At 39.8% G+C, this 144179-nt stretch overlaps 2 protein-coding genes across 3 annotated transcripts; both read right to left on the reverse strand.

The window, feature by feature from the left end:
* Positions 1–32491: 32491 nt before the first annotated feature.
* Positions 32492–105251, reverse strand: LOC121439299 (cyclic AMP-dependent transcription factor ATF-2). 2 transcript variants are annotated; one of them, XM_041639778.1, is made up of 13 exons: positions 105117–105251; positions 89990–90084; positions 86166–86241; positions 77925–77994; positions 70786–70882; positions 67303–67421; positions 67057–67185; positions 62305–62483; positions 61567–61681; positions 58772–58858; positions 46194–46343; positions 44055–44261; positions 39783–39896 (listed from the first exon to the last, which is right to left on the reverse strand). In XM_041639778.1, the coding sequence occupies exons 4-13, from the start codon at positions 77970–77972 to the stop codon at positions 39783–39785; spliced, it is 1245 nt and encodes a 414-aa protein (XP_041495712.1). In that variant the 5' UTR covers positions 77973–77994; positions 86166–86241; positions 89990–90084; positions 105117–105251. The 2 variants fall into 2 exon arrangements, with proteins under 2 accessions (XP_041495713.1, XP_041495712.1); XM_041639779.1 differs by lacking the exons at positions 61567–61681; positions 62305–62483 and adding an exon at positions 32492–35092 and having other exon boundaries at positions 39791–39896.
* Positions 105252–122751: 17500 nt separating this feature from the next.
* LOC121439363 (ATP synthase F(0) complex subunit C3, mitochondrial) lies at positions 122752–125643 on the reverse strand. Its single transcript, XM_041639878.1, has 5 exons — positions 125517–125643; positions 125240–125345; positions 124161–124238; positions 123470–123663; positions 122752–123010 (listed from the first exon to the last, which is right to left on the reverse strand). The coding sequence occupies exons 2-5, from the start codon at positions 125276–125278 to the stop codon at positions 122896–122898; spliced, it is 426 nt and encodes a 141-aa protein (XP_041495812.1). The 5' UTR covers positions 125279–125345; positions 125517–125643; the 3' UTR covers positions 122752–122895.
* Between the last annotated feature and the right edge of the window lie 18536 nt (positions 125644–144179).

Consider the following 144179-nt stretch of genomic DNA (forward strand, 5'->3'; position numbering starts at 1 on the left):
ACATAAGCACACCAAATTTTTCCGTACAATTTCAGAAGGGTTTTTTAATCTCAGGAGGGTTTTGCCTTTTACAATCTAAAAAGTCTTTCATTGAATTTTGAACAGATTTCAAGAAGACAACAGAAAAATTGAAGACCTGGTGGTGTAAGGATTTCCCCCAAATGTGTGTACTTACTTCATGACAACTAAAGGGAAAATCTTGGTTTCTTTTGTTCTCCCAGGCAACCTCCTTCAACTCCCCACCCCATCCCCGCACCCCATTCCCCACCAGTTTAGAGCATGTTTTAAAAAACATGAATTTAAAAAAAAAATCTGTTTACTATTAGAAGCAAAGAAGCGAGGTGGGCACTTTGCCCACCGCAGTTTGGCATGCTTGGGTCCTCTTCAGCTTCTGGAGGCTACGTCTTGTCCAGCGTCTTTCTTCACACGCACCTCTAAGCAGATCTGCGTGTCCATGGAGGCTAAGAACAGAGCCTTTCCTTTTGGTTCGATTTGATGCGATGTACCAGAGCGGCAAGGCTTTGGGTGTTAGCAGTTCAGTTTGCTGGGAGTTTTCCCTGCCCCTTGAGGAGTTCCCCTGAGAATCAGCGAGAGGGAACTCCGAACCCTCTGCTCAGATTCACCCATTGTGCAGCCAGACTTTGGTCACTGGGCCAACATTTCACTTTTTACCAACAGCAACGAAGCAGAGCTGGGTCCTGGTAGTAGTAAATGACCCAGCTTAGACTTTAGTGGAGGGCTTCCCTTTGTCCTCCTCTTGTCTGTACAAGACCTTGGTAAACCCACACTCAGCAGAGATGGCTGTCTTTAGGAACCGGAAACAACAAAGAGAGAGTGTTGCCATCTTTCTTCTCAAAGCATCTAGCTGGTGTGATGTTTTTCACTGACTTCCTGATGGTTTGGTGTTATCAAAAATGGTTTCCACACTCAACCCAAGTGTCCTGTCTTGTAAGTAGTACCGGTCGGTGCTTCTACTATTGCCCTAGCCATTGAGAAATAGAGTGTGTGTGTGTTTGCTCAGTTAATTGGAAATAAAGCTATAGCCTTCTGCTTCAGATTAAATGTGAGGAAGGGCGTTAACTACCCAGAAGTAATTCTTATGGGTGGTGACTTTGGCCATTTGTAAACCAGGCAAAGAAAGAATTGACTTTCCAAAACACACATGGTTTCATTCACAAATTTAATTTTATACTTAACAGGAAAGTAATTAGAAGAGCCAGATCTGTTTGTTCTGTTACTAATTAGTTGTTAGATTTTAAGCAAACATAGTACTCTTTCTAGTCCTTATTTCCCTCATTCATAAAATGAAAGGACGGAATGGTGGGAACAGATTGTTTCTAACACCCTTCTTAGGTGCATCTGCTATTCTGCATCTTTAAGTCTTCCAGTGGATTGTGGGTAAGTTGGAAGATGCTTGGATCTTTAATATATTTAAGGTACTGTTTAAAGTAAATTTGTAAGTGTTCAATATAACTAGGAAGTCACATTTCTTAGAGCACCCACACTCTTCTTTCATTCATAATGGGTTATACTAACCATGTTACATTGTTACACAAAGAAATCTTTTACAGGTTCTACAGCATTAAAATTAAATGTTTGTGAGAAATCTATTTTAAATTTACTAAAACAGTTTCTCATTTTTATCTAAATTTTGTTGACTAAACAGAACTTAGACAATCCTTTAAATATCTTTTTAACATCATGAACTAATGGCTTATTACAGTGTTTCAGGTTTTCTTTCTGCTGCTCATTTAGCTTCATTCCCATTGGTAAACATTGATTTGTTCCTCAGTTCTGAATGAAGCAGAAATTAATGAGGCAGCTTCTGTCTCACAATAACAAGTGAAAATTACAGCACTTTATCATGTCAACACAGCTTTAAACACTGGAATACCAGCGGTATTAGCACAGTTCCCAAAATAGTGCAGAAGTTTGCTGGCGAAGGAAAAAAATGACACGGTTTGTTTCTGCTAATTCGATAGGAACGTCTTCTGGTCCTCGGCACAGCCATTACAGAAGTGGAAGTTCTTTATTTAAGTTTTAACAACGTCTGACTGTGTGTGACAGCTCTATGCTGTTGACGGCTCTGTTTCCACTGTGTGAATTAGTTTAAGGCAGTTTGGCTTTGCTGTTAACGTTTTTCTTAAACTCTTAGTGAGGATGAGGGTGCACCTCCCCTTTATCTTAGATATTCTGAATAAACACTTTACCCATTATTTATGGCATTTCATGACTTAAAAGTAGCATTTTGAATGGACAAAGCTTTATACATACAAAAGTAACTAAGATAACACATACCTTGAACATAAGGATTTAATCAGAAAAGTAGAGGGGAAAATGCATCACAATCTAAAAAATGGACCATTACACTTAAATAATTTAAATTGATGTTCAGAAGAATTGATTGTGTTCTGCTAACCACAAGAGGATGTCTAAATTGTAGCCACTGGGGTAATATCATGCCTTAGAAATGCCATGAAGCCCAATCTGAGAAAAATATATAAGAAACCATAAGAATCAAAGACAAGGTTTTCTACACAATGCCTTACTTGCATCAAAATTATGCTAACGCCCATCCTGCTTCTGATGGCATATTACTGAGAAGATAGGCCTTCCAAATTAAGCAAACTAGCCAGCATTTGGGAGCCCTGTGTTTAGGAAGAGGAGAGCAACAAGAAGGGAAATTCAACTCAAAATTAGAATGGCCCACGACAATATGTTTCTTGTTAGTTACTCAGTAAAAAGAGAAGATCTCAGCTCAGTAGGTGCTAAAGTCGTGGGAATTACTGTACAACCTAGATTAAAATGTTCTAAAAGCCAAAAGTCCTTTAAAAATAATTATGATTGTTTTTGTTTTGTTTTGTTGCTTGTGACAGGGTTTCTCTGTATAGCCCTGGCTGTCTTGGAACTCACTCTGTAGACCAGGCTGGTTTCAAACTCACAGAGATCCGCCTGCCTTTGCCTCCTGTGTGCCACCACCATCTGATGATAATTTGTTTTGATGTATCAAAATGATCACTGGTTGGAGGAGGGGAAAAAGAACAAGAAGAGGAAAATCTATTTTTATTTGGTTTTGAATAAATTCTTTAAAAGAATACTTTTTTACTGGCTTCTGTAAAGCAAAGGACACGGTCAACAAGACAAACGGCAGCCTACAGAATGGGAAAAGTTCTTCACTAACCCCACATCATACAGAGGGCTGATCTCTAAAATATACAAAGAAATCAAGAAATTGGTTATCAAAAGAACAAATAATCCAATAAAAACTGGAGTACAGACCTAAACAGAGAACTCTCAACAGAGGAATCTAGAATGGCTGAAAGACACTTAAGGAAATGCTCAACATCCTTAGTCATCAGAGAAATGCAAATCAAAACAACTCTAAGATTCCATTTTACACCTGTATGAATGGCCAAGTTCAAAAACACCAACGACAAGTTATGCTGGAGAGGTTGTAGAGTAAAGGGAACACTACTGCATTGCTGGTGGGAGTGCAAACTGGTACAGCCGCTTTGGATATCAGTATGGTGATTTCTCAGAAAATTGGGAAACAACCTACCTCAAGACCCAGCAATACCACTTTTGCATATATACTGAAAGGATGCTCAATCGTATCAAAAGGACATGTGCTCAACTATGTTCATAGCAGCATTGTTTTTCATAGCCAGAACCTGGAAAGAACCTAAATGGCCCTCAATAGAATAGGTAAGGAAAATGTGGTACATTTACACAATGGAGTACTACATAGCAGAAAAAAATAATGACATCTTAAAATTTGTAAGTAAATAGATGGATCTAGACAACATCCTATTGAGTGAGGTAACCCAGACCCAGAAAGACAAATATAGTATGTACTCACTCATAAGTGGCTTTTAGACATAAAGCAAAGAAAAGCCAGCCTACAATTCACAATCCCAAAGAACCTAGACAACAATGAGGACCCTAAGAGAGACATACATGGATCTAATCTACATGGGAAGTAGAAAACGACGAGATCTCCTGAGTAAATTGGGAGCATGGGGACCATGGGAGAAGGTTGAAGGGGAGAGGAGAGGCAGGAAGGGAGGGGAGTGGAGAAAAATATATAGCTTAATAAAAACAATTTAAAAAAGGAAAAAAGAGGAATATTTTTTCCTGGTAAGTACTATAGCAGATCTTCTGGGACTTTTATATAGACTCAAAACCCAGTATATTTTCAAAGATATGTTAGATAAAAGCACAGTGTTCTGGCTACCAGTAAGTTTTTGTTCTATACTACAATCATACAACAGTCTGCTAAGCCAGCACTGCTATTCAAGTCTATTTTTCTGAGGTTACCAGGCATATCTAATGCGCAGTGTGGCTAAACGTCTATTTAACTTGAGCAGTTGGATTTCTGCCAGGTTTGCTCAAGAGTATATAAGCGGATTTGGCTACAAATCAAATTTCCCTAACATGGCCATGGTTTTTCTGGCTAATGTGGGTGTCCACAGAAAGGGTGACTTATTCAAGGTGATTACATTGGGAATTATAAATCGGCAAAATGCCTATGATCTCTGGGTGAAAATTAAATATCGAGCCAGTGGCCGCAGAGAGGGATTTAGTGAATTTCCATAATTGAAATCACAGTCTGGTTCTGTCCCTTTGACGGAGTTTTCACAAGGCTCCCGTGTATCCAGCTCTCTAGGACTTTCCCAGATGTTTGTGACAATGAGCAAATTTAAATTCATATATCCATCGTTCATCCATTCAACAAATGTACCGTTGATATATAAGGCCTCATGCAAAATTCTGGCACTAGAACCTACGAGCATATTCAGACCTTAGAGAAGTTCATGAGGATCAAGCTGTGCCTCGAGGGATGAGAAATTAAGCAAGAAGTCAAAAGAGAGACATGGAGTTGAAATTGGGGAACCAGGAACGTGAGAAAATCATAAGCATGGCTATGGCCGTGCCTTTTAACTCTTAGAACAGTGGGGACATCCACATGAGAGAACACGGAGATGAGACAGACCTCTGAGCTGGTGAGGCTTAGCATTATTTCCTGGACTCTGCCTACTTTCTACAAACACGTAAGACAACTAGGATTTTGAATTCATTATATAAAATTCTTGGAAATTTTCGTTACTGCCCCATTTGTGTGTATGTGTCGCTGGAGTCTTGCCCTGGCCTGGAATCTCCCTACCGTTGACTTGGATTGGGTTATCCACGAATAATCCCCACGGTGGCAGAGGCAGAGCGTGAACACGTGCCGCCCAGGTTCTCGTGCTCAGACAGCATGGTCGACGTGAGCCAAGGAACTGCTGCGGAGAGAGCAGGGGTGGGCAGTGACCACTTCCTCTGGATTATTAGGATTAACTAAGCCAGAATGGACATTAAACAAATGTGTTCCATTTTCCCTCCGTGTGGATTACCTTCCTCCGTATTCAGTAAAAGCCAGTTTGTGTCTGACGCGAGGGACCGGAGTCTTATGCCGAGTCCCTTCTTTTCAAAACATCATCATCTCAGTAGATGAGCCCTTTTCTACCTCACAGGTCCCCTGCTCCCCTGCTCAACTTTTAAGGTGACGTCTCGATAACAAGCCTATTGGAAATGACAATTGAGCTGAGTACTGGGTAAGTGTGTTTGTCCGGTACGCAATGCCAACCAGACCCCTGGGTCCTCTTTATTGAATCAGGCATTTGTTCCACCCTGTTCTTCAGTTTCAAAGTAAGTTCCGTCTCTTTCAAAGAACTAATTCATCATCAGGGAAATTCCTTTGTGCTTTAGGATATCTGGTTGGATGTGATAGAGGTCGCCAAAAGACAGGCAGGTGCCAATTATGCCAATAATCGGCTCATAACTACAGCATTCACCATCAAGTGAATAGAATAGATTCCGGGTCCTCCAATAGTCTATTCTGCCGAAAGTTGCACCTCGCAGAAGTATTTTGTAAAGATCAGATTTTACTGGGGATGATGGTGCATGCCTTTCATTCCAGCACTAGGGAGTCAGAAACAGATGGATCTCTTGTGAGTTCAAGGCCAGCCTGGTCTATACAGCAAGACCCTGTGTCAAAAAAACAAATAATGATAGGTTTTATTGATATTTTATATTCTAATTTATCCTTAAAACTCCTTTCTCTTCATCCCTTCACTCGCCCCCACCATGAAGAGAATCCAAAAATCTGTAAAGAGAAGCATATAAGGACTGGGGCTAGTGTTTACCTAGTGTGTATGGGGCCCTGGGGTTGAGCTCCAAACCCACAGAACAATTTCTAGGGAACGGTTAACCTGCAGCTCTTGCCTTCAGACCTCTCTGAAAAATAATGACTGGTGGGAAAGAGCTGGCCAGCTGTGCAGAGAGGGAGAGGGAGGACGGAAAGGGGTCACTGCAGCCTGCCTGCCATCAGATCACCAGTGCCACCGAGACAATCCGAAATTAAGCTAGTAACTCCTTCAGCAGAAGAACGACAGGATAAAATTCAATCTGCCGAAAAGCAAGACTTTAAACTTCCATCCTAGGTGGAGCAATTTCCTATTCTGCGCTTTCTGTCGTCATGAGAGGCTTCATTGAGGCCCCTTCCTTTCCGATCTTGGCTTTCAGCCTGATTGCTAGGCTTTAAGGATATGTAAGGGCTTGCTTGATGCGGCTTGAGCCGTGAAGGGAAGGTGGCTGTCACCGGGAATGTCTTCCTGTGTTTCTCCTGAAGAACAATGGAAGCTGGAGAAAGATGACCTCCAATGACAGGATGACATAATGCGCTCTTCCTAACCAAAGGCTTTCCGTGTCTGGTCCTGGCTCAGTTTGGCAGTGTTTCTGTCCCCCTCCCTTTTCTGTTTCCCTGCATTATGTCACATTTTCCCCTGGACATTCAAGTCAGGTTTCCTTTTGTCTAAAAAGGTTTTTTTTTTTTTTTTTTTTTTAACGCAACTATGGTGAGAAACATTTTTATTCCATTGATTCTATTGCCTAATGGAATGTCCAATTCATTTCTTTAGCTTATCTTTTGGTACAAGTACAATCTCGTGCAGGAAAGTGTTGGTGCTTGCTTGTTGTGTAGTGACCAGGCATCCCTTAGGGAGGGACTTAGTCTTAACAGTCTTTCTCATTCACTGAGACACTCTGGGGCTTTGACCTCTCACCCTCTGTCTCTTGTTAACTGAGAGAGTTTCTGTAATTGAAAATATTTCCTATCAGGGTTGGAGAGACGGCTCAGATGTTAAGAGCACTGGCTGCTCTTCCAGAGGTATTGAGTTCAATTCCCAGCATCCACAAGGCAGTTCCCAACCTTCTCTAATGAAATCTGATGCCCTCTTCTTTCATGCAGGTATTCATGGAAGTAGAACACTCATATACATAAAATACATAAAATAAGAAACAAAAGAAAAAATATTTCCTGTCAGTTCTTTGAGCTCCAAGCCTGAGCATCCTGAGACGTGCCATGATTCTGACGGTTTTTTACAATAAGGTGAGCCAACACTATAGATGACTGTCTGATTTAGGGCTTCTGTTACTGCGATGAAACACCATGCTCAAAAAGCAAGTTGGGGAGGAAAGGGTTTATCAGGCTTACACTTCAATGATTCTTCTCATCACTGAAGAAGGTCAGGAACTCAGACAGGCAGGATCCTGGAGGCAGGAGCTGATGCAGAGGCCATGGAGGGATGCTGCTGAAGGGCTGGCTTCCCCAGCCCACCTTCTTATAGAACCAGGGCAACCAGCCCAGGGATGGCACCACCCACTGTGGACTGAGCTCTCCCCCATTGATCTCTAATTACAGGAACAGGAGAACAAGGAGAGGGGGACACTAGGGACCAGCCACCCAGCCAGTCAGCCACCCAGCCAGTCAGCCACCCAGCCAGTCAGCCACCCAGCCAGTCAGTCACCCAGCCAGTCACAGAGTAAGAGAGAAGGTAAGACACTACAGAAGTATGATGGAATTCCTACAGCTGATAAACACCTTCAGTATGTGACAGGATACAAAATCAACTAAAAAAAAATCAGTAGCCCTCCTATATACAAATGATAAAGAGACTGAGAAAGAAATCAGAGAAACATCACTATTTACAGTAGCCACAAACAACATAAAATATCTTGGGGTAACACTAGCCAAAGAAGTGAAAGACATGTACGACAAGAACTTTAAGTCTTTGAAGAAAGAAATTGGATATCAGAAAATGGAAAGATCTCCCATGCTCTTGGATAGGTAGGATCAACAATAAAAATGGCAATCCAACCAAAAGCAATATATAGATTCAATGCAATTCCCATCAAAATTCCAACACAATTCTTCACAGTTCTCAAAGAACAATACTCAACTTCATATGGAAAAAACAAAAGCCAATATCCAAAACAATTCTGTAAAATAAAGGAACTTCTGGAGGCATTATCAGCTTGGAATTAAACTGAAGCTCCTGATATTAATCTACACACCAATGAATACCTGATTTTTGACAAAGAAGCTAAAATTATACAATGGAAAAAAAAGAAAGCATCTTCAACAAATGGTGCTGCCATAACTGGATGTCAAAATGTAGAAGACTGCAAACAGATTCCTATCCCCATGTACAAAACTCAAGTCCAAATGGATCAAAGACTTCCATATAATACCACACTGAACCTCATAGAAGAGAAAGTGGGAAGTAGCCTTGTATGCATGGGCAAAGAAGACCACTTCCTAAGTATAACACCAGAAGCACAGACACTGAGAGCAACGATAAATAAATGGGAACTGAGAAGCTTCTGCAAGGCAAAGGACAAACAAGACAAAACGGCAGTCTACTGAATTGGAAAAGATCTTCACCAACCCTACATCAGACAGAGGACTGACCTCCAAAATATATAAAGAACTCAAGAAACTAGACATCAAAATACCAAATAATCCAATTAAAAAATAGGATACAGATCTAAACAGAGACTTCTCAACAGAAGAATCTCAAATGGCCAAAAGACACTTAAGGAACTGCTTGACATCCTTAGCCATTAGAGAAAACCAAATCAAAATGACTCTGAGATACCATCTTACACCAGTCAGAATGGCTAAGATCAAAAACATCAATGATAGCTTATGCTGGAGAGGATGAAGAGTAAGGAGAACACTCCTCCATTGCTGGTGGGAGTACAAACTTGTATAGCTTTGAAAATCAGTATGGCAGTTACTCAAGAAAATCAGGAATCAACCTACCTCGAGATCCAGCAATACCACTCTTGGGCATATACCCAAAGGATGTCCAATCATACCACAAGGATATTTGCTCAGCTGTGTTTATAGCAGCAAAATTTGCAATAGCCAGAACCTGGAAACTACTTAGATAACCCTCAACTGAAGAATAAAGAAAATGTGGTACATTTACACAATGGAGTACTACTCAGCGGCAAAAAAACAATGACATCTTGAAATTTGCATTCAAATGGATGGAACTAGAAAAAACCACCCCGAGTGAGGTAACCCAGAAAGACAAACACAGAACCAGGTGGTGGTGGTGCACAACTTTAATCCTAGCACTTGGGAGGCAGAGGCAGGCAGATCTCTGTGAGTGGGAGGCCAGCCTAGTCTACAAGAGCTAGTTCCAGGACAGGCTCCAAAACCACAGAGAAACCCTGTCTTGAAAAACAAAAGAAAACAAAACAAAAAAGAAAGAAAGAAAAAGACAAACACAATATGTACTCACTCATAAGTAGATATTAGACATCAAGCAAAGGATGACTAGCCTATAGTCCATGACCCCAGAGAAGCTAGGTAACAAGGAGAACCCCAACAGAAACATACATGGATCCCCTGGGAAGGGGAAATAGATAAGATCTCCTAGAAAATTGGGAGTGTGAGAGTGGGGGGAGGAAAGAGGGTAGAAGAGGAGGAGGGGAGGAAGGGAGAGGAGAGGAAAACTTGAGGGAATGGGATGGGTGTGATGGAGGAAGAGCAGAAAGGGAGAGCAAGGAAAGAGATATCTTGATAGAGGGAGTCATTATGGGGCTGGCAAGAAACCTGGAACTAGACAAATTCCCAGGGATCCACAATGATAACCCCAGCTAAGACCCTAAGCAACAATAGATTTTCTTATCAGCTTTTTAAAAAAATTTGGTTCTGGGGATCAAACAAAGATAGCTTGGCTTGTGAGTTAAACAACTTATGGACTGAACCATTTTGGTGGCCCAAAAAGTGTTTATCTTAAGGGGTGTTTGCCTTTCCCCCATTAAAGTGATCTGTAAGTAGTTATTATGGTAAGTTTGTTTTTGAGACAGAGTTTCTCTGTGTAACTGCCCTGGCTGTCCTGGGACTTGCTTTGTAGACCTTGTTGGCCTTGAACTCCTGAGAGCTGGGATTAAAGGTGTGTGTCTGCACCACTGGCTGTTATATGGTAATTTTTAAAAGATGATCCAAACACATCGGCCAGCAACCACAAGGCCCTAGGTTCAGTCCCCAGAACCAAAATGAAGAAATAAAACAATTTAAAAATGTAAAATTCCAGTCAAGTAACTAAATTAGACTAAATGTCACAGTTGAGCCAGATAATTTCTAGTGTTTCTATAACATAAAATTCTAATTACTAGTTTCCCATAGAGGAATATATTGGGATGTATGAAACTTATCAAATATTAAACTCCTCAGGGCATTTAAAATCCATCAAAGTAGGGATGAGGAAAAGGCTCAGTCAGTAAAGTGCCTGTGTACAAGCTGGAGGCTCTGTGGTCACATCCCAACCCATATGGTCACATCCCAACCCCTGTGTGGTCACATCCCAACCCCTGTGTGGTCACATCCCAAACCCTGTGTGGTCACATCCCAACCCCTGTGGTCACATCCCAACCCCTGTGTGGTCACATCCCAACCCATATGGTCACATCCCAACCCATGTGTGGTCACATCCCAACCTCTGTGTGGTCACATCCCAACCCCTGTGTGGTCACATCCCAACCCCTGTGTGGTCACATCCCAACCCCTGTGTGGTCACATCCCAACCCCTGTGTGGTCACATCCCAACCCCTGTGGTCACATCCCAACCCCTGTGTGGTCACATCCCAACCCATATGGTCACATCCCAACCCATGTGTGGTCACATCCCAACCTCTGTGTGGTCACATCCCAACCCCTGTGTGGTCACATCCCAACCCCTGTGTGGTCACATCCCAAACCCTGTGTGGTCACATCCCAACCCATGTGTGGTCACATCCCAACCCCTGTGTGGTCACATCCCAAACCCTGTGGTCACATCCCAACCCCTGTGGTCACATCTTTACCCCTGTGTGGTCAGGTCCCAACATCTGTGTGGTCAGATCCCAACCCCTGTGGTCAGATCCCAACCCCTGTGGTCACATCCCAACCCCCAGTGGCATCTGCCACCCCAGTGCTGGAGCAGTGGGGTGGAGAGACAGGCAGACCTTCAGCGCTCTCTGACTAGCCAGTTTGGCCAATTGGTGAGCTCCACGTTCAGCAAGAGACCTGCTTCAAAAACTAAAGTAGCTGGCTGGAGCGATGGCTGTTAAGAGCACACTCTGCTCTTCCAAGGTACTTAATTCCAGTACCCAGCGGTGACTCACAGTCATCTTAACTCCAGTTCTAGGGGGATCTGTTGCCTTCGTCTGGCCTCTAAGAGCACCAGGCATGGGAGTGGCTCACAGACATACAGGCAGGCAAACACCCACCCATAAAAATAAAATAAAATAAAAAATTAAAAGCTAAGGTAGAAAGCAATAGAAGAGTAGACATGGTGTCAGTCTCTGGCTCCATGTGTGTGCGTGTCCATGAGCATTCAGGTGTGATAAAACAGACAGAAGCAAACACCTCCAAAGCTAAATTACCAAACAAATGCTAAGAAATGTAGCTGGGGCACAGCTCAGTGGCAGGTCCTGTGATTAGGCTCTTTGGCAATTCCTCAACTGTTAAGCAGACTTCATGATGAAGGAAGCATATACAAGCTAACTGGGTTCACCGTATGCCATTTCCAAGGTCTCAGCAACTTAAAGCAGGGTGACAACTCAAAGTCCAGGGTCACTGCCCTCTCCTTTGGACATTTTAAAGACAATCCTTGCCAGTAGTTAGGACTATAGGTAGGGACTGCTGTGCCCAGCTTCTTTGCTAGGTTTTGAATTGCGTTTTTGTAGAATGGGTTGTCTTGCTGTTTTATATGTGTGTGAGTGTGTTGTGTTGAGGTTTGCTGTTGTTGTTGTTGTTTTTTGTTGTTGTTTGAGTGCTGGGCGAGAACTCAAAGGCTTCGCACACATTGGACCCAAGCTACACGCCTGCCCCTTAATTTCCCAAGAGGCTGGCTTTCCCTCATCTTTTCCTGGTAAATCACGTGTCACCTCCTTGCCACAACATTCTTGCCTGTAGATCCTATTTTCTCTGAAACACAATCAATTTCTCTTTGGGTATGCAAACCAATAAACCCTTGTGACTTAATCATATATCTGGCACCGAGCACACTAAACTTACCCTGTACCTAACCTTTCCCCCACCAATCAGTCTTGGATGTTATATACCCACTGCCAAGTGTAAGGTCTGGGAGCCAGAAAATGCTGGACAAAGGCCAGTCTCTATTTTCTGCACTGGGGATTGAATCCAGGGCTTCATGCATTCTAGGCAAACTCTCTACTACTGAGCTATATCCCAGGCTGAAAGCCAACCTCTTTAGAAAAGACATCTTCATCAAATCTCTCTATGACAGAAAACTGGAAAGGGTGCACCTAGCGGTGGTGGCCTCAAGCACACTTCAAGAGGCAGGCGACCTGGGTTTGGGTTCTCACTCTTCGGTTTGCCAGCTGTGTGGTATAAGCTTCTTTTTTTTTTAAAAAAAAATTCTTTTATATATCCTTAATAATTTATTAACTTTCATTTTAAGTGCATTGGTATGAAGGCATTAGATCCCATGGAACTGGAGTTGCAGACAGTTGTGAGCTACCATGTGGGTGCTGGGAATTGAACCCGGGTCCTCTGAAAGAACAGCCAGTGTTCTTAACCGACAAGCCATCTCTGCAGCCTCTGGTATTAGTTTCTTTAAATGCACTTTTTCAGTTTGTTTGACCAAAGAGAGGCATCAAAAGTCAGTCACCTTGGAAATCTTGTTATATAATGATAATTGTAAGAAAATTATTGAGCACTTTAGAGGCACAGAAATAAATATAACACAAAAAATAGCAGGTATTTTGTAGTAAATTTTACACTGGGCTTGTGTGTATGTGTGTGTGTGTGTGTGTGTGTGTGTGTGAGAGAGAGAGAGAGAGAGAGAGAGAGACAGAGACAGAGACAGAGACAGAGACACAGAGAGAGAGAGAGGCTCCCTATGTACTTGGCCTGGAATTTGAAACCCTCCTGCTGTAGTCTCAGGACATGGGATTATGGGAGGGGGGGGGTTCAGTGTTGCTCATTACCTATATTACTTTGAAATGTTAGGTTTCCCTAATGGTGAGAGCTGACTGTAGGCTTCCTTCCTCCACCCCACCTCCCAGAGGCACCCTTTCTCCAGCTGGTGAAGGACAGAGTCTTCAAACACTTGCTGATCCTTTCTGGCTCTCTGGGGCCACAAACACTGATCAATTCACTAGAAAGGATCATTGAATAGGCTACATATTGATACTTACAACTCTGTTGACCAGTTTGCTAGCAATAAGTTAAAAGATTCTAGAGTGGACATTAGACCAATTTAAAAAGTAACCAACACGCAACCCACCTACCCCCACCCACCTCCGGCTCCATTTTCTGGCCACAGCTCTGACAGACTACTCCTGCTCTACCAGAGACCAAGTCACTAGGAACTCCAAGTAAGACACAGCCCACCACCAGCTAACACTCCTTAAAGCCTACCCAGCAGTCCCCAACAACACTCCCTCCCCCACCCACCCGTCTTCTCCCCTTCCCAGCTCTATATCTAATTGCCTGATCAAAAAAAAAAAAATGCCCAGGGTCAGATGGTTTCAGCACAGAATTCTATCAGACTTTCATAGAAGACCCAATACTAATATTCTTAAATTATTGCACATAATAGAAACAGAAAGAACATTGTCAAATTCATTTTATGAGGCCACAGTCAACCTGATACTCAAACCACACAATGTCTCAACAAAGAAAGAATTACAGACCAATTTCCCTCATCAATATTGATGCAAAAATACTAAATAAGATACTCGTCAATCAAATACAAGAACACATCAAAAAGACCATCCACCATGATCAAGTAGGCTTCATTTCAGAGATGCAGGGATGGTTTAACATATTTAAAAATCTGTTAATATAACCCACCATATAAAGAAACTGAAAGAAAAGTGAGCCAGCAGGTGGACCCAGAGGCCAAACTATCAGACTATGTTTCCGTTCCCAGCCACACGGGGGCTCCTCAAAGCGAGCTTCGCAGCCCTACAGTCTTCCGCTTCCCTTCACCTTCACCTTAAGTGTGGCTTTTAAGAACTCCTCGCGGGGGGGAAGGGGGGCGGGGCTTCTTCCAGCTCCAGCCTGCCCAGCAGCGTAAACAAACACCTTAAGAACTCCCACCAGAATCATGAAATTTCCTTCATTTTCAGGCCACTGCAGGCTGGGAAGCAGCCCCAGGGCGTTGGGAGCCAGCACGTATTCGGTTTCACTTGGCTGTTTAATTTCACTAGCTCTCCTAGACTGGGGGCTTGCTTCCCTAGGCTACTTCACAAACAAGCCTTAGTTGCATATTTGGTGAGATCTGGTGGGAAAGACCTCCTTTCCTCTCTAGAATGAATCTCAAAGAGGCAGAAAACGCCTTTCTCTGTCCCCGGGGAGTCTGATCAGCTTGGTAGCTGAGGAGCAAGGCGAAGATGCGATGCGGTGCTGTTCAGAAATGTCTCTCAGGGACAATAGTGTGGCCTGGTTACGGGAAGGCAGCATCAGAAGAACTCCGGCAGCTTCCTACATACAGGCTCCTTGGATTATGGAACCTCCTAGAACACCTCAGCCAGAGAAAAGTTCTCTGTGCCAAACTCTAGCTGTGTCCTTCAGCTGCAACCTAGAACTTATTCTGAACCACATCTGCCCATCATCTGTCTCCAGGACACGAGCCAGGCTGGTCTAATCTTGTAAGAACCACATCAGATGGCAGCAGGGCAGGGAGTTTGCCTTTCTCTTCAGGAATGCTCCCAGCCTTAATGGCTAGGATTGTTAAAATAGTTTGCTGGGCTTTATTATTGTTGTTGTTGTTTGTTTGTTTTTGGTTTTTGTTTGTTTGGTTTTTGAGACTGGGTTTCTCTGCATAACAGCTCTGACTATCCTGGAACTTGATTTGTAAACCACACTGGCCTCGAATTCACAGAGATCCACCTATGTCTGCATCCAGGTGCCTGGATCAAGGGCTTCCACCACCACTGCCCGACAGCCATTTAATCTTAAGCCACTGATTTATCCAAGTAAAGAAACATGACTACTCTTAAATTTGAACATTTGGTAGGAGGATTTAAAAGAATCCTTCCTTCAATACTCCGAGTTAAAAAGAGCTCTTTTAACAAAAAAACACAAAACATCTGAAAATATAGAAGCCAACAAAACTTCTCGAATCTTAAGAAGTTAATTTGAAAAACAGCTAACCCTTCATTTAGTCTCTTCATAGTAATACTTTGGTAAATTCTTACCACACGGTGATGGTTGTTCAATTGATATCACTGTTATCACCTACTGTGATATTTTAATTACCAGAAGCAATCCCCTAACTCAGTGCAGTCATATGCACTTCCTAAATGATCCAAGTATTGTACTGCCTGCTCATGATTGTCCTGCGGTAACCGGCTGAACAATACAGTCTAGCTATAGGCTTTCTCATGTTACCTTTCTGTGCCATGTAGCAAGTAGATACTCTAAAATTAGTTCTTTAGTTATCAAAACAGAAATAAAATGTCAGCTCAGGGATGGAGAGATGGCCCAGCTGTACAGAGGGCATATTGCTCTTGCAGAAGTCCTGGCTTCGATTCCCAGCATTCCTGTCAGTCAGCTCAGAACTGCCTGGAACTCCGCTCTCGACTCCCTCTGATCTCCATGGGCAACTGCATGCCTTTGGTGTGTATAAACTCATGAGGACATGAGCATATACCTGAAGAATAAATCCTTGAGACTGTTGACTTGTGTCAGGAGCCCCGCGTCTGTAAGCGTGACTGCATCCGTTGCTCTTATATCTGGGACGGAACACACAGCAAAACCGACATGAGGAGGAAAGCGTCGCTGTGACTCATAGCTCAGAGGGTCTGGGTCAGCCACTGTTGGGAAGGTGCGGTAAATGGCTGCGGTGTGTGGTAGGGGTTGCTCACGTCCCAGTGGCCTAAGAGGCAGTAAAGGGGCGGAGCCAGCCCTCTTCTGGCTTTATTCTCTCCCTTTTATTCCATCCACGCCCCAGCACATGGGATGGTGCCATTCACGCTCAAGGTGGGTCTTGCCTCTCATGTAACCTTCTCTGAAAACACCCTTTCCCGACACACACAGAGGTGTGCCTCACCATCTTCTAATTCTCAATCTAGCCACGGTGACAAAAAAGGTCACCACGAAACATGACTTCAGAGACAATAATACTCGTAATTCTCGTTCTCAGCACATGTCTTTTGGCTTGCTATTACCCATTAAAATCTGTATAAAAACAACAAAGTAAACTCATACCTTTTCTTTGTCATGTCCCTCTTTCCCTGCTGAATATTTATTCAGTTGTGCAAGGAAGTATTTTTCTCAGAATGGGTCCTCTTCACTCAACACCCCCTTGAAGGAAGAGCAATGGTCTACTGTTAGCCCATCCCACTCTTAGTGTTCCCTGGTGTCAGCATGCCAAAACATAACCAGCATCTGACGGAAATGCATACAGCTTATTCCATGCAGCCTGCCTCCACTAACGAGGCGAGGGAGGTCCTGGAGAGTGGGCTGCTTAGTAAGGCAAGCCTCATGGACACCCATTGTACTTGGGCAGAAAAGGGAGGGCTGGAGATGCAGCCTGGGAATTAAGCATTTGCCTAGCACATGGTTCAATACACAGAGGGGGGGGGGGAGAGGAGAGAGAGAGAGAGAGAGAGACAGAGAGAGAGAGAGGAAAGAGTTGGTTTAGAAAAGATATTCTGACCACAGTAACTTTTCTGTTCCTAAAGAAATTTTACAGTTCTGCACTAATGAAATGTCTTCAAAGAATAAATTAAGGTACCTCCTATGCAAACTAACTTTAAAGTGGGTGTGAACTTTAATGTGTCTGCAATGTGGCTTTATAGAAAATCTAATAGAAATTTGTAGTCTCCACTTAGCTCCTATGACATTGACTCAGCTCCTTATTATTGCTCCTAAATCTCTGGCAACCTCCGTTCATGCTGATAAAGTCGTGAACAGGGAGAAAAGACCCAGGGAAAGCGGCCACTCCAGGCTCAGTGCTGTTGGACTGCATGCTTAGGAGAGGGAGGCTCTCTGGGGCATTACATTATAATCATGTTCAGTGGCATCCTTGACCACCATCCGCTGTATGCCAGTAAATAATCCATCAGTTGCGATAGCCCAAGATGTCTCCAGTTACTGCTGAATATCCTCTCAGGGAGGGGGAATCATTCCTGGTTGGGAACAACTGTTTTATGCTCCATGACCAAAGTGAAGGCCTCTGTCTACAACGGAGGCCAGGTAAATACAATTCGTAATTTAATAACTGGAGTGAGAGATGCCTGTATTGAGGCCAAAGGACTTTGGAATTGGACCCTCACTTTCCACCTTTTCTGAGTCAGAGTCTCGCTTGTTTGCTGTGTATCCTACAAGAGCATTGCAGGTCCACAAGCCTCCTGATGACTCCATGTCTGCCTTAGACATCTCCCCGTAGACCATGGGATTACCGGTGAGTGCCACATCGCTCAGCCCCTTTGCTTGGGTTCCGAGAAATGACGTCAGGTTGTCAGGCTTGCTAGGCAAGCATTTACACACTGAGCCATCCTGCTCCTCCTTCAGAAATGTTCCATGCCCCTTCCCTAACATCCAATGTGGAAATCAAGGTTGGGTCCTAGTTATATCAATAGCTAAACTTTAGTAAGACTATCATGTATGAAAATAAAAGTATCTTGAGTTGGCTTATGTCTAATTACAGATAAGCAGAAAATCCTGGACCCCCCTGCTGGCTAGTTATTCTCCCCAAACTCAGTTTGTTTGGTAACTAATCTAGTTACCCCACCAACTCAAACTAAACGTTTAGAGTAAAAAATTACTAACAGCCAGGCTTGCCTCATTAAAGTAGAATAAGTTAAAAAGATTAATTATTATATACTGCTTTATTGATTCATCCAGTGGCTCACTAAAGCACCGTTTGTACTTCCTACTGCCCAGCATAACTTCACTGTCTACCTGGAACACGATGACCCGGAGAAACAGCTGGAACAATGGGTCGTTGCCCTGAACAGCCTGACCACTAAAGCTGACTGCTGTGTGCGAGCAAGGTCATGCTCCTGGTGAGCTGTAAGACAAACGGTGAGAAATGTAGAGATGAATCCATGCACAGTCTCTGTGTAAACACGGGTGAAGGAAAGAGGCAGAGGCAGGGCCTCGATGATGGCAAGGTTGATCTTCCTGATTCCTCAACCGGTGACGAAAGGGAGGGAGGGCCCCTCACGTCCCCGGTGACACCTGGCTTTGCAAATCTGTCATATGAACAGCTGCACTTTGGCTCTTCAGAGTCTCTCCAGTTTCTCCATAGTCAGTGGGGGCCTTTGTTTCCCACCTCTGCCTCCACAGAATTGACCTTGTTAGGACAGTATCTATTGAGACAAGAGGCCCGTGGGGATAATAACTCTAAGTGGCCTCGGGTGGAGATATCCATCAGGCAGTTGCACATCTGGATTTACAGAAAGGAGCTCCAGGGCAGGAATCCAGAGCAAGATCGTCTCTGGGTAGATGGGGTGGGAGCCACTGGCAGAGGGAACCACCCATCTAGGGAGACGTCTACAGTAGAAATGAAGGGTTAACACAGGTCTGCCAGGGAGATGGAGAGAAGCAGGAGAGGACAAGAAGGGGGTCGTGACCTAGGAATCAGAACAGGAGACTGTCCTAAGATGCATTTGAGTAACAGAGACAGGGGAGACCTCTATGTCTTACTCGAAGACCTCTTAGACATAAAGGGGAAGGGTCTGGTGCCCACTGATTGAACCGAAGCCTGTAGGATATACCTGTGCGAGATGTGTGCCCTCAAATTCCATCTCGAAGCTCTGGTCCCCAGAACTTCAGCATAGGGTCCTACTTTGAAATAGTCTCCCAAAGGCAACCAGGTTAAACAGATCATTAAGATAGGTCCCGAGTCCCTTAAACTGCATTAAATGAGGAGGAATCTGGACATGGAGATAGCACAGTGTGAACATAAGGATGGCTGGGTACCGGTCCAGCCTTCAGTGGGAGCCTCCTCAACCAACTCTGTGATTCTGCGTTTTTTAAAGGTTTATTTTATGTGTTTGGGTGTCTTGCCTGTCTGCATGTCTACCTACCCTGAGTGCAGTGCCCTCAGAAGCCTTTTGGGTGTGTGGGATCTTCTGGAAGTAGAAGAACTGACAGTTGAGAGTTGTCATGTGAGTGTTGGGAGTGGAACCCGGATCCTCTGGAAAAGCAGCAAGGTTTCTTAACCCCTGGGATAACTCTCGGGTACAGCGCACACCGCCTGTCTGCGCTCTATGCGCTACCATACAGTTTGCGATTTTCGGGCAAGGGGCTGGAGGTTAAAACACACAAAGACACACAGAGAGACAGAGACACGGACCTCTAGTCACTGGTAAGAAGCCCTTTATTCAAGAGCACCTCGGAGGCTTATAGACCCAACAGTCAGGTGGTCCAACAGGTGAAAACTTTATCCTCTGATCCTCAAGGCCAAGGCAACACGTGCTCGTGAAGCAGAGCTGGTAAACAACTTTGACACAGCTTTCAGTAACTCAAATCAGAAGGAAAGTAAAGATCTCTAGCAGGGAAGAGCAGCTGGAGGCCAGGACTCCAAATGGTCCCAACAGAAAAATGAATGTCCAAATTGGAAGAGAGAAGAAGGATACCTAGCCTTCATCTGGGTGAGAACTGACAGGACCCAGGAGCCCTGAGCCCTCAGGATTCGAGGGCATTAAAGGCAAATTTGTTAATTCCTGATGAGCACAGGAAAGGCCCATTCAGTTCTGATAGAGCCACTTGGACCAGAGATATCTCAGTAGATAGCATCTAGGGTGCTACATGACAGACTGTGCTCTGTCCCTGAAGAACTTCCCAGACAGTGGACTTGGGGAAAGGTGCTATAACCCACTCCTTAATCATGCCAGTGTGCCCCGATTTCCTAATTGGGAGAGACCTAATACAAAGACCGAGGACAACTCTCTCCTTTGAGGAGGGCACCTACCCATCTTACTTTGACTCCTACTCCACCATATTCTTGTGAGCTACCCCCTTACTGGAGTAATACCTACTCCAACGAAGTCCAGCACCTGCAAATGATGCTCAAACTTTGGGGTACCTGCAGGATTTGCAACAGCAGTACCCTGGGGTCTGGACTGAGAATAACCCATCGGGATGAGCCACCCACCAAGCGTCAGTGATCATTCAGGTACTAAGTACTACTAGCCTAGTATGGGCCAAACAGCATCCTATGAGCTGAGAAGTCAAGCAGTGGATGGTTAAGCACATTAACTGACTATGGAAATCAGTGATCCTTATTTCTTGACGTTCCCCTTGGAATACACCTCTGATCTTGGCCCTAAAACTGGGCACCCAAACTAAACACAGGAAGCAATCAAGTGGGCATAAAGGGGAGATGCCAAACAGGACACTAACGGGTGGTGATTCTTGCCACACAGGGAGACCCATGCTCCCTACTGCCTCACTATTTGGGGGCAAAATTTAGCCTGTGGCTGTGTGTATCTCTTTAAAGGACTTGGGGTGGCAAGGACAGGTTGGCTGAAGCACTTGCATGCCTGAGGCTGGACACAATGGCCTCTAGAGAAGAATGGACCCCTACTCACACCCTGAGTTGGTCGGTCACACTTACAAACGGCAGCAAAAACAAACTGTCAGGGCGATGCTTCCGACTAATTTACTTCTACTCTTTAATAAAACCAACTTAATCTCTTATTCCCCCCAAATGCATACCTTCATACTACCATTTTTTTCTTAAAAATAAACTAACATAAACCCTGTCTCAAAAAACCAAAAAAAAAAATAAACTAACATATTTCTTAGAAATAAATGCTAAACCAAGCCAGGTGTGGTGGGCCACACCTTTGATCCCAGCACTAAAGAGGCAAGTTGTGAGTTTGAGGCTCTTGTGTTCTACACAGTAAATTCCAGGACAGCCAGGCTACGTAGACAGAACCTTTCTCAGAACAAAACCCAATAAGTAAATAAAATAAAAATAAAGAAATAAAAAAATGCGATGGTTTATTCTCACTGTTGCCTTGATTGGGTTTAGGATCACCATGGAAACTGCTCTGGGTGTGCCTTTGAGGACATCTCCAGAAGGGTTTAGGTGACAAGAGTAGACTCGTCCTGAATGTGGGTGGGACCATCCTGTGGGCTGAAGTCCTAGGACATCCGTCTGCTTCCTGACTGTAGACATAGTGTGGTCACCTGCCTTCTGAGCCCTGATGACCTGTGCCACCTCAAACAGGAAGCCAAAATATCCTCTTCCCTTCAATTGCTTCTTTTTAGTATTTTATTTTTAGGAGAAAGGAAGACTGTTTCCAGTATGACTTCTATAAGCCAATGCCCTAGAAAACTGTGAGTGTCTGATGGGGGTGGCAGCAGGATATCTGAGTGGAATTTCAGTGAGGATCCGGTGATGATGGTGGACCAGAAACCAGAGGACTTGAAGCAGACCAGTGACTCCTGGCAATGAACATTCGCTAGTAAAGCTGACAGGACAGAAGGGTCTACAGTGTGATACACCGAGTCCCCCAATGCCACCAGGATGAATGAAGACGGTTGGAGAGGTGGGAAAAATGGAGGATCGGAGAGATTTGTTGTTGTTGTTTTCTTTTGTTTGATTACTTATTTTTTTTTTTTAATTTTTGTTTGTGGGAGGCTGCTGCAGTGGGAAGAGGAAGGAGGATACGGAGGGACTGGGAAGTGAGTGAAATTGGAGTGCATGATATGAAAGTCCCAAAGATTCAATTAAAAAATGTCAAAAAAATTCCAGCTCTTCTGCTATCACTGTGACCTTGGGAGGGTTTTTTTTTCCTCAGATGCTACATAGGAGAGAAAAATAAAATCTGATTTCCACACTTGTTTTACAGATTACCAAGTAATTCCCATGGAGTATTCAATTCATAGAGCACTGAGTTCTTGATTTGGAAGATTTATCCCAATTCCATTTGCAACAAAGTAGACTATGAACACCTACAGTGAGGTGACTGTGTATGTGGGCCTGTAGACTCTCAGACCACCCAGGTCTTTCTGGAGAAAGATCCAGAACAAAGCACACCAAAGTTTCAAGGCCTTGGAGGAGGAGGGAACTGGAAGAAGGTGAGTGGTGGGGAAGTCAGTGGACTGTGAGGGCATGAGGCACAGTACTACAGGAGGAATAAATGGCCCAAGGCAAACCCTGCAGAGAGCCTTTCAAAGGTCAGGTACTAGTGTGTAAAGGACTACAGATCTGGGGACAGGAGAGTAGACAACCTTTTAAAAGAAGCCCGGCAGTGAAGGCAACAGGACATCACCAGAGACAGTCAAGGGAGTGTTTGCTTCTAAGATGGGGGCTATGTCCCGCTACTTACCAAGTGTCAAGTAGGAGAAGAGAAAGGTGGAGGGGCCCGGAACTTCAATGAAGATATCGAAAGCAGGCAGAAGCACAGGACTCCAGCTTCGACAGAAAAAGAAGTCTCCTCTGTCCTGGCAGCAGGGAGAAGGTGGCTTCAGATAGATGGTAATACACAGGCAGGGGAGGGGCGGGGAGGGGAGGGAAGAGGAGGGAGAAGATGGCTTCAGATAGATGGTAATATACAGGCAGGGGAGGGGCGGGGAGGGGAGGGAAGAGGAGGGAGAAGATGGCTCCAGATAGATGGTAATGCACAGGCAGGGGAGGGGCGGGGAGGGGAGGGGAGAGGAGGGAGAAGATGGCTCCAGATAGATGGTAATGCACAGGCAGGGGCAGGGAGGGGAGGGGAGGGAAGAGGAGGGAGAAGATGGCTCCAGATAGATGGTAGCGCACAGGCAGGGGAGGGGCGGGGAGGTGGTGGGACATTGAGTCAGATTCATCAGGTGGCTTTCCTATTCCCCATGAATAGGCAGAACCAGTACCTTCTGAAAGACAGGAGCATGGATATGGGTCTGGGTGGAGCAGAGGTGGTGACCGGGGCTGTTCAGGGAGAGGTTCTGTAGGACACACTGATATTCCTAATAAAGCAAGTGATCGCCAGAGTTTAATCCTAAAGTTCTAAAACTTTAAAAAAACAAAAGAAAAAAAACCAAAACCAAACCAAAATTAAAAAAACCCACTGTTTTTCTGGGTTTTAAAATGGAGCCTGCACAATTCTCTTTATGGCAATGGTTAGTCTTATTCATCAACCTGACAGTTTCTAGGCTCACCTGGGCAGAGTCTCAGGGAGGGATGGTGCCGAGCAGGTTGGCCAGAGGATGCATCTGTGGGAGATAGTATTACTTTAACTGCTGAGGGAAGACCCAGGCGGCTGGGTGTGGCTCCTTTCCCTGGACTTGGGTCTTGGAGCGTGTGAGAGTGAAGAGTAGAAACTGATATGTGCACACGTTTGTTTCTCTCTGTTTTTGTTTGGTTTGGTTTGATTTGGTCTTGGTTTTGGTTTTTTGTTGTTGTTGTTTTGAGACAGTGTTTCCCTGTAGTTTTGGAGCCTGTCCTGGAACTAGCTCTTGTAGATCAGGTGGCTTCAAACTCACTGAGATCCGCCTGCCTCTGCCTCCAGAGTGCTGAGATTAAAGGTGTAAGCCGCTACCACCCGGCATTTGTTCTTAACTATGGATGTAACTTTTGACGTTTTAAGTTCCTGATGCCTGGCTTCCCGGCTCTGATGGACTGAAGCCTGGAATTAGGAACTAAACCTTCTAAATGCTTTCCCACCTAAGTGGTCTTTGGTTGGGGTATTTGATGCCGCAGCAGACATCAAACTAACACAATGACTGGAACTGGAGTGCACGGTGGCCATCTCTGCCCCGGGATTACACTGCCCAGCTGCTTACAATCATAGCCGCCTCCTAAACAGCAAACCAGCACGCTGAGCCCGTTAGTATTTTGATACTAAACTATGCCTACCTAATACAATGAATTCATATTGAACTGACTCCCGAGTTTCTACCAGGAGCCAGCGTTTTCTTCACTTTTCAGGAGTTTTCAACTGCTCCCACCAGGCGACGTTTTGCTCAATTAATTTTCCGTTTGACTCCAGTTTCAGCGTGAGCCACACTGAAAGGTAAATGCTCTGCCAGCTGCGTTCTGCTTCTAATGTTTATTTTCTGGCTAATGTCAATTTTCCAGAGAAGCTACAGCATAAATGAAAACTTTGCTTTACGTGTTACATCCTGTTCAATTTGTCTCTGAAGGAAATGGGATGAGATGTGGCGCTTTTTCTTTTAAAAACAGGGGAATAGACGATTAAAGAGACCAGACACGTGACAGAAAAGTGACTCTTTGCCTGGCTGAGAAATCATTTTAATTTATAATTCTTTTGAAACAAAAGGTTTATGCTTAAAGTTCCTTAAAAGTATTTCCACCACTATCACCACCACAATAATCACCATCACCATCACCACCATAATCACCATCACCACCACTACAATCACCATCACCACTATAATCACCACCTCCACCATCACCATCATGACCATCATCACCACCACCACCACCATCATCACTATAATTACCATCACCATCACCATCACCACCATCATTGCCATCACCATCATGACCATCATCACCACCACCACCATCACTACCATAATCACCATCAGCATCACGATCTCCACCACCACCATCACCACTATAATTACCATCACCATCATGATCACCACCATCACCACCACCATAGTGTTTGCACACACATGCCACAACAAGGACAACGATGTGGAGACCATTCCTTCCTGCGTAGGCTGTGCAGTATCACTGCCCCTGCGTTCTTTACAAGCTGCGGACGCTTCCTGGTCTTTTAAGACTCTTTGCTTCTACCATTCCCATGTGTTCTTCGAGCTCATTACTAAAAACCCTTCATTAAAAGCCAAGTCACAGCCGGGCGGTGGTGGCGCACGCCTTTAATCCCAGCACTTGGGAGGCAGAGGCAGGCGGATCTCTGTGAGTTCGAGACCAGCCTGGTCTACAAGAGCTAGTTCCAGGACAGGCTCCAAAACCACAGAGAAACCCTGTCTCGAAAAACCAAAAAAAAAGAAAAAAAAAAAAAGAATCACTTAACAAAGTGTTTCGAGTTAATTGGGCAACTATTTAGGGAAAATGAATGTTTTGTTTCACTATGGGTGCAAAATAGAACCCTCCTGCATTAATGTAAAGCTTCCTTTCCCCCTGGTTCACCCTGGGTTGGAGACCCAACTCTGCTTGTGCCCTAGCTCATTTCCGGTTGGATAGCAGGATATACAAGACTGAGAAATTTATGAAGGACACGGATTATTTGTGTTCATGCTTTTGGAGGCTGGGATGTCCAAAACTGGTGACTCCCTTGGGTGAGGATCCTCTGTTCTTCCATTCTCGGTGGACAGTGAGAGGCCAGTGGGCCTGCGGGAGAAGGCTAAACCGCCAAGGGAGGGCTGGCTTGTTTCGCGGATCTTTTCCCCCCGCCAGCTCCCAGGAATCCAGGCAATCAGCTGATTTTCCAGCCACCACGAGAAATATCTTTAGGCTGCTCATCGCTCAGAGCATCTGTATTCCAATATCTTGGTGAAATTTGTCCTACACACAATTTTCAGGATCTCCAGGCTGGTGAGATGACCCCACGGATAAATTGCTCATTTTTTTACAAAGCCTAAAGACCTGAGTTGTAACCCTGGAACTCACATATGGAAGGGGAGAAACTATATCCAAAAGCTGTCCACACAATAAATAAATTCATACGTAAGTGTAATTTGTATTTATCTATTTATTTAAAAATTGTATGTGTGGATATTTTACCTGCATGGAGGTCTGTGACCCACATGCCTGCCAGGGCTCCCAGAGGTCAGAAGAGGACCCTGGATTTCCTGTGACTGGAGTTAGAGATGGTTGTAAACTGCCGTATGGGTGCTTGGGAATTGAAGGGTCTGGACCATCTCGATGGGCCCCATGACTGCGGAGGGAAGCCCCACATTCAACAGTCTGTGATGCTGAGACATGGACGGAGAGTTGGGTGGCAGAACCGGGTCCCGGTAGCATCACACCCAGCCTACAGCCATCTTTATTGCCTCCTGCTTTAGTCCCCTACCAAATAAGGTCCCCATTCTCTCACCTCCTGCTGCCCAGTTTACTAGCTGCCCCCGCCCCCCCCCCCCCCCCCCCCGTTACCCTGTCTGGGGGAGCACCTCTGACAATCTGACCGGCGCCCGCATCTCTTCTGGAATTCATTGAGATTAAACTTTCATTTTGCGATGCTTGGGGAAAAGCAGCAGAATCAGCAACAAATCACCCAGCACTCTCCGTGAATGTGTGAGTCCGCACACTTGGTTTCTTCTTTACCTTAAAAATGACTTTCGTTGTTATTTTCCATTATCTTTCCTTCTATTTTACTTTTGACTTTTCTTGGTGTTTTCTTCACATTTTCTTGAATTTTCTTATCACCAAGAAAGGAAGAAGAAAAAAAAAGAATTTCTTTTTTTTTTTTTGTTTTTTTTGAGACAGGATTTCTTTGTGTAACATTCCTGGCTATCCTGAACTTGCTCTGTAGACCAGGCTGGTTTCAGACTCACAGAGATCTGCTTGTCCTCTGCCTTCCTAGTGCTGGGATTAAAGGCATGTGCCACCACGGCCCGTGGAAGAAACTTTTTAAATATTTCAGACTATAAAATTTCTTGTGCTAGTTTACCTACGGACCTTCTCTTTGTAACAGGTCCTCAGATCTTAGCACAGGTGAGGCCATGTTAGAGGCATCAAGGCACCGCTGTGACCTAAGAGCCCAGCACATGGACCCCAACACCTGCCAAAATGAGAGCAAAGACCTCACCCATCACAGCCCGAAGAGTGGGCAGGTTCCTAAATGTAGTAAGCTTGCTTGTTTTGCTTCTGTTGCTCCTCCTTTTGTTCATTGTTCTTGCTAATTGATGTGTGTCAATCAGGATATGGGTTTTGTACATAAAAAGCCAAGATCAGTTTTTGTACATAAAAAACCAAATCGTTTCTTCTCGTTAAGATTGATTTTCTGGATAGATATATAACAAGCACGCTGTCTTTCCAAATGGACCCTACTTGCAGGTAAAGTTTTTATTTACACCGTGGTCCTGACAGCATCCAACACTTAAGCCCAAGGCCCATCCTTAATGGGTCCTTACTAACCAAAGTCATCTTCCCATGGCCTCAGTGATGTCATAAGTACCTTCGCCTGTAAAATAAATCAGTTTTTTATGTGTTAAGAGATCTAGGGGGTGTGTGTGGGGATTTCAAGCACGATGTGAAAAGTTTAAATTATGATTGGAGTTTCCCATGCCAATGTACTTCTAGACAGCCACAGCAAACGTACAAATGTGTTTTATTCAAGTTGCTGAATTATTGATCGATACCGTTTTAGAAACCACTCCTTTTGAGGCACACAGAAAGCTTCTAGAGGTAAGGTATTTAGCAATAAAAATAACAATGGGATCACATCTGATTTTCAGAATGTTGTTACAAACACATTATAGTCCATGAGTAGCTGCAGCCAGTTTTATTTGAATTAGACTTTAGTGTCATGACAATAACCCGAGGGTCTTTGTTTGCAGGCTGCTCTCTTGGAGATGGTTGTTTGGGTCAGCAGACTGCCTCGGTATGTCAGAAGACAGCTTTGAAAGCTCTGGTTTAGTAACTTGACATGGAACAGAATTTAGACAATGATGTAAGTCAGTAAGTACATGTTGAATAATCTTTTTTATAAATTTATTTCACCTTATTTTATGTGCATTGGTGTGAAGGTGTCATATCCCCTGCAACTGGATTTTCAGACAGTTGTGAGCTGCCATGTGGGTGCTGGGAATTGAACCCGGGTCCTCGGGAAGAGCAGTCAGTGCTCTTAACTGCTGAGCCATGTCTCCAGTCCATTCAATAATCTTTTAAGTGTACAAATTGTCATACATGACTCATTTTGTTCCAATTTTCAGGATGTGAACTCAGGATTTCATGAGGGATGCTGATAAAGTTATGTGAGTTGTGTCTTTAATCCCACACCTCCCCTCTGGTCCGGAGAAATAATTTATGGTCTGGGCTGGCACCGGACCCCGACACTGTTGTACTTTAAAAGCACGGACAAGCATATGGAGTACTTAGGGAGAAAGTTCACTTGTATTCATAGAAATGATTTTTTCACAACCGTTAATCACAAAAGGCTATAATTCTGGGTCAGTAATCTAGAAATGTCAGATTTAAAATTTATTTTTTTCAAAACATCTTTAAAGTACTGTTTTAGGTAACTATGTTCTCTAAGTATGGTGAGTTTGCATGTAGGTTTACCAGAGTTGAAGCCCTAAGTCCTAGGAGTCAAGGAGTTTTCCTATGTTTTCACAAAGTGTCAGGCATCAAACTAATCTTTACAGATGTGGAGCTCGCAAAGCTTTTCTCCTTCTCTTCCCTCAGTCTTTTCCCCCTTCCCCTCCCCCCATCACCCATGGGCTCCTCAGAGAGGGTATGGGGAGTCAACAAAGTTTGTACCATCACCTCCTTGAACCTGACCAAGGCCCTCCCCCATGTCTAAACTGAGCAATTTCTCTCTTCATAGGAAAGAAATGGGCTCCAAAAAGCCAGTTCATGTACTAGGGATAGATCCTGGACCACCGTCAGTAGCCTCCTAAACTGCCCAATCCCCCTGCTTTCAGGGGGGTCTAGTTCGGTCCTCTGCGTTCAGCAGCTGTCAGTCCAGAGCTGGTGAGCTCACTAGCTAGCGTCAGCTGTTTCTGTGGGTTTCCCCGTCGTGGTCTTGACCCCTTTGTTCGTATTATCGCTCCTCCCTCTCTTTGACTGGACTTTTTTTTTTTATTGAGAAAAGGAGAAAAAAAAAAAAACAACTTTCCACCTCCTCCCAGCCTCCCATTTCCCTCCCCCTCCTCCCACCCTACGCCCCCTCCTCCCACCTTTCTCCCCCTCCCCCCACTCCTTTCCCCCTCCCTCTCCAGTCCAAAGAGCAGTCAGGGTTTTCTGCCCTGTGGTAAGACCTAGGACCTCCCCCCTCCGTCCATATCTAGGAAGGTGAACATCCAAACTGGCTAGGCTCCCACAAAGCCAGAACATGAAGTAGGTTCAAAACCCCGTGCCATTGTCCTTTGCGTCTCATCAGCCCTCATTGTTCGCCATGTTCAGAGAGTCCAGTTTTATCCCATGCTTTTTCAGTCACAGTCCAGCTGGTCTTGGTGAGCTCCCAATAGACCAGCTCCACTGTCTCAGTGGGTGGGTGCATCCCTCGTGGTCCCGACTTCTTTGCTCATGTTCTCCCTCCTTCTGCTCCTCATTGGGACCTTGGGAGCTCAGTCCAGTGCTCCAGTGTGGGTCTCTGTCTCTATCTCCATCCATCACCAGATGAAGGTTCTATGATGATATGCAAGATATTTGTCAGTATTGCTCTAGGATAGGGTCATTTCAGGTTCCCTATCCTCAACTGCCCAAGGAACTAACTGGGGACCTCGGCTTGGGCACCTGGGAGCCCCTCTAGGGTCAGGTCTCTTGCCAACCCTAACGTGGCTCCCTTAACTAAGAATTGTGGTTCCGTGCTCCCCTGTCCAACCTTCCTTTATCCCAAACCTCCTGTTTTCCCAAGGCCCGACCTCCTTCCCTTCTAACTTTTCTCTCCCCATCTCCCCTTACCCCCATCCCACCCCACCCCCAAGATCCCACTTTTCTCCCCGGCAATTTTGTCTACTTCCCTTAGCCAAGAGGATAACTATATGTTTTTCCTTGGGTTCCCCTTCTTACTTAGCTTCTTTAGATTCACCTATTGTAGACACCGTGACCCTTATTTATGGCTAGAAACCAATTATGAGTGAGTACATCCCATGTTCATCTTTTTGGATCTGGGATACCTCACTCAGGATAGTGTTTTCTATTTCCATCCATTTGCATGCAAAATTCGAGAAGTCATTGTTTTTTACCGCAGCGTAGTACTCTAATGTGTAGATATTCCACACTTTCTTCATCCATTCTTCCATCGAAGGGCATCTAGGTTGTTTCCAGGTTCTGGCTATTACAAATAATACTGCTATGAACATAGTTGAACAAATGCTTTTGTCATATGATAGGGCATCTCTTGAATAAATGGGACCTACTAAAACTGAGAAGCTTCTGTAAAGCAAAGGACACTGTCACCAAGACACAAAGGCAACCTACTGACTGGGAGAAGATCTTCACCAACCCCGCAACAGACAATTGACTGGACTTTTAACATTAACTAGCAGTTATCTTTCCTGTCCTTTGAAGTCAAGCAAACACAAATTTGAAATTTCAAAACATCCCTCATTTACTGAAGATTAGAGAAAATCTCAGAGAAAAAAAATACTGCTTGGAGATACAGTGGCTTTGTTTCCAGAGCACTGCAGTACAGTAAAATGTTGTAGGTCTCTCCCATGTAAAAGTCATGTTTTTACGAGACAGTAGCTTACTACACAAGGTACTGTGTCTAATAAAACATCATGCACACATAAAAGTACTTCATTCTTAGAAATTCTAGGAACCTTTAGCATACTGTTCAAAGATGGGAATGGCCCCAGGGCAGGGCCCATACCCCCAGTTCATGGACAACACAAAACAAATGCAATAGTGTTTTGGATTTTTGTTCTAGAATGCTTTGTCTGGGCATTTATTTTCCAAATCTTACAGGTCTTCTGCTTATATATTACGGTTTCTGGGTGTGAGAATATGTGTGTTTGAGTCTGTTTCTTGTGCTTTTTTTTTTGGTTCCTTTCAGCTTGTCTTTTTCATTAATATTTTTTAGGCACTTGTTTTTTTTAATGAAAGAAAGGTTGTGGATTTGGGTGGGTGGGGAGACAGTGAGGACCTGGGAGGGGTTGAGGAGGCAACTAGAACATATTGTATGAAAAAAATCTATTTTCAATAAAAAAAAAAAACCTGAAAATAATTAAAGGAAAATGGTGATAGCATTGGCTCAAATGAGACTGGAATAACCTTCAGGTAGTAAAAATGCAATTATCTTTCAACTGCAAAGATGAGGTAACCATGTGCATGTTTGCTGCCACGAGGCATGCTATGGAATGACACACTGGCTCAACAATTCACCGCGTTTCCAGACTGGTTTAGCTGGAAAACTATTATTAAGATGCTACTCAAATGCTGTCTAGATAACTGGCCCAAGTTTTCACTCAGTGCTTACTTCATAACTTACTGTTTTCCAACAATTTCTCGCACCTTCTAGATTATTTGGCTTGGGATTGTTAGGAATATTTCCTAACACGAGCTCTCTGTCGATGCAAAATTCCCAATCAAGCCAAATCACAACAAGCAGAATTAAAGGATACCCAGGTTTAATGGGACTTCTGTGCTCCGACCACTGACCACCGGGGAGAAAGAGTGAAGACCATGAAGGGACTCTCCTGGGAGCAGTTTAAATAGACTGGGGGAGTGGTCAAGGTTTTGGCGGGCACAGGGGCGGGGCCTCCAAAGATGGAGGCCAGAGATGGGGACTTACAGGGACATTGGACAATTTTAGGAATGCTTAGCACACTGACACCTAGGAGCATTAGGTGTTCACTGACTGAGAACTTTGTAGGAGAAGAGGTCAGTGAGGAAACGGAATAACAGGGTCTGTAGTCTATGGTTTACAAGCCGTTTTTGAGGACTTAAGCTTCTAAGTGAAAAGGGGATTCAATCTAGGATACGGTGGGCTGTGACGGACTCTGAGAGCCCCGCTCTGGTTACCCTACTAGGGATGAGTTAGGGTAAGCAGGGATTGAAGACAGCAATCTGAGAGAGAACTCTAAGAACAAGGGTCAGGGAAGGCAGTATAATCATGAGAAGTGGCATTTTGGATTATTTCAAAGGTAATTAGCAAACAGCATTTCCTGGTGGGTTGGATATGGGCTGTGGGAATAAAGAATCAATGACAAGGTTGTTTTGGCTTAAGCTGCTGGAAGAATTATGTTGTCACCAACCAATGGAAGACTGAAAAAGGGCAGATGAGGGAAGGTTAGTTCAGTGTTGGATATGGTTTCCAGTGGTTTCCTAGGTAGTGACAGGTGGGTCTCATGGTTGAAGCTTGGGTGGTGTTCCAGGCGGGGCACATAAACTGAATATGAAGGGAACCTAAAGCGAGCACAGAGACAGAAACAATGCCTGGCACTGGTTAAAGGGCCTTCCAGAGGGAATGAGTGGCAGTATGGACAAGGAAAGAATCTCAGGCTCCTCTCAGGAAATTAAATGCCCTGAAGTGAGGGAAAAAAATAGCAGGCTAATCACTTTGTGAGAGACAGATAAAAACAAGCAAATTATAAACATAATTTAAAGATAGAATTTATTCTCTGATGGTTTAGTCATGCAAACTGTACATAAAAGAAAATAGTACAGTTTGTGTAACATTGCAAATATAAGGACTCAAAATGCTAGGTACAGAAGTAGTGTGACATTCTGGAAGTCAAAATGGATTTTTTTTGTGTTTATACAACTAATAATGATTTTTATTTGCTGAGTACAGACTGATTTACAATGAGAGCGTTGTCAACCGTGGTAAGTTCGTTAACCATTACATGACTTTTCACATCTATGTATTTCTACTTTACAGTTGCAAGAACCTGTTACCAAAGAACTGAAGCGTTCACAAACCGGAAGAGGAAAGCAAAATGTTGTCAGGGTGCAGAGAGTGAGACATGGAGGCTCTGACCAACCTTACCCATCTACAACAGAAAGAGCTTGTCTGGAGAATTCATGTTTTGTGCCTTTGAGAGCAACTCCTTAGCATAACAATGACAAAACCATGATTGAAACTGATTAAATATGACATCAGGCTGAAAGTAACAGACACAAATACAATCAACAACCAAAATGCTCTCATTTTTAATAAGCCAAGTAATAAAATTCCTATTATCTTCATACTTAAAAGTTCTGAAATGTGATTTCTATAATTTGCATGTTTCCCAGTCTGGAACTTAGGCAGGCGGGATGGAGATTCCCCTGACTCAAGGGCACTCCATACAGGCTTTGGAAACGTCAGTCTCATCAAGAGACGGCCCCAAGACCGCAGCGATAGTGTAGTACGGATGCAGGACAGACCACACAGCTTAGTATAAACACAGTACAGGTATTTACAGAATGGAATCCTGCTTCAACGCCAGAAGTTGCTACTGGGTAGGACTCAACTATTTTACAAAGTTTTCTTACACACATCTACTACTTTTTTATTTTTATGTTTAACAATTTAGTCTATTTAAAATATTGTACTGTATTTTTAACATAACTGCAGAATAAAAATAGATAATGGCACATTAGAAAACTCAGTATTCCACAGACAACTGGATATGAGCGAAGTGTAACTACAATCATCTCATCAGAACAAGCTACTTCATGGAATGTTAGTTATCCAAGCCTGCACGGTAATGGCATCTGAAACTGCAGTCATCTATTGCCAGCATCACACTGAAGGCATCGTTAAACATTCAAGCAAAGATCGCTGGCATAAACTATTGGAAGATGCACACACACACACACACACACATACACACACTCGTTCTCTCACTCACATTCCCACATTATAATTACATTGTTCTAAAGATAGATACTGATTTTTTTTCCACGAGAAACATTATCAAAATTGGCTACTAAAAGATGACAGTGCTTTCACAAGAATAAGTACAAGTTAGCTCGCAAGTACAAGTACAACAATGGGGGGAAACAGTCTTAAAATTTCTAAGTCGTAATTTTAGGCTTTTCTGGCAACCACATCATACTTCATTATGCATAAACTTCTCACATTGCTACCTGAAATCTGCAAAACAAAACAAAACAAACCACACTCAACAACAGAAACTCAAACAAAACAAATCCCAAAATGACAAGAGCAAACTTTAAAAATTACTAGACATCTGATAACCCTGTATCATACATTATATAATTTCATAGTTTTCAGTCTCAAGAACACAGGTTTAAAATACTGAATTTAAGACTTAAAAAATCAAGTCATTTTTGAAATGCTCAAGATTCCAAAATTTTTGTCTACTTAATCTTGCAACACTGCAGGGTGGTGGATGACTCCGGCCAGTTTAAGAATGTGCATAAAGCACCAAGTGTCTCACCAAACTCCCACCCACTTAAAAAAGGGTTTCGGATATTCTTCCTTTTGCATGATGTGCAAAATAAAAGGCAAAAAGATTAAAAGGAACTCTCTGTCTTTTCTTCCCTAGTGCCTTACAATGTTGTTCCTATTACAAAGTCAATAGGGACTCTGCAGAACTTTGGTATAAATGATAACAAGACAACATCACAGCTCAGGGTGAAGGAAGGGGTGGGCAAAGAAACGGAAGTGGAAGGAGTGATTCAGTTAACACCCCCATTTATTAAAACACCACTAAACCAAAGTGAAATAAACCACAATGGATTATAATACAATTTACACATTGAGCACAGAAAAATTAAAAAAATCTAACAATATTTATAAAAAAAGCAAAATCAGTCTTCCAGAGACTAAAATCTTGTTCAGTCTGATCGTCTGCTGCTACACCAACTCTAGAGCCAAATACAACTTCAAGTAAAAAAAGGAAAAAAAAAAAAAAAGAAATTTACAACCACAGATTTCGCATAAATGCAAACTGGTCTTTCCTTGATTTCCCTTTGAAGTCACTCATCAGTATCTAGAGCTGCTGCACGGAGGGTCTTTAATCAACTTCCTGAGGGCTGTGGCTGAGAGGAAGGAGGCATAACCATCTGGGAAAGCACGGGCTCCGTGCTCTGGTCTGCCATCTGGGTGAGGACTGAAGTAGCCCCGGCTTCCACCTTTGAGGTTGAGCTGACTCCGTTGGACGTGCTGACAGAGCTGTGCTGGATTGCTTCTGTGTGTGGGCTGCTGGGCACGGAAAGGTCTTCTGAACTATCATCTTTATCAGCAGCTGGGTGGAAAAAACGAAAACCCATTTTTTTTTTTTTTTTTTTTTAGCAGTATTGACAAAAACCCATTATTGAGTTGAGTCCACACATAGAGCTGGAAGGCGTTTTATAGTACTGTTACTCAGGACAAGCCGCACAACTGAAATAAACTGAATCTGGCTCCAGTCAGAAAGGAGGCAACTGTGTGCGCATCAGGCCAAATGAAGGCAGAGCATCATCACACCTGCTAAACAGGGTCAGAGAAATGAGGCAGAGCCAGGTGGGTGCTGTATGTATTTAATCTCAGTACTCAGGAGGTAGAAGCAGACAGATCTCTGAGATCAAGGCCAATCTGGGTTATATAATGAGACCCTATCAAAAAACAAACAAAACAATAACAAAAAAGAGGCATCTCTGTTCCATACATCTGTAATCCCATGACACTCCAGAGGCAGCAACAGAAGGATTGCAAGTTTGAGGACAACCTGGGTTCTAGGCCAGCATGGGAGAGGCCAGAGTCTGGAACACAGCTGCTCACAGATATAACTAGCATGGACTGAACTACACATCTAACAAACTAAGCTTTCTGCCTACCCGTCACCCCGATTAAAAGATAAAAAACAATTTATAACCACATGCACAAACAAGATGAATATTACAAATTTTATTTTCGATTATTCCCTCTGCATTTACCAGACTATTTTTTTCTACCTAAATTTTCATCTACTGCAGTCATGAATGATTAGAAAACCTGAGTTTAATGATGCATACATATGAGAATAAGTAATATTCAAAGACTAAATGTCACCAGCTGTTGGAGCTATACAAATTAATTGGGATTCAAATGCACATCCATACAAAACCTAAGATACTGAAACAGAGGAAGCACTCAGGAAAGGGCATTCTAAGTATCCGTGGAAACAAATTTAGAATAGTCAGACTTGAGCTTGTCAATGACACTGCTCATTCCTTTTTCACATGCGGTAACTCTTGGGATTTCTTTAATCTGCTCCTCGAGTTCTAGATTTATCACAGTGGAATATAATCCCTACAGCTTTGTTTGCTGCTATACAACATAAAATACCATCATACTAGACACATTCTTTTCATTTTTCCTTCCTTCTTTTAGGTTTTTAAAACAGGGTCTTACAATGAAGCCCAGAATTGCCTTAAACTCATGGCCAATCCTCTTGCCTCGGCGTTCTAGGTGCCGGGATTATAGGTGTGTGCTGACATGCCCAACTTGGATGCTTTCTATTTTTGGACTTAAAAATCAGTTTTAGTTAAGTGTTTTAGAAGGTATTCAGGCTTTCTAGTAAATATGAGAATGCAGACCAGCCAACTGATGGACCTACTTACTATCGACAACAGACTGCAATGGAACAATTACCCCATGATTTGTCATGGACAGTGGGTACCTTATAGAGGGAGAAATACTTGGCAAGTATAATGAGAATAAATAAAATTCCTCATTTTGATCATTTTCTGAAATAGAGAAGTTCTTACAGGATTTATACATCAGCCTCAAATCCATGTATTTTTAAAAAGCTGAATTTAAAATTTGTGAGATGCAATTCTATCTTTTTCATAATGTGCTGTGTAAATGCAAACATGTTTCCCTGAACCAAATCTGATCTCAAACTACAAAAAAAAAAAAAAAACCTCAATCAGAAATCTTAAAAAAATACAAGAATCAGAAAACATACTCTAGGCAAAAATGAATACTGTAACACTTATAATTCTATTCCACCAATGTAACAGTGACAGTTTAAAGAAAATACTGGCAATAACAATTCAAGTGGAGAAAATATCAAAAAGCTGTTATTTCCCTATTATTCTTCTTCATCAAAACAACAAGCTAAGTCTACATGCTAGATTCTAGTAAAACATCAATCTCAAAGACAGAGAGGCTGATTGGTAATATGAGAAAATATAAAAATATATAGGAGAGAATGACTCGAAATCAAAGTTAAAGAAGTGCGTATCTATAGACTCACAGAATAGGTTAAAGGACATCTTTAGGCAGTACAAAGAATTAACAGTTATTTATTCGGTAATTATAATGTGTGTATATGAAATACTTTTGCAATATATTATATCTGAACCTATGTCTAATTTTAGCAGCTGAGGGGAAAAATGAACAAAATAACCAAAAATACTAGAAAGACGCATATGCTGCCCTCAGAGAACAACTTTTAGTTTAAATAAGATGTTTGAAAATTCAACCCCTCTCCCTCTCTGATGTGTTTGAGCACGTAGAAGCCAGAGGACATTTCTGGTAGTTGGTTCTCTCCTTCCAACCTGTGAAGACAGGGCATCCTTTCTTGTCTGTTGTGTGTACTACAGATAGCTGGCTTCTAGTGTCCACATGTCTCTTTCTCCATAGATGCTTACCATGCACCCAGCTTTCTGATGTGGTTTCAGGGACAGAACTCAAGCTGTCAGGTTTGCACAGCACATACTTGCCCGCTCAGCCATCTTGTAAGCCTGGCAATCTAATTCTTTACCTAAGTTCCCTACCTATGTTCATACATATAGTCAATAATAAAATTTGTTGATATTCAATTCGGGCTCAAAAGGCTTCCTTCCAATTACAATTATACAGACAATAATATAATTTAAATTATACATGCTCATATTCTAAAGAATATGATTCATGCCAATAAGATCATGAACTTAAGTATTAAAAGTGCATTGTGATTTTTTTAAGTCAGGTTTTATATTATTTAAGAATTAGGGTGCTCAATACAAAGTTTTCCCATAACTGAGGTGTTTCTTGGGATGTGGTATAGAACTTTCAGTACTGAATCTTGGTTAGGCAATATTTCAACTGCTAGTACTGCTACTTTTACCTAAGAGATTCATAATAACTTTAAGTTTCATTAAACCTAGCTTTCTTTTCACAAATATTTTAAAAGATTTAGCTGACAGTGTAGCACACACCGATATTGTGTGCTACATTCAGAGTGTGGAATTTATTTCTTCAAGATCTATTTGTCTAATCTCTGTTACCTTGATGACAGACATTAGACTTATATCAAAATTTAAAATAGAATTTTAAGCCAGACACGGTGGCATATGCCTTTAATCCCAGCACTCAGGAGGCAGAGGCAGGTGGATCTCTACGAGTTTGAGGCCAGCCTCAAACTGGTTTATATATAAACGGGTTCCAGGACATCCAGGGCTACATACATAGCGAAACTCTATCTTGAAAACAAACAAAAAACCAAACAAAACAAAATAAAACCAAAAACATAAAAACTGGTTTACATTTATTAAGCATATATTGTCTGCATAATTAAAATAGTTGAGATTATCCAATCAGTAATAAAAGATTTTAAAACTGTAGATTATTTTCAATTAAGTACAACGTAAGAGTTAATTTCTTTCTAATTTTACAAAATCATTCATATAGTTCCTTGTAAACCATCAAAATCCAATGCAGTTTTCTTGCTGAAGAAAATCGTGTATGCATAATGTTGAACTCAGTAGCATCTATGGGAAATTATGCTCTTAAGTCAGATGGGAACCATAATGGCCTCATCCCTACAGCAATCACAGTTAATACAAATCCCAAACATAGTTCTATATGGTTCCAATTTACTCCACAATGTGTTTCACTGTCCTGTCAAAATGACTAGATATCAAATAACGGAGATTTATATGTTCAGAACAGACAAAAATCAGTATTCTAAATATATATGGCAAATGAGAGTAGCTACGTCTACTGAATCTCTTAAATTAAAAAATATTGCTCATTTTGATGAAACTGCTTACAATTGACTACAAGTAAAGATGGTAGCCATTAAGTTTTATTGTAAGTACCTGAGGAACTGTTTGCATCCAATACAAAATGTTTCCTTCTTTTGAATTACTGACATCGGCAAATTAAAATGAAGTGGATACATATGGTTGAAACAATCTTCACATTTACCAATATCCTGAAATACCACTAAATCATAAAAACGGAAGGCCGTGGGTTATGTATTATAAATGTTGCCTAATGCATTCCCAGTTCTGTTATTTGTTAAAAATTTGTGTGTGGCAGACAAAATTGGCTATTTACTCAGGAGTAACAGCTGGTTCCAACACTGTGCATCTTGTCAAGGAGGAGGACATTAGAGAAAGGAAAAAGCACAATTAACCTCTACAAAGCTGGAAACAGAAGACTCTCACTGGCGGTAGTGGGGGGCATAAAGGAAATTTATAAGCAAATAATTCCAATACTGTTCTGTTTTAGCATTTTTATGACTAATGTGACAGTACCACATAAGAACTCACAACCATACAAACACTGTCCAATGCTCACATCATCAGACAAAGAACAGTAGGGTATGATAGTATAAATGGAGAGTATATGGTTGAATGAAGACAGCGGACTAAAAAAATTCTCATCATGACTAAATGGGACAGGAAAGGAAAAACTGCTTGGCTCTGTCAATTCAAGACAAAGTGTTAACCTGTGACAATACATGACCACTGATAGTAAAGAGTGTACTTAAAAAAATGTGTAGCTGACCAACAGTGATTCATAATGCTTAGAAAAAGCTAGAGGTAGGAAACTTTCCTTCCCAGCCCAGACTAAAATAATCTTGCAGAAACCGCTATTTAATTTAAGCACTACAACTGCAGCCTGCACTGTTTTACTGGAAGCTCTGCTCACTCTGGCAGTCTGTCCTGATGCAGGCAGCCTAGGCTGTAGGTAACGGAGCATTACTCACTGTGATAGCCAGACTTCTTCTGCATGGCGGTGACAGGGCAATCTTTATGAGCCAGGAGAAGCTGTTTCAGCTGTGCCACTTCATTTCTCAGCAGGGTGACTTCGCTCTGGAGAAGAAACAACTCCTGTGCTTACCATCATTAGACACAACACATTTTACTACTTAAAGGAAGTGAGACTTAAGGTATGAAAACTGCATCTTTTGGCAGATATAAGGGACATATGCTATTTAAATAAATTTAATCAATATATACAACAGTTTTGCGTTTTAGCATTTATACAAACATTTCTAGTTTAAAAAACCGAAATCATATCAACACCATAACTGGCATTCTAGCTCACCATTGCCATGGGAACCCTCATACACTATAGGTTACTCACTGAAGATCTTTATTTTACAAATATTATATGCTCTTTTGATTATCTGAAGACTTGAAAATGTCAGTAACTAGGATGAATTTTCAATGACTTCATTTAAAAATGGAAAGTTTTCATTTTAAAAATGGAAAGTTCATTCTGGAAATACAATTAAGCAAGTTTGTAGTTTAGAAACAAAGAAAATACACTAATTCAAGAATCATGGATCACTAAACCTAACTGCTGGGCATTATCCTAGGCACGAGAACCAATCAAAGTGGATATACTGTTAAATAAATTTGTTGTCTGTGATACTGACACCGAAATTTAAATGTTAAGGCCATGGTGATCTGTTTTATTCCTTACAACAGAATGAGTACTTCTGTTGAGTTAGAAATACTATTGATTTAGTAAATGAGTAGCTTTTAAAAATTCATTATTAAAATGTTTCTTCTCATCTAGATTTATATTAATTCTAACCATCTAGGTTTTAACTAATTAAAACCTCAAAGTATTAACAGATATAAGAACATTTTGCATACTAGCACACATAAAATTGCAGGCACATAATCCACCAACACCTCTCTTTTTGAGACAAGATATCATTGCATCCCAGGCTGGCCTCTAAACTACAGCAATTCTCCTGCCCTAGATCTGTGTGCTGGGATTACTATTAAATGTGCACCACCAAACTCAATCTCCATTCTACCCTTAAACCAGAAAGCTGCTTGTGAAATATTTTAGCAGATTGGTCTTATTAGGCCTTCCTAAGTGACTGGTGACAGAAACAAAATCTTGAGAACAAAGGTCAAGCAATCTGAAAAATGAGTGTGTGCAAACAGTTTCCCACACTCTACAACACTGGCAACATGTACTAAAGCATAGAACACAACTTTATGCTAGTATAACCCTAAACAGTAAAAGGTTAAAGTACATTTAGAATACTGCATTTAAGAATAGGTGGTAGGGGCTGGAGAGATGGCTCAGTAGGTTAAGAGCACTGGCTGCTCTTCCAGAGGACCACGGTTCAGTTCCCAGCACCCACATGGCAGCTGACAACTGCCTGTAACTCTAGTTCCAGGGGGTCTGACACCCTCACACAGACATATATGCTGGCAAAACACCAATGCAATTAAAATTTTTAAAAAAAGAATAGGTGGTTGTAGATTCATCTCTAATAACCATGACTTCATTGGCACTGTACTCAGGTAGGTTTCTAGTACCAGACATGGTTTCTCTCTTGTTAAGAGGGTCTTAAGTCCAATTAGAGCTGTTGGTCACCACCAAGGTATGCACGGTACTGCTGCACCAACAGGGTTACTGTGCCATCTGGTCACCGATGCAGCTTGTAAGAATCATAGCGGGGTTAAGGTAGTTGCCGGCTGCCCTCCTTTGGAGGCACATATGGCACCTTCTGGTACTACGAGAGCTAGTCTTCAGGGAAGCAGTGTTTAGACTGGTTCCAGCTCAGGGATCTTTGGGCCCCTCCCTATTTCTGAAGTGCAATGGGGACTTACCTTCCACCTCTGGGGGTAGGGGAGTGTTAACAAAGGGCAACAGCAATAGACTGTTTTGTGAGTCTCTTGGACAGCCCTGGACAACAATTAAATAGAGGGTGTTATCATGTCTAATCCTAGTGATTTTGCTAGGTGGTCCTTGGTTCTTGGATGAAGTTACATCCACCCAGATGAGAAAGGTTCATTAAAACTATGTATGTATATTCATACACAGAATATTACAGTTTTGGGGGTTATTTTTTTGGAAATAATTAAGAGTTTAAGCCCTTGTGGCTTTTCCAAACTTCCCCTCCCCTGCTTTTGTCCTGACTTCTCGTTCCCACTTCCTACATCAGAACACTGTATACTGTCATTCCCCTTTATCCTCCTCCATCCTCCCAGCTCTTCTGTATTTATCTTCCTGCCTCTCCCTTAGGGGCTCCTGACTTTTCCGTTTTCCTGATCAGATCACTGTACCCTCCTAATCTGCTCTCTCACACATAAAGTCTGACAACACAACTATCTAAATGTTAGCTGAACAAGAATGACAGCAATGAACATGCCAAACTGAACGGAGAAAAGCCCCCAAGGCCTCAACTGAGGAAAGCTGGGAATGGGAGAGATGGTGTTCCTAAGGAAGAACATACCAATTGCTTGTCCAGTATCAAAGACTCGTCCTCAAAAACATACATACAGGTAGCATTATACAGACTCAAAAGCTTATATCTGGGAACATATATAGTATGTGCAGCAAACAATTAGTTGAAAAAAAAAAAAGAGGCCATGAATTTGAAGGAGAATGAGGAGGGGTACATTCTGGCTTTGGAGGGAGGAAAGGGGAGAGATGTTAAAAAAAAATTAAAGGTTTTATTAAAAACAAAAAGACACATTTAAATCATTTTGTTAACATGAGTTTCTGCAAATATAAATAATAGTAATTAATATTCTAATGGGTTTGACAAAGAATTTTTTTTGGTCTATGTATAGATCAGTATGTATGTTTCATTTTATTTAAAAGAAAAGTTAATTTTGTTCTAAAAAACTGTGGAAGTTTTTGAGTAAAATTAATTTGCCATGATGATGATATTTACTAAATCCTAGTATATATTTGGAGTTTATGTTGTTTAGTAAGTCATGATTAATCTGTTTTTCAAATTATTGAAATTAGATGGTTAAAAGTAAGTTTTGTAAATGACAATCTATTTATTCTAAAACAACCGAATTAATATGCAAAATTCAACAAAGACTTTAAGAATGTCTGTCTCACAAATGAAAACTTGTTATAAAACTTAGTTTAAGTAAGTGCTGTATAGGATGCTAAACCGTTTTCTAAGCATTTAAACAATTATATTTATGGCATACTGCAGATCAATTTAAGGAAGAAGTCAAGTGTCCCTCTTACTATGAGTTTTGTGCATATACGAAGATTTACTGAAAACTGGGAATGGATAATTCAAAAGATTGATCTAGTCACTTGCTATTTGGAAAGCTGAGGCAGGAAGGTCTTGAATTTTAAGCAAGTCTGGGCAATTTAGTGCTCTAAGCTCAAATTCCTAAATAATAAAGAAGGCACTAGTGGCAGAGTAGAGAGGCCCTGACTTTCTACTACTGTTCATCTATATAACAAACAACTACAGTTTGTTAACATTAATTTGCAGCTAATTGGTAGTTCAAAAGATACTACTAGAGAATGCTCACAATGTCAAATGCAAAATTATGAAAACAGGAAAGAAAGGAAGGCAATAAACACATTTGGTGCTACTTGATACTTTTATTGGAAATCTTACCAAAGACTTGAATGGGGAAGAAGCCTTAAAATCTTTATACCACACAAGGCCCTAAGAAATGTATTTGAGGCACATCGGCAGGGCAGTATAAAACCATTTGCTTTGCCACTGGCCAAACTGTACCTGTCCTGTAGATACAGGATCCTTCAGTTTCCAAAGCTGTCAATCTGGTACCTTTCACAATCACTATATTCACTTAAAATTAAAAAACAAAACACACACACACAGGAACAAAATAAAACTAATTCAAAGAAAGAATGACAAACTGGCACTGAAACAACTTTCTGGTTAATATAAACCAGAACCAAACAAACAAAAACCAAACAACAACAAACCCCAGTGATATTTTTAAAGTTTTTGAGAACTTTATAAAGTTCAAGCAAGGTAATTAGGGTATTTGTGAAACACACAAATAAACATATAACATTTCTTCACTGTGCCAGTGTTGAAAGTGGTATCACTTCATGGCATCATCCACAAAGGTTTAGGAGACCACGGTTTACTACAGTCCACACAGATGCAGTAGACATCATGTCTTAAAGTATTTGAAGACTCATCGAGAGAGAAATGGAAAAACTATGTTCCTAACTAATAAACACAAGTAAGCTGCATTTATGCCCCTTACCTGCAGCTGACCATTCAGTGAACTCAAGTCTTCTGCTTTCTTCTCTAAGGATTGAACCCAGACTTTCCTTTTTTGTCGGCATCTTGAAGCTGCTGCTCTATTTCGTTCCAGAAACTTTCTCCTTTTCTCATCAGGATCTTCATTAGCTGCTCTTCTTCGACGGCCACTTGTATTTTGGGTCTGTGGAGTTGTGTGAGCCGGAGAAGCCTGTAATAACATGGAGAGAAGCTTGTGACATTATTGTGTTGAGTAAATTAACACAGGCAAGGCACGGTATAAAAGGGAGAGCTGCTAACTTTATGCTATGAAACTTGATGATCAACACCAGTACTCTGGAACAACATGAAAATCACTCTGTGGCTGAATTCCTTTTAAATAACTAAGCTATGTGATAGCGAAATGCTCAATGTGATGTACGGAGAATGTCTTCCTAAAAGCATTTGTATTATTGACTGCCTTGCTAAAGGACCATAGAAATGAAGGGACTAATGGCATTCTACTATACCCTATTCAGTCCTCATCAGAGAAGCTTCTTCCTGTAGCAAATGGGGACAAATACAGAGATCCACAGCCAGACAAAAGGCATGCATGTGCAGGGCTTGTGGAGTTTGCACCAGGTTGGGGTCTTAAAGATGAAAGAAGTGGACACATACCCCCATCCCTCACCCAGAAGATACCTTCAATTGGCAGCCACTTGCAAATGAAAAATTAGTTTTCTCCAAGGGATTCTCACTGGGGAATCAAACCACTTAAGGGTAGGCTGCATGCCCAATAGTAGTGATTAACACAAAACAAACTCAAAGTAATCGTTGGAGGGTCTTTGTCTAATAATGTTAAGTCAGGGAATTCATTTTATTTTTAACTTATAGTTTTTTGTATGTATTATGGCTTCTAGGTCTTTATGGGATTCCTATATGTATGACTATATGTGTCTCAGTGTCTACATGTGTTTCTTGTTCTTATTCTAATTTGTTTGCTTTTGATTTATCATATTATTATTATTATTATTATTTTTTAGATGACTGCTTTCTTCCTTCTTCTTTTTATTTTCTCAAGAATGGGCTTCTCTATGTAGCCCTATCCTGAAACACACTCTGTAGACTAGGCTGATCTCAAAACTGCCTGTTTGTTTCCTAATGAGAGAAAGAAAGGGTGTGGATACAAATGTGAGGGAAGATGGGGGAGGAACTGGGAAGAGTAGGGGAAAGGGAAACCATAATGAAAATTTATATGGAAAAAAAAATCTATTTTCAGTAAAATAAAAAATGCATGTGTATTTTAATAAACTATTTTTGTAAATGTTCTTTTTAACTGATTTTATACCTATTCAACCATTTGAAAACTAATCACTATAAGTTAGTTTACAACCATTTTTCAATTCTATTTTAAAATAAAATTTATTAAATATGCCAGTTTTACTAAAATAAATAGTTGTTTTCATAATAATACTTATTTTCCAGGTAAGGAGAAGCCTACCGGACCTTGATTTTCATTAATGGTCAGCTTAGTTATCTTTGATCAGCCCAGGATATGAAACTTCAGTCACTAATCACCCTGTGTAGTAAGCAGGGCTGTCCAATGTTAGGGACCCTCATCGCCTTACAAATTCCAAACTGTGCCACAGAATATGGCAGTGTGGGGGAATCAAACTCTTGAAAACGATGCTGAGGAAAGAGAACTTTGGACTACCAGCATGTGCTCAAAAGGAAAAACCTAAAAAATTATTTTATCTATTATTAAGTATATTTTAAAATAGCATAACCAAATAAAATGTGGATTTATGAACACAATAAGCTCAAGATGGGTTTGGCAGGCATATCACCAAACTAATTTCTTACTCTACATACTCTTAAGAAATAAAATAATCATTTAACTCTTTGTTCAAATAACTAATACTAAGAACTGAGCATTAGGGGTGGTGATATGGCTCAGAAAAAGGGAGCTTACCTAGCAAGCTTGTCTAGCATGCTTGAAATTCTGTATTCAATCTCTACCGGCACAAATAAATGCCAAATTAAGATGGCTATATCCATATCATATGCTTAGAGACTATAAATAGATAAAGAAGTCGCATAAGCTGTACTGTATTTTTCTTTTAAGGATGACCAGAGTGGTGAATGATGGCAGCATCACACATACCGGAGTTTCTGTAGTGGAGGTGGCTGGCTGCTGTAAGGACTGCTGACGAGATTCTTCTGACTGGGTTCTAACCAATCCACTGCCATGGCCTTTTACAGTATCACCATTGGTAACTGGAGGGTGTTGCTGGGTCAAAGCAGCCTTTAATCTCTGAAATGCAAACACTATTTTGAAAAATGGCTCCTGTGTTACATGCAAGTCTAACTCTCAAGATATTCTTTGACTAACTAGAAAGATAGTATTCATCAAAGAACACATAAATACATTTGGCTTTAAAATTTGTTTTCATTTCACTGGGTTATAATAAATATCACTTTGAAAAACTAGAACCCTGGAAAGCTTTGCTCTTTGTCTAGCACAACTATAGGATTTTATACTTTGTTGTACTTCATTCTGGTGTAAAAAACGGAAAATACTGTATCCAGTCTTGTTCAATTAAAACAAAAATTAATAAAGAACATCAACTCTTTGTAAGTTTTCATCTACCCTCTCTAACCCTATGCCCACGCCCCTTTTATCAGCCTTTGCACAGATCCCAAGATTTAATTCTCTTCTTCTAGACAGGCCTTCTGATCTCTGCTTTCAGGTGCTTAGGATTTACTAGGATGACGATTGGATGTTGCATTTTAAGCGTATTTTATTTATTTCTGTGTGTGTACATACACCACATGCAGAGGACAACCTTTTGGGAGTAGATCCTTTCCTACCATGGATTCCAGGGTTGGAGTACTTTTACCAGATGAGCCATCTCAGCAATCTGATGCTGCCTTTTTCAGGCTACTATGAGGATCTAAAATACTGAAGAATTTAAAATTTAAATTTATGGTCCTCTCCTTCCCTAGTACAAAGACCATTTCATACCACCTTTGGGATTTATTTATGCATATGTGTGAGTGCCTGCATGTATGTTTGCGTGCTGTGTTGTGTGCCTGGTACCCATGTAGGACAAAAGAGGGCATTGGATCCCCTAGGATGGAGTTACAGGTGGCTGTGAGCTACCATGTGGGTGACAGAAACCAATCCAGGTCCTCTATAAGAGAAACAAATGCTTTTAAGCACTAAGCCATCTCCAGCCCTGAAAGATCTATTTGTTTTACTTTACATTTTGCCAGTAACTGAATCAGATCTCAGGAATTTAAATATGAAAGATCCAGTGTTAGAATGATGCTTTAGAAACAATTGAAGGTTGTTTTTTTTTTTTTTTTTTAAATAAAGATATAACTTGAACTGGGCTTGGGGTATGCCTTTAATTCTAGCACTGGGGAGAGACAGAGACAGTTAAATCTCTTGAGTTCAAGGCCAGACTGTTTTATGCATGAAGTTCCAGGTCAGCCAGAGCTACATAGTAAGACCCTGTTTCACAAATGCTCAAACTCGAGAACACACACACACACTGAATAAATGAATAAATGAAACTTGAATGAAGCTTATAATAGAATTTCTATACATTAAATTATTTGTTAACCAACCAGATAATAAGCTCTTTAACAGCAGATGTTGTCTTGTATATTTTTCTATATCCTGTTTTAGAAATAGTCCACTGATGAATAGAAACATGATTAATGAAGGGACTTCAGTGACCTAAGAGACCTAGAGCCATTATTGCTGACACTGTTCTTAATAACTGAGATGTAGCCCTTAAGCCTCAAATGAGTCAGAGATAATTTTATCCCTCCCTCCTTTCTCACTAATAAAAAAATGAATCGAGGGCTTTGGAGGTACTATGCAATTATTCTACCACTGAGCTACACCTCAAGACTTTTCTTAAGAGACTAATTTTGTATCTGGAGGAAAAGAGTTATCTATACACATGTAGACAGACGTGTGCGTGTGTGTGTGTAAGAGTCATGTTGTAGTTGATTTAGTGCTTGCTAGGTGTAAATATAACTGCATGAGATGTTAAATGTTAAGCAGATCATTGGCAATCATTACTCTCCTACTTTCTCTGATGATCTAAGCATAGCTGTTCAAGAAGAGCTTTTGAAAGTTTTCTAAACAATTCTAGAATTGCTCTCATTTATTCCAACTTAAATTCTACAAATATCCAAACTTTAGCAATTTCTTTATTATATAGAGCCCATATTCCATAAAAATGTCACCAGAATTCATCTGGGATCATGATTATGTCTGTGTATTAGTGGGCATTTCCTCTTTCTGTCAATCATTTTAGATTAGGGATCTGATTTTAGAATGAAGTCGGCAGTTAAAGTTTCACTGGTGTATGTTGTGTGTAGTGATTTACTCATTGTATTCCAGTTCTCAGAGTTTCAAGCAACATGCATCCTGGAGCAGTTCACTCTGTCAACACAATACCCTGCTGCCTCTTGTCACAGCACCTCCATCCCTGCCCCTGGGTCTGCCAATCTGCTTTGTGATGCTGAGTGTTCTGTGTTATCCAAACTAACTATCACAGCAAAAAGCTGCACCCAGTTTATAACCACTTAAATCTGCTTCTTGCCTCTGTAAAGTACACTTGAGATTCATCTGTGCTATTTTATGATCAGTAGTTCCCAATGTGTTTTTAATTGGAGCCTAGTCCCACTTTATAAATTAAACAACCATCATTTTACTCAAGGTCATACAGCAAATAAACTAGTTCAAATACTAGGTGTAAACAGACCTACTTTCCAAGTACACAATCTTCCAGGATACCTTTGTATACACTGTCCTTAGTATTACTAAAACCATGGAACAGAAAAGATCGTCTGAGACTACATGACTGAATTACTCAAATAAAAACCACCGGGAACTAAATGAGAGTGGTAAACATCAACACTGCCAACTCCTAATCCACGTCACCCAGATGAGGCATGTTTCTTCCTCTTTTCCAGCTGATTTTATGAATGACAAAAGCACAATGTTTGCAAGGTTCTATCAACTTCATTGGTCAGCACACATATTGTTAAGCCTTATACAACTAAAATACAAATTTAGATTTAACTTTCTCAAACTACAACTGAACAAATCGTCAACCTTAAAGTCTTATTTAGAAAATTGATGATAATTTGCTTGTAAGAATTGAAGTGAAAATTAAACGTAACATGCAAAACTAACTAACCCATAAAGGGATTTCTCAAATATGGTTTCCTTATTTCTTTTTCATAAACAAATGTTTTGTGTGTGTGCACATGCGTACACATGGGAGCACAGCTGGGGGCCAGGATAACTTGTGGGAATCGGCTTTCTCCTTCCAGCAGGTGGGTTCTTTTTTTTTTAAATCTATTTATTTATTTATTTATTTATTATGTATACAACATTCTGTCTCTGTGTATGCCTGCAGACCAGAAGAGGGCACCAGACCCCATTACAGATGGCTGTGAGCCACCATGTGGTTGCTGGGTATTGAACTCAGGACCCTTGGAAGAGCAGGCAATGTTCTTAACCTCTGAGCCATCTCTCCAGCTCCCAGCAGGTGGGTTCTTGGAATCAAATTCAGGTGGTCAGATTTACTATCAGATGCCTTTATCCACTGAGCTATCTCATTAGCAGGTTACCTGATTTGTTCAAAAGTGCTATAGAAGTCAGTAAGCTCTCAGCACAGGGGCAAAACTTGGGAGAGTTTAACTTAAACACTTTTCGTTTTTCAAATGTCCTTGGGAATCATCGGAAGCACTGCTGTGGCCCAGTAGTCTACACAAACGATGTGCAAGACCACAGAATCCAGATGCAATCACTGGGTCCGGTCCTTCTTTCTTTCTTTTTTTAAGAAATTAGAAATAATGTTAGTAACAAATACACAAAAATAAACTAACACAGACAGGATAATGCTGAAGGGAGGATTAAAACAAATCAGATGACTAACAAATCAGTAACTGACTAGAATCGGGAAAATTTTAAAAAATCTTCAAGAAGTAAAGGCAGAAAGATCAAAGCTGGAAAACAACATTGCAGGTCATATAATCAGAACAGTGGAAGAAACTCTGGGGAGGTGACCAAGCTTCAGATTTATGCCTTTCATCATTAGAATGTCAGACATTAAAATACAAAGAATAACACCTAATCTGTGCAGGGGTTTCATTTCTGGGTAAAAAATGTATAATGTATTCACAGGTTAGCTTAGTAAATTTTGTGAAGGGAAAACTTAAAAATGCCTTAGGTAGAAAACACCATAGAATTAAAAAGCATTTAAAGTTTTATAGTCAAGAGCTTAACTCAGAATTAATGAAATACAATAACTACATATAAGGGAGTCTGAAGTACATAAACATCACTCTCCTGAATAATCTTTAGTAGGGTAAGTTACTACCATATAGAGCGCTTACGGCAGTATCAGGACTCACTCATTATCCTCCCTTGACTGCCCTAGGGTACCCAGCACTCATCCAGTGAGGAAGCACTAATGTTGGCTCCATGCTGTTATACTGATTACAATGGGTCTGACTTATGAAGTGTGCTACGAGGTATAAACTACAAGACAGAGATTCTAAGGGTTAATTGACATTGCTCTGAATTGCCAATTTTAAAAATTACAGAAGTACATGTAATCTAAAAAAACCACAAAAGACTAAACAAGGTGATGAAAGTAGTAAACTTTCACACAACTGATATAAAGATATCTATAATTCACTCATATTCATTTTTACAATATTTTCAAGGCCAAATACCTTTGCTAAAATAATCAATGCAAACCTAAACACAAGGGACATTAGTTTTACAAACTGACCTTTGGAACTGGCAGAGATACAGAAATCAATCACCATGTTACAAGTGAAGAAACTCCCTGAGGACTGAAGCTTCTTCTCAAAATTATGGAATAAATTAGAACAGAGATAAAAGAAGAAATTCTGTTGACTAGTAATTCAGTATTTTTTTTAAAGAATAAACTATTTCATTTTTATTTATTTATTTATTTATTATATTATGTGTATAGCATTCCTTCCACGTGTGCCTGCAAGCCAGAAGGGGGTGCCAGGTCTCATTATAGATGGCTGTAAGCCACCATGTGGTTGCTGGGAATTGAACTCAGGACCTCTGGAAGAGCAGTCAGTGCTCTTAACCTCTGAGCCATCTCTCCAGCCCCGTAATTCAGTATTTTAAACAATAGCTTTGCAAAAATAAAAGCTTTAGCCCAGTACTATCATATATTTGTTAAGTCCAAAATAAGAGCAGTATTCCTCTCAAAAGAGAAGCTTAATGTTAAGTAAATAAAAACTGAGTATCTAGAGAAATGAAGGTTGAACAATTTAAATAAGATTTACAGGGTCTATAATCTCCAACAAGTGCAACAAAGCCAGGGCATAGCTTTAATTTTAAGGTAAAGGTATTCCCTGTTTGAAAGAATAAAATGTATTTCGAAGAAGCAGACATATGTGTTTGTGTTTAGAGTTAATTTTTAATGGTATAAATTTTAACTGCTATACTGAATTTTTCCTTAGGAAATGGTTATGCCAGTTAAAGGATGAATAGTTTGTTGTGCTGACCATCTGACACACTCATTCTTCAGAGGTGTTTGCTTAAAAAATTGTTATTTATGTTCTATGTTTATGCAGCACCTGAAAATAAATGTTTATCACATCTGTCAGAATTTAGTAGGAATAAACTACTCTATCATAGTTCAAAGAAAAAGATAATGTGCTCTAGGAGCAATTTATGAACAAGTCAGATCCATATTTCACGTGTGCCGCAGCAGCTCATCAGAGTGATAACCCTCCTTCTCCTGGGTGTTATCCTACCATCTGCTGCGGTAGTACTTATCTTTATTTTGCAACTAATTAACAGCATAATCTTCTAAATTCAGCAAGTTAATTATCATTATTGTGGTCTTTGCAGTATCATCAGTCCTCATGAAGTCTTGTCTTTCCACCCCTAGAGAGCATAGGAAAATGAAGTCGGTTGGGAGAGGGTCTGTTTCTTTGGTGTGGGCTCATTAGGTGTATGCTGATTAGCTCGGCATGCAGAGACAGGTCAGAAGAATTCTGCTGAACATGAGGTTCCACGCAGGGCCCAGCTAAGGTAATGTAGGTTTCTGAACATTTGCCAAGATGCACTCTGTCAGCTTTTAGTAGAAACCCCCTGCAGAAAGCCACTGGCTACCAACTGTGCACAGAGATATTTCTTGGTTTGTCACACAGGTCTTAAAGAAGTCACTCTGGAGGAACTCACTTTACTAAACCTAAACACAATTCCAAGGTGATTAACAGCTTACTCAAGGAATGGTGGGTTGTTTTTTTAAATTATAAACAGAAAAGTTCCATTATTAAAATAGCAATATAAAAACAAATATCTAGCAGGGCAGTGGTGGCCCACTCCTTTAATCCCAGCACTCAGAAGGCAGAGGCACGCAGATCTATGTGAGATGGAGAACACCTGGTCTACAGAATGAGTTCCAGGATAGCCAGGGCTACACAGACAAACCCTGTTTCAAAAGAACCTAAATAAATAAATAAATGGTTTGTGGTTTATGTGATTAATGACAAAACCCTTAAGTCTAAATTTCAAGAGAACTAGTGTAATTTTGTAGAAATTTACAAAGACTAAGAATTTTCTATAGTATTAAAAAGTAACATTATAAACTTGAATATTTGTGAGTTTCTATTTATTTCTGTATCACATTTTTTAAGTTTCCCCAAAACTTTAAAGTTCCTTAAAATGTCTTAAACATGTGAACTGCAAGTTTTAGCAAAAAACCGAAATATTTATATTGTGTATTTGTAGTAGACACAAACATATATTATCTACCTATAGGCACTGGGTACCTAAAATTAGGGAGTTAGATCATCTGTGACCGTCTTCAGATGCAGACAGATTAAAGTCAATGTAGTAAAATAAGCGTTATAGAGATATGTAATTCAAACAATGCTTTAAAATGTTCAGACACGGGGCTGGAAAGATGGCTCAGCAGCTAAGAACACTGGCTGCTCTTCCAGAGGAACAGAACTCAGTGCCCAGCACCCACACAATGGCTCATAACAGTCTGTAACTCCAGTTACAGAGGATCTCATGTCCTCTTCTGGCCTCTTTGGGGACTGCATACATGTAGTACATAAACATACATGACCTAAAACATATATGTAGGCAAAAAAACTTGAAAATATGAATAAATAAATCATTAAAAAAGATGTTCAGATAATCTAAAGTCAGCATCACTACCAAAACAACAAAGCAAATTCCAACTACTGCAGTGAAAGGGAGATTCAAGTGGGAGCTACAGACAGGTAAAGCCAGAATTACTTACAGCATCACATAACAGATCTTGGTAGTGAGTGAGACTCAGACATTTGGGAAGCACAGACGTGGAGTTCTACCCCTGGTGCAGGAAATCATTTATTTGACAATTAAGACACTCCTGTACACTGGGACAGGAACTCAAGGCAACCTTCTTCAGACGGAATGATAAAACTATATGTGTGTTAAATCTTTTCAACTCCCAGAAACTTGCTAAATTGGATGCTGAATTTATGCCTTTCCTCGAAAATTTTTATTACATTTATTTACTTATTTAGTGTGTTTGTATGTACATATGCATGTATAGAGGTCAGAGAGCGACTTGTCTAAGTTGGTTCTGTCCTATCATGTAACTCCCAGGGATCAAACTCGGGTCATCAGGGTTGATAGCAAACACTTTACCTCACTGCCCCTCTGGTCATCGAAAAGTCAATCTCAAATGTGTAAGTTGTACTTATTTGGTATTTTATGTTCTAAAAATATCTAAAGAAATTTTTTATATTGAAGACCAGGTTATCCTTGGATTTCTTTCTTTTCTTTTGTTTTTTGTTTGTTTGTTTTTGGTGGCAGAGTCTTGTTAAGTTGCCCAGTTAGCCCAGGCTCACAATTCTGATTTAGCCTTTCAGTTCTGGACTGAAACACCTGTGCCTCTATTCTTGAATTTCAGATTAAACCATTTAGATCGACAGGCTGATTTAGCTATATGATTTTAATGTAAGCAACAAGACAATCTCAACTAATAAGCTTTAAAGTAATATAAGGATATTTAAGAAAAATAAAATCTCACTATATTAGCAACTATTAGAGAACTTAATAAAGTTTCTTAGAAAACTGAGGAAAGAGGTACTGAGTTTACAGAAGGAATACAACATAGTTTAAATCAAGTACATCTTAAAACTTTAAAAAAGCAGCCGTTAATGTAATTGTGCTTCAAAGGTGCTTTGAGAACTTTCAGAATTGTTTTCAAATCTGTAACTTTGCTGAAGAGATGGCTCAGAGGTTAAGAGTACTGCTTGCTCTTTCAAAGGTCCTGAGTTCAATTCTCAGCAACCACATGGTGGCTCACAGTCATCTGTAATGAGATCTGGTGCCCTCTTCTGGCCTTCAAGCATACATGCAGGCAGAACACTATACATTAAATAAATCTTTAAAAACCCAACCAACCAAAACCAAAACATTAAATCTATAACTTTAATACATGTAAACTTTTATTATGTTTCAGTGTAAATTGTTTTTAAAAGCTGTCCCTGAATTATAATTTTTTGCACAAAAGTCATCATGAATGGCATCGATACAACAAAACCCAAATATCTCATTTGTAGGATACAATCCTAATGCTTTGGGTGTTAAAAACAAATCAATAATTCCATTCCATATGATAGAATTCTAGACTGTCTCGTGATCACTAGAAATGTATCCAAGAAAAATCTCAATTTTGACCATTTTGCTTGGTGAATGTCTTAGTATGCATGAAATATTTGTTAAATAAATAGTAAGGGACAGAAATAGCTATAAAGCAAATGCTTAACGATCCCCAGAGACGGCTTCTCACAAGATTAAAATAGAAACCAATAAGAAACTAAGTGGAAAGATCCCCAAATACGTGAAAATTATACAATACATTTCTAAATAACCCACCTGCCAAAGAAAACATAGGGGAAATTAGAAGATTCATCATGATGAAACTGAAGTATATCAAAACTGATACAAGAAAATTTTATAGCTATAAATGCCTAAAATAAAAATAAAAAATTTCAATAAATGACATAAGCTACTCCTGTAAAAAGCTAAAATTTAGAAAAAAGGGAAAAAAATAGCACAAAACTACAAACACAGCCTTAAGAAAAGTAAAGCAACTGAGCACGGCGACTCACACCTGTAACCCCAGCACTTACTTGGGAGGCTGAGGTAGACAGACTGCTTCAAATTTGAGTCAATGTGAGTTTTAGGTCAGCCTGGGTTATAAAGTAAGAACTTGTCTTAAAAAAAAAAAAATCAAGGTGTAGATTAAGAGAAAAACTTTTAAAAATAAATGGGATGTAGCTCAGTTGTCAGAGGCTTGTCTCACATGTACAAAATTCTGAGTTTGATTCCCAGCATCATAAATGCACCTGCTTCTAATTCTAGCACTCAGGTGGTAGAAGCAGAAGGATAAGACATTCAAGGCTATCCTTAACTACAGTTTGAGGCCAGCCTGGGCTACATGAAAAAAGGTTAAATATGTATCGGACTTAGCAATTGTGTTCTTCAGGTATTTGTTCAAGAAAATATAAATAATCATGCCCACAAAGAGACACATAAGAATACGTGTGGTGGCTGGGTCTGAGTGTAGCTCAGTGGCAGGGACCTCGATGAGCATTTCTGTCTCTATAAATGTAGAGACACTACAAGACAAGAAAACGAAATGTACAAATGTACATAGTATTTTACTCACAATAGATCAATGCTGGAAGCTAAGTGTCTATCATGGAGAAAATAGACTAAAAAATTTTAGTACTCTCACACAATAAAATTCTACTCTGCAATAAAATAAAGTAGGTTTTGATATATTTAACAACATGGGTAAATCTCAGAGACATATGCTGAGTTGCACACAAAACATAGTATGAGTCTATATATACTAAACTAAAAGCTATGCTGCCAAGTCACAAAACAGAGATAGCGGGTTAGAAAAACTTTTTGGGTATGTTTATGGTATGGTCTATATTACAATAGTATATGTCATGTAATGTATGTATTTCCCAGAACTTTGCTGTTAAAAGTGACATATTTCAATATATAGAAAATGGAGGTTAAGTACAGTTAAAACCTGAATTACTAACAGGTTTTACTACTAGTTAGTTAATTACTAACTACTAGTTAGTTAGTTACTAACAAATGATGCTGGGTGATCAGTATATTATATCCTGTTCACTTTTATGTATCTTGCATATATAAAAAAGTTTCCACCATTAAAAAAAAATGGGGCTAGAGATATGGCTCAGCAGTAAAGAGCATTCTTAAAAGAACTAAATTTGATTCCCAGCACCCACATTGGGCAGCTCACAAGCATCTGTAAATCTGGTGCCTCTTACCTCCATAGGCAACTGCATTCATGTGTACATATCCACAAATACACAGAGATGCATACACACAATTTAAAACAAAATAAATATTAAAAAAAGAAATCAAGGTAGGGGTAGTAGAGGAAGACACTAGGGAGATGGCTCAGTGAGTAAAGTGCTTGCATGTGCCTGTAACTTCAGTGCTGGGGTTGTGGAGACAGGTGGATCCCAGGAGCTTGCTGGCTAGCCACTCCAGCTCAAACGCTGAACTCCAGATTCAGTGAGAGGTCCTTTCTAAAAAAGTGAGGTGAAGCGAGGGCTGGAGGGGTGAAGAGCACTGGCTGCGCTTTCAGAGGTCCTGCGCTCAATTCCCAGCACCCATATGATGGCTCACAACCATCTTATAGCGCCCTCTTCTGGCCTGCAATCGTACATGCCAGCAGAACACTGCTACACATAATAAATAAAATTAAAAAAAAAAGGTGAAGGGTCACAGAACACCTTCTCTGGCCTCTACATACACATAAACAGGTACACATATCCTCTAACACATAGAAAATTTAAAAAGTAATTTTTGTTTTTTACTTAATCAAAATTAAGAAAAGTATATTTACTTACTCCAACTAAAATAAGTAATCATGAAAATATGGCTATTTTGCATTAGCAAAATTCTAATAAAAATTTAATTGGATTAAGTGGGTCATTCTGACTCCCCCTTATATTTTTAGGTTTCCAATCAAAGATTCACTGTTAGCCTCAACAGATGCTAGAATGATGGTTCTTACAGTCAAATGAATTTCCTTAGTGCCTGTTCCAGGAGTCGGTTTGTAAGGTACAAGCTACACTATGTGAAATCACATCCAGATACAAGTACCACAACAGGCCCTTCCTCTCATTTCTACTCTACTCGCTTTTATTTTCTGCATGCATGGCAAATTAAAACTCATTTTCCCCATTACCACAACGTATTTAAACAGAAAACATATAGCAGGACACTCTGTCATTAAATAAAGACCCCATTCAGTATTTTCAGTGTTGACTAAAACCGTGAGAGCTTTTCTCCTTCAGCACGTGCGTTCCTTTCTCACCACACACAGTAAATACATCGTTTATGAACCTCTAACATCCTTTATTCAGGTGACATACAAGCTTTACACAGACGTTATCATGTACAAATTTCAGATTAATAGACAGTAGCAAAAAAAAACCCCACTAAGTCTTTCAGCAAATTATATTCCTTTTTTTTTTTTTTTTTTTTGGTTTTTCGAGACAGGGTTTCTCCGTGGCTTTGGAGCCTGTCCTGGGACTAGCTCTGTAGACCAGGCTGGCCTCGAACTCACAGAGATCCGCCTGCCTCTGCCTCCCGAGTGCTGGGATTAAAGGCGTGCGCCACCATCGCCCGGCTAGCAAATTATATTCTTAGATGCACAAATTTTTATGACCACAGTGCCAATAAAGAATGGAAGCAAATAAAGAAAGAATCTAGCAATACTTATCTATTATTTACTAGGATATATTAATTTATATTAGGACAAAGTATCATTGTATCATTAATAGACCATAGGGAGTCTAATACACTGATTTTGATAAATATGAGAAACTTCATGAATCTGTCAAGAAAGTTAAGACAGTTTATAGGACTTGAGTCAAAAAAAACCTGCAGGAATGAAAGCTTACTCCTTTACTTTACAGAAAATAAAACTAATTTCAGATAATGAAAGTCAATCACAGCACTATGGAAGTTAAGGCAAGAGGATCCCAAGTTCAAAGTCTGTATAGGAATAGAGCGAGGTCAAAGCCAGCCTGGACAACCTAGTGAGACCCTGATGCAAAATAAAACAAAAACTAGGGCGTTAAAATGTAGCTTAGGGGCAGAGTGCTTGCCTAGCCTGTGTGGGGGAAAAGACCCAAAGAATGGAGGGTACAGCATAAGGACGAAAATAAAAACTCCTGATTCCTAACATATAGCTCATCTTTTTAAATAATGTGAATTTTTTAATGCTGAGAAAAATAGTGTTTTCCTTTTAACCCATGAAATGTTTTCTAACTGGCATACTATTTGGAGAAGTTATGTTTAAAACCTGTTCAGCACCGCTTTCAGAGCTGTACTACTCAAAGCTTCCACCAGGAGGAGTTTAAGGTCATACTCCAAACCAGACAAACAAGTGATAGAAACCACAATTTTAGTCCCAGCTTACCCTTTATACTAAAGTGTCATTAGTCAATCACTACACTAAGGGAAGCGTTCCTTTTCCAAAATTTCTAGTTCTTCCATAGTGTAATTCAGCCATGACTAGAAAATGCTGGCCTTGGTGGAGAGGGACAGAGAGAGAGACACAAAACTAAAAACAGGAAACAGCCCTTGCTTACCATTTTTGCTTCTGACTGCACTGGCTGAGGGGATGAAGGGCCTGGAATTCCTGGAACACTAGGCACCATGGTGACTGGCCGAACAAGCTGTGTAAAAGACATTAAAAATAACTTTGACTCAGCATTTAAAAACAAGATATACATTTTTTACCGAACACAATTATAATCTGTAACCTTTGGATTTAGAAAATTATAAACTTTAACTGCAGCTGATTCTATGTTTGCAATGAACTCTGATGAACTGTATAGCCTGATTTATCTTTCAAAAGTTGTCAATTTGATGGGAGGGAGAACTGTGGTTGGAGTGTAAAATGAAATAGAAAAAAATAAAAATTTTAAAAGTTGTCAATTTCTCTAAAACACTGACTTGTAGGTTCTCCCACCCCACTCCGCAAGGACTGAAGCCAAGGCCTTGTGTGTATGAGGTGAGTGCTCTATTATAAAGCTGAATCACTAGCCATCAATTTACTTTTGTTTTTTGAGAGAGAATTTCATAATGTTATTTTGGATGGCTTTGAACTCACTCTGTAGTTCAGGTTAGCTTTGAACTTGCATACTTTTTGTCTCGGCATCCTAAGTGACACAGGCCTGTAACAGCTGACCTGGTTTTTTGAAAATTTTTTTTATAAACTTATAATATTCAAAGTGACTGGTGCAAAAATTTGCACTATTATCTCTTACATTCTAATTTTCATATCAACGGAGTATCAAAAGCGTGATAGTAAGAAATAAAAACAATTTCATCATCAACTTTGATTTACTAAGTATATGAATGTTCTAAACTGTATATGCTTTGACATATTAATATAATTGTGTAATAACAAAGAAGCAGGTGGTCCCTGAAAACTTCTCAGAAAGCACTTGAACTGGGTCTGCCACTTTTGCAGTTGTTACATGAATAGGATTGATCTCTTCTTTCATTGCAAGCTGTTTTCAATAAAGGCACATTTAAAAGGATAACCATTTTATCTAAAATGCAATGCAAGAATATTTCTTGCTTCAAAAATATACTCAAAACAGAGAAATCAAACCTTATATCCAAGTCCTCACTAGATCTTTTAAATAATGCAATTTGAGTACCAAGTTTCTATTTAAGGATGATAAAATATTTTGGATTACCTCAATAAAGCATAATTTGGATAGTTAGATCACTTAAAAAAAATCCCAGAACTCAGGTGGCAGAGGCAGGTGGATCTTTGTGAGTTCAAGTCCAGTCTGGTCTACAGAGTTCCAGACAAGCCAGTGCTACATAGTGGAATCCTGCTTCAAAATAAGAAAGGAAGGAAGAAAGATTTTTAAAATAAAGTTAATACTTAATATGCTACTAATATTGCTAAGGAGCATATCCAGACCATAAATTTTAGAATGTTGCTATAAAGTACGCTTTTAAAAATAATCTCAAAAAGCTAAATAGTAAAGGATTACACCACACGAATCAACACTATTATCCATGTAGTAACAGAATGAAACTTAAAATGTTTTTTACACTTATTTATTTTGTATAGTTGTTCCCACAAGCATGCCATGGCACACATATGGAGGTCAGAGGACAATTTGCTGGAGTTGGTTCTCTCCATGTGGGACCTGGGAACTGGAACACAGGTTGTCAAACTCAGTGGCAAATGTCTATCCACTGAGCTACTTCATGGGCCCCGGGGGCTGGGGGAGAACTATTTAATTATATGAACAATTAAGATGTGAAGTATTCTTTACAGGAAATTATTAAGAGAAATTCAAAGCATGCTGTATCATAAAAATTTACGGAAAAAGAAAACAGTATGTTCTGAACAGCTCTGCTAAATAACAGTGCTTTTCAGAATAAGTATGTGAAATGTTGAAGACGAATTTGAAAAGCGTGAGTAAAATTATTTTGTGAAATGTGAGGATAGAAAAAACTATTTCTAACTTTTCATCATTCCAAATAATGTGCTTTATAAAGATTTAAGTTTTTCAATTATGTGTATGTGTGTCTATCTGTGTGTGGGGTATATGCACTCTGTGCAGGTGCCCATGGAGGTCAAAGCTGTCGGATGCTCTAGAACTGGAGTTACAGTCAGTTGTGAGTCACTCAAAATGGAAACTGGGAACTGAACTTAGGTCCTTTGCAAGAGCAGGACAAGCTCTTAAACACCCATCTCCACCAATGTGTTTATATGTGTTAGTTAATTATCTTCTCTACATTTTCTAAAATTTGTATATTTAATGTGTCCCTCATAAAACTTCTTTTGGATTTTCTCACAACAAAGAGATCCAGAATGGTCTCATATTTATCACAGCTGAGGCGAGCTTTCAACTTTTGATCCTCCTATGCCTGCAGATTGAGTGCTGGAATTACTAATGTGTCATCAGGCCTAGATATGAATGGTTAGACCTTAACATGCACGGACTATCAAGGACTTCTGTAAACTACATGTAATCATAAAGGGTAAGTTGGTTTTGTGAAGAACTTTTAGAACTATAAACACCAGAGCTATCTGACAGCATTCCAACACAAATATCTTAAAATAGAAAATCGGAAATATTTTAATTCCATAAATCTAGGCAAACTGAAAGGAGTGAATCAAGAAATAGTACCCCCAAAATATAGAAAACTTGTGGGGGGAGGTACAGAAAAATGTTTTCTATCCAATCATGTTTGCCGAGGACTAAGTATCAATGAATAAATATCACCCATTAATAAGCATTTGATAAATTCCATTTAGTGAGCCAATCAAGCAGTTCAATTAAATTTCCTGGTTATTTTACCAAGACCAGTTTTGAGACAAAGACTTAAATGGTCTAACTTTCCAACTTACTGGGACTGCAGCTGGAACATGCACATTAGAACTTGTAATTGATGCAGGAATAGCAACGGGCATGGTTTGTCCATTAGGAAGATGTAATAGAAGAGGAAATGGGCCTGGTACAGGACTAAGAAAAACAAAACAAGGGAAAATGTAAAGATCTATACCAACCACCTATGGAAAATAACAGTCTTTTTCCTCCTATTACTTAAAAATATGTCTTCTAACCTCCAAAAGGCAAATTCCAAAACTTAGTTCTTTCTAATTGCATCTTAAATGCATAATCCATGTAGGAATGCTTAAAAAAAAAAAAAAAACTGGGGAAAATCGTCAATTCCCAATTTGAAAAAGGAAAAATTCTCATCAGAAAAGTCTTGGGAATTACTTTTAAGAACTGAGACAATTGTCGTCTTGTAATGAAATAATTCACTTGTAATGAAATAATTCATGTTTTGTGTCAAACAGCATAAAAATAAGACCATCTTAAACTTATAGTCTATTTTTAGCTAAGGTTAGATATTTATTTTCCAGTCTGTTAGATAATATTATTTTTAAAAGAATACTAAATTTCCAAAAACCAAGAAAGACAGATCATTACTCACACGCATGTACACACGAGTGCACGCACATACATACATACATACACACACACACACATAGTATAATTCAAGTAATTAAATATTCTAGAAAAAACCATAGTAAGAAAACCCTACCACTCACGTACAGCCAGTGGCTGACTGAAGCACTTACACAATTGGCCTGTTAGAGGGTGGTGCCTGGGTGATTACAGTACTTGAGGTTGGTGAAGGTACTGCTTGTTGAATAATTACACTTGAGTCAGAACTTGTGAGCAGCACATTGGGAACCTGTAATGATGCTGGACGAACGATAGCTGATGTGGGCTGTGCAGTTTGTGCCAATGGTACTTCCTATTTAATTTTAAGATAAATAAAGGGTGGTATTTAAAAATGCAAGTTAATTCATGTACCTCAGTGAACAGAATGTAACACATTTCTGAAAGCAACCACTAGATAATACTTAATGACCTTCCAAATAAATTACTATCTAAATTTAATTGAAAATATCTTAGATGTAGCTATAAAGTTCAAATGCAATTCTCAAAATTTAAAAAACAAATCTGCATTTTTTTGGTTCAATGTGTCTTCCTACCAATTTAAGATAAATTAGGCTGGACTACTTAGCAATGATTCTGTGAGAATTTCAGTAAGAAATACAAACCCAATCCACTGTCAGTAATGAAAAAACAAAACCTAGAAGGGATTGCCCTATCTTATTTGCTAATTATATTACAGAAACAAGAAACTGATCCAGAAAGGTAGTATTATGATTTAAACAAATTTGGTCTTTAGAAATATTTTTAAGATGTCAGGCAGTGGTGGCACAAGTCTTAAGTCCCAACACTTGGGAGGCAGAGGCATGCAGATATCAGAGTTCAAGACCAGCCTGATCTATGTAGTGAGTTCCAGGACAGCCAGGACAACAGAGAAACCCTGCCTTGAGAAACAAAACAAAACAAAACAACAACAACAAAAAAAGCTTTAAGACATTTTAAATTAATAGAAATGTTTTCTAATTTCAAATAGTTTTTTCTAGTATCAAATGACCAAGTAATACTGGTATTATGAATTATACAAAATTACTAACTACTGCTGAGAGCTTCCAAAACTAAAGGGAAATAGAATTTATAAATTAGCTAGGATGATTCTTAATATTCTTCCATAGTTTTACAGATTACAAAAGGAAGATAAGGGCCTTACCTAGAACTCATTAATTAGCATATTCTTTTGAACCTGCCTTTATGCTGCTACTTACAGTTCAAGTCTTATTAAGATACTTGGAAGGAGAAATTGGTAACATTGTAACTATAGCTTTTCAGCACATTTGAAAACTTAGAACTCAAGAACTTGTGGGCAGAGAGACAAGAAATGAGTGAAACAGTCAAGGAAACTTCCCTCCACAGTACAAGTGAGATGTTCAACAACCAGTACTAAGTGGGAGGACTGAGCAGAGGATTAGATAGAGCTGGATAATTTAACAGTGAGGGAAATGGAGAAGGAAGCAATGTTAGGCAGGAAAAACCTTGGAATATTTGATGAATAGAGTAGCATGAAGTGAGGATGGATGGGTAGAAGAGTCGAGATCAGAGGCTTTTCCTAAGGAATGGATATAAACTCCCTTAAGTAACAATTCTCTATAAGACTTTGAGCTGGGAAAAGAAGGACTCAATGAGTTCTTAAGTTCCCTCATCCAGAACTTAGGGAAACAGATCAGGTACAGAGCAGGTCAGAAACAAGTTTTAGCCTGGCATGGTGCCATGCACCTATACGCAGTCCCAGAACTTGGAAAGCTGTGGCAAGAATATTATTAATATGAAACTAGCTTGGGCAAAATAAAGAAGCCCCGTGTTTTCTAAGAAAAACAGAGATCAGTAATGCCCAGTAGTCTAGAGTACATGCTGGAGGCCCTTGATTCCATTCGCAGCAGTGGAGGCTGGGGGAAGAGAAGTAGGGTGTTCGTGATCCAACTGAAAGATGATAGCTAGGACAACAACAGGGAACACAAAACAGGGCAAGATTCAAAACTTTGTAAGAAAATCTAGTAAGATTTGCTACTGGTTCAAAGTCAAGTTAAAAAGAATTGAAGGTGACACCTAAATGATTGGCTTAAGTAAGTAGATGGATACATATTTTTCTTTCTTTTGTTGGAGGGGTGGTCTTGCACAGGGAGGGGAGTAAAAGGGAGAGACAGGAGCTTGCTACACAACTCAGGAGGGTTAAAATATACTTAATATGATGTAGGAGGGTCTTCTATCTATCTGTTGCTTTCAGTGGTTAATTAATAAAGAAAACTGCTTAGCCTGATAAGTCAGAACATAGGTAGGCAGAGAAGACTGAACAGAATGCTGAGAGAAAGAAAGCAGAGTCAGGCAGACGCCATGCTTCTCCTACCCAAGACAGACGATGGTTAGAATCTTCCCGGTAAGCCACCACTTCGCGGTGGTACACAGATTATTAGAAACGGGTTAATCAAAATGTGAGAGTTAGCCAATGAGAGGCTAGAACTCATGGGCTAGGCAGTGTTTAAAAGAATAGAATTTATGTATTGTTATTTCGGGTGTAAAGTTAGTCATGCGGGAGCCGTGCAGGACGAAAAGCAGGCCTGCTTGCCTCATCACTACATTAGTAGCACAGGCTAGCCTTGAACTTGCAATACTCCTGACACTATCTTCCTAACGCAGGAATTACAAAGATATGCCAACATGCCTCCAAAGAGAAAACTGAGCAAAGAAATAAGGCCTTTGTTTCAGACATCTAAGATGCTCCATAGACACTGCACAGGAGATGCCAACACAGAACTAGATACAAGTCTGACAGTCAGGAGGGATGCGTGGCCTGGTACATATTTGGGTGATAACTGGTATACACCTAAAAGAAAATTAAACAGAAATGGAGGTCCAAAACTGATTTTATTCAACTTAGCATGACTATGTACTACTAAAAGGAACTGAGGACTAAAGAATGCAGAAGGAGCACCACTAGAAGATGATAAAGTAGCCACAAAGGATGAAAACTGATAAATGTAAAGAGGAAGGAATGCTCTGAGGGGAATAAGACTGTTCTCAGGATCTGTTTAATAACTGTAATAAATGTGGGAATGAAATATGTTTAGAAAAAAGAGGATAATTAAATATATCAAGATAATGATAAAGTATAATCATTAAAAGTTATGACTTTGGGAAATCTCTAATGAATGGGAGCATGTACTTAGCTTCAAGATTTCTGAGGTTGGGGGCTGGGAATGTAGCTCAGTGGCAAGGTACCTGCTCGCTATGAGTGCAGTTCAGTATTGGGGAAAGAAGTAGTACAGAATAAGTATATAAATAAAGCATTATTATGTGCCTATACCATCTGTCTATGATTTAAGATGTTATTAGTCAAAATGTTTAAAAAATGAACTTTATAAAAGTTACAGTAAGCTAGGTTAATTTCTTATTTAAAGAATTAAAGATACATTTAATAGTCTACATACAGTGTTTTGTAAAGCCTACAGTAGGTTTTCACATGCACTTGACCCTCCCTCACTTAAGTCTGGCAGTGGAAATTCCAATCTGTAAGCTCTACTCATGGTAAGTGCCTATACAAGTGCACCATTTATACTTTTTTATACTGGTGATGTGGTTGTTGTTGAGTGGTTTTGTTTCTTGGTGTATGTAGGTCTGTAATATATGAACATAAGACTACGTGTACATAGTTGTGGGGGGGGGTGCAGGCATGCACACATAGAAGCCAAAGGACAACCTCTGGGTGTGAGTCTTCACCTTTCTGTTTTGTTCGAGACAGTTTCTCTGCCACGGTGTAAACTAGGCAGCAGGCCTATGAGTTTCTGGAGATTTTCCTATCCCTGCCTCTCATCTCCCTTTAAAGGCATGAAAAATTTACAGGTGCTTGAGCTACTGGTTCTTATTTGAGTCCTGGGGCTCAAAATTCAGCCTTAGGGAACAAGATTTACTCACTGAACCATTTTCCCAGTCTGCATTTTTAATTGTGCCTTTTCTATATTTAAATACAAATATCAGTAATGGTATAACTACCTATATAGTCAATACAGTAGCATCAAGTAGTACAGGTTTATAACATGGGAATGACAGGTGTAACATACTAAGTATGTAGAAGGTTACAGTCTACATTTGTGTAAATACATTATGCTTTGGATAGAAGATGATATTGCTGAGACATCTCTTAGGATATATCCCTATCAGCAATACATATTCTCACATTAGAAATCTATTCTTATTATGATTTTATAGTGACAATTTAAAAAGGAACACTGCCACTGTCTCTTTACATGTAGGCACTGAATAAATGCAGTTATTGTATGTATTTTCCAAGTGAAAAAGTGATCAAGTACACATCATAATACAACTCAACACACAACTATAGCCCAGGAAGCCCAGGTTACTAATATCATTCATTGTTGATATAAAATATATACTGTGAAGTAATAATTACTCACTCTTGACTATCCTGTTCAAATTGTTTCAGTTGTACTGATTTTTCAGATCTTAAAATAGCACCTTATTTTCTAAATGGGTTGTAGTTCTCTTTTAATTGACATTATTTAATAAAGATAATTACTTATGAAGGTGGAATTTTCCCTAAGAATTCATACAGGTATATATACATACATACATATATATATAGATATCTGTTTATATACTGCAAATCCAACAGTAAATTATAAAATTTTATGTTAAAGTTTTATAAAGATTAAAAATAAACAAGTTTGGGAATAGTGAGATAGCTCAGTGGATAAAAGTGCTTATCACCAAGTCTGAAAGCCTGAGCTCAATCCCTGAGGCTACACAGTGCAAGAAGTGAACTTATTCCTACAAGTTGTCCTCTGCCCTCCACATGCCATGCACACCCACAAATATAGACAATAAACAAAGGCATGTAAGGTAATCTTCTCCACAGCTCTAACCTTCTCATCACTGGTAGTAGACTCGGGGTGAGGTAAAGGGCTGTCCTGGTGAGTTGTTTCTACAACAGAAGGTTCCTCAATTTTGCTTCTTATGATGGGAGTTGCAAGAGGGGACAAATCGAGAGGCATCTAATGCAAACAATAAAGAAAACTTTGTAAAAAGTTAAAAATGGCCAATCGAGAAGCAAAAACTATCATTTGTTTCTTATCAGAAGTATTCTTTTTTAAGTTTTATGGTTAACTTACTTTTTTAATGTCATCTTCTGAGGCCTTCTTGAACTCATTCTCAAATGGACTTGCCAATTCATTGAACAAACCCACTTCCTCACAGTTTTTTAAGAATCTTGTTGGAGTTGGTGTCTGATCTGAAATAAATGTCAAGAAGTAAGTAGACAAATATAAATGATCATGTTAAGATTCTAAAAGGTTGCTAGCAAATTGACAGATTAGTAGCACTGACTCAGTCACACGTTATTTCTCTCTTTGAAGAGATGTTTTCCTTTAAAACAAAATTTGGTTATACTTTATTTTATATCAAGTTATTTCCCCAATTTCACAAACCATAAAGGTTCTTTTATGCTTAGTGTACTACTGAGTAGAGTGACATAAAGAATATTCTGGAGGAATTACTATTATCTAACACAGTGATAAGAATTTTTTAAAGTTACGTCATCAAAAGTTATGATTGCTAAATGAATACCATTTAGGGAAAATTAATGAGAGCACATGCATGTTTTACCTTGGTATGTTCAACTAGCTGTCCATAATGTATTATGAATTCAAGCCTAATATACTATTTTACATCAAAATACTGAAAGGAAAGACAAGGTAAAGTTCCCCCCTAAAAAACAAAACCCTTATTTCTACTATGCAGCAAAGCAAATTTAAAAAAATCTAGTGAGTATAAAAGAGTCACATGCCAAATGAAATTTCTAGCTTAATTTAATAAGAATGTGAATTCAACTTTCTTACAGCCTGAGTGATTTCAACTATACTTGAATATGCACTCACTGATACGTATGCTAACATATATACTGACTATTAATGTACTGTCTGTACAACTACAAAGATGAATGAAAAACAAAATGTACAAGTCTTCCAATTTAGTCTTATTATTTTGAGGGCATTTGTTTACATTAGAGTTGGGAGTACATTCAAATGTATTCATATTTTATGCATTTGAGGGCAGTAATTTTAGCGGTTATACACAGAATCTAGTCTACTTAAGACAGAACTGGTTTAAGATAAAATCTGTTTAGCTGAAGGTCAGATATTTGTTAATTACTGATTTTCTATAGGCGGTGCTGTGGGACAATGGTCTGTACCCTGTCACTTGTATTTTAAATAAATGCTGATTGGCCAGTAGCAAAGTAGGAAGTACAGTCAGGGCAACTAGGCAGGAAGTAGAGACGGGTAACAAGAATTCTGGGAAGAGGGAAGTTTCAGTCTGCAGTCATCATCCAGATAATCTAGAGGAAGCCAGACACAGTGCAAGCAAGATGTGACTGCCTCACTGAAAAAGGTACTAAGCCACGTGGCTAACACAGACAAGAAGTATGGGCTAATATAAATTATAACAGTTAATAAGAAGCCTGAGCTACTAGGCCAACCAGTTTATAATTAATGTAGACCTCTGTGTGTTTCTTTGGGACTAAACAGTTGCAGGACCGGGCAGGACAGACACCTCTGTCAACAGGGGGTACTACAATTTTATATTTACCTCTTACATGTACTACTTATAAATATCTTTAACAAAAATAATTCACTAAGCATTCATATTAGACATCAGGTAGGCTTGTCTCAGTGTAAACAATATCAGAATTACTGTAGGAGTCCTCATAAATCATAATCTTACTCATTATTTAATCTTTAACCTGTATTCCAAAGATCTCCAAAAAATAATATTTTATTTATTTATTTTTTTATTTTTGAGACAGGGTTTCTCCATAGCTTTTGTTTCCTGTCCTGGAACTAGCTCTTGTAGACCAGGCTGGCCTCGAACTCACAGAGATCTGCCTGCCTCTGCCTCCAAAGTGCTGGGATTAAAGGCGTGTGCCACCACTGCCTGGCCAAAAATAATATTTTAATAAGGGTTTTATGCACACATATCAGCTTAAATCTATTTTAATTCGAATTATTCAAATATAAAAGTGACTATTATAAAAGGACTGTCTAAGATGATTGGGATGAAGACAACCCACACTAGAGGAATGAATCTGGAAAATGCGCAAGCCTAAATCACTGCTATTGATGATGAAAATCAATGGGACCACCAGACTTGAGAAAAGTCATCACAGGCACAGTTGGTTAACATGCAGATTGCTTAAGGCTATTATCATCATGCATTCTATCTATACAGTTATAGTAAACTATCTCAATGTTAGTAAAATTCTATGACTGTATATGTTCTATTTTTATATTGTACTAAATGTAATCAGAAAAGTAATTTCTAGAAACCATATTTAAGACATTCTTGAGATAAAAGTTTACAAAGAGAATGTCTGATATAGTAAATCTCAAGGAAACAAAGATTTTCCTACCAAGGAAAACACTTTCTAGATAATTTTTAATTTTATTTACTGCTCTTTAATTTTTATTGTGGCCCTACTATTTACATATTCCAAAGAAGTACATACTTCACTCTGCTCTGTGTCCTTTTACTTACAGAACTGAAGATATGTCAAAAATTCCCGTCCTCAAACTGTTTAACAAATCACTAACTCTTTGTTTCCTCTCACTTATTCATTACAAAAATTATAATACACACAGAGGAGTTATCTGATATTGCTTCAACATCTTATCTTTCCAAAACATTACATATGGTGTTTTGATCTCTAGACCAAGCAATAATTTTAAAATAGTAATACTATTCAGTATTTGAGTTAATTCTAGAATCACAGGATAAACTAAGCTTCACAAAAGGATTCTAGTTATATACTGAAATTACACATAGTATGTTATTATACAAATACACAAAAATGTGTATATATATGAAGCATCAAAGAAAACAGCTAATATGGGATAGTGATGATAAGCTAATGCATGAATTGGGTTTCTTTTTCACATATGAACAATAATTATCTGTTCAGGGTATATTACATATGGTTATAGGGTTGACACACATACACATACACATACACATACACAAACACTAACTGAACTTAGGTCTCCTGTATGAAGAGTATTTTATTTTATTTTGCATGGCTGGGTATTAAAACCAACACCTTGTACTGCTAGGCAAGCACTACACTACTGATCTACACCCCAGTTTCAGAGTATTATTAATTAATAAAACATTTTATTTAAAACATTTTTAACAAAATTATAATGACCAAGTTTACTAAAGATTTCTTTTCCACAGGAAGTGCTTAATCATTTATTATCTTCATAAAGTTTTGAAAACCAGATGCGTGATAGCTAAAAGAAACACTAAATATCAATGAAGACAATTATCATTAAATGTCCACTTTGTAAAAGTCATGAACGTTCCTGGGGTTCTAATTAACTTCTGTAAAACTGACTTCAAATGATTATTTGAAAAACACACATAAAAGTGAAAGGAATGATCAAAAGAACATACAGAAACTAATGGGTAAATACATGTTGCCAACATTTACTATAAGTGAAGTGATTGGGATATCATTTCATAGCATTTACAGAGAATACACAAAAATTGTGCACATTCTGGGTGAAATAGTATATAAGCCATTAATAAAAGCATATACTAACCAGCCACAATGACACTGTCATTACGTGCTGGACCAAATTTCAGTGTCATCTCATGTTTATGTTTATGGACAGCCAAATGATCCTCGTTGGTAAAACGCTGTGGCAAAAAGTTTTGAAATACAGTTAAGATTTTCAGTTTGATCAAAGAAAACTGTTAAGGATTATCAATTTCCACAACATGTAAAACCATCATTAACAGTAAAATACCAACTTATAAACTAAAACAATCCATCTACTGTTAGCACACAAAGACATACTAGATTTAAATAACCAGAAAAACCACTACAGAAGAATAAGAAATGATAGTATATAACTAATTTGAAAGACTTGAAAATAAAGCCTTAGGCCAAAAAAATTAATAAAATGACTACTATTCATTTTTTATTATGTCATAAATATAAACTCCATAATTCAAAGACTTTACAAAAATACTGTTTTACTTACCACTTTTTAACTGAGAATATTCTAAACATGACTCTTGTGCAAATTAAAAAATAAACCTGAGGTCAGGTGTGGTGGTGCACACCTTTAATCCCAGCACTAGAGAGGCAGATCTTTGTCAGTTTGAGGTTAGCCTGATCTACATAGAGAGTTCCATGTCAGCCAGGGCTACATAGTAAGACCCTGTCTCAATTTAAAAAAGAAAAAAGAAAGGAAAAAGAAAATTTTTTAGAAAAGAAAGATAGAAATCTGGCTTTATATTCCACAGTAAAGAATTCCCTAGTTGGCTGGGAGTTGGTGACACATGCCTTTAATCCCAGCATTTGGAAGGCATAGGCAGGTGGATCTCTGTGCATTCGAGGCCAGACTCATCTACAAAGCGAGTTCCAGTACAGGCTCCAAAGATACACAGAAAAACCTTGTGTTAAAAAAACAAAAACAAAAACCAACAACAACAAAGAATTCCTGTGTTACAATACAGCAAAGAAACAGCAACCACAACATCACTTTAAATGGCTTTAACCTAAGAGTGATTTTTAAAATCCTAGCTCATGTTAAAGTGGATGCACGTTCAAAGCTCTGCCACACCTCTCCTCACCTCACACTGGGGAAGTATTGCATCCAACAGACACTACATGTTTAAATACCTACTGTGCCCACAAGTCAACCTTTAGGAAGAGCTCCTTATTAAGCACTACTTTTACCCAAAATCAGAACCAGTCATTTATTTTGTCCATTTCCTGGTTCAGAAGTTAAAGTAACCCCCACTCTTTTCTATTGCTTTACAAATGGGGATGTTAGAATTGTCATGTAACTGTTGAGAAGCCCGACACCTAGTACCTATCAGCATCCTAACTCCTGTACACAAACCCAACTTCCATTTTTAAAAAAGGCTTATGCTATTTTAATTTATATTCACGTATATGTCTACAGAAGCAAGAAGATTAGAGTGCCCAAAGTTGTAAGCAAACTCCAGTCCTCTGACAGAGCAACAAGCACTCTTAACTACTGAGCCCTTTCTCCATCCTCCAGCTTCAAGTTAGAAGCCTCACCAGTACCCATGTGCTCTGAACATTCATTACGTGGCCTACCACTATAATAGACTTATCTTTATGTCTACCCTTCTAAGTAAGCTGAGCACCTCCTATGATCTCCAAGTCTGCCAAAACCACATAAATGTTAATGGAAAAAATAAACCCCTTAAAATAATAGTTGATTCTTAAAATCAGTAAAATTCCAAGCTACATTAAAGAAAATCAATGTACTTTACTTAGAAACATCAATACAAAATTAATCATTACTTTATGAAAATAATTATTACTTCTTCAGAACCTGTCTGTATCTCCATGTTGAAGGAACTGTTTCAGTCACTAACTATCCACTCAGTTGTGAACACTGGGACAATCCAACTCTTTGCCACTCAGGCTACCTTCCTATTGCTTTATCCTTTAAGAGTCCACCCAAAGTCTGGAAAAATTAGTAGTGGTGCTTTTGATAAGCAACCCAGAAACAAAGCTCTTAAGATAATGAACACATTGCAGAGCTCACTGATATTTGCTGCCTTTTATCCTTGTATTAAAATTCTCATTGCTATACTTTACATTCCACATGAAAACTATCTGCACATAAGATTCCTCTTAGGTTCCATTTTGTACATATTATTAATGAGAGCTAAACTATTAATGAAAGCAAAAGCAGAGTGACCTTTTCTTTTTTTCTTTTGTATTGTGTGAATGTGTGGGAGTCAGAAGACACAACTTGCAGGGTTAAGATCTCCTTCTACCATGCGAATTCTAGGGACTGAACTCAGGTCCAGTCTTTGAGCAAATGCCTTTACCCAGAGAGCCATCTTTTTGGCCCAATATTTAACTATATTTACATTTCATTCATTTATTAATTTGTTTATTTATAACTGGAATCCAACCCCAGGGACCTGTGCATTCTAGGCAAGTGCTTTACCACTGAGCTTCACTTCAGTCCTTATTTTTTAAAGACAAGGTCTTAGTCTTATGGTGGTCTTGAACTTCTGGTCTTTGTGCTTCAGCCACCATGACTGTTTATATAATATTGAGCTGGTAATTCTAGTCTGAGAAATATAGTCTAAGAAACTAATAGAGATGCACACATAGTTATGTAAAATGATACTCATCACAAGGCTTTGTAATAATACTAAAATTAATTTCAAAGTTTATAATAGAAAAATTAAGTAAATGATGGGACAAGCTCTAGCAAGAGAACACAGTCAACAATTTAAAACCATTTTTAGTCAGGAATGGTGGCTCACATGTGTAACTCACTAACGTTTTTCAAATACTATAAATTTAAAGCTAGAAATTCTCTTAAATAATTTCTTTCTTTCCCTCTTTTTTGTTTTGTTTTTCCATACAGGGTTTCTTTGTATAACAAAACCCTGGCTGTTTTGGAACTTGCTTTACTGACCAGGCCGGCCTTGAACTTACACTCTTCCTCCTGAGTGCTAGAATAAAAGGTGTGTGTCACCATGCCCAGCAAAACAATTTCTTATGATACCCATACAAACATATATTCTAACATTCAGCCATTGATTCTACTATTTAAACAAATTTAAAATACAATGATTTTAATAATAATAAAAAATAAGCAAAAAAAAGTTAGCATATATAGAGCTGTGGTGATGGTCCGCCATAAAGACATGAAGAGCATGTAAGGCTCTTTCAGGAGTTTGCCTAGGTTCCCAACACCCACAGGGCAGCTAATGAACCACCATTTACAGGAGATCTGATGCTTCTTTTGGTCTCTACAGACTGCAGCAGTACATGTTGCACAGCATCTCTAGCACACACATACACATAAAAATGCATAAATTAAACAAAACTCTTTAAAAATAGTATCAGTGCTAGGTGTGGTGACCTATGCCTTTAATCCCAGCATTTGGGAGGCAGACGTAGGTGGGTCCCATTGACTCTAAGGACAATCTAGTCTATATAGTGAGTCCCAGATCAGGTAAGGCTATATATATAGTTAAGATCTAAGAAATGGAGGGGTGGGTAGGGGTAGCATTTAAAAGTGCTTAATGCTCATGGGAAGGGCCAGAGTTCAATTCCTAGCATGCTAGATGGACTGGACTGCTTGTAACTCTAGCTCCAAGGAATCTAATGCACTCTTTTGGCTTTCATGGGCACTGCCCTAACCCCCCTCCCCATACACGTGTAATTAAAAGTAATACCCTTCATTTTTTTTTTAAAAGTATATATTAATAAGGGATCATGCACAGAATCACAGTAACTATTCTATTTTAAGCAGAAAAAGTTAGGGCTGGCTTATTTGAGCCCAAGTTTCCAAGAATGACTTCTAGAACAACATGGCAAATTTGTTACTTTCCAAACACTGCTTCTAGAAACAATGTATCTGCTGTTACGCTTTAGGGCTCCAATTTCCCTCAAAAATCCAAAGGCTTCTTCCCAGGGTGGAAGCATTGAGAACGGTGGAAGCAGTCATATGTGGGCCTTGGAGAGGTCCTGTGGTCATTTGAGGTGTGACCTTGAAGAGGACTGAGTGCCTCTTCATCCCTTGGTTTGTGATATGAGTAGTTCTGCTTCTGCCATGCTACAGGTCCCAAGTAACGGTTAACTGGCCATGAGGTAAAACCTCAAACATTCTGAGTTACCAAGGAAAAGTTCTCTACTGGGGACCATATGGTAGGAGAGACTGGCCTCCACATGTGCACTCCAGTGCCTACACACAGGCACACACATAGAACAGTTAACTACCCAGTTTTCTTCTTTAGTCAACTTGGTACTAAATCCAAAAATAAATAAATAAAAGCAAATCTGACTTACCAGAGAATAAATCCAGCTAGTGGAAACTAGCCATATTCCTACTGTCAAAGAATTTTTAAGATTATAATTTTTACTCTTACTTAACTTTATAAAAATGCATGTAAGTGAGAGCTTTATATTAAAAGTCTATCTCTTCTGTGTCCGCTGTCCTACCTACCTAGTCCATCTTTCACCTTGATCATTATCATCTAATTTCCTTGCTTCACAATACTCTGTGAATAAATCCAAGTATCTCATGTCCACAAAGCTCTACTGATAAGATTTTTCCTATGTCTCTGATCTCTTGCCAAGTTCCCCACCAATCACTGTAGACTTCAGCCACAATAGAAACATGCAATTTCTTCCATTTTTTCTTCATTTGTCAGTTGTCCAACTGATCCAACTGTCACCTTACCACTGACACATTTCCTCACCAATCTACGTTAGATAGCATCCAGGCAGGAGAGAGAGAGAGAGAGCTCAGTGTGTAAAGGCATGTACTGTGCAAGCCTGGGGACCTGAATTCCATCCCCAGAAAGAACAAACAGGTAGAAAGAGACAACCAGTCCTTATGTCCTGACTTCCACACATGCATGTGACACATACACCACCCATAGTAATGATCAATAAAAAGTAAAATAAGGGGCTGGAGAAATATTTCAGTGATTAACAACACTCGCTGCTCTTCCAGACGATCCAGGTTTTGCTCCCAGTATCCACATGTTGACTAACCATCCATAACACCAGTTCCTGGGTGACCTTGCCTCTGCAAGCATGAGGTATGAACGTAGTGCAGACACAAACAAAACATCCACAGATATAACAGAACTAAATAAATATAAAAATGCCCTTCCTTACGAGGGGCTATGTAAATGGTCTACCACTGAGCTACACTGCTAACCCTTAGACAACGCAAGTTTAAAAAACAGGCAAGAGTTGATAAAGCACTCATAGAACAATAAAAATACACAAATGGGTGATATATACATCTTAGAAAAAATGGTTATCTTTTCAATAATCATCAAAGAAATGAAACAGCACAATGAGATATCATCTATGAACAAGATGAGTCAAATTTAAAAGAATGAAAACACCAAATGTTAACAAGAATATGAAATAATTAAATATCTTATAAATTACTGATGGGAATATAAAATGGCCCATACATTTTGGAAAGCAATTTGTAATTTCCTAAAATGATAAGCAGGCTTTATTACACGACTCCACCATCACACTTCCGGTTGGTAATCCAATAGAAACTACACACAGCATGTGTACACATAAAGACTTGTATTTCACTCATTTTATCTTTGGTAGGTAAATTTGGAAATAGAAAGATGCTGGATAAACTGTGGAATAAAATTATTCAAATGAAGAAAAGGGCTCATATAGCTAGCTACTCTGGAGGTTGAGAGGTCTAAAGTAGGGATTCTAGACACTTCACAAAGGTCCCACCTCCAAGTACGTTAACGTATGACTTCAGAGCTTAAGTTTCCAATCTGTGAATTTCTGGGGATATAATCAAATTACAGTGTCCCTGTTATGTGACCAACTGTTTTCTTTATAAATTGCCAAGTACCTAATCTGTAGTATAGTCACAGAAAGTAGACAAGACAATTGAGAACTCATATTTTGTTATGAAAGAATTCAGAAAAATATACATATTCTACTGTCTGCTCAGTCACACAGCCTGGAGAGCACAAACTAGTTCACAACTGTGGAAGACAGATCAGGAGTTGACACAAGTAAGGGGCAAGGAAATGGGCATAAGGAAATTTTGGGGGTGATGAGTAGTCCACTATCATGACTGTGGCAACAGCTCTATGAACACACAGGCACACACATGACAAACTGCAGCACTGTGTAAGGTGGCACACCTTAGCAGGTAAAGGTGTTTACTTCCAGGCCTGATGACCTGACTTTGATCCTCGCAAACTCATCAGGTATGAAAGAGGAAACTGGCTCCTAGTTGTTCGCTGACTTCCATATGCCAAATGTGGCTGTTTGTGCCAATAAGCAAACAAACACAAACACAACATGCACACGTGAACAAAATCAGTAACTGTAAAAAAAAGCCCAAAACATCAAACTGTGAACTACAGTGAAGTTTACTGTATGTCGATTATATTTCAACTTAAAATACCAACTAAAAATACATGAAACCAATAAAAAACTTTAATGTCTATGACTTAACTCTGTAGTATAAGTACTCTGTAAGTTTACTATACATTAAAACTCGATTCTTCTTTAGTATCTGTAGTTAAAAGATAATCGTAATATCAATTAATAACAATATCCTAGTAAAAATTAAAATAACATCTCTGAAAACACTTCCACACATGCACTGAATTAAAGATGTTAGATTTCGGAACATTAATAGATTAGTGATACTGTCTAAGGTAGATATCAGCTGGTTTTATAAAAGTTCAAATAAGCAAAACAATTTCTAAATATAGCGATGCATTTCTGATTTTAAGTTAGGTAGCTTCAATGAATACAGGTCAAATAAAATTCTTTTTAAAATTTTATTGTTTTTATTGAACTATATATTTTTCTCTGTTCCCCTCCTTTCCCATCCCCCTTTCTCCTCCTCCATGGTCCCCAGGCTCCCAAATTACTCAGAAGATCTTGTCTTTTCAAATAATATTCTTTTAAGTCTGGGGTTTTTGTCTATGGTTCTAACCTTTACTATAAGATAAACTATTTCCACTGTACCGCACTGTTTTTTCTAGTACTAGGACAGATATTAAAGAATTTTAAAATGTTTTTGTTTTGTTCTTATCCTAATTCTAATCTTATAAAATCGCTGCAGTAAAACCTTAATGATAATATATTCCAGCAATGATTTGAAATGAAATGAAAAGAAACATACAAGATTATTGTAAGCAACGGCTATATTACCTGGCCACACCCAGGGGCAGTGCATAGAAAGGGTTTGTCATCACTCATATTCCACAGGTCCTTGTATCACCTGTAACAAAGCACAGAGAGTCAAGTGTTTATGAGATGTTTGTGAATAAAGAACAATTTCAATTAACTATCTCAAGATCTGATTTCTACCAAACTTGCTAACTTTTCTATTTGAATGCAAAATAGCATACTTTGATGACATTTTTAATCCTGTCTTCTGTCAAATGGGGCAGTGTACAGAATATTCTTCCCACATCTTTCTAGAAAGAACTGCATAAACTATGGTAAGTGAATGGACTTGAAAGCATGGAAGTGAAGGCAATGTCCTGGCACGTCCATGTTATAGCTCTGTGGAAAGGCAAAGGCCTGGGAGGAATATTCTTGGCTTCTTCACATGACCAAAGACAGGTCTTAACAGCAGGGGTAATCTCTCCTTGTACTTATTTGGCTTAAGCTAACTGTGAACATCGCCTCATGGTTTGCTTACTTTAATGAATAGAGATGCTTTGTTTGCACTACTCTTGAGCTCAGTGCCAGGGGTGCCCCTGGCTTCCCACACAAGTTTTGGTGTCCCCTTCTTTCTATCTTTGGAGACTTAGCTTCACCGACCACAGAACAGGTCGATAATCTTCTACCTTTACTATGAGACTAGACACATGCAACATGCAAAATCTATTCTATAGAAAGGGGTTAGAACACTGCCACTAGGGATACAAGAGACATACCTCAATATAATAAAGGCAATTTCAAGCAAGCCCACAGTCAATATCAACCTAAACAGACTAAAATATAAAGTGTATCTACTAAAATTAGGAACTAGACAAGCATGTCCAATCTTTCCATACCTATTCAATATAGTACTTAAGTCTTAGCTAGAGCAATGGGAGACCAAGGAAAACACAAATAGGAAAAGAAGTCAAACTATGTTTGCAGATTAAATAGTTTTATTTAAAAAGGCTCTTAAAAATTTCCACCAGGGGAACTTAACAGCTGAAAAGTACTTTGGGCAAAATAGCAGGATACAAAATTTAAAACAAAAATTACTAGCTTTCTTATACACAAATGACAGACTGAGAAAGAAATCAGGGAAACAATACTTTGAAAAATAGCCTCAAAAAATAAAATATCTTGGCATAACACTTACCAAGTAAGTGAAAGACCTATATAATAAAAACTTAAAAGAAATTGAAGATACTGGAATGAATGGAAAAATGAACATGGAAATGAAATGGAAAAATAAAGTTACTAGATGATGGAAAGACCACCCATGTCATGGATTGGTAGGATTAATAATGTGATAACGGTCATCTTACCAAAAGCAACCTGATCCAGTACTATTCCCATAAAAATTCTTCACAGAAGCTGAAAGAAACAATCTTCAAATCCTATGGCTTCACAAAAGCTAAATGAATTTTGAATAATAAAAGGGCTGGCAGTATCCCAATCTCAGATTTCAAGTTGTATTTCAAAACTATAATAATAATAATAATAATAATAATAATAATAATAATAATAATACCCAGCATGGTACTGACATAAAAACACACAGGCTGATCAATGGAATTGAAGTGAAGACCCAGACATAAATTCACACACCTATGAACACACCTGATTTTTGACAGAAGAAAAAGTCAAAACTACATAAGGAAGAAAAGAGAGCATCTTCGATAAATGGTGCTGGTCATACTGGATGGCTGCATGGAGAAAGTTGAAAATAGACCCATGTTTATCACCCTGCATAAAACAAAACTCCAAATGGATCGAGAACCTCCACATAAAACCAGATATCCTGAATCTGCTAGAAAAGTGGGGGATAAGCTTGAACTTACTGGCACTGGAAAGGGTTTTCTGAACAGGACATTAATAGTAGGCATTAAGACCAACAATAAATAGAACCTCATGAAGTTGAAAAGCTTCTTTATGGCAAAGGACACCTCATTTGGGCAAAACAACAGTCAACAGAATAAAAAAAGATCTCTATCAATTATACATCTAATACAGGGTTAATATGTAAGGGTCAGTATCTGCAATATATAAAGAACTAAAAAAAAAACTGAACACCAAAAAAAAAACCAAAAAAAAAAAAAACCCACCCCAAAAACCCAACTAGGTACAGAACTAACCACAGAGGTCTCGAGGATGAAACACAATTTTTTTCCTTACTAATAGATACTTTATTTTTATTTTATTATTTTATTATTTATATATTTATTAAAGATTTCTGTCTCCTCCCCGCCACCGCCTCCCATTTCCCTCCCCCTCCCCCAATCAACTCCCTCTCTCTCATCAGCCCTAAGAGCAGTCAGGGTTCCCTGCCCTGTGGGGAGTCCAAGGACCACCCACCTCCTTCCAGGTCTAGTAAGGTGAACAACCAAACAGCCTAGGCTCCTACAAAGCCAGTACGTGCAGTAGGATCAAAACCCAGTGCCATTGTTCTTGACTTTTCAGCAGTCCTCATTGTCCGCTATGTTCAGCGAGTCCAGTTTTATCCCATACTTTTTCAGACCCAGTCCAGCTGGCCTTGGTGAGTTCCCAATAGATTGTCCCCATTGTCTCAGTGTGTGGGTGCACCCCTCGCGGTCCTGAGTTCCTTGCTCGTGCTCTTTCTCCTTCTGCTCCTGATTTGGACCTTGGTGTTTCAGTCCGGTGCTCCAATGTGGGTCTCTGTCTCTGTTTCCTTTCATCGCCTGATGAAGGTTAATATCCAGGAGGATGACTATATGTTTTTCTTTGGGTTCACCTTCTTATTTAGCTTCTCTAGGATCACGAATTATAGGCTCAATGTCCTTTATTTATGGCTAGAAACCAATGTTCCTCTTTTTGGGTCTGGCTTACCTCACTCAGGATAGTGTTTTCTATTTCCATCCATTTGCATGCAAAATTAAAGAAGTCATTGTTTTTTACTGCTGAGTAGTACTCTAATATGTATATATTCCATACTTTCTTCATCCATTCTTCCATTGAAGGGCATCTAGGTTGTTTCCAGGTTCTGGCTATTACAAACAATGCTGCTATGAACATAGTTGAGCATATTCTTTTTTGTATGATAGGGCATCTCTTGGGTATATTCCCAAGAGTGGTATTGCTGGGTCCAGGGGTAAGTTGATCCCGAATTTCCTGAGAAACCGCCACACTGCTTTCCAAAGTGGTTGTACAAGTTTGCATTCCCACCAGCAATGGATGAGTGTACCCCTTACTCCACAACCTCTCCAGCAAAGGCTATCATTGGTGTTTTTGATTTTAGCCATTCTGACAGGTGTAAGATGGTATCTTAAAGTTGTCTTGATTTGCATTTCCCTGATCACTAAGGAAGTTGAACATGACCTTAAGTGTCTTTTGGCCATTTGAACTTCTTCTGTTGAGAATTCTCTGTTCAGCTCAGTGCCCCATTTTATAGTTGGGTTGATTAGCCTTTTATAGTCTAGTTTCTTGAGTTCTTTATATATTTTGGAGATCAGACCTTTGTCAGTTGTGGGGTTGATGAAGATCTCCCAGTCAGTGGGTTGCCTTTTTGTCTTAGTGACAGTGTCCTTTGCTTAACAGAAGCTTCTCAGTCTCAGGAGGTCCCATTTATTCAATGATGCCCTTAATGTCTGTGCTGCTGGGGTTATACGTAGGAAGTGATATCCTGTGCCCATATGTTGTAGAGTACTTCCCACTTTCTCTTCTATCAGGTTCAGTGTGTTTAGACTGATATTGAAGTCGTTAATCCATTTGGACTTGAGTTTTGTGCATGGTGATAGATATGGATTTATTTTCATTCTTCTACAGATTGACATCCAGTTTTGCCAGCACAATTTGTTGAAGATGCTCTCTTTTTTCCATTGTATACTTTTAGCTCCTTTATCGAAAATCAGGTGTTCACAGGTTTGTGGGTTAAAGTCAGGGTCTTCTATTCGATTCCATTGGTCGACATCTCTGTTTTTATGCCAATACCAAGCTGTTTTCAATACTGTAGCTCTGTAATAGAGTTTGAAGTCAGGGATGGTAATGTCTCCAGACGATCCTTTATTGTATAAGATTGTTTTGGCTATCCTGGGTTTTCTGTTTTTCCATATAAAGTTGATTATTGTCTTCTCCAGATCTGTGAAGAATTTTGATGGGATTTTGGTGGGGATTGCATTGGATCTATAGATTGCTTTCAGTAGAATTGCCATTTTTACTATGTTGATCCTCCCAATCAATCTGCAATATATAAAGAACTAAAAAAACTGAACACCAAAAAAAAAAAAAAACAAACAACAAAAAAACAAAACCCCACCCCAAAAAACCAACTAGGGTACAGAACTAACCACAGAGGTCTTGAGGATAAAACACAAATTATTAAAAAACACTTAAAGAAAGGTTCAACGTCCTTTAAGATTTTATCTTATCCTAGCCAGAGGGGCTGTAACCAATAAAACAAATGGCAGTTCAAGCTGATGAAGATGTGGGGAGAGGGGATATTCTTCCATTGCTGGCCAAAGTGCAAACTTGTACAGCCACTATATGGAAATCAGTGTGGCGGTTCCTCAGGAAGCTAGAAGTCAATCTACCGCAATGGGCAGCTATAACATACACCCAAAGGACTCCACACCCTCCTCCAGACTCATTCGTCCATGTACTTCACTGCCTTACTCATGATGGCCAGAGATTACAAACAGCCTCGATGTCTACCAACTGATGAACGCATAATGAAAATGTGGCACATTATAACACTAAAAAAAAGAAATTATGGAAATTTCAAGTAAATAAGTGGGGCCAGGAAAAAAAGCTATCCCAAGTAAGGTAATCCCAAAAAATAAATATTGCATGTGTGTTTTCTCTTATATATAGATACTATATATATGTTTTCAAAATGTGTGCTATAATCTAAATAACCAAAGAGGTGAAGTACCTAGTGAAGGGATGGGATGAGGTCTTTCCAAAGAAGGGAAAATAGGATATATTGTTATGGAGACAAAGGGGAAACTAAACTAGGAAGATTAAGTAGGGAGGATGGAAAAGAAGGGTAAAAAAAAAAAAAGGAATAGGAAATATGGGGAAGGACAGCTAACACTAAAGGTCATTAGAAAAACCATATGGAAACCTATTAATGCAGAAGCATCCTAAAATACATACATATATGAAAGGAATCTAAATGGAGTCACCAAATAATAGAAGAGTGTTCCAGCTAGACATTTTATTCCGTTAAGTAAAACCTCCAATGCAAGGCAAGGGTCACACCTTGTTTAGTCGGAGTCCAATGAACACCCATGAAAACCCTTAAACATCACAGGCTATTTATGTACATTTATTGGTTATTCTCTGCAATCTGATGGTAAAGTCCTATTGCTGCAGGCAACACTTATACGTGTCATGAAACATAAAGAATTCAATTCGGTGCCTAACAAGAAAGGGGTGTACTTCATTCCTACTGACTACTGTTCATGGGTACAAAACAACCTGGTATTTTGGCACACAACTAACTGTAACCTCACCACTAGGCAGAGGGCTGGGCAGAGGGAGGAGGATCACTCAGGGATTCAATGCCAGCCTGGGCTACATAATGAGGCTGCTCTCACAGAAGACTCAGGTTCGATTCTCAGCATCCACATGTCAGCTAAAAAAATTTCTATCAATATTTGCCTTAACTAGTAGTTTTGGGTATACCCTTTACAACTCTGGTTTATTAACCGTCTAGATAAGTGTTTCCAAAGCATACTACACAGGGCTATCAGTAGTTACAGAAAATATTTACATACAAATAAATTTAGGAAATGTTCTAAATTTTTCTAAGTCCTTTGAGAGTCTTTAAATCTGTTAGGAAAAAACAAAGCCCATGGATTCTACCTTTGGCCATCTCACATCACATAAATCAAGTCACAGTGATGACAGAATATGGTAATGATCCTCATGTTTTTTTTTAATTTAAAAAATTTTTTAAATATTTATTTATTTATTATGTATACAATATTATGTCTGTGTGTATATCTGCAGGCCAGAAGAGGGCACCAGACCTCATTACAGATGGTTGTGAGCCACCATGTGGTTGCTGGGAATTGAACTCAGGACCTTTGGAAGAGTAGGCAATGCTCTTAACCACTTGAGCCATCTCTCCAGCCCCATTTAATTTTTTTTATTGAAAAAATTTCCGCCTCCTCCCTGCCTCCCTCCACTCCTCTCCCCCTCCCTCTCCAGTCCGAAGAGCTGGGTTCCCTGCCCTGTGGGGAGCCAAGGACCTCCCATCTCCGTCCATATCTAGGAAGGTGAACATTCATACTGGCTAGGCTCCCACAAAGCCAGAACATGAAGTAGGATCAAAACCCCATGCCATCGTCCTTGGCTTCTCATCAGTCCTCATTGTCCGCCATGTTCAGAGTCCGGTTTTATCCCATGCTTTTTTAGTCCCAGTCCAGCTGGCCTTGGTGAGCTCCCAATAGATCAGCCCCACTGTCTTAGTGGGTGGGTGCGCCCCTCGTGGTCCTGACTTCCTTGCTCATGTTCTCCCTCCTTCTGCTCCTCTTTTGGACCTTGGGGGCTCAGTCCGGTGTTCCAATGTGGGTCTCTGTCTCTATCTCCATCCACCACCAGATGAAGGTTCCGTCCAGATGGAACTCAGCACTGACGATCTTCATGATTTTGATGTAAGCAAAAGTTTGTCTCTCTTTTATTTTATTTTTAATTTACGTTTGTGAATGTTTTGCCTACGTGTATGTCCACTGTCTATGTATGGTGCCTGCCAACACCAAAATCACCAGATCCCCTAGAAATAGACAGTAGTGAGTAGTCACCTGGATGCTGGGACAAACCTGGGTTCTTCGGGAGAACAGCAAGTTCTTTAACTGCTTAGCCATCTTTCTAGCCCTGAAGTTTCTTTAAAAGAACCCAAAAGGCAATGCTCAGGGAGAAAAAAAAAAAATGACAAAACAAAACTCCACAAAATGTAATTTGTTCTATAAAATTTATACTTTGGTATCAAGCAAAACCAAGAGTTTATCTAAGATATAAGACAAAAATAATATAGGTATCTTCATCCACACATGTGTTCCAGAAAATCCTTCTAAATCTGAGATGGTTACATAGCATTAAAGAATCATTTGTTTAAAAATCACTAAGTAGAGACAGTGTTTACATCCAGCTGATAATATACATCAATTGAACAATAAAATTAAAAATAATTGCAGAGTATGAAGTGGTGTTAGAGCTGAATCTAGTAAAACTTTTTTATCACAAGTTGAAAAAAAACCCACCAAAACTCCACAGAACATATGAAACATATCTAATACTACCAATAGCAAGCAATCAGCCCAAACCAATATGGAAGCCTTTATTAAGACACTACCCAGTCATTCATTCATTCATTCATTCATTTATTTATTATATATACAACATTCCTTCCATGTGTACCTGCAGGCCAGAAGAGGGCACAAGATCTCATTATAGATGGCTGTGAGCCACCATGTGGTTGCTGGGAATTGAACTCAGGAACTCCGGAAGAGCAGCCAGTGCTCTTAACCACTAAGCCATCTCTCCAGCCCCCACTACTCTGTCTTTTCAACAAGTAAAATTCACAGGGAAAAAGGAAAACCAGAGGGAGAAACTTTTTAAGCTTAAATGAAGATCTAATAGACATACTAACCAACGATTTTGATCCTGACTCAAATACAACTATAAAAAGATATTTCTTGGTCAAGATTGCCTTCGTTCTTCACAATTTCCACTTAAAGATTCTAATGAACTCTTTTAAGAACTGATAGCTCGTGTTTTAAAAGCAGGGCACTGGAATGCCCTCATGACATGGTACTTGGTAAACTGAACCAAGAGGACTTGAGTATGTGACATTTTGCAACTGTTATTTGATAGCTAAAAACTTTTCTAACATATCAACAAGAACCCATTTTAGAAGATATTAAAAACAGAAAACATGTATTTGTACAATCTTCCACACTGTTTTGGTTTCTTTTTGTTATTGTTGTTGTTGTTTTTGAGATAGGATGTTGCTACTATAGCACAGGTCTTGATCTTGGGTGGGTCCTGTCTCTATAATGAGATTATAGATAGTCCTGTGTCACTACACCAGTTATTTTAATGCTCTTAACTTGATAATTCAGAAATAAGAACCAACCGAAAACCATACTGATAAGAGGCTTCAGATTTAGGAAAAGAACATTGAAATATGCATCTAGTAGATACAACATTCGAGAAAATAAGTTTTACAACTTATAATATGAAACATGGTTCAAAATATTAACTATTGTATCATGTACTTACCTGGCAGAATTCACATGTAACTTGAATTTCATTAAGTTAAATAGCTTATCATGTCCTCTGATTCATAGCAAAGATACTGAAAACAAAATGGTTTCACACTGTTACAAATAGCACTGAAACATTTCTTAAAATGCATTTGATTTTGAAAATGAAAGCCCTTGATCATTCTCAACACTATTTCATCAAAAAAATTAAGAATATTTATATCAATATATTACTTCTGAAATAAGAAAACTTATATAAATATATTAATTAGAGGTATTAATCCATCAAGCTCCACAAAAAACAGCAATTTTTTTTTTAACTACATTCGAAATCTGATAAGAAAAACCAGACCTAAGTCAGGCTTGGTGGTACAAGCCTAAAATCCCCACTTAAGTGAGGCTAAGGCAGGAGAATCATAGTCAGCTTGGGTTAAACGGAATACCCTATTACAAAGACACAATCTCTCTCTCTCTCTCTCTCTCTCTCTCTCTCTCTCTCTCTCTCTCTCTCTCACACACATACACACACACACACAACTTCAAAATTTGTACTTAGAAAGTTATCAAAATTTATTTGTTCCTGAATATAAATGATCTAGTTTCCTCTTCCATATCTTTGCAACTTACTTATTTAATGCTAGGTTAAATATAAGCAAATTGTGTGTGTATATGTAAATCATACTGAAATTAACAAGATAAATGGCCCACTTTAAAAAAAATCTGCCAACTCTTTCTGATTATTTTGGTATGCTTGTGTATGTAACATGTGCATGCAGATATACATGAATGTCAACAGAGGCACACTTTGCTTGTCTTTCACCCTGTTTTCTAAAACTAGGTTCGCTGAATTTAGAACTGAGCTTGGAACTCATTCACTGGGTTAGACTGGTTGGCCATGAACTTCAGGGATTCACCCCTCTCTGTGCCCACCCCACTTTCTAAGCCAGGGTTAAGGAAGTGTGCTCCAGCTTGTCCCGGAAGTACTTTACGACTAAGCCACCACTACAATCCCGACTCCTCCTTCTCATCTTCTTTTCCCCTATCATGTGTTAAAGACAGTAAACAGTTTTCTCATTGCAAATAAATTAGTGGTGTGGGGGGGAAATTATGTCTTGTTCAGAAAAAGTAGTAATTCCCATGCAGAAACAGACAACTGGCAGTAGTGGTGAGTCCTGGAGTCCTACCTTAGGAGACGGGAAGGAGAAACTGTCTTCCCTTACCCTAGGTAAAATAAATCATTTCTCTACTCACATCCAACTGTACGATGCTACCTATGAAGAAAAGAACACTAGGATAATCCAAAGACCATCTCATCATGCTTCTGTCATTATCAACACAATGTAAGCTCAGGCAGGGCAAGGCAGCTGTCTGTGAGTACACCTGAGGCAACACACCACTCATTTCAATGCATAAGCGTGTAAATATTAACTATCTATAGACAAGCTGACAGTTCTAAAGAAGCTTTTTAACAAGTTGACACCTCCAGAATCACTGTCTTTCTCCAATACAAATCTACACAACTGCTCTCCTAGCCAACTAACACAGATACCCATTCTCTTATCACTATTACATAATACCCAGGGGAGACAGCCATAAATACCCTGTAAGCATCTACCGCTAGAAATGTTAACAATTCCTCTAAGAGATTCTAAGTGTTATCTCTCTGATAATCTAACTAAACCTCAAACCTTTAAATCTGTGCTCATCATGTTTTCACAGCAAGTTTGAAAATATCTTCATATAACGAAAGCTGCCAAGGGAGCTTATAAATGGCTTGTGAAGTGCATTTTGAACTTATAGTTCAAAAATTATGAAGAATCTAAAATATGGCATTCCCATTCCTAAGAAAATCGTAAATAGTTACATTATGGTGCTTTAGTATCAGTGAAGACACAAACAACCACTACTTGCGGTAAAGGTCAGAGATTAACCACACCAAGTAACACAGAACTACACAGATCTAAGTTTAAGGACCTTTAATGTGAACCAAGTGCTGTTAGTTGAGGTGGGAAGACATTAGTCCTACAGATCTCCTACATCTGAGAAAGAAAACACTGTTTCTTCAAAGACTAAGCTTTAACTCAGTCACTTGTGTGGTTTGATAAAAGGGGATATCTACAATATACTTTTGAGAGTAAAATAAAAAATAGTTCAATGATTTGTTTGCCGTAAGCAATCAAATGGAAGCCACTGTTTTCTTCTTTAAAATAAGAGCAAGATGTAGTAGAGATGGCTTAGATAATAAGATGATGTAGCCCAGGCTTCTGAGGCTTCATTTTTGTTACAGAGGCTCTAATTCTCCAGACCAGAAATAACTTAAAAGAGTACTTTATAAATTTATAGCTACTGAAAATATACAGCCATATAATTTCGAATGAAAAGATTTTAAAAGCCGGGCGGTGGTGGCGCACACCTTTAATCCCAGCACTCGGGAGGCAGAGGCAGGCGGATCTCTGTGAGTTCGAGGCCAGCCTGGTATACAAGAGCTAGTTCCAGGACCAGAACCAAAAAAGCTACGGAGAAACCCTGGCTCGAAAATTAAAAAAAAAAAGAAAGAAAGGAAGAAAGAAAAGATTTTAAAAACACTGGATAATAACTTCATATTAAGTACTCATTAATTTTTTCACTGATAAATTTTTAAGTCTATATGTAAAACATGACTAACATCACTTTATTCCCATTTGAAGCAGAAATTGGTCTAGAGCTGGCTACTGCGGTATATGCAGGAAGAATGTCTTGAGTTTGAAGACAGCTTGGGCTATACAGTGAGTTCTTGGTCAACCTGAACAAGAATGTAAGACTTGTTTCAAAACAACATCCAAACAAAACCATCCAAAAATCATGGTATAGACTGAGTAAGGTCCTATAATCTTATTCCAGACAGAAAGCTACAGTGTATTAACCAATTCTATCACTAAATTGTTGAAGTGTACTAATTTGTAAGCATAAAGTAAAATTATGATTAAAGCTAAATACCCACAAATATAAGTTAAAATTAAAGTACTTTATCAGACTATGAGAACCTAAATAACATAAACTCCTTTGAGGAGAAAGAGAGAGAGAGATTAGGCATCCTGCATATGCTAATATCAGATCATTCAAAAAGAGCAAAACATATGAACACTTAAAGTTCTGTAACTCACAAAACAATTTATAGATTAACTTGTTACCTTACAATTTTTTAGGTAAATTAGGACTTTTTTTGGACCTTTTGCTAAAAAGCTAAGTTTAAGAACTTTTGGATTATGAAAAGAATTATAGAATTTAAGTCTTTAGTGTGTTCTCATATGCTAATACACATCTCATTTTCAAGAGGTCATTTCCAAATTTGCTAACCCTCTAGATCCCTCCCTGACCCCCTAGACTGAATACTATCAATATAGGCTACTAGTGTTTGAGGACTGTCAAACACAAACAGCTGTTATTTTCATTAATATTTTAGAGACTAATCATTACAATATGAAGAGAACAATTTTACATTCAAAGTTTTACTTTGGAGCAGGGAGATGGCATAGCTGGTGAAGTGCTTTCTGCACAATCCTGAAAAGATCTCCAGAACTCATGGGAAAAAAAGGCTAACCCTGAAAATGTGGAGATAGAAGAAACCCTGGAGCTTGCTGGCCAGTCAGCCAGTTAGTCTAGCTGAATCAGTGAGTTCCAGGTTCAAAGACCTTGTCTCAGAAACTAGAGTAGAAACAAATGGAAAGACATTTAACATTGACTTCTGGCCTCAACATATGCATGCACTCATGATATGAATGTGCATGTGTACACATGTACACACACACACACACACACACACACGCACGCAGGATCGGGGAGAAGCTCAAATTCCTTTACCTTTGTCGCTGGTGGGCCATGAGTTTTAGTCTGCTGACAGGAATCCTTAAGTTCTTGTTACACAAGCAGCACTTTCCAAGCTGCCATCAGTATCTCTAGAGAAAAGGAGAGAAACAGAAAACACTTTTACCCTGTTTAACATACATGTTATATTTAAATTTTGCCCACTGTTCACCTTATTATATAGTTTCTTCCAAAATCTCAAATGTTTCAGAAAGATGGTCACCAAATAATACCCCAATTGCCAACACATTACCATCTACTAGATATAGACCAGCTTTAAGGATGGTGGTAAGGCAATAGAACCATGGTGAAAGGAAGAAAATAAATTATTTTTAGCAGTATATACCTAAAAAACAAGTAATAAATGAAGTGTCAGAGTTGAATTCAGGCATCATAACGTTCATAGTGAAAACTATTTTTCTTATGTTGCTGCTACACAATAAAATCTATGGACCCTAGTTTATGTGTATCTCATATGGAAATAGCCTGATGTTCCATGCATGCAGGCTAGAACAAGATCCACTGATTAAATGCAACCTTATATTGTTTAGAACTTAAATTATTTCATGTAAACACAGGCATCCTGGAACCATAATCATAAGGTACTCAGGGCCCTTTGGTGCTCTGACGTGCTCATAAGTCCTTTCCCTTCAAGGTTTATCACAACTGTAAAGCTCTAGTCATCATAGCTGTACATCACACAGCAAAGGAAAGTAAATAATGACTTCCCTTTAAGGAAGCTTTTCACAAACACCAGAGAAAATTTCTACTCACATTCTATGGGGTAGAACTTAGTCACAAGTGGCCAAAAAATGCCAGGGAAGTTATTTGGCTGAGAGTAAACTCATATAGACAATCTACAAAACTTACAAATGATTACATAGATCTGTTATGTAAGTGAACAAAGTGAAATGGCAGATGCTTCAGCTATTAACTATGCTAGGGAAAGGTACTGATTTCCAAAGCATGGTGTTCAAAAGGAAACAGATGATCTTGTACCATTCCCTTGGGACTGAGTCTCCATTATCAGGCCATCATCTGCCTAGTTAAAAACTGAAATATCAGTGAGTAAAAAGGGATGCATATTGTTGGATAATTAATTGCCATCCTATTCATTTCTTTCTAAAATGTAAACAGCTCATAAAAGTGTCTTAAAGGTCCTGCCACTGGCAGAGAATGACCAACATTCATAAAGATTTCTCTATATATACAAGGCCAATCTGTAGGTAATAAAGAAGGGACAATCATGAATATCAGAACGCCAATGTAAGAGAAAAGAAAAATCTGAAATCATTGTCATTTGGGAGATATCTCTCTCTCTCTCTATCTCATTTCTCGAGGCAGAGCTTCTCTGTGTAGTGTGTAGCCGCCATGGCTGTCCTGGATCTCACTATGTAAACTAGGCTGTCCTCAAACTCAGACATCTACCTACCTCTGCCTCCAAATACTGGGATTAAAGGCATGTACCACCACAGCCAGGCTGAGGGTAAGCTCTTATAGACAATCCAAAAAATTTACAAATGACTACACAGGTCTGTTACGTAAGTACTGGATAAGGTGAGATGAATAAGAAGTTGGCAGATGGTTCAGCTATCAACCATGTTAGGGAAAGGTACTGATTTCCAAAGCATGATGTTCAAAAGGAAATAGATCACCTTGGAATGAACCCCTATTATCAGGCCACATAAGAATTTGGGGGAATTTCCCTATTGCAGATTATTGGAAAGAAGGGCAATACTTTCCTTTAGGGTTAGTGAAGTTTCCTTAATATCTTAAAGTAGAAAATCAGAAACCAGGAAGTGTCTCATTGCAAGGCTGGGGAAAAAAAAAATCTGTTTTAAATATAAACTGCTCCTTATGGAGAAAGGATTCAAAAAAAGATATTTAGCAACATAAATGCAAAATGCAGCTATAAATGGGACAGCAATTCAAGGACAATTTTGTGGACAGTCTGTAGTTTACTCTCTCCAAGTACAATTCGTTTTTCTCTGCGCTCTTACACTGCCATCCTGGTATTCATGATTGTCCCTTCGTCCTCGTCACCTGCAGATTGGCCTTGCATACTGCTCTGTGTGATAATAATAGGAAAAGCTCACATATTTCAGACAGAGATAGACTCCTACAAACTATTGTTTTTCAGAAAAATGCTCAATTTTACAAGTGTGACTTTAGGTATGTTTTTCTGCACACAGATGTTTATGCTCTTATTTCAGCAGTTGTTCACAAAAGATCTGGAACTAGCATCTTGAAACACAGCAGGGCAATTATCCTTCAAGCAAAAGGCAACAAGGTTAAACTAACCAGCCATACCTGTTCTACATAGCTTAACTTACTCCATAATCACCTAGACTTCGATTAAAAGGAACACTTGTTAAAGCTCAGAAGTCACAGATGTAAGGAATCTCTCCTTCACCAATATCATCCTACTCACTTTCTGTACATTTGGGCATAACTAACCTGTGGGCACAGGCAATATCTCCACACAAAGGTACCAGGACTGCCAACAGTAAATACTCTATCCTGAACCAAACACTACTAGAACACAGAGCACAGAGGACGGCATCAGTGTTAAAGAGAACCAATCTGTTCTTGGTCACAAACTCAAGAGTCTAATACATACAAGAGAAGTACTGGGTGGTACATAGTAAGATTGCTGGGACAAACTTACAAAGTCACAACCTTGAGGGGTCTGTATCAATAATGTCACATGAAAGCTTCCCAAGAATACTTGGTTTCTAGGTCTTCAACTTGTCTTTTTCCCTGAGTCCTCATTTTCATGCTTTCAAAACTAGAAATGCCCTTATACTCCTCACTTATCTGAAATCTTATTTGCACACCCTGCCCTGGCTTTATATTTCAAAATATGGATAATTTTAAATAAGACTGTCACAACGCACCTCCATTAATTTAATCATATTTTCCAATAATGTATCTCTGCTAAAAGCAAAACATGGTTTTATCAACTGTATCTTGTTCTGTGTTCAATAATGTTATGAATTCTTTATATGCCCTGTAGTTCATAATAAAAACAATTTTCATTTAATGACTATGTTTTCCACTTATGAAATACTAATTGAAATACACTTTCCTGAGAGGGACTTCCATGAGAATGAAGAAAAGAATAAACATGAAAATTGAGACGTTAGGTTCACAGTTATTACAAAGTAAAAAATGATCAATAAAGTATTCTTAAACACTGGACCAAACAAAATTATGTTGAAGCAATGAAAAGGAAGCAAGAATTTAGTTTATTTTTTTCTTCATTATTGAACAAATTTAAGGTCAAATTTGTTATATGTATATTTCTACTCTTGTTTAAGGTATTATGTTTATACAGCTCATTTAAAAATGTATAATTAAAACTTGTGGATTAATAGTAATCTATAACAGTCAAACTGTAGTAATGTTAGTTAGGTTTTCTAGAGGTACAGAGATATATTCAACATGGATAGTTAGTCCTACAAACCTTTCGAAGACGTACATAATATGGCATTTAAAAGGTTTTAAGAACTTAAGAATTTCTCAACAGTGATACATGTCTACTTCTGGCAGCACCTTTTGAGAGGTTCATGTGCACTGAAGAAACTTGTTATGAAATTTGCCTTCAATGTGGCAAAGCTAGTTATTTGGGCAAGAAACTGCTCTTGCCTGGAGTGCTTAATAGTATGCTGTATAAAATGGACATGCAGGACCTACAGAAAACTGACTGCTGAACTTTCCAAAAGGCAGGATGGTCCTTCAGGGTTCCTGCTTCACAGAAGAAACTGCCAGACATTATGCAGAATACCGAATAAAGCAACTGATAAATTTTGCCATTACATGGCAGAAGAGATCTTATTTCCTGCTTTACTGAAAAGTGTGCCAGATATTATGGCCTAAAGGCTGAAGATAGATGCCCCAATGTTAAAAAAGAACTTTAGGTGACTGTCCAGGTAGTGAGATATCTGTCATTTCTAGAACTTTGGAAGTTGCTTACAATGCACTTCCGGTTTACTTAGGTAATATATCTTTCTGGGGTCTTTGATGGATTGAAGACAAGATAGTTATAATTATAGTTTACTTTTGTTATAATAAAAGATAAATTAGATATAAAACTTAGACTCACAAAGATAGGATAGATAAGAGTATTTTCCTTTATTTGATGAATGTAAACAGGCTCAATATGTAACTATAATTCTTGTTTGATAACTGTTTTGTATATGTAGTTTTACTGTGTTAAAAGCCTTCCTTTTTAATTAGACAGAAAAGGGGAGATGATGTGGGATGTCCACTTATATATGTGTTGCTTTTATTGGTTGATAAATAAAGCTGTTTTGGCTAATAGCTTAGCAGAGTAAAGCTAGGCGGGAAATCTGAACAGAGATATAGAGTAGGTGAAGTCAAGGACACACCATGTAGCTGCCAAAGGAAAAAGATGCCAGAACATTATCGGTAAGCCACAGCCTCATGGTGATACATAGATTAATAGAAATGTGTTAATTTAAAATGTAAGAGGTAACAAGGAATACACCTGAGCCATTGGCCAGTGTTCTAATTAATATAGTTTCCGTGTGATTATCTGCATCTGGGTAGCTGGGAAACTAAAGCAGTCTCTGTTTATATGTTTATAAGTTTTATATTAAGTGAAATAAGCCAACCAAGAACGAGAAGCACTACATTCTCTTACCCATGTATAAACAACAAAAACACACTTTACAAGACTCTCTCTCTCTCTCTCTCTCTCTCTCTCTCTCACACACACACACACACACACACACACAAACTGTGAGTGAATGCAACAGTGATTATCCATCTGCAAAAGTAAGGAAGGTGAGGAAAGGCTGATCATTGAGTTAAGTCACACATGGTAGATGCTCTTACAGATAGCCATTAAGTACTACCGCTCTATAAAAGCTAGATTTTCAGTGTTTCACCATGCAAAAATGAAAGATGACTGAGAAGAAATTTCAACTTGTTTTAAAATGCTACATAATTTATACATATATTGAAACACCACAGAGAACTTTATTAAATGGACTTTTCCTGACCTATAAAAATAATTTTATACCGTCTTAAGATGCTAAGTGTATGGCAATTTATAAGTCACTAATGGAAAACCTTTATAGTGAACAAAAATGTTAAGGTATCAGGAGGATGGATTTGTGCTCTATCACAAGGTCATTCAAGGGCAGCAGAACCATATATAGGCAGGGAGTTTTCTGTGGTACAATTTCGTCATAACTTCACAAGTAGCACAAAGTATAAAAGGTGATCTTAGTACGACCCTGGGAACAGCAATATGCTCATAACAAACCTAAATCCATGAGTATGAAAACCTACAGCCGTAACTTAAAAAGAATTACTACCTATTCAATGTTAAAGTATCTCTGATTTCCTTTATATACTATCTCACTACAATCCTTCACATGTACTTAACGGATACCAAAAAGAATTAAGAAAATAATGTGTACAATACAAATTAGGGCATGAACTTACAGTATTAAGCTTATGTAAGTTATACTGCATTTTACTTTGACATTAAATGCTGTTTTCCTAATGCTTAATACTAAATCATACTTAATAATAAATACTAACTCATACTTTATGCCTAGAAACTGAATATTACACATTTAACACCAAAACCTTCTGTGGGAGTCAAACAGATTGTTAGTTTGTGGATTTGATATCATCCTTGTGTATACTGGCTATGGAATGCTTAGCTCACCAATGGAGGGAAAGGAAACTCCTCAAAAGTGAGAAAGGTATTCCCAACCTCAGTGAGGGAAGCAGTTGTTGTCCAAGGCTGCTCATTCGTTTCCTGGCAGCCCAGACCTGAATTAATCACACAGAAACTGTATTAATCAAAACACGGCTTGGCCTATTAGCTTATGCATATTTCTAACTAGCTCTTATATCTTAAATTAACCCATTTCTATTAATCTGTGTATCAGAATGTGCTTGTGGCCTACCGGTAAGGTTCCGTCCGGTGTCTGTCTCCTGCAGTGGCTACATGGCTTCTCTCTGACCCCACCTTCTCTCTCTATATATGTATCTTTTCCAGCCTGGCTATATTGTTAAGCCATTGGCCGAAAGCAGCTTCTTTATTAACCAATGGCAATAAAACATATTCATAGCATACAGATATCAAGCAGATTTTAATTTTTTCTCTACTTATGACACACAATAGATATTTTCCAGGCATATCAGTATCAACAGTATACTGAAGCTTTGATCTCAAAGTTGATAAAGATTCATAAAGCACATAATAAATGAGTATTAAATAGTAATATCAGTTCAATATCACAAAAATAGTCTTCAATTTAAAAAAAGTAATACTGGGCATAATGCCTTTAATCCCAACAATCAGGAGGCAGAGAAAGGGAGGTCTCTGGGAAGGCAAATCCAGCCTGGTCTACATAGTGAATTCCAGGTTAGCTAAAGCTACTTATCTCAAAAGAAAAACAAAACCCAAAACAAATAAATTAGCTTACTTTTTGGGGCTTTGTTTTTGTTTTTAGAGACAAGAGTTTCTTTGTATAACAGTCCTGGCTGTCCTGGAACTCACTCTGTAGACCAGGCTGCCTCTAATTCAGAGAACCACCTGCCTCTGCCTCCTGAATGCTTGTATTAAAGGCATGATGTGCCACCACCATCTAGCAAATTAGTTTACTTTCAAAGTTAAATTTTATTTTAAATTATTTCCAGACCACCAATGCCTGCGTTGAGTGGGCTAGTTGTTTCCCAGAACTCACAGACTTAAAAGCAACAAGTATGAAAAGCAGTAGATTAAGTTTTACTGTGGAAGGGAGGTCACTTGTCCCCGGCTGCTCAGCCCCCAAATAATCACACAAAAACTCTATTATTTAAAGCTGTAGCTTCTTATAATTTAACCCCTTTCTAGTAACCTGTGTATCACCATGTGGCTGTGGCTTACCGGGTAAAGTTGTGGTGTCTGTCTCTGGCGGGGCTACCTGACTTCTCTCTGATTCCACCTTCTTTCTCCCAGCATTCAGTTTAGTTTTCCCTGCCTAGCTCTGTTTCCCTATAGCTCTGCTAAAGGCCCAAAGCAGTTCCTTTATTAACCAATGATATTCACAGCATATGGAGGCGAAGCCCACATCATTTTACTAATAACATGGTTTTAGATTTGGTAATGGATTAAGTTATATGATATAATGTTTACAGTATCATTTTTGCTCAAAACATAGAATAAAATATACTTACTGCCTTCCCCCTCTAAAATTTTAATATAAAATGTTTGGGGCCAGGTGTGGTAGCAAACACCTTAAACTCAGCACTTGGGAGACAGAGGCAAGGATCTCTCTAGTGAGTTCTAAGTCAGCCAAGGTTGCTTTCGTTTTCAGAGGTAAAATCTCGTATGACCTATGCTGGCCTGGAACTTGCTATGGAGCCAAGAATAACCTTAAACTTCAGCTCTCCTGCCTCTACTTTCCCACTACTGAGATCACATACCTGTGTTACAACAGAGTGGTTTATACAGTGCCAGAGATCAAATCTAGGCCTTTATGTATGAGAACTAGAAATTCACACTTCAAGAATTATGATGATTTGGGAGCTGGGAAGATAGCACAGTGGGTAATGCATTCAGCATTGAACTTGAGTTCAAATTCTCAGCACACATCATGACAGGTGGATCCTGGGAACTCACTAGACAATCATCCTACCCAAAAGTGAACTTCAAGTTCAGAGAGATTTTGTATCAAAAAATAAGGTAGAGGAAAGGTTGAAGAAATTAATCTGATATGTACCCATGTACATGTACGCGCACATACACCACATGTACAAACACACCAAAATGAAAAGAAAAAGAACTGGAATTATTCAGGAGACAAAGAAATGGTTGTCAGCACAGGACCTGACACACAAGAATGAGGACTTGAATTTTATCTCCATTACTCACATACAAGCTAGGCCAAAAAGAGAGATATGAATTTGGAACCAGTGCTGGGGGTAAAGGAATCAGGTGGATCTCTAGAGCTCAATCGCCAGGTAGCCTTGCTGAATGCAAGAGCTCCAATTTTAGTGAGAGACACCACTTCGAAAACAAATGTGCATGGCTAGATGAGTCAAGGTACCTGAGTTTGAACCTTGGAACCCATGCAAAGGTGGACAGAGAGAACTGATTCCACAGAACTGTCCTTCAGTCTCTACACCCATGTCATGGCATGAATGCCCACAAACACACATCATGCAATGCATAAATACACCATCATCACCATCATAATAATAACAACAACAAAAAATAAAAACTTTAAAAATAAGGTAGAGGGGCTGGAGAGATGGCTCAGTGGTTAAGAGCATTACCTGCTCTTCTAAAGGTCCTGAGTTCAATTCCCGGCAACCACATGGTGGCTCACAACCATCTGTAATGGGGTCTGATGCCCTCTTCTGGCCTGCAGCCATACAGACAGAACACTGTATACATAATAAATAAATAAAATAAATAAAAAAAAAATAAGGTAGAGACTAATCCAGGCAAACACTGGAAATTTTGCCAGGCCTCCATAAATGTGCACACATGTGAATGCACAACCATGCAGACATGTGCTCATCCTCATGGATATGCAGGTACACCACACACACATTGTAAAAAATTACACTTAGTCAATCATCATTAGTAGTAAGAACTCACTAATAAAAACTTTTCATTACAACAAGGAAAATACAGATTACATATAATTCCTATTACAGTAACAGTAATTTCACTTCTTTCTCTCTTTTTTTCTAAGTATGTTGAAGTTTAGGAAAGTGAAAGAAAAATCCCTAGCCCAATAGTCATATTTCACCACTAAAACATACCCAACAAATGACAGAAAGACACCAGCAACTTGCAACATGATAACTGGGAACTGATGGTACAACTATGTTAGCTGAATTCTTGGTAAAAACTTCAAAAGAAAAAAAAATATTAGAACTATGTCTTTTTTTTTTTTTTTTTGGTTGGTTGGTTTTGTTTTTTCAAGACAGGTTTCTCTATGTAGCTCTGGCTGTCCTGGAAGTTACTTTGTAGACCAGGCTGGCCTAGAATTCAGAGATTCACCTGTCTCTGCTTCCCAAATGCTGGAATTAAAGATGCAAGCTTCCACCTCCTGGAAAACTGTAGCATCTTAATTTCATTAGAAGATATTATGAAAGATCTCACTAAAATATTGATGATGGGATTAGTGAAAACTATGGCATCAATTTTTATAATCTCAAAATATGTATATGCTACACTACTACATGAAAAGGTAAGTCTGACTTAGGGCGAAAGGTACATATGGAACAAAATGAAATTCTCTGCAATAGGTTTATGGAAATTCTAAGGTAGTAATTTCTACTACAAATTATAAATTCCTAGGGAAAATACAAATTTGTTGCCAAAGCTACCAAATAAATGACTGTTGTACTCTCTGCAAGTCATGCCATAGCATTCCTAAAGGACTGCAGAAGATGATCATTTCTGGGTCATCTTCGACAGTAATCACCTTAACACGCACTGAGCATGCAGCCAGTCCTGACGCAGTTGTGAGCACTGATATACACTGCTCAAATGCTTACAAGGTTAAGTGCAGTTCTCCTTACAGAAAACAAATAATTTGCCTAAGCAAATTATGGGGGTCATAAGTGGATTCATGACAATTGAGTCCTAACAACTACCCTAAAACTACATTCATTGTGCCAGAAGAATATATGAAAGAAAATTAAATAATTCGTTAAAATATGTAATTCAGAAAGTAGCTAATAAATTAAAACCAATAAATTCAATGTGCAAAGTGCACAAAATTTAAGCACTGATGTTATTAGGTTGTCATAAAGTTTCAGTCAACTTTAAGAGAAACAAATGGAAGTGGCAGAAAATATGAAATAGATATTTGTCCCAGTACATATGTTATTGTTCAGTAACTATAAAATTATATAGTCAACTATATGACTTTGAAACTTAAACAATACAACTTATTTCCCTTAATAATTCTCAATTAAGTAATCACATCATACTTAACAATCATAACCACAAAGTTAGAAAAATGATGGCAAAGCTACCACATTTACACTAAAATGCCAGCGTGAGCCTGCTTAACTTTTTTCTGGGAGAAACCAAAAGTCTTGGCAACCTCATAAATATTTACTTCCTCTGATAAGCAATTCCATTGAGTTTATTATCTTATGAGCCAACTCAAAGAAAGAAAAAGGTATCAAATACTGTAAAGTGTATACAACAGAAAATTATGCTTATTAATTCAATGTTAAAAGCAGGGAAAGGAAAAAAAAGTAGCAGAGCACAGCCGCTAGGCATGGTAGTGTGCACCGTCAACGATACCCATGAGGAAAGGCAAGCACATCTCTGGGAATTAGAAGCCAGCACAATTTGACAGCAAGTTCTAGGCCAGTCAGTGTTACACAGTGAGATGCTGTCTTCAAAATTAAATAAATAAACTTATTAAAAACTAGCTGCACTGCTGGGTAGTGGTGGAACACACCTTTAATTCTAGCACTAAGGAGACAGAGGCAGGCAGATCTCTGAGTTCAAGGTGAGCCTGGTCTACAGAGTGATTCCAGGACAGCCAGGATTACACAGAGGATCCCTGTCTCGAGAAAACTTTAAAAAAAGAAGTAAATAAATAAATGGATAAATGAATGAATAAACAAACAAACAAATAAATGAACACAGCGAATTAGCTGGACAGGGTGGCTGATACCAGAGAACTCCCATGGGTCTGAGGCCATCACAAGTTTCAGGCCAGTCTGGACTATAGAGTGAGAGAGAGAGAAAAGAAAAGAAAAGAAAAGAAAAAAAGCATTTTTTTCCATTCAGGCATTTAATAGCAGGAAATTTAAGAGTGGTTTAAGTGACTTATTAACTGTAGATAATCATCAGATATCACAAAATCTATAGAATGGAAAACTATAATGCTAGGAAAGACAAAACTAAGCGAGTAAAGGTAGAAAACTGGAATCCAAAAGTTTAGAGCCTATTAGACAAAAGGAAAATATTTTAGAGAACATATTTAAAAACTGAAGGTGGCCCATGCTTTAAATCCCTTGGGAGGCAAAGGCCTGGGGATCTCTGAGTCTGAGACCAGCCTGGTCTACAGACTGAGTACCAGGATAACCAGGGCTACATAGAGAAACTGTATCAAAAAAGGGGGGAGGGGTAACCATATACTACTAAAATAAGTCAAATCTGTCTGTCCATTTGTCCATTTGCCAAGTACAATTACTCTAAGAACTCTGTCAAGGATCTCACGGTAACAAGTCACTCACTACTATATTCCAGTGCTTTTTATTTTGGGATATGAACGGGGGGGGGGGGGAGAAGGTTGAGAATTACTGGATAAGATATGAACCTGAATAAATACACCTACACCCCAAAATATATTTACGACCCTTTTGGTCTACCCTAAAAAGGAGCAGAGGGAAGAAAAGAAATAGATAATAATTATTATTTTAGGGGGAGTGAGATGGCTCAGCCAGCAAAGCACTTGCTGTGTAAACCTAATAACCTGAATTCAACACCCATAACCCATATAAGGTGGAAAGAACTGCCTCCATAAAGTTGTTCTGACTGCCACACCCAAGTCGTGGCATGTACGCACCAATATAAACACATTATACATAGCCTAATGATAAATAAGATGAAAAACTTACAATGATCAACAAAAACAAAGTAAGCATCATAGAATCTATCTTAAACTGAAAATATACCAGTTTTAGGTTTGTCAATAAAAGTCAACAAGAAGACATATATATCACATACATGTTTATAATTGTATATTCCATATTTTGTGATATAAAACAGGTAATTACAATTATCATGGCCTTAAAGACTCATAACAGTCCTCCATTTTCTATGAAATGATACCTTATTTGAACTTTTTTGAGACACAGAACAAAGGAAGTGTTTTTTCTAGGAATTTTCTCCCACAGACAAAAACAGTGATGACGATCTCTACTACTTCAGCATTAGAGCCAATGAGACGGTTTCATGTGTGAGAACCTTGCCATCAACTCTGATGACCAGGGCTCCGTCCTCAGAACCCATGAGGTGGAAAGAGAACATTTATTCCTCAGAGTTGTCCTGTGATCTCCATACATATGTCAGCACCCCACAGACAGGCACATACTACATAAATTAAACTTACAAACAAATTACATAAAGAGGGTTGGGAATGCACAGCTCAATAGGAAAGAGCTTTCCTACAAGGGTAGAAAAGCTCAGCAGCTGAGAGTACCTGCTGTTCCTGCAAAGGACCTGGGGCAGACTCTAGCACCCACATCATGGCTTACAAAGACCTGTACTCTAGTTTCAGGGAATCAGGATCTCAGATGTCCTCTAAGGCACTGCACACAATGATGCACATACACACATTCAAGCAAAAAAATTAATTAAAATAAGCAAATCTTTAAAAAATACACAGACCATATAGCATCTCAGGAAAAATTTTAGTCTGAAGAAATAGATGTGAATATAAGATAAACACAAAAATGTCGAACTATTGACTATATAACTATGCTAGGTAGTTTTTCTAGGCTACAAGTTAATAATACAAGGAGTAGTTCAAGAACTATCCCTACTAATTTTGAAAGGGGTCAACTGAATTATACAATTATTTTCATTGCTTCTAATCAAGGGACATTCTGGAATTATGTTTTAAATATGAAGGAATTACCTTTCTAAGGGCATTTCAATAGGAGTTACAAAAGAAAGAAATGCCAGTTCATAGACACACATATCATATCGGAAGAGCCCAAAGGCAAAAATGATGGAAACAGCATGTAAGGTAGAGCTGTTTACCAGATTTAGATATATAATTGATTGGGAGAGTACAGATAAAGTACAGATTAGAACTCAAGGTTTCAAGATTTTTAAAAGTAGACAAAACTATATATCTTGATTTAATGTTAGCCATGAGATATTTAATGGATGATAGAATTTCAAAATACAGCTTTAAAATTTTAAACACCCATCAAAGCACCCCCCAATTATTTGTTAAAGGGCTGACATATAACCAGTTCCACCACTATCTTAGTTTAACATTGCTCCTCTACATAAAAATAAATGTAAGCTTTTCTAGGTAACACATTTGCTATTGCTCCAAATACAAAATAAAGAGCCTAGTAATGTTAAAGGAATCTCCAGGTAGAAGTTTTTAGTACCTTATATCAAAAATAAGACAATCGCCCTGAAAGTGCATCTCTAGAAATTACAGATAACAAAGAACTGCAGGGAGGTAGCTCACAACTTTAATCCCAGCATTTAGGAGGCAGAGGCAGGAGGAGCTCTGAGCTCTGGTCTACAAAGGGAGTTCCAGGACAGCCAGGGCTACAAGGAGAAACTGTCTCAAACCACCCTCCCACAAAAACAGATACCAAAGAATTAGGTTCTAAGTGAGCACAATATTACATTTTAAGCGATTTTTCAAAACTTAATGGCAGCAGCATCTTTAAAACTGAGACTGAAAAACAGCTTAGGAGGGCAGCATAAACACTGTTAATTTGAAGATTTTTCAAAATTATTTTTAAGACCTAGAAGCTTAATTATAACACAACTGATGAATTAAGACCCACGAACTTGCTGGGCTGTGTTGGTGTAAGCCTTTAATCCCAGCAATCCGGAGGCAGAGGCAGGAGGTTCTCTGTGAGTTCGAGGCCAGCTTGGTCTACACATGAGTTCCAGGACAGACCCTGTCTTGAAAAGTCAAAATAAAAAAAATTCCATGAACTAACTTTTCTTAACCTATACAGGATACATGTTTAGCTTACTCTAAAAAATATCCCTATATGTTTGGAAAAAGTTTGCTGCGGTGGATTCTTCAAGTGGGATTAGTAAATTTAAATACAAGATTCTTACTGTGTCTCTTTCAGGAAATTATCTAGACTTGTTTGAAAATAGGCTTTTATGAAGTCTTACTTTCCAGCAATTGATCAAGGCCATTTGGCTCTGAAGGAGTATTCCTGAGATGGTTATTACTACAATGGCAATTCCAGGGGTTAAGAATTTCTTCAAATAGGAAAAAGTGAGTTCAGAGAAGAGTCAGAGTTTGGTCTGGTTTCAAATATAGCAATACATGCATGTGATGTGAATGTCTCCATAATTTGTAATCCCTAAGAAACTGTGACTTCCACAAGGTAATCTAGGTATTAATAAACAGGCCTAAGAGTTTACAATGAATAAATCCCTTTTACTCCATTATATTGACGGTAGTTTTACCTGGCTTCCTCAGTTTTAAGGGTCCCCATTAAGAAGAGACAATTTTATATTACCTAGATGCATAAAAATGGTCCCCAGCTACTCCTAGGTCTGGTTCAATGAATGAGCACTATGGAGACAGAGAGACAGGCGCAGGCAGACACACTCACACCCCAAAATACCCACACGATTCTCTCTCCCTTGTCTCTGGGGTATTGATAAAAGGAACAGATTAGCTCTGCAAAACACCCGTCGAGATTAAAAAAAAAATGGGGGAAAAAGCAGAATCAACCTGCACCCACACCTCAGCCCCGCCCCACCTGGAAAAACTGGGGGGTGGCGGGAGTGTGAGGGTGGCAGAAAGGACGGGAAAGGCCGAGACACCTCTAGCTCCCAGGTCCTTCATATCATTGCCTCCATCACATTGCACCTAAGCCCGGGACCCCGGCTCGATCTTTAGCCACGCTGCCCAAGCCTTCTCCACCGCACCATCCCAAACCCCGCGGTGCTCAACCGTCGGAGCCCTAGGTGGGGAGCCCAGCGTGGACCCTCCTGCGGCCCGATCAAGGACTTGAGGCGGGGGTCCACCCCCGCCCGTCAGCTGGGCGGATCCGAAGAGCGCCCCGGGGACCTCTCAAGTGACCACACAAGGGGATGGTACAGCGGAGGGAGGGGTCTGAGGGAGCCGTTATTCCCTTTTGCTCAGGCTTGGGAAAGCGCACGAGGGAGAGGCAGACGCAGCAGCCGCATTACCTAACGGGTCCGGTCGGTCCGTCAGGCCAGCGGCGGCGGCGCCGCCACAGCCGTCCGGAGGGTTGGGGTCCACAGCAGGGGCGCCAAGGGGGTGGGAGGCTGGGGGTGGGGACTACGGGCAGAGACGTCGCCATGTTAGCGCCTTCTTCCTCTAGATCCTCACAGCCCCCCTAGATCGCGGCCCTTTCCCCCACTACTCACCTGCCCAGGTCCCTAATTCATGGTCCTGTCCACCCCCCGGCAGCCCGGAGCCCAGCCGTGTTTACAAACTAGCCCCGGAGGAAAGGGCTGAATCGCACTTTAAAGGCCAAGGGCTCCCACAGGCTTCCGTCCTCTCTCGCGAGACCCGACTGACAAGCGTTGGCCCCGCCCCACTCCCGGCATCCCCGCTGCTTTCTTCTCGCGCCCCGCCCCTTCGCGCACACGCCCCTTCCTGCTTTCTACCGAGGGAGCGCCTACGGGTCAGGTGACGCCGCCTTGCTTCCGAAAGGGGGCGGGGCTTCTGGAGGGCGGGGCCGGGGAGGCGGGAACCGGAGAGCACTCGGACGCTAGGGATTGGACGAAGGGCGCGAAAGGCGGGAAGCAGCGCCAGGGGGCGTGGCCAAAGCCTTAGGACCGTTGTTTCGGTAACCAGGGAACTGCAGGAAGCTGTGATTGGCAACCAGCGGGAGGCGGGCACGGCATCGGGGGCGCGCGCGCAGGTGCCGGTGGAGGGAGAAGGGAGGGCGTGGCCGGTGTGAGAGAAGAAAGGTGAGGTCTGGGGAGGCTGAAGGAGCCCAGCCCAGAGCTCGGGGCGTCTCTGGTGTGTCGGTTTCCGGCCTCTAGGGATCTGGGGGACACGGAGGGAGACGCGCTCCTGGACCACCCTCCGGCTACCCGGAAGCCATAGCTGGGGAACTATGCTTAAGGTTGGGGAGAGTGGGGCTTTGCCAGTCATCACACCCGCTCCATGTGCGAGCAGAAGCAAAATAAGTCAGCCCTAGGGGCCTAGAAAAGAGAAGCCTTGTCTCAGAGAGGTCTTTGTTCAGATTTTCCTAAGCTAGAACTGGAGCTGATTCTCCGCCCCCACCCCGCATCAAGTACATTGTATATTACATGGTAACCATGTTGCCATATTTTAAAACAATGCAACGATCTTTTTACTTGAGAAATAAGATCATGGTGTGTTCTCTTTTATTACATTTTCTTTACTTGATTACAGGTTAAAAACATTAATTTCAGTAGGATTGCTTCAATCTTTTGAAGCTTACAAAACCGATATTAACGTTTTAGAGAGGACCAGTTAACACAGCATAGAAGTGGCATTCTAACAGCAATATTTTCCTTTTGCTTTGTAAATTGTAGTGCCAAAGACACGCCTGATAATATCTGGAAGTAGCTTTTTAAAAACCGGGGGTAAGAACCTGGAGAGATGGTGCAGTGGTTAGGAGCTCTTGCTGACGTACAGAGGACCCAGGTTCGGGTTTTGCTCCGTCCATATGGCTGACTGCTCACAAACGGGAATCCGACAACCCCTTCTGGTCTAGGTGAACGTGTGGTGCACATGCGTTCAAGCAAGCAAATACAAAGTGGTAGGTCCTTAAAGCTGGAAGCAGTAAGAAAGATTATTTGATTAGTCTAACGACGAAAGAGACAAACCTTGACAACTCCCGAACAGGTACACTCCTAAAAGCAGAATAAGGTGCGAAAATACTTATTCCTAATGTTGCTTTATTATTTTCTGTCCAAACTGAAGATTTTGGTGCTAATTTTAGGGATGTTGGTTGTCCAACAAATATGCAAAAGTGGAAAAATGTGGTTAAGGGGTCTGTGAAGTTTTGCATGAATCATTTTAAAAGCAAGCTTTTTTGGTGTCACGCTTCTCCATCTGCTAAGTGGTTATTTCTAATCTAGATTTATGAGTACAACCTAGGTATTTACATAAAATACACCGTTTATCCATGCCAAGTGGAACTAAACTTGTTGTAAGCTTATTGGGAATAGTGCTTGAGGGTTAATGAACCTGCGGTCTAATAATGATGCCAGGGAGGAAAGTGAAATTGTCGTGCACTGGACCTTTTAATAGGTGCCTGGCCTGTGTACATGAGTGTGAGCCAACTCAATCTTCCTTTAAAACGAGTTGTAATTACTCAAGAAACCTGAAAGAAATCAGATTATTAACAGCGTTGGTTCTGAAGTTGACATGAAAGTACCATCCTGTAATATTAGTAACACTGCAGTAACGTTGGTGGATTTTAACACTAATTATATCAGCTGAGCTCGGATTGCTGGTCGAGATGATGGTAGACAAAATGTCAAAGTGCCAGATCATAAACTGCTAGAGCTAGAAAACTCTCACCAAAATGGCCTTTCCTCCACCCAACAAAATATCTAATGTGAGGATACACCTTAAAACGTTAAAGCATTGCAAGAGAACTTTACATCAGTACGAACTGAGTTTTTAAATTGCCTTACCACCATGTATATGAAAAAATTAAAGTTCTTGTATCCAGACATTTTCATTTTTGAGTATCAGAAGTTTTGGTATTAAATTTTCTGCTATCAAGTAATTTTCCACACACTGTACTAGAAGAACATGTTAATTTAAAGAAAATCTTTTCAGAATTTTTATATAAGCAAGAAATGTGGTTTTTGTTTTGTTTGGAAATTTTAGTTTTAACTAAGTTTTTTCCCCCTAAGATGGGCTTTCTCTTGTAGCCTTGGCTGTCCTGAAACTTGCTCTGTGGAGCAGGCTGGTTTCAAACTCAGAGAGATCTGCCTGCCTCTGCCTCCCAAGTGCTAGGGTTAAAGGTGTGTGCCACTGCCCAGCTTTCACTAACTTTTTAAAGACGCCTCGGGTGAGGGGAAAAAAAAGAAATCCCAGTTTAAAAAAAAATTTAATGCAAAAAATGTAGTTCTTGCTTAGGCATATTGGCTAATTGGTGGTAAACAAGGGAGCTCCCTTTACCTCTTATTCTGCCCCCCCTCTCCCCTCTTACTCTAGCTTTTCTACAGACGGAAGCAAGCTAACTGAGCATTTTCAGTTCTGATCCCGTCCATCTGTAACTCTCTCTCCAGCCAAATAAGATGTCCTGTTTCCCCATTGTCCTGCCTTGAGTCTAATTCCTCAGTGTTCCCAGCTGCCACAAAGTTCTCTGCAGGCTTACAATGTAGGAAGTGTTTTATTGTTTCATAACTGTATCTACCTCTTTTATCTTTAAGGAGAGTGAGTCTCCTTTAAGAACGTGGTACAAAGGTTGAAGAGATGGGTCCTTGGTTAAGACCCATTGCTGCTGTATCAAGAAAACCATGAACCCAAGCTCCCAACTTGTCAGGTAGCTCACAGAAGACTGTAGTAATTTTAGCTCCAAGGGATCTGACACTCTTTTCTGGGCTTTGAGAGATCCTGCGCACGCGCACACACACACACACACACACACACACACACACACACGGACACGGACAGACACGGACACGGACAGACACGTAAATAAAAATTAAAAAATTAAAAAGAATTTAATGTGACATGCTGTCTATTTGAAAACCTGCATTTGATTCTATTCCCTGTGTTTTTACATTTTTCTTATTTGGTGCCTTGATATATAGGCACTATCTGTTTGAAATGTCTTTGTATCCTTTTGTGTAAATGCCTTAGGACTATGTTCTCTGATGAACGAACATTCCAGATATCAATTTATACTTATCCCTAAGTGCATTATCAACAATGACGTTTTTAAGAAAAAACGCATGGCTTCTGAACAAAAGATGTATCCCTTAGGTACAAGAAGAGATTGTTTGGGAAGAACTCACTTCTATCATGAAAGTACTCTTGTACTGAGTGCTACAAGAATCGTCTTTAAGCCGGGCGGTGGTGGCGCACGCCTTTAATCCCAGCACTTGGGAGGCAGAGGCAGGCGGATCTCTGTGAGTTCGAGACCAGCCTGGTCTACAAGAGCTAGTTCCAGGACAGGCTCCAAAACCACAGAGAAACCCTGACTCGAAAAAACCAAAAAAAAAAAAAAAAAAAAAAAAAAGAAAAAAAAAGAAGAATCGTCTTTAATGCTCTCAAACTTCCCAAATGTCAGGGCATGTGGTATTTCAATCTATTTTAATCCGCTAGTCTGTTATTGCTAAAAGATGTGTGTACCCACATACATGGGAGGGGGTATTTAACATATGAAACACTTTTTGTGTGTCTAGCAAGGCTCTTGTGTCTGTCTGATACAACTAGCATCAAGCCCTTGGAGAAAGATTCCATATGTTCATGGTATCAGTGCACATCGTAATAGAGTGGATTAGCTTGGACTTTGCCAGGGGGGTCAAGTGTAAAAGGTGTGGAGAAAGTGGGCACGACTGCTAGGCCAATGTCCAAGGTGTCACAAAACTTGAGATATTCCAGGCTCTTCCCACCCTCTGGCAACCCCGGGGTTTCCTGCACATTGTTGAAATGTTTTTATTGCCTCTTGGTTCCTGTGCTCACCATGGAGGTTTCTATTCATAACATTTTAAAAACGCAGTTGTCCAAGCGAAACCAAATCCTTGGTTTCTTAATGATAACTAGTGCTGTGTGACTGGGGGAGATTAAAAGGGTATGCTTCATTTTCAGATTTTATCAGTTGGCTTATGAGAGAAGCTCAGAGCTTTGTTATTATCCCTGATAATCAATGTTTCATCTCCAATCTGACTTGTTAGATGGAGGGATTGCCACCATATTGTACATTCTTAAGTTATCAATAAAAGTATATGGAACTAATTTCTAGCATAGATTTTTCTCCCTAAAACTTGGCCCTGCTTCTTGGCAAGAATGTTTACTTTCTTCTCTTGAATGGCATATCTCACTTGAGATAGTAATTAGATATTTACCTCTGAGAAGTTTAAATACTGAAGGATAATGAGTTGTCTGTCAGCTAAGAGACCCAGCCAACCGTGTGTAGCTTTTTGAGGAAGCAATTACATTACTTGACCTTCATGATTCCCCCACAAGTCTGTGTTAACCTAAGGCCCACGAAATACCAAAGCCATTAATTCTTTATGCCAGAAACTGAGGGAGGCCTTTCTGTTCATAGTGATCCATCTAGACCCTTTGACTAATACACTGTTCATTCCCGGAGCCCTCTTACTTTGCACACGACCTGGTAGGTCACCCGTCAACTAAATGCTCTAGCTCCTGTAGAGGGCATCAATGCTCCTCAAGCGTGGGCACTCCAGCCCTGCGCCTGGCTGAAGCTACCTTACTAAGGCTCTTGTGCGGAGGTCTACTAAATAAGTGCTGTTGTTTTGTTTTGTTTTTTGAGACGAGGTCAAAAAGCATAGTCCTAGCTGTTCTGGAACTCACTATGTAGACCAGGCTAGCCTTGGACTTAGAGATCTTCCTGCCTCTGCCTCCCTAGTGCTGAAGGCATTCACCATCAGCCTCTGAGTAAATTTCTTTTTGCTAGTATGATCATTTAAATGGAGTTATGTTCTATGGTACAAAAAAGGTGTGAAAATATGCAATGTTACAAATGCTATTTTTATACAATTTGAGAAGCTTGAGTGTAGCAGATCTTTAGGTATCTCTTGAGAGATGGGAAAATCTGCCAATTCTATGCTAAATACAAGACTTGAGGGAATAATATTGAGTTGTCCTGAAGCCAAGAGACCCAGCCAACCTTGTGTAGCTGTTAGAGGAAGCAATTCCTGAGACTTAAATATAAAAAAATGAAATCACTGTGCCTGGAAAGTGCCGACTAATCTACCACTGAAGTCAGCTGTTGCCAAGGTCCCATAGGTTCTCTAGGGAGCGTCTGTCAGCATCAGCAGAATGCTAGCTTATGCAAATAGGAAGAACAGCCAAGAGTCTTTGGGTTATGGGTCTCTCTAGGTCTTAGGTCAGTTTTTCTCTTCAGTATTGTTACTCTCTGGAGAGAAAAAAAAATCTAAGTTGCTAAATATTTCAGAAGAAATATATCATTTACGACATTCAGGTGGGAAAAAAAAATTATATAAATTCCTGTCAGGCAGCAGGGCCAAGTTTTAGGGAGCATAAACAGATTGATAGTTGAAAGAATGTGACATGGAAAGATAGGGTTACAAAGTTTGCAAAACAGAGTTGTCCAGCAGCTAAGAGACCCAGTCAATCTTGTGTAGCTCTCTAGAATTCTGAGTGAAATGTAAATGAAATGTCTATAAAATTGAAAGTGAAATATTAGAATTTGTTTTTTCACTGGTACATTAAATCAGTGGGGTTCTGGCTAAGGGTCTTTGAACATCTAATAATACAAAACATAAATAACACTTCTGAAAAACACTATTTTTTCCAGAAACAAAAATGGAATTCTTTTTTCTTTCCCCCCTCCCTCACTACCCTTTTCTTCCTCTTCTTTGTTTGTGATGGTTTCACTGTAGGGTAAAAGGGTCAACCAAAGAAACCCACCCAGGCCCTGAAACCCAAGCCAGTGAAAGCAACACTTTAGCCCTGAACCCAGAAACTAAGAAACACATGCTCACCCTGAAACCAGAGCCAAAGAAATACACTTTGGCCTTGGAACCAGAGCCAGTGAAAGAAATATGCCCTGGCCCTGAAACTAGAGCCATAAATCTAAAAAAGGCCAGTGAAAGAAATACAGTTTGGCCCTGAAACCAGAGCCAACTCTGTACCTGACCACCTGAACATGAAATCAACCAATCACTGAGCAGGAAAACCAACCAATCCCTGAGCAGGAAATCAACCAATCCCCAAGCATGAAATCTAACACCGTGGCCCTGAACCTGAGTCAGTGAAAACAACACATTAGCCCTGAACCCAGAAACTAAGAAACACACCCTGACTCTGAAACCAGAGCCAAAGAAACATGCTTTGACCCTAGAGCCAGAACCAGTGAAAGAAATATGCCTTAACCTTGAAAATAGAGCAAAAGGTTAAAAAGGGCCAATGAAGGAAACACAGTTTCTCCCTGAAACCAGAGCCAACTCTGCCCCTGACCAACTAAACCAATCAGTTCCTGATGGAGGAAGGTCATTGGCTAATAAAGGCACTGCCCTGGCCCATTTTATTGGTTAGAGGATAGGTGGGAGGAGTAAACAGAACAAAATGCTGGGAGGAAGAGGAAGTGAGCTCAGAGTCTCGACAGCTCTCCTCTGGAGCAGACGCCTGAGAGAGACGCCATGCTCCTGGCTCCTGGGCAGACGCACGCTAAGAAGCTCCGACCCAGGATGGACATAGGCTAGAATCTCCCCGGTAAGCGCACCTTGGGGTGCTACACAGAGATGATTAGAAATGGGGTAAATTAATATGTGAGAATTAGCCTAGAAGAGAATGGGCCAAGTGGTGTTTAGATGAATACAGTTTGTGTGTTGTTATTTCGGGCATAAGCTAGCCGGGCAGGCGGCTGGGGTGTTGGGGACGCAGCCCCTCCGCCGCCCTTATTACTTCAAGTTCCTGAGTAGGAACACTAACCAATCCCTGAACAGAAAATCTTCTCCCTGGGAAAACTCTGCCCCTAAGAAGCCCTATATAAGCCCCTGTGACCAGTCAGCTGCTGTCTGTCCTTTCCCACCCTGGTAGAGGCAGCCACCTCCTGCACTACTCTTTCCCAAATCAATCTCTTTCTTAAAAGAGTTTGGGTGAAGATCTTCTTTTCCTGACGAGGATCAGAATAAACAAACAGCATAAACTAAGAAAACAAACAAAAAGAACCTTTACCAGGCATTCTGCTAGGGGAGCTGAACAGAAATAAACAGAAGAAACAGTTACATCTGCTGGGAAAGTCCTTGGAAGTTGAGCAGAAAAAGTAAATTTTCACCAGAGCCTTTCACTGGAGCAGAAGAGATTGCTACATTGAGTCTTATTACCATGATCATACATGGATAGCAGAGGTCATTTCCAGAGGGTTGAGAAAAAATTGAAATTTCAAATGTTATAATTGTGGCAAATGAAGTCACTTTAAAAGGGGGTTGTAGACAGAGAATTCCTAGAAACAATGTTTTTTTCTAAGAATAATCCAGTCAAAAGCCCCTCCCTAGTGCATGATGCAGAAGGTGTGGCAAAGGCAGGCATTGGACTAATGAATGTAACTCAAGGAGGAATATTCAAGGTAATTCTTTGCCTTTGGGGGAACTCACTGAGGGGCCTCTCATGGACCCCTATGCCAAATCCGGTTTGGTTGTTTCCTGCCAGTGTAGAGGAAACTCCTTCCCAGAGCTATTAAAGAACCTGATGTGTAATGTAAGATACCATACTGCTCTGGATAATAGAACAGCTTAAAAGAGAAAACAAAAAATTCAGGAGAAACCACAAAGCAAGTATTTTGGCAAACTTCTATAAATGAACAAAGACCAAAATTAAAAATATGAATAAATGGGCTGGAGAGATGGCTCAGTGGTTAAGAGCATTGCGTGCTCTTCCAAAGGTCCTGAGTTCAATTCCCATCAACCACATGGTGGCTCACAACCATCTGTAAAGAGGTCTGGCGCCCTCTTCTGGCCTTCAGGCATACAGACAGAATATTGTATACATAAATAAATATTAAAAAATATGAATAAATGACATTGTCATTGAAGGTCTGGTAGACACAGGGGCATACATAACTATTTTGTCAGAATCTTGGCATCCAAATTTGCCTCTTCAAGATGTACATGTTTAATTTTCAGGGACCAAAATTTTATCTCAAGTAAAGCAGAGCATGGGATGGGTCAAACATACAGGGCCAGAAAGACAGAGAGGAATATTAAAACCATATATGGCTAACATAGCAATGAATTTGTGGGGATGTGATTTGTTATAGAAATGGAATACTCAGATTAACATTCCCCCAATCTTAGAAACAAACCATAAATTAATGTATATTTCTGGGAAAAAATATTACATGTTATTATAAAGAACAGTCACCAACCATTCAGGTTATACAAGAACAGGACACAACAGCTGCTGATATTTCAAAGGCACCAACAGCCCTTCCTTTAAAATGGCTAACAGACAAAGCTGTATGGTCTTTAACAATAGAGAAATTTCAGGCTTTAGAACAGCTGGTACAGAAGCAACTAAATATATCATATTGAAGAAAGAACCAAACCCTGGAATTCTCCTGTATTTGTTGTTAAAATGCAATCTAGAAAATGGAGAGTGGTAATATATCTAAGCTGTTAATAAGGTGATTCAGCCAATGGGTTTGCTACAGTCTGGCATTCCTTTGCCTTCTCTATTGCCTAAAGGATGGCCTCTTATAATTATTGATTTAAAAGATCATTTCTTCACTAAACTTTAAAAGAAAAAGACAAAGAATATTTGCCTTCACAGTGCCTACTTAAAATAATTCTCAGCATGCTAAAAGATATCAATGGAAGATTCTCCTACTGTAGGGAATGTTAAAATAGCTTCATTCTGTGCCAATATTTTGTAAATCAGCCATTGGAAATGATACATAAGCAATTTCCTGAATCTATAGTTTACCATTACATGGATGTCATTTTGCTATCTGGTTCAAAAGTAGATACTTTAGAAAGAATTTTTAAAGAAGAAAATTTTGCCTTGTTAAGGCTTACAAATTGCTCCTTAAAAAATTCAAAGAAGAGATTCTATTAATTATCTAGGTTATAAAATAGGTTTACAGAAAATTAGACCCCAAAAGGTGCAAATCAGGAGAGATGGATTGCAAACTCTTAATAACTTCCAAAGATTGCCAGGAGATGTTTCCCATCTTCAGCACACTATTGGGATAGGTCCTACTGACCTGATTAATTTAAACAAAACATTAGATGTTGCCAAGGACTTAAATAAATAGTGCCAGGAAATTGTTAGCTGAAGCTGAGAGAGAATTGGCTTTGACTGAAGAGAAATTCCACATGTAGCTAATATGGAATCAAATATTAACTGCATTTTGGTCATATTTCCCTCCAAACATTTCTCTATAAGAATTTTAAGACAGCCGGGCGGTGGCAGCACTTGGGAGGCAGAGGCAGGCGGATCTCTGTGAGTTCGAGACCAGCCTGGTCTACAGAGCTAGTTCCAGGACAGGCTCCAAAGCCACAGAGAAACCCTGTCTCGAAAAACCAAAAAAAAAAAAAAAAAAAAGAATTTTAAGACAGAGGAGAGATATTATCTTAGAATGGATCTTTTTACCACATAAACTGAGTAAAAAATTAAAAACATGTAGAAAAGGTCTCTGAGTTAATTCTGAAAGGAAAATTGAGACTTCATCTATTTACAGGAACTACTCAGAAGAAATTATAGTACCTTTTAATAATGATATTGACAAATTATGGGAAGAAAATGAACCCTGGAAAAGAGCTTGTAGAAACTTTTTGTGAGAGATTAACAACAACTATCTCCAAAACAAAATTTAAAAGAGAGCTAACTGGGTCCTTCCTCACATTGTACAGGACACATCAATAGCTCAAGCCCCTACATTCTATACTGATGCAAATAAACTCAGAAAAGGCAGGTTACAAAACAGAAAATTTAATAAGTGGATCAAAGTCCTTACGATTTTGTCCAAAAGTCAGAATTATATGCTATTCTCATGGTACTAAAGGATTCTAAAGAATCTCTCAACATAGTTACTAATTCACAATATGTAGAAAGAGTTGTTTTGCATATTGAAATCTCTGAATTTATATCAGATAATATAGAATTGACTTTATTATTTATTCAGTTACAAGATACAATCAAGAATAGGAGTCATTCCATATATATAACACACATCCATTCCCACCCAGGTCTGCCAGGTCCTCTAGCACAAAGTAATGCAGAAATAGATCAATTATTGATTGGAAATTGCTGAAGCCCTCAGAATTTCATTAAAAACATCATGCCAATAGCAAAGGTTAAAAAAAAAATATTTTTCCATCATGTGGCAACAAGCCAAGGAAATTATAAGGAGATGTCCTTCTGGTTCTTTATACAACCAAGTACCACTACCTTCAGGAAGTAACCCAAAGAGTACTCAAAGGAATGAAAACTGGCAGATGGGTGTGCTCCATTTTGTAGAATTTTGATAACTAAAATATGTACATCACACCATTGATACTTATTCAGGTTTTCAATGGGGAACTGCTTTGAGTTCAGTAAAGACTGATTCAGTAATCGCACATTTTCTAGAAGTTATGGCCATCATGGGTACATCTGTACAGATAAAGACAGACAATGCACATTTTCTAGAAGTTATGGCCATCATGGGTACACCTGTACAGATAAAGACAGACAATGCACATTTTCTAGAAGTTATGGCCATCATGGGTACACCTGTACAGATAAAGACAGACAATGCACATTTTCAAGTTTGAAAGTTATTATGTCATGCTTTGTTGTGGGAGCTGCGGGCCTGCTTTTCGTCCCACCCGGCTCCTGCACGGCTAGCTCCACACCAGAAATAACAACGCACAAATTGTATTCATTTAAACACTGCTTGGCCCACTAGCTCTAGCCTCTAACAGGCTAATTCTCATATTTTGCCTAACCCATTTTTTAGTAATCTGTGTAGCACCAGTCTTACCGGGAAAGATTCAGCATGTCTGACCTGGCGGCTTGCTTCATCGAGTCTGCCCCAGAGAAGAGAGCTATCAAGTCTGAGCTCACTTCCTCTTCCTCCCAGCATTCTGTTCTGTTTACTCCTCCCACCTATGTTTTAACCTATGAGGCCAAGCAGTTTCTTTATTACTTTACCAATGACCTTCCTCCATCAATGCTTGATAAGAGGCAGTGATATTCTTATCTCTGCTTTTATGATGTCAGTTGTGACATTTTGAAGTATATAATGAAAACTTGGTATCCCAGGGTAGGTGAAAATGGACATAGCACAGATCAGATCATTTGAAAGGCCTTTGAGCCCCAAATGTCATAGTTCAGATCACACTTGGAGTATCATTGAGTTAGGAATGATTTCAATGCAGGGAGGAAAAAAAATCTCCAGTGCATGAGCTGACAATGTTTAAAGCTATGACCTGAGTGTCAGCATGGAGAGAACTGCAATACTGCAGTGTCGTGCAACTTCAAGTTTAACATGTCTAGAACTCCTCTGTGTAACTGTAATACTGTAGCATCATGCTACTTCAAGGTTAACATGTCTAAAACTCCTATGTGTTCCTTGTTGAAGTGCAGTTCTGATTCAGCCGATCTGGAGTGAGGTTAGAGAACTGGCATTTCTAGCAAGCAGTTGGGGGTGCTGATGCTACTTCTCCCTGCATCTCACTTTGGCTAGCAAACTCCAGTGTATTATGAAAGATACAGCAGAAGAAAGGCTATTGTGGTATGCACAGGTAAGCCTGGGATATGGGGAGGGTTGGGTGAGAGACGAGTACAAATATAGTCATGCTGTTGGCTCTCTAAAAGTTTGTGAAAATGATATATTTTAAAAGTCTCAGGCCAGGCAGTGGTGGCGCACACCTTTAATCCCAGCTCTTGGGAGTATCCGCATCACCTATAGTCACAGATTTTGATAATTCGTCACGTCTATGTCAACTCTTAAGAGTTTAAATTCTGAATTTCCTGGCCAGCGTGTAGCTCTTGCTAAAAATGGTTCAGTCTATTGAGGCTGTGGGCTTTTGAGCTATTACAATTTGTCTGTCTCATTTCCTTCACTTGTTCAGTTTGCAGGTCATTCTGTCTTTTGTTTGTTTGTTTTTTGAGACAGGGTTTTTCTGTGTAGTTCTGGCTGTCCTGGAACTGGCTCTATCAATCAAGCTGGTCTCAAACTCACCTGCTTCTGCCTCCTGAGTGCTGGGATTAAGGGCGTGTGCTGCCACCGCCTGGCCAGGTCATTTTGTTAAATAAGGTGCATGCCCATTTTCTGTCTGAAGCTCCCTTTTTGTCATTTCTTTGCCAGTGATGCTGCTCTTCATTTCCGTTAACACGGCTCCCAACACAGTTGCAATTCACAAAATTAGGATAATTAGATCTCCTACAAATTTGTTACCTACCTGGAGTGGGTTCTGCTGTTCTACACATTAAAAATTTTTTTACTAGGTGTAGTAGTGGTGCATTCCTTTAATCCAGCACTTGAGAAGTGAAGGCAGGTGGATCTCTGTGAGTTTAAGGCTAGCCTGGTCTTCACAGTGAGCTCCAGGCCTGCCAAGGCTCCATAATGAGACTCTGTCCTAAAGAGGAAAAAAAAAAAAAACCTGTGTGTATGTTTGTGGGTTTGTGCACATAAGTATAGTATCTACAGAGAACAGAAGGCACTGGATCCTCTGGAGGTGGGGTTAGAGACAATTGTGAGCAGCCTCATGCAGGTACCAGGAATTGAACTTGGGTCCTCTGCAAGAGAAATGCATTCTTTTTGTTTGTTTGTTTTTCAAGACAGGGTTTCTCTGTAGCTTTGGAGCCTGCCCTGGAACTAGATCTTGTAGACCAGGCTGACTTGAACTCACAAAGATCCACCTGCCTCTGCCTCCCAAGTGCTGTGATTGAAATTGTGTACCACCACTGCCCGGCTGAGAAATGCATTCTTAACTGAGCCATTTCTCAGACCTTCTGCTCTGAACTTTTATTCACAGCCTTTAGGCCCACTATAAATCATTCTCTGTACAGAACGAAGTTCATTTCTAAGATTCTGTCTCATGTTTAAAATTATACAAAAGTCAAAATTCCTTATTTCCCCAAATCAATTTCCTCTCGGCATCTCTAAAATAGTCACATTGCAAATTAAAAGCATGGGCTCTGAAATCAAGGAAGGTAATGATGGATGCTATGAAATAATCCCACACTAGCTAAGAACTGAGTATAATAAAGGGTTATTTATTTAGGGGTAGACTCACAGACCATAATTCCCTGCACGGATGGGGAACAGGAACCGAATCCAGAATTCGGGAGAGAGTGAGTGTGTGCTTTACATCTGCATTTATAGTGTAAGAGGCCATGCCTAAGTGGGCTGGTATCTTAAGGCTTCTAGCTGAAGGAGTTCCCACAGCAGGAAGGCATGGATTTAGATCCTGGTCCTACTGAACAACGGTTATATAATCTAGGAAATGAGCTGGGTTTTATTTTCAGCTTGTTCTGAGTGCTGACAGTACATGTGGAGGTTCTCTCATAAGGAGCACTCAATAGATGGGGAGTGGTTGTCCTTGCCTTCCCGACTGGCTCCAGAGAGCTAGGCAAGTGCCAAAACTCTTTTGGAGATTTTTATTGTTAAAATTTTTAAAAATTAAAAAAAACCTACCTTATGCATATGAATTTTTTGCCTATGTGTGTTTACGCACCATGTGTCCCTGGTTTCTGCAGACATCAGAAGAGGGCTTCAAAGTCCGTGGAACTGGATGGTTGTGAAGCCCCATGGATTCACACAGGGGCTAGGAACAGAACCCTCATCATTTGCAACAGCCATAAATGCTCTCAACTACTAAGGCCATCTCTTTAGTCCTTTGAAGAGTCTGTGAAATTACCAGGGTCACCATCCTAGACTAAGTAAGCCCTGTTGTGTAACAACAGAGATTGGAACATCCATCCTGCAGGGAAGCTCCTGCAGCAGGAAGGCAAACAGCTCTGAACCTGCAGTGTGCTTCAGGTTTAGTTTGGTGAGCTGTCACAGGTGCTGGGGTGGACTTTGGTGATGTAGCTGTCTTTGAGCCATTTCTGCTCCTGTAAGTAACCCGTATTCCTGTTAAGTAATCCCAGTAAAACCCGTTGGTTCACCAAGGTGGAGTTTGGTGGTGTCCATACCTTGTGGCTCCCAATCTGGGGTGTAGATGTGTATGCGTCTCTCCAGAAGTCTTGTCACACGTCCTTTTTATCACTGGCAGATTTGCTAGTAACCACTGGTACTGACCTCAGGTCATTCCACACTGGTCTCTTTTTAACAATTCCAAAATACAACGCCAAATTTTGAGAGCCTGATTATGATCACATGATAAAAACTCATGTTTGCTTGTTTACATGATTTGGTCCCAGCCTGCCTTTCAGCTCTAGTGTGTAAGCTAGTGTATTTCTTTTTTTTTTTTTAATTTATTTATTAAAGATTTCTGTCTCTTCCCCGCCACCGCCTCCCATTTCCCTCCCCCTCCCCCAAACAAGTCCCCCTCCCTCGTCAGCCCAAAGAGTGATCAGGGTTCCCTGCCCTGTGGGAAGTCCAAGGACCACCCACCTCCATCCAGGTCTTGTAAGGTGAGCATCCAAACAGGCTAGGCTCCCACAAGCTTGTGTATTTCCAGGAAACGTTTTCTTGTCATCAGTGCTTGGCTGTTTCATCTTCCTTTATGCTAATTCACTAGGCAATATATTCTCTTTCTGGACTGTCCTCATACTATTCAAGGGATCTCTTCAGTGGAAAATGAAGCCTACCCCTTCCAAACGCCTCACTTCTTATGGCACTTACGTGAAATTCACCTGTTTTAATTTTAATCAAATACAAGTTTATGGTTTACTGCTAGATAACAAGTTTCCTATTAGTTTAACTTGATACTCAAACTAATATTGAGTTAATCAGCAAAACATTAAAAATACTGTATTTCAAGGTAATGGTATCACCCAGCAGAGTGCCTGACTTGCACAAGGCCCAGGTTTGGTTCCCAGTTCTGAAAATCGCCCTTCTCCCCTATTAAAGAAATGCACTATCAAATAAAAGATTACAAACCTGCAGTGCACCAAGGAACAACATTCTGAGTTGAACTGGCATTCTAGTGCTTTGGGGTATTCTTGCCTGTTGGTAATTTTAAAATAAGCACAATATTCTCAACAGAGAAAATGCTTCATTTCATGTTTGGTTGATATGAAAGTAACATCTCTATCAGCCTCCATTCTGAAATTAAGTTATTAAAAAGCCCTCCAAAGCTCATAAACTAAGAGGTGGCTCTTGTTACAAAAGTGGCGCCCAGTTAAGGATGTAGCTTTGTGACTGAACACTTGCCTAGCATGTCACGTCCAACCTTCAGTGCCGTGGTGGCACACGCCTTTACCCGGAGCACTTGGGAAGCTGCAGCAGTATTGGGCTACCTAGTGTACATAGTGAGACTTTGCCTGAAAAACAGCAAATGGTACACAATAAATATTTCTCCCATCTACATAAAACAGCCTGTAGTTCTAGGTGAGTTTATAAAGACTTACCTCCTTTTGCTCAGTAAACTGAAACTTGTGCACTCACTGCACAGAGATTCTTTTATGCTTGGGATTCTCCCTGCGGAGGCAGCTTTTCTAGAGAATCTGATTCTAGAGAATCAGTTTCCATACTTTGATCGTCAACCATGGGTAAGTCTTTACCAAAATTGATTTTATTTAAAATGAACTTGGAACAGATTAGTTCTAAGTATTTTCCTATGATTTAAAAATTTTGTTATGACTTTACTATTTTGTTACATGGCACAGGGACTTAATTGTAAAATACACATAAATTTGTCATGTCAACCATTTAAAAAGTATACAATTTGATAACTTAGTACATTTATAACCTTTTTCAACCATTTGGTGCTAGAACATTTTCATTCACCCAAGAAGAAACTCCACCACGAGGCAGTCACCCACCTTCCCTTGTCTCTAGAGTTCCCAGAAACTTCTAATTAGCTTAGTCTCTACAAACATACCTATTTTATTAAAGCAGAATCATATACTCAGTCTTCTGTTTCTGGCTTACTTAATTTAGCATTTTTCTTTGGGGTGGGGGTGTTTCAAGACAGGATTTCTCCGTGTGTAGCCCTGGTTGTCCTGTAACTAAATGGCTCTGTAGACCAGACTGGTCTCAAACCCAAGAGATTTGCCTGCCTCTGTCTCCCTTAGCACTGGGATTAAAGAAAAGGAGCACCACCACCCAGCTCTCTTAGCATCTTCAATGTTTACCGCCTATCAGTTCCTGTTGGCCTCTCAACCATCAGGGATTGCAGGTATTAGCTACAATACTGTCTTCATTCCTTCTAGTGATTAAAAAATTGCTTTTCCAAAACTTTTGTATGTGATAGACTGCATGAACAATGAACTAAAGCAACCCTGCCCTTTGGGACGTTTGTTGTTTTTTGTAAGCAAGGCTATGTCTAAATAGCGATTCTCCAACACTATGTACAAAGCTACCCAGGGCCAAAAAGACCACAGATTAATTTAAACAAGCACTTAGGTATGCTTCAGCAATTCCTTTTCTCAGTTGAAACCAACACAGGCAGAGGATACTAAAGTGAAAGAGCACATTTGTCCTAATTCTGTCCATCTTCCAAAAAGAAAAATCCTAAAACTTGTTTCTTCTACCTAAAGCAGAAACTTGGATGTCAATGTGACAATAGTTACTAGGTCAAGAACAGTCTTTCCATGGTAGCAACTTTCTTCCTTTCACTAGGGAAAGTCTCAGCAAGAAGCACTGTGCACTACTGGGGTAGACCTCACTCAACCATCATTCCTAGCAATTCCACTACAAATGGTGGCAGGAGTGTTTCAGCAACTTTGGGGCTCAAAAAACTGTAGCCAATTAATTTTACTCCTGGCAACTACTTTTTAAAAGAGGTGTATTTAAATATGAAACCAGCTGCCAGGGTGACTAAGATCGATGGCTATTTACTACGGACACAGAACAACTTAATGTGGGGCTTCTGGAAATTCAAACAAAGTCACATTCCCTCCCAGTAACTGCTTCCAAGTTCTAGAAACTGACATGATTTCTTTTCAGATCCAGCAATGTAGGGTGGTAGGTGATTCTGTTTCTATTTGTTCTACTACATGGTAACCTTTAAAAAACACAAAATTATTTAGATGTGGTATTAGTCATATTTCAAAGAAGCTCAAAGAACTAAAATATTTCTCCCTTACATTAAGAAATAAGATCCTCATAAAGCACAATCTGCAGAGCACTAAGAGAATTCCCGTAGAATTCACATGCATGCCACCTTCCTCTGACCTGGACAACCAACTGCCCCAATGTGTCATTTTCTCTATGAGGACCCCACATTAGATAAGTACAAACCACAGCAGAAATTAAAGTTTTCATCTTTAATGAAATGACTTTGGAAACGGTACATTTCCATGACACCAGCACTACAGCTTTTGGGGTCACAGTAAGATACACAGAATTACATCCGTAATTACTATGAATGCCAACATTTCAGGCAGTAATTTCTGTTACATGGCAAACAAGATCAAGAAAGCAACCATCAAACAAAAGAGTCCCATAGCTTCAGACAAGGCAAATCCCAGGATAGCATATGAGAACAGCTGCTGCTTCAGTGAAGGGTTTCTAAAAGACACAATGTAACACAGATGACGGTTACACATTTAGCAGATGGTCAAGGATCTGATAACTAGTGTGAGGATCTCTGCAACCTAGAAAGTTCTATAGAGGCGCTATCTCCCTACACTACCTTGCTTCTGTCTCTCAAATTGCTTTTTTAAAACCCACTCCTAATCATGTGGCACACAGTTAGGGAGCTCTCTTTCTATGCATATATAAATGCTTAGTTTACACCCACTTTGAGGGGTCCCGATATTCTTGAGGTTGGTCTCAAACTTATGATCCCCTTGTCTCTCTCCTGGCTGGCTGGGGTTAGAGCATGTGCCCTTTTGGTGACTAATACACACAGCTCACAAAATACAATGGGAGACACACAACAGACACGACAAAGGAGCTACTATTACTTCACTACTTTCCTATTTCCAGCTTCCCACTGTTTAACTTCCTCTGGGACAGAGTGATTACCTGGCATAACCAATGATAAGGCTGCCAAAGACTGTTCCGATACCAGCACCAGAGCCCGCAACTCCCACTGTTGCAGCACCTGCACCAATGAATTTGGCAGCAGTATCAATGTCTCTGCTGATTACACTGGTCTGAAACTCCCTTCGGATCAGCTGGCACGCACCATTCTGGGCCCCATTAAATACTGTAGAGCCCTGGGAACGGGAAATAAGGCAAAGGTCAATTCAGCAATCACATCTATTTTAACGACTGTACTGTCAAAACGGTGATGTCTTTATAGTGTAGCTTGGTATGAATAAATAACTGCATGGCACAATGAAAAAGAAAACCAAGAACTTATACTAATTCTTATCTTGTATAAGATAATTAACAATCTATACCTATACCTTCTAGAGTTGTTAAAATTATGACACAGAATATGTGAATGTTTTTCAACACAGCAGGCTCTTTTTGATAGTCATGACTACTTTAATCTTAAATACAAATAACTCAAAACTACCGGCTTAAATATAAGTACAGACTAAAACATTCATTTGCTAAGTCGGGAGGCTGTTTTGGCCAGTAGAGTTCCTCTCAGAGGCTCATTTTACACATTGTTGATTAAAGTGGAAAGAAACTACCTTGGAGTCACTCACCCTTCACTATAACAACCCTGAAAACTTATTTCCTCATCTTTATTATCACTACTTACCTCTCCAGTCCTAGCCTCGGGTCGAGATAACACTGCTGCTGAAATTGGTCTATATGCAACTCTGGATCCAGCTCGGATCTATCAATGGAAGGAAAGGAAAAATTTCAAGTATAAGGAATATAGGTGGGTCTTCTCGTAACCATAAATTCCAAAGGAGAAAGCTGAAGTGAAAATGAGCAGAGATTTACTTCTCTGTACAATGATCTTGGCTGTTTGGTCCTTTTGAACCCAACAACACTTCAGACTAAAGAATTGTAAACCATGCGATCTAATCGATCTGTGAACTAAAATCCTAAGAACAATTAGTTACAAAGTGACTGAGCACTGCTGTGGAAGTTTCAGTAAGTGCAATTTTGTAATTCAAGTAAGTCCATGTGGGCCAGCAACATATTAAAAGTGTCACTATGAATGCTGTCATTTACAACAGCCCAGCAGTTAATACAGCTCCCAGTATTTCCAAAGTATTCCTAAATGCCCACTAATCACAGATTTACTACAGAGTTTAAGTAGTAAACTCTGGCACCATAAGGACATCTTGCCTTCTGGCTTCTCTGCCCTTGAGTGTCCACGACACTAAGGTCACAGAAAATTCCTTCAGAGCCCGGACCTGATTCTCTAGGACAAATCCATTAGGTTCAGACTTTCAGTCTCTAAAAAGAAATCTTCAGGGCTCCCCTACCACCTTTCTCCGCCCACACAGGGAAGCAAAGGCCCTCCCTCTGCAGCGGCAGAGTTTGACCTACAGACACGCATGGGAAGGAAGCGCTGCAGAGGCAGCTAGGCCTCAGCGGCACCCTCCCAACTCCCAGCACCCCGACCTTCGCGTCGACCCCAACTCCACCGGGACCAGGGGAGGGGGGTGGGGGAGGGGCGCGCTCCAGGAGCAAGGAGGCTGTGACCTACGCTGAGTGGGGCCTGACAGGCCTCGGGGGACGCAGGGCGTGGGGACGGCCTGCCGGGCAGGGTGGGGAGGGAAGGGGGAAGGAGGAAAGAAGGGAGGGTAGGAAGGGCACCGGGGCAAGGGTGAAGGAGAGCCCGTCCCTCAGCGGGTACGCTGGGCCGAGGCCTGGGCTACGCACCAGAGCGGGGGTGCGGGCGAGCTTGGCGCAGGCGAACATCTTTCCTCCCGGCGGTGCGGCGTGGATGTGGGTGACAGGCGACGTGGGCTCCTCTCCCGCTCCCTCTCTGCGGAGGGAAAAAAGAGGCTTAAGGTCAAGTGTCCCCCAGGGGCCTGCCCTTCCCACACCCCAGGGGCCCCCGCGCAGGCCGTCGGCGTGGCCGCGTGCCCGGGAGGTGCAAGCCCGGTGGACGGGGCCCAGCGGCCCGCTCCGCCCCGGGCCCGCGCCCTCCACTTACCTCCCGAGGCGGCGGCGGCGGCGGCGACAGCGGCGGCAGAGGTCGAAGCAGTGGGGCTGGGCGCGCAGGCGCGGTGCGGCTCTTATCCACGCCGCAGCACCCGGATGGAGAAGGCGGGGGTAGACGCTCAAGGTCACTTTGTAACAACTTTATTAGTAACCAGCAGAGAAGGACAAGGACAGTCACACGGCCGCAGGCCGGCAGGCAATGGAATTAAAAAGAGCTCGCAAAAGGCTACCCCCGGCGTTGTTAGCATCACTAAGGGTGCAGATATTTTTAAAATCTTTTTCCGCTATTGCGGACCGAGCCTTGCACCTTGGAGGTGCCAGACAAGCTACAAGCTAACCCTCTTTGCACTTTTATTACAGACAGGGTGAGTTGCCCACACAGGCCTTGAATCTGTAATCCTCCTGTTTCAGCCTTCCAAGTAGCTGGGATCACAGGACTGCACCACCAGGTCCAGAGGGATTATTTCTTTAAATGAACCCAGAAAAAGGTGTTTAGACAGCTAATCTTTCTTCAGAAAGAGGTCCTTATTAGAAATACTGGGATAAACAAATAAGCGGTCAACTGCTTTTGTAACTATGTAGCCTAGCCTGGCCTCCTTCACTGAACTGTCTTGTCAAGTGCTGGGATTAAAGGCGACGCTGTGCTTGGCTTTTTTTTTCTCTCTAGACAGGCCTTCTCTGAAGTTTTGGAGCCTTTCCTGGAAACTAGTCCTTGTAGACCAGGCTGGCCTCAAACTCTCAGAGATCCACTTGCCTCTGCCACCTGAGTGCTGGGATTAAAGACGTGAGCCGCCACTGCCCGATTTGTGTTTGGCTTTCTTCCAACTTTATAGTTAGAAGAATTAAGAGATTATAATGTGCTGGGTGGTGTTGGTGTACTTTTTTAATCCCAGTACTCGGGAGGCAGAGGCAGATGGATTTCTGTGAGTTCGAGGCTAACCTGGTTTAGAGAGCAAATTCCAGGACTGGTTCCATAGCTAATGAGAAACCGTGTCTCGAAACAAACAAACAAACGAAGCAAAAATCAAAAATTGAGATTATAACTATCATAATTTTGGACTAAAAAGTGTCTGAATGTTCTTTGAAGTTTATTAAGCACCTATTTTTGGTAACTTTGAGCAAACCAGGTGAATGTCTCAGATAAATGACTGTTGTTGAACTTCTGGTCTCGTTATAGATTTTTAAAAATGTTTTTTCAGATTATAATGACATAGTTTTCCTTTACTGTTTCCCTTCCCTGAACCCTCTACATACTCAACTCCCTGTCTTTTTCAAATTCATGGTCTCTTTTATACACACACACACACACACACACACACATTCCTAAATATAAAAATACAATTTGCTCTGCCTGAATAATGTTTTAATCATGGTATTTTCCTTGGCACTCTCCCCAGCCCCAGACAATCACCATTCTTTCTTTTTTGTGAACTTGACTACTTTAGGTCCTTCACTTAAGTCATGCACTATTTTCTTTTGTAATTAGCTGCTGTTTCCTCTAATTTTGTTATTACATTCATTTACTGGCTTTGTGCTCATGTGAGGGGAGGCATATGTGTATGGATGTATAAGCCAGCATGCTTGTAAAGGTCGGAGGATACCGGAGGGAGGCAGTACTCTCCCACCCTGCGGATCCCAGGATTGAATTCAAGTCATCAGGCTCAGGGGCTGGCAAGCAGCTCGACTCACTGAGCCATCTCACAACATACCTGCCCTTTTCTTAAGTTCATGTTGTGTATTTTTGAGATTAATCTAGTTATATAGTTCACACCAACTTGGAACTTCATATCCTCCTGCCTCAGCCTTGAGAGGGCTGGGATCACAAGTGTGTACCAAGTACTTGGTTAATAACTGATTTCTTTCACATAGCGATTGTCTTCATAGTTCATCCAGGTTGAGGCATGTGTAAGAATATTCTTCCTTTATAAGGCTGGATCTGCCGTCCTCTGCCTTCGAGTGCTGGGATGAAAGGCCTGTGCCATCACTGCCTGTCTTTTTTCATCTTTGAAAAGGTTATTTATTTTTAAGATATTTATTTTTCTTTTATATGTATAAATGTTTTGCCTGTGTGTGTGTGTGGTGTATGCCAGATAGCAAAGGAGGTCAGAAAAGGATACCAGATCCCGTGGAGTTGGAGTCACAGATGGTAGTGAGCCACCGTGTAGGTCCTGGGAACCAAACGTGGGTCTTTCTCAAGAACAAGCACACTTATTTAACTACTGAGTCACCGCTCCAGCTTTCTATGTTTTATTTTTTATTAACATGTCTGTCTGTATGCTTGGGTGAATTTCTGCCATGTGTGTGAGGGTCCAGGGAAGCCATAGGAGGGTGTTAGATCTCTGGAGCTGGAGCTGTAGGTGGTTATGAGCCATTTGACATGTGTGGGAACTAAATTCTGGTCTTCTAGAAGAGCAGGGAGCATTCTAAACCTGAGTCATTTCTCCAGCTCCTCCTCCTTCATCTTTTATTTATTGCTTGCTCTTTTGATTCTCACAGAATATTTGTCCCCGAGGATAGAGATTTTGTCATGCTTATTGCTGTATCCACAGTTTAGAAAATGCTTGGCTTACTAATCAGTTAATTAATTTGGGCAGTCAGTAAACTATTGAGCAATAAGGTTGAGAAGAAATACAGAAATTGTTAATCTTTTATTCCCATCTATCTATTATTTGATATGTTATAGTAAAAATGGATTATTTAAAAATGTAAAAATCAGTACATTAGGGATATTTTAATATTTTATAGTGATCGATAACAATACTTTCCCTATTGTGCTTACATTGATGGTAAAAGGCTAAATGACTAAATGAATACTAAATCTCAGGTCTTGGTGATGAACTTGTGTATAGTTTAGGCAGTAACTGCATTCAATATTCTTCAAGTTACATTCAAACTCTTAATATATATAAGGCTAGGCTATCCTTGTTTGAAAATATTATGTTCTCATATATATGGCATCTTACCTCCGTATTGGCTAGAATTATTTTATATACAGGTAGGTTTTACACGAATTTCAGTGGATTTTGTTTTGTCTTGAAAATCAATTCTTAGCGTAAGTCCCCATCTCCCTCAAAAAATCAAAACCATCTATTTTTTAGAAGACTTGAATATTAACATATGCTTAAGAGATGAAAAATTAATAATTTATTTATGTTTATTTTATGTGCATTGATGTTTTGCCTGCATGTATGTCTGTGTGAGGATGTCAGATTTTGGAATTACAGTTGTTAGCTGCTGTGTGGTGCTGGGAATGGAACCCAGTTTCCCTGGAAGAGTAATCAGGGCTCAGTGCTCTTAATACTGAGCCATATCTCCAGCTCCATGAGATGAAAAATTTTATAACACTCAAAACATCTGTAAGCATTCTTTTTTTAGTTTAAAAATATTTTTTAAAATTGTGTGTGTGTGTGTGTGTGTGTGTGTGTGAGAAAGAGAGAGAGAGAGAGAGAGAGAGAGAGACAGAGAGAGAGAGACAGAGAGAGGGAGCCCGAATAGTCTCCAAAGATGGGGCCCACTGGAGCAGCCTGATGTGGGTATTACAGTCTTAACTACCAAGCAAGACCCAAGAGAGCTCTTTCTACCATTTTTTTCTCAGCGCTAGTCCCAGGGAGGTATTTGTGGGTTACATTACTAACCCTAAGGTTATGTGATTATGAAGCTACTCTATCGATTAAAATTAAGTGGCTTCCATATTGTGCAAATACTTTATGCTGATTAATGCTCATTTTGAATTTACTTCTGGATTATTATGGCCTCATGAAGGAAAAACACGGTTACACAGTACTAACCATACTTTTCTTGGCACCTTTTCCCGTTACTAATTTAAAAAAAAGTTATCCATTATATGGATAATATCACACTTTATACTGCCCATCTAACCCTGAAAGACTTTCTAATCTAAGCACTTTGATAATTAGCTTTGTTTCCTATGGCTCATCTCCAAGTCAGGTAACCTGGTCTAAAGAGGTGATGCATATACAATTTTAAAATGTGTTTTTCAGAAGCAAAGCATTAAAGAAATACATTTTATAAAATAAGATCTGTAAGTGGAATCATCAAGATTCATTTATATGCTAAGTTAGAGCTTTGCCTAAATTGCCTCCTTGATTTAGAATAGGCAAGATCAAGATTTTTAATTTTTCCCAGTACTGGAGATCAAGCCTAGAAAAGCACTCTAAGGTAAGAGACACATTTAAATGTTAGAAAAAGCTTGGAGTAGAAAAATGGCCAGATGAACACTTATATGCAGGATGGTTGAGGTGACTCCCGTGAAAGATTTATTCTAATCCCAAAGGGGTTTTGACCCACAGGTTGAAAACTTCTGTTTTAGACTCACTTTAATTTATTCATTTTTATTTGGTGTGTATGACTGTTTTCCCTGCTTGTGTGCTTTGTGCTTAAGGAGACGGGAAGAGGGTGCCAGATCCTCTGGAGCTGGAGTTATAGATGGTTGTAAGCTGCTCTGTGGTCCTAGGAGTAGAACTCTGGTTCTCTACAAGAGCAGCTTTTAAATGGTGAACCATCTCTCTAACCCCTAAATTAAGCGGCCAATTGAATCACTTAAGTCTTTTCTCACTTTATTCTCCCAAAGGCACACCATGTTTTCCTCTTCCCCCACCATTGCCATCTGTAGTAAGAGGAGTGGCGGGCCATGCCCCGCTGCCCTGCTAGATTAACCCCAAAATAATCACACAGAAATTGTGTTAATTAAATTACTGCTTGGCCCATAAGCTCTAGCCTCTTATTGGCTAATTCTCATATCTTGATTCAACCCATTTCTAATAATCTGTATGTCACCACGAGGTCATGGTTTACCGGGAAAGATTTAGCACGTCTGACCTGGCAGCTTCGTGGCTGCTCTCTTTTTCTGCCTTCTTTCTCCCAGCATTCAGTTCTCTTTTCCCTGCCTAGCTAAGTTTTGCCCTATCAAAAGGCCAAGGCAGTTTCCTTATTTAACCAATGAAAGCAACAGAAATACAGAAGGACCTCCTACACCAGCCAACACCAGCAGCATAAGGTACTAGGATCCAGGCACCTCTTGAGAATCTGGCACAGTCACCCATCTGTGTACGGCAGGCAGTTCCCTGACTGTAAGCAGATGCAAAGATCCCTTTAAAGGACAAGCTCCGCCCACTCCAGTGTCTGTCTCTGTCTCTCCCCCTCTCCCTGAGGAGGCAAGTGGGTCTCTGCCTCTTTCCCTCCACCTCACTCTCTCTCTCTCCCCCTTCTCTCTGCCTGTCTCTCTCTTCCTTCCCTCCCTTTTAAGAAAAATCCACACTCAAGTTCTCTCTGCATGGAGTATTCCGTCACCCACTGCATTTGGACCTCACCCACCATGAGACCCTCTGCCAAGGTCCCTTTCTCACCTTATCAAAGCATAAGTGTCTAACCCTAGGTAGATAAAGGGATTTATTGTCTATTTTTTCTCTGCTACTTTTTAAAATGAGTTTTTGGAAAGTCCACCCCCCTTTTACAAAAAGACATGATCTCATTTTGTTGAGGCTGGTCTAGAACTCAGTGTATAGTCAAGGTTGCCTTGGGACTCTATTCCCTTGCCTCCACCTGCCCTACACTGGGATTACAGAAAGAGCCATCATGTCTGGCATGGAGGGTCCTTTCGGTAGGTAGAATGTTGCTTGAGTTTTACCTCCTGCTGAATGTGTTTGCATCCTAATCCTCAGAACCTGTGAATGTGTTATCTCACGTGATCAAAGGGTCCTCACAGAGGAGATTAAATCATAGATATTGAGATGAGAAAATGGCCTTGTATCTGGATGAGCACAGTATAATCCCAAGAGTCTTTCTAAGTGAAACAGAGGGGAGACAGGGGATGTGGTGGCAGAAGCAGAGGCAGAGGGGACACAACGTGAGGAAGACTCCACTAGTTGTTACAAGCTCTGAAAGCAAGGATGGCCATGAGGCAAGATTGTGGGTCATTTCCAGGATCTAGAAAGGGCTCAGGATAGGTTTTCCTGTACAGCCTTTAGAAGAAGCATAGTTCTCCCAACATATGGAGTTTAGTGTGCTGAGATCCCTGTCAAACCTTTGAACTCCAAAACAGAGCTAGCAAATGTGTGCTGTTGGAAGTCACCAAGTGTGACAATTTGTTATAGCAGTATTTTGAAACTAAAAAAGTTATGAAGCTCTTGCCTGATTCATTGTATGGTTCATTAATATGAAAGCACAAATCAAGGGATGTGGGTGGAGCCTTGATTTAGAGTTCAGGCTGCTGAGTTACCCATTGTCTTGAGAGATAAGCCATTTGTTATGGGTCTTACATTTGTTCAATGCCATAGATATATATGAGCCACAGTAGCAGGCAAGTGATGACGTGATTTCCAAGGGGACAGTGAGACCAGGCTTATTCAGGACCATTAAAGTTTTGAGAGATACTTTGTAACTGTGTCTGCTTTGCTTCAGTTAAATTCACAGCGAACTCAGTGTCTTTAGTTACCTCATGTGGATATGATCCAAATACAAGCTGCCAAAATGCAGAGGGAGAGCAAAAACCCAAACCAACAGAACTAGGGTGTGTGCTGGTGGTGACAACAGGATAGAAATTAAAATCAGACGAAATGCTTTTACTCTTTGCTGTTGCCAGGTTATCTAGATAAACAGCATTACCCTTGAGATTTTCTAATTCCTTCTAGAGATCTCTTGCCTCAGAGTTTTTATTTAATTTGGATTTTTCTCCTGCCAAAATACTGACTCTTGGCCTCCTTGGCGCATGCTTTGATTTCTTACCAACTTCTTTAAAAAAAAAAAAAGTAGCATGATCTTTTAAAATTATACGTAACTCACGCCTGATGCTGGGGTTCTTGTTCATTTCCTTTGGCTCTTAGTGGGAGCATTGTCAGCCTAAATGGGAAAAAAATTTAAATTCTGTCTGTCTGTCTGTCTGTCTGTCTATCCATCTATCTGTTAATATATACATTCCAGATTTACCTGTGTTATAGTGGGTTTTTTTTTGGTAGATAGTTCATAGTATGATTCCTTATGACTTTTCAGACATTTTTATTATTATTTCACCCTCCTCTCTTCTTCTGTATCTATCTCTTTGCTTCTCTAATTAGAACTTTACTCCCTTTTAAAGGACATTACTTAACTTTTAAACTATTTTTAATATACCCTCCTTTTTCTCTCACAAGTCTATGTATATATTTAAATACACTGTAACCATTTAGCATTTTTTTCCCTCCAATTTGGATCTGTCTTTACTGAGCATCTGTATTGTTGTCTGATCTCATTAGACAAGCCTTTAACTGCTACATCAGCTGCCAGCCCAGCTCAGCTTAGTGTATGGTGGTAGTACATGGTGGTTAGCAGCTGGCTCCAATTTGCTGGCACCTGTTAGGAGACACTTCTCTGTACTGTGGCTGGTATGAGAGACACAAGTCTAAAAAGTCATGTTTGGCTCTGTTTTTGTGTGTTTAGAACCTTTCAAAGCTTTCAGGTCTTATATGGATGTATGTGCTGGACATTTGGGTGCCGTTTGTAGATGTACTTTTCTGTCCCATCATCACACCCCAAGTAACCACATGGAGACTTAATTATCAATTCTTGGCCAATAGCTTAGACTTATTACTAGCTAACTCTTACAAATTAAATTAGCCCATTTCTATTAATCCAAGCACTGTCCCAAGCCTCGTTTACCTCATGTACGTACTTCTCATCCTGCTCACCCTGCATCTCCTGGTGACTCCTGGTGACTCTGCCTTTTTTCTCCCCAGCATTCTCTCTGCCCTGAAAATCTTGCCTAGCCATTGGACAATTATTATTATTATTATTATTATTATTATTATTATTATTAACAACGAGAGCAGCACATCTTCACACAGTGTACAGAAGGATTATTCCACAGCCCAACAAAAAGGAAATCATGCCTGGAAGCTAGCCAACTAGTCAGGGCTAGTGAAGTCATGGATCTTGCAGCCATCACTTACTAAACCAGCATAACCACATACTAAATATGTGTTTTAACACCCACAGGTAAGTGTAGTCCTCACCCATCACTGTGAGAGTACACACACTGTGTAGGTCAGTCTGGCCTCAAACTTGTGGTGAGTATTCTGTTTCTGCCTCTTGATGAGTTACTGGCACTACCACACTAATGTCTACATGTACAAACTTTTTTTTTTGGTGACTATAAAAATATTCTCCCATTTTATTATTTTTTGAATTTGTATGAAAATAAGGATTGTGTCATTGATATTTACACATGTTTCCTAAGAACCATAAGATTCTCTCATATAACCATACTATTGCATAAAATTCAAAAAAATATTACATTGATATAAAACTTTTATCCACTGTACAATTTGTATTTCAGTTACCTCAACCAAACCTTTTATGAAATTATACACATATTTTTTTGAGACAGGGTTTCTCTGTAGCTTTGGAGCCTGTCCTGGAACTAGCTCTTGTAGACCAGGCTGGCCTCGAACTCACAGAGATCCACCTGCCTCTGCCTCCCGAGTGCTGGGATTAAAGGATGCACCACCACAGCCTGGGTTTTTTTTCCATCTTTTTAGCATCTCTCATGCTATTCACCATTTTGAAGAATGTAAGTCTACTTCATCCTTTTTCACTACTATAATAATATTAATTGTTCGTTTCTTAGTTGTAAACAATAGAAATTGCCTTTGGATGATGAAAATAAGAAAGAGTTTATTGAAAAGGTATTTAGGAGTTTCTATAGTGCCAGTATATAAATATATATTATTTCATATATTTTATTACAGCGTATGTTAAATATAACAATATTGTTAATAATATTAAGATTAATAAAAATACTAATGATATTTCTTAAGTGTTTATAATATGCTTAACTCTGTCCTATTATATGTATTGTCTTATGTCACATATAATCTTATAATATAAATTTATTTTTAGGCAGTCCTAACATCATTTTAAAAATGAGGCAACTGTGGATTATGGAGGTTAAGTAGTTGCCCAAAATAACTTACATAATAAGTTAGTTTCAAAGTCAGGTTTTATCTGTTACTAAGGTCTATCATTTTTCTATTCCATGTTATTATAAGACATAACTTGAAAACCTTACTTTAAGATACTTGCTAGAAAATAAATGATCTGTGATAACCTGGAATATTATATTAAATATTAGTTCAGTTGTTGTTATATGACAGTGAGAGATGTATGCTAAAAAACACACACATGCTCAGCTTTTTCCCTGAATCTGAAAACATCTTACACACATGAACTCATGCTAGTGGAACTGGCCAGAGATTCTGCAGTGTGCACCTCAGAGAGTACCCACTTGGGGGCACCCACAATGCAGCTTTTCTGCCTGTTCTCTTGCCTAGAAGCATCCAGCCCTGCAGAATTGGAATGCAGCCAGATGACAAGCTCAGTCTGTTCTAGAAGCCTCAGATAGCCAGATCTGATGTCTCTAAGAACGGCTTTCTTTCTCTGCAAGTTCAGGGAGTATCATAAACCATTATGTGATGCTTAAAACATTAATAATTAGTGTATTTGCTACAGGCCAAATGTGCTATATATAATGTTAGGATTTAAGACCAAAGACTAAAAATAATTTTCTGATAAAAAAGATTCATTTGTGGTAATATTTTTAAAATTTATGCCATGCCAAAATTAAGAACATACTAATTTGCCATCAAGTGTAAGAAATATATATGTGTGTTATTATAGAATATCATATATAATTATATATATATATTATATAATGTTATTAACCAATTAACCATATTTTTTTGAGACAAGGTTTTATGTAGTCCTGGTTGGCCTCAAACTAGCTATGTAACCTAGGATGAGTGAGTCCTGGGATTACAGGCATGCACCCCCCCCCCCCACACACACACAGTGTGTATGGTGCCAGGGACGGATCTGAGGGTCTCATGAAGAGGACAGAGAGAGAGTGGCTGAGCCGGGCTGGGAAAGCACTATACCAACCGAGCTATAGCTCCGGCCTTCGAGTTAGGTGCTTTAAATTTCATCTGCATTGAATTCTCACCTTCCTGGCTCTCCAGTAAGGCTGTCTACTGTTGGCGCCCAGAGCAAAGGAGGCTTCTTGGAGATATGGCTGCCGCTGGCATCTCCTGGTCAGTCATTTGGTGCTCAGCCTCACCAATGGCTGAAGTTCTTTCTTCTAGGATTAAACCAATAGCAAAGATGCTTCCGACTCAGATGTAGTTTCTGTGACTATGCCTAGGAAGGGACTCTTACTCTAGAGCATAAAGTGAGAAAGCATGTAGTATGAGACTGTGCTGGATGTGGTTGTACACTGTCCTGACTAAAGGGACATTGGAAAGGAACCAGTTTTTGGTGCCATATAAATCTGCCTTTCATATGACTCCCTGGAGTAGGGGGAGCCAAAACACAGATCAGAGAGCAACTGATGGGGTGGCGTGACTCAAGACCCGTGATCTGGTCGTTCATGAGAATCTGATTTGGGAAATAGAATATGTGGTGGGTAATAGTAGAGACTGGTATGGAAGGATGTATAAGAAGGCTGTGTATAGACTAGAGGTAATGGTAGAGACTGGTATGGAAGGATGTATAAGAAGGCTGTGTATAGACTAGAGGTAATGGTAGACATTGATATGGAAGGATGTATAAGAAGGCTGTGTATAGACTAGAGGGCAAGAACAAAGCCAGGGTATTAGGGGCCACAGTTTGAAGAAATTAAGATACTAATTAAGCCAACTGTGAGAAGGAAGCAGGCAAGAAAGGGGGGGTTTAGTTTTGGAGGAACGCCAACAATACAGGTGAAGGTGGGGTGCAGAGAGCCTGGGATGGTTTCTGGGAGCACCATCACTTGTTGGCCCCTTCAGTGTTTAATAAAGTAGAGAGCCGCTCAGCTCCAGGTCATATCTCCCTAGGGCACATCACTTCCATCATCATTTCCTTGTCCTATAATCTCTGCCCAAGCTGAGGTGACTTTGGTAAGTCACTCTAACGCCAGCTCTTCCCATTTGGCTTCTACCTCTGCTCAACCCTGTTTGTATTCCCCTTTTCCCAGGTGACTGTCTCAAGGTTGCTCCTTAAAAATATCACATCAAAGGCCTCTATCCCACTTTGGGCTTCAGTTCATCCTCTGCGTTCCACTTAGTTCTTATTCCCAAGCCTCTGTTCTGGGGATTTCTGATCTTCTAGCTGTGTGCAAGAGTCTGGTCTTGTGCTGGCTTTGCTCTCACTGTGGTGTCCTGCCATTTTGGTGAAAGCCATCTTGTGCATTTTCAGGACATTTGACAACATAACGTAATTGCTTCTCTTTTATTTATAAAAATATCTTATTTTATGTATGTAAATGTGCACATGCATGTGGGTGTCCACGGAGGCTAGAATGAGTTAGAAGCAGTGTGGATACCGGGAACGAAACTCCAGTTCTCTGCAAGAGCAGAAAGTGTTCTTCACCACTGAGACATCGCTCCAGCCGCATTAGTATTTTGAAAAACTTCACAAGTAGTTCTGTGCACTGGGAACCTTACCAGCTGCATCAGAGTTAACCTGGTGGGTTGCACATACCACATGACGAGGTCTTTCCCAGAGTTTCAGGTTTCTTAAGTAAGGGTAGTGCCCAAGAATTCACATTTCTACCAATTTCCTTGCTGCTGCTGCTGCTGCTGCTGCTGCTGTTCCAGGGAACCACTGACTCGAAGAATGATTTGCATATTTATGGATGCCATCCGAAAAACACGGAAGTTGTCCATTTTTGCTAGGCAGTCTAAGTAGCTGCAACATCCTTGGAAGCGAATCTGACCACAGTTGTGAACTCATTGCACATACTGATTCTCTGGCAGGGTTACATTCAGAGCCATCTGTTAGGCTGGCAGCATGCCCACAGAGGATGCGCTCTGCCAGCTTCAGCAGGGCATAGGTGCTAACCAAACACGGTTTGAAAGGGGCGGCTTTCATCACGCAGCGAGTGCCATTTCTTGGGCCAGGCTATCCTGCTGTTTGCGGAAGCTCCAGTCTGAGGCCACATGCCTCCTTACATCTGTAGGTGCTTGAGGACATGATTAAAGAATAAATAATCAACAAATGGTTGATTATATTTCTTCCCAAACTGCCTCAGCGCTGTAATTTGGCCCGCCGAGAAGCACTCCCTCTTCAGTGAGCTGGAAACTGTTCTAAAGGACGGCACACGAACAAGGCCTAGAAGCTGGAGGCTTGAGCAGCTGCCCCGCTCCTTTGAAGACGCTGCTAGCTCTTTGTTATGACTTTTTTTTATATTAATTTAAATTTTGGCTCTATTTTTCTCTCCTGTAGGTTCATGTTCAGTACTTGAAAACTTTCTCTAGTTCGAGTTTTTTTAGGCAAAATTGGTTTATATGTTTTGAATAGATTTAAATTTCTAGGCCAGCTCTAGGTTCTCTGTGCCAAAAGAAGGTGCAGAGTTTTCTCATACGTGGGGTCATCCAGGTGTGCTGTCAGGGTTCCTCACCGCCTGGCACACTCATCACAACTGATGGCCCTACACTGACAAGTCGTCATCCAAAGCCCACAGGTTACAGTATTCACGCTTGCTGTCTTGAGTTTAGACAAGTGTATGATAGCATATATTCACCATGACTGTGTCGTGCAGAACACTTTCACAGGCCTCTCTCTGCTTTCTCTATTCAGTTCTCCACCCCCTTTTTTGAAAAAAAGAGATTTGCCATGCCAGAAGAGGGTGCCAGATCTCATTACAGATGGTATGTGTTTGCTAAGAATTGAACTCCTGACCTCAGGAGGAACAGCCAGTGCTCTTAACCTCTCTCCAGTCCTCAGTTCTCCCTTCTAATCTCCTAGATCAGGAGCCGACTGTCTCCAGGACTGCCTTTCCCACAATGCTGTATGACTGAGTCGTTTTCTGGGTGGCTTTCATTTGGTAACACAGGTTTCATTTTTTCTGTGTCTTTATCTTTTTATTTTTTTGTTTTTTGAGACAGGATTTCTCTGTGTAGCTCTGGCTGCCCTGGAAGTTGTTCTGTAGACCAGGCCAGCCTTAAACTCACAGAGATCTGCCTGTCTCTGCCTTCCGAGTGTTGGGATTAAAGGTGTGTGCCACCACCACCCTCCCTCACTCATGTCTTTTCATGTCTTGACAGCTCATTTATTTTTAGTGATAAATAATATTTTCCACTTGGTTATTTGGATTATCAGAATGCATTACAGCTTATATATTCATTCATCTCTTAAATGACATTTGGTTGTTCCAAGACTTAGCAATAATGAATGAAGTTGCTAAACTTGCCTCTCCAGGGGTTTGTGTGGACATGATTTTATAACTGCTTTGAAATACCAAGGGACACAATTGCTGGCTTGTTTAGGTGTGTAAAACTGTCCTTCTAAAGGGCTGTGGCTTTTCACAACCCTGTCAGCAATAGGTGAGAGTTGTGTTGTCCATAACCTCACTAGTGTCGCCTATAACCTCACTAGGGCTTGGCGTTTTCTGTGATCTGGATTTGGGCTCCACGTATTGGTTACCACATGGTTTTAACTTACATTTTAATGGGAACATAGAATAGAAAATTTCTTCTAAAGGAAATATCACTCAGCATATTCATGTTCACTCTTACAGACACTCAGCACACAACCTCTTATATTCTCTACTAGAATCTGGAAGTCCGAGTTTACTTTTAAAAGACAGAATAATAACGTTGAGATACAGGGTGAGATTTCTGATACAGAATTCCAATTCTATTATAAATCAATTACATTGATTCTAAATCAAATAGATATTGTTTTGTCTGTCCCATCATCAACATTGGCATATGAGCTCTTGGTCTATTTTGACATCAAATCATTCATTTTCAGGCTTAAAAATTCTTTGTGAATTTTAACATTTTTCTTGAGACTCTCTCACCGTGTCCTGAAGCTCACTTTATAGACTAGCCTGACCTCAAATACACAGATTCACTTACTTCTGCCTCCTGAGCACTGAGGTTAAAGGTGTGCACCAACCATGCCTGGCCCTTTGCACATATGAACATAAATAGACAAAAGCAAAGCATAAAATAAACACACACACTGTTTAAAAGAAAGAAACCATTGAATCGTAAGATTTGAAAAAGAAATAATTCTTAAAAGAGAACGGAGAGTGCTGGAGCTACAGGAGAGTTGGGAGGACGGAAAAGCCGGGAGACAGACCGCTTCCTTAGCAACAGTTGATGTATCCTGCGTTAGATGGGATTAAAAGGAGGACTGGAGAGCTAAAGCACTGTGTACTTCAAATCCTAGAAAGAGCGCCCTTGCCGAAATGCCTACATAAAACCAAAAAATAAATTACAACTTAAAATGATTTTTATTAAGTATCCTCACGTGGCTGCATGAGAAAAATTATTTTTAAAAAATAGATTTAGAAAGGATAGAGAGAGAATCAGCCAAGATTCTACATTAGCCTCTGAATCCCTTGAAAGTGACTAGGAGTTTCCTGTGGAATTGGTGCAGATATCTACACTGATCATCTCCCCAACTTCTATGTGGAAATACTTCTTGTGAAGTACAACGTTTATAGTTAATTTTTTTAAAAAAAACCTTAAGTAATTAAATTTTTATTAGTGAAAATGATTTATCTTAATTTTTCTTTCCATTTTATTTCAAGTTGTGGCTCTACTAAAATGGGATTTAGGAGATCAGTCTATGGATTCAAGCACGTATTATGTAATTTGTTCCATAAAATATGACCCCAGAGCAGAACACATGGTTTAGAAATGGGCGAAGAGCTTGGGAAGCAGCCTGCAGAAGGGTGGGGAGCCAGCCCTGCCGGAGGTCATGCTTAAGAGAGGACTGAGGGGTCCTGTGCTCGAGGTTCACAGACTTCCCACACCACTGCAAGTTAGGAAAAGATTCTCTTGCAGCAGTTATCAATCTCAGTGGGCTGTCTGTATCTGTGGATTCTGCACAGAGGATTCAACTGCGGATGAAAAATCATCAGAACAAAGTTCACCTTTGCTGAGCATGTGCAGACCTTTTGTCCTTATTTCCCCAAGCAACATCATATAACAATTGTTTACACTGCATTCATACTGCGTTAGGTAATGCAATTCAGCTGCAGATTGTTTAACACATAGAGTAAAGGAAGGTTCTTGTCCCTATTAATGGAGTTAGGCATGAGTTCTGTTCTGTGGAATGGGCTTTAGATCCAAGAAGGTGATTGGTTATTCCCACAACATCTGTAGCACGATCCTGCCAGTGGACATGCCTTGTCAGGCCGGTTATTATCATAGCTCTCAGGATCCACAGCTGGGTAAGATGATAATTATTTTTCTCTCCTGGTAGCATGCATAGAACCTTTTAGCACTACTAAAGTTACTCAGAGAGATGAAGATCTTAGGTTGGTACCAGCTTGATTTCTCCATGTTCTATGCCTCAAGCTTGTGGTGTCTTCATCAGTTCGCTTTCTTAGATAGCTCAGGCCCACCTGTCTAGGGATGGTGCTGCCCACAGCGGGCTGGGTCCTTCTACATCAGACATTAATTGAGACAATCTCTTAAGAATATTTCAAAAGGCCGATTGAGGCAGTTCTTCAGTTGAGGTTTTCTCTTCCCAGGTGAGTCTAGGTTGCTTCAAGTTGAGAATAAAAACTCACCAAGATTCTATATATCATCTCAAAATTAAATTATAAACACAAAACAGCAACCAAAGTATAGGTAGCAGAAAATAGATAAGTTACACTTCATCAAAACAAAAACAAATAAGCAACAACAACAAAATGTGTTCTATATGTTACAGCAAAACTCAAAAGTAGATGGGTGTAGTGGCGCACACCTTTAGTCCCAGCACTCAGGAGGCAGAGGCAGGAGGATCTCTGTGAGTTTGAGGCCAGCCTGGTCTAAAGAGTGAGTTCCAGGACAGCCAGAGCTGTTACACAGAGAAAGCCTTTCTCGAAAACCAACCAACCAACCAACCAAACAAACAAACAAACAAAAAAACCCTACAAATTTACTTTTGAGGAGTTCATTTGTGTCCCTCTAATATATATGAAGTTCTCTGTATTCCTGACAATGACCTTATTTGAAAATAAGGATTTTGCATACATAATTAAGTCAAAATAAGGTCAGACTAGATTAGGATGGGCCGTAATTTAATATGACTGGAGCTGGAGTTACAGACGGTTGTGACCACATGACGTGGGTGCTGGGAATTGAACATGGGTCCTCTGAATGAGTACCGCATGCTCTTAACTGCGGAGTCATTTCTCCAGCCTCAAAAAAATGATTCTTTGAAAAAAGAGATTTATTTGATTATTTATATTTTGCCTGCATGTATGTCTGCACAACTGGCATGCCTGGAAGTGCATGCAAGGCCAGAGGAGAACATCAGATCCTCTGGAACTGGAATTACAGATGCTGGAAACTGAACCTGGGCTCTCTAGAAGAGCAGCAAGTGTTCTTGACCTCTGAGCTATCTCAGCCCCATGAAAATATTTTGCAGTTAGGTAGTAGTGATGCTCGTACTCCCTGTGAATAGCCAAGAAACCACTGGAGAACAGCTACTGTGTCTGCTTCTCTTTTTAGATCTGCTGAGTAAAATCTACTGTTTCCCATGACTGAGATCTTATACTCACTGTGCCTGGAAGTTTCTTTCTAACTTCTCTACCTGAAAAAATTCTACTGAGCTTCAAAATTCAGCTTGCATGTTGTTGGATACCAGCTTTGGCAAAGATCCCAATGACCAGGGTAGGGGCATGGGGATTAGAAAAATAGTAAAGAGAACAAAAACACAAGTGAAAAATAATAAAACAGAAATATAGGATAACATCAGGAGGGAGTTCCAGTGAATACTGAAATCATCCATGTTTAATTTTCATTTGCTTATAATACCCTGACCCCAAAAGGGAGAAGTAAGACAAAAACTACATTATCATGATACAAGGAAATGAACAGACAAGTAGAAGTTTGCAAGCTACATTCTTAGTTAAACATTCTGTTGCTAGAACAAGACGAGTAACGCTCCTGCCCTAGACCAAAACATTCTGTAGGCAAACCACTCCCTGAGTGGTGAGGGGAATAAGAAATTAGTTGGATCCTTAGACTTTTGTAGTCTGCTTCTCTATTCCTGGAGTAAAAGGCTTGGCTATTAGCTTGCTGACAATAACCTTGAAAGAGCAGAACTCTCTGGACTAAATCAAGGTGGACCTTTGTTTGAGGTAGAAACAGAAACTAACCTTGAAGGAACAGAAATAAGTTCCAACTCTCTGACCTTCAGACAAGGTGGAAACAAGCTCACATTTTTGAGCGACCACAGGACGTTACCCTTCTTGTGAGGCTTTCATCATCTGAGAAAAGCACCCATATTTCTATGTCGTTTCTTTACTTGGGTCTTGAGTCTACAGCTCATGCTTCTTACTGTGTGGACACTTTTTGATTTCTTTTTCTTCAGTCTTCCCTTTGGACTGTGCCCTGCTTCCCACCCAGGGCAAGGATCAAATCTTACTACCTTTGCATCCATCTAGTGCTCAAGGAACTGGGACACAGCAAGCACTTGGTAAGTACTTGCTGAACGGAACCAAACAGTTTGAAAGCACATGGAATAAACCTCGGGAGCAAACATCAGAGGGTGTGGCAGTGAGAAGAGTCCCCTGATTGGAGTGCCGAGAGAATGAGAATGCAGCATGACTTTCAGATACCATGTTTATAAAAATTCTCCAGGTCCATTTCTAGCTCAACTTCCCAAAGTCAGCTGGCTTCTAGCTCTTACCCCAGCTGGCCTTCTTTGCCTCTTTCCATCACGTCTCTGTCCCTCCCTTTTATACAAAGTCAACATATATATACTGTAATGGTTTAGATAAAATGCTGCAGTTCGCTGAGGGGCAGCAGTGGGCCACCAGGGGCAGCAGGTTCCATCACCAAAGGCCTCTGCCGGTCCCAGGCAGGTGGGAGGCAGCAGGTGAGAGACAGAAATTAATGGACATGCCATGCAGAGAAAGTGGGTATTTATTTAGTGGGTTATGGGGGGAAAGGGGAAAAGGGGAAAGAGGAGAGAGAAAGAGAGAGGGGGGGAGGAGAGAGGAGAGGGAGAGGAGAGAAGGAGAGAAGAGAGGAGAGGAGAGGAGAGGAGAAGCTACCTCTTAGGAAGAGAGACTGAAAAGAAAGAACTCAGGCAAGGAAGATCAGGCAAGGAAGATAGGCTTGCCTGGGGAAGGGATGGGGGAGGGAGTGGGCGAGCCTTTTCTCTTAAAGGTATAGGACAGACTATTACACATACCTGCTTCTGTTTAAAAGAAAATAGCTTTCCATGTTGAAATAATTTTAGGTTGATTAAAAACTATGAAGATAAAAGTTCTCTTATGTCCTTCACCCAGATCCCTAAATGTTGATATCTAATGCAACCAAACATTAAACAATATTATTATCTGACCTAATTGACCCAATTAAATTGTCCCATTGAGGTTTTATTTTTTTGGTCCAGGATTCTAAGAAGGATGGGTGGCATGCCTTCTTGGACTCCTTTACAACCATTTATTGGTACAATTTCTTGGACTTTCCACAACCATTTAACTTTTTTGGACTGTAAAACATTTAAATGATGTTCCTCAAACCATTTTTTTATTAAGCTATACATTTTTCTCTACTCCCCTCCTTTCCCCTTCCTCCCCTATCCCCTTTTACCCTCTCCTATGACCCACATACTCCCAATTTACTCAGGAAATATTGTCTTTTTCATCTTCCTATGTAGATCCATGTGTGTC

The sequence above is a fragment of the Microtus oregoni genome, unplaced genomic scaffold, assembly GCF_018167655.1.
Source record: "Microtus oregoni isolate MIOR12 unplaced genomic scaffold, Mior012 000060F_ref0000265, whole genome shotgun sequence".
Classification (NCBI taxonomy): domain Eukaryota; kingdom Metazoa; phylum Chordata; class Mammalia; order Rodentia; family Cricetidae; genus Microtus; species Microtus oregoni.

Coding starts and splice junctions, on each gene's coding strand:
- LOC121439299 (XM_041639778.1), bottom strand. CDS start 77,972: ATGAGTGATGACAAACCCTTTCTATGCACTGCCCCTGGGTGTGGCCAG. Junction 70,883..77,924: donor CTGCCCCTGGGTGTGGCCAG/GTAATATAGCCG, acceptor TTTTTGCCACAG/CGTTTTACCAACGAGGATCA. Junction 39,897..44,054: donor CACTGAATGGTCAGCTGCAG/GTAAGGGGCATA, acceptor TTTCTTCTCCAG/AGCGAAGTCACCCTGCTGAG.
- LOC121439363 (XM_041639878.1), bottom strand. CDS start 125,278: ATGTTCGCCTGCGCCAAGCTCGCCCGCACCCCCGCTCTG. Junction 124,239..125,239: donor TCGCCCGCACCCCCGCTCTG/GTGCGTAGCCCA, acceptor TTCCATTGATAG/ATCCGAGCTGGATCCAGAGT. Junction 123,011..123,469: donor CTTATCATTGGTTATGCCAG/GTAATCACTCTG, acceptor TGTGTCTTTTAG/AAACCCTTCACTGAAGCAGC.